Source organism: Macrobrachium nipponense, chromosome 29, assembly GCF_015104395.2.
Source record: "Macrobrachium nipponense isolate FS-2020 chromosome 29, ASM1510439v2, whole genome shotgun sequence".
NCBI classification, from domain to species: Eukaryota; Metazoa; Arthropoda; class Malacostraca; order Decapoda; family Palaemonidae; genus Macrobrachium; species Macrobrachium nipponense.
Genome location: NC_061092.1, coordinates 10,485,211 through 10,587,154, shown reverse-complemented (window position 1 = coordinate 10,587,154; position 101,944 = coordinate 10,485,211). Strand labels below are relative to the sequence as shown.

At 37.7% G+C, this 101,944-nt stretch overlaps 3 protein-coding genes across 6 annotated transcripts in view; all 3 read left to right on the top strand.

Annotated features, from left to right (window-relative positions):
• The window catches only part of LOC135206119 (uncharacterized), a 206,005-nt gene extending 173,338 nt beyond the window's left edge, over nt 1-32,667 (top strand). The window contains exons 2-8 of one of the 4 annotated variants that reach the window (XM_064237363.1): nt 2,673-3,889; nt 24,230-24,364; nt 26,359-26,543; nt 26,895-27,096; nt 27,389-27,873; nt 28,368-28,673; nt 28,933-32,667. In XM_064237363.1, the coding sequence (XP_064093433.1) occupies nt 2,673-3,889; nt 24,230-24,364; nt 26,359-26,543; nt 26,895-27,096; nt 27,389-27,873; nt 28,368-28,673; nt 28,933-29,340 (2,938 nt within the window). In that variant the 3' untranslated portion in view covers nt 29,341-32,667. Of the gene's footprint in view, nt 1-2,672; nt 3,890-24,229; nt 24,365-26,358; nt 26,544-26,891; nt 27,097-27,388; nt 27,883-28,367; nt 28,674-28,932 lie in introns of all 4 variants that reach the window. The other 3 variants (XM_064237361.1, XM_064237362.1, XM_064237360.1) reach the window with 3 other exon arrangements.
• Nucleotides 32,668-37,928: 5,261 nt separating this feature from the next.
• LOC135206117 (uncharacterized) lies at nt 37,929-69,223 on the top strand. Its single transcript, XM_064237358.1, has 7 exons — nt 37,929-38,084; nt 45,735-45,980; nt 54,734-54,924; nt 55,439-55,591; nt 64,528-64,686; nt 66,059-66,182; nt 68,518-69,223. Exons 1-7 carry the CDS (start codon nt 38,051-38,053, stop codon nt 68,940-68,942), a joined length of 1,332 nt encoding a protein of 443 aa, XP_064093428.1. The 5' UTR covers nt 37,929-38,050; the 3' UTR covers nt 68,943-69,223.
• Nucleotides 69,224-80,779: 11,556 nt separating this feature from the next.
• LOC135206116 (agrin-like) lies at nt 80,780-100,259 on the top strand. Its single transcript, XM_064237357.1, has 8 exons — nt 80,780-80,949; nt 84,867-84,917; nt 89,380-89,428; nt 92,715-92,870; nt 93,722-93,862; nt 94,226-94,390; nt 98,711-98,878; nt 99,958-100,259. Exons 2-8 carry the CDS (start codon nt 84,882-84,884, stop codon nt 100,002-100,004), a joined length of 762 nt encoding a protein of 253 aa, XP_064093427.1. The 5' UTR covers nt 80,780-80,949; nt 84,867-84,881; the 3' UTR covers nt 100,005-100,259.
• The last annotated feature ends 1,685 nt before the right edge of the window (nt 100,260-101,944 follow it).

The window sequence follows — 101,944 nt, the reverse complement described above, 5'->3', positions numbered from 1 at the left end:
CACCCGTCCTCCTGTTTACCGTACACATGTTCTCCCGTGTCTTTCTGTGTACGTCACGTGCGGTTGCATTGGCACGCTTGTCGTTCCTTCGTGCTTTCAGGTTATTTATTGTTGCGTGCCTTGTTATTCTTATCTTTACCTAATTGTACTTATATCGTGTCTTAATCTTACGAGTGAAATTAGTTTATGATAGGATATGAGTAGAATTATTATTATTATATTATCCAATCGTTCTACCTAATTGAGATATGTCAACCTTCGGTGCGTTGCTCACCAGTTAAAGCAACAATGAGAAAGCAATAATTAGAAAAATAGAGAAAAAATAGAGAACCTGTATAAAATTAATGCAGCTGAGGCAGCAATTACTTTTAATAAAACATGTTTAAAAGAGGGTGGGTTTACTTCCAGCATATCAATATTATTATTATATATTATTATTACTTATTATTATTATGTATTATTATTAATTATTCAGAAGGTTAAGTGAAGGTGAAAATAACTCACATTTCGCCTTAACCTAATTTTACTCTTATATAGTCTGAGGGGTATAAATATATATATATATATATACTATATATATATATATATATATATATATATATATATATATATATATTTCATAATTCTATCTCATCGATCTCAACATGCAATAGGAAGTATTAATCATTAACAGTTAATTGTTCGTAAAGTATTATCATTTTACCTTCTACACGCTCAGTCACAGCAAGAAGTAAGTATGTTGTGTCTCTCTCTTTCTCAAGAGACACAAATCTTACTACCTGAGTAATTCTTGGAAGGAGAGGAAAACAATGAAGGTGAAGAAAACCGGTTTACTTTCGAATTCTTAATTTCCTTGAATCCGGAATCACTTTCTAAGATATAGGAAATCTTGCGCGACTTATTTCTGATAAATATAAGAGATATTCTGTCTAGTTTTCGTCTTCCTTTTTTTTGGGGGGGGGGGGTCGGGGTTGGTTGTTTGCTTCATTGCACGCTACCTTAGATTTTGCAGCTTTTCTTTTCCCTCAAAATACGACGTAGGATAGAAACGAGTTGGAGTTCATGTTATTTTTTTTTTTTTTTACAGAGTAATATTTCTCTTTAATAGAACAGAACAGGTTGATGAGCTAGAGGGCGAAGTTTTGTATGTTGAGGTTCAGTAACATATTCCTCAGTGTTACATTAGGATATTAAAAAGAAATAAAGATGATACAGTCTTGCAACTAGGAAAGCATTGAACTGCGTTGCAAAACGCCAGATAGAAATACACGTCTGGAAAATCCCAGGGCACCCTCGACATTCATCCGGGATATCTGTTTTGATACGATTAGAGATAGGAATGACAGTTTGTTCCCTTTCCAGTAGGTGGTGCTGTATTTCATATTATCCTCTTCCAGAGAGGGACTACCAAGAAATAAAATTTGTTTCCAAATATGTCTTTATTTGCAGTTTCTGGAATACAGACGAACGCGTTATGGTTGCTTGTATTTAACATGACTTCGACGACGTTTCTAGATGACATTCCTAGTATTCATGATATGATTTTTGTTATCACTTGATTTTCTCGTTCTCGCCTCCTGTTATCTGTGAGCTTTTGCAAGCGCCCTTTGGGGAATATGCCGTTGGAAAGTTCTCATGAATATCTCTCAGGCTCTGGAAATTGTCATGTGAATGTGTGATTGAACTCTCCTCTGCATTTTGTATTTCTTCTGTTCTTGGTGGAGGCAAATGTCAGAATAATTAACGAGTATAACGTTGGTGTTTGTATTGAAGACATTAACTTTTTAGGCTTGAATTTCAGTTGTATTGTCTTTTATCTTCTTGAATCGAGCTAGACACTCTTTTTCATTTCTCTTGTATTACAAACATTCAGTTTTTAGCCTCGAATTTGAGTTGTATCGTCTTTTATCTTTCTGTGAATCGAGATAAAAAAAAAAAAAGCATCCTAATAATTTTATTTATCTTTTGTATTCAAAACATTTAGTTTCTAGACTTGAATTTCAGTTGAATCGTCTCTTTTATCTTTACTTGAATCGAGCTAGCAAAAGCACCCTAATCATTTTTTTCGATTTTTCGTATGAAAAAAATATATTATTTAGGCTTGAATTTCAGTTGTATTGACTTTTATCTTTACTTGAATCCAGCTAGACAGAGCATCCTAACACTTTTTCATTTCTCTTGTATTAAAAACGTTTGATATTTAGGCTTGAATTTCAGTTGTATTGTCTTTTATCTTGACGTGAATCGAGATACAAAAGCATCCTAATAATGGTTTGTTCTATTTTTTGTATTAAAAACATTTAATACTTAGGCTTGAAATTCAGTTGTATTGTCTTTAATCTTGACGTGAATTGAATTAGACGAACTTTTTCATTTCTCTTGTATTAAAAGCATTTAGTTTTTAGGCTTGAATTTCAGTTGTATTGTCTCTTTTATCTTTACGTGAATCGAGATAGAAAAAGCATCCTAATAATTTTTTTTATTAAAAACATTTAATTTAGGCTTGAGTTTCAGTTTTATTATCTTTTATCTCTAATAATTTTCTTATGTATGAAAAACATTTAATATTTAGGCTTGAATTTCAGTTGTATTGTCTTTAATCTTGACGTGAACTGAACTAGTCAGAGCATCCTGACACACATTATATATTCTCTCCATTTCTGTCTCCACAGGGAGGTGAGAAGTGTCCAGCCGGCCATCGTGTATGGGCGCACCTGCGAAGAGCTGCCCTCCAGCTCCCTGCGATGCCCCAGCGCGAAGGTCCTGGCAGCCTTCACGGGTCCCGGCGGCGGCCTGGCGTCCGTCAACCGCGGGGGACACCCACCCCTGCAGAGGGACGAGCCCGACCTCGACTACATAGACGCGGACGACGCGACCTCCGACGCTCAGCCCAACGCCTACGTAACTTCGCAAAAGCCGCCACCACGTAAGACTCCCTATGCCGATGTGGCCGCTTATTTCCGAAAGCGCGATCCTAGATCGCCCCTGAAGCAGAGGGCATTTGACGGTGTTAGCGGAGGCCGTAGCATGGACTCTTTGGAATGCGAGGCCCCCTCGTGGAGAGGGGAGGCCCCCTCCCCCCTTTCTCCACACCCAGGACGGGCGCCTCCTACTGCATTCCTCCAGTTTGGTGACGGGCCCCTCAATTACGGCCTTACCCTCCCCCCGGACGTAGCAACGTCAGCGACGGATGACGCTGCTGACGGTGGTGGTGCCACTGATGGTTGTGCTTTTGGGAGTAATGGTGTTGGTGGTGCTAGTAGAAATAGTTATAGCGTTAATGAGAGGGTCCCGGGTGGCTATGTTGTCAATCACTCCAATGGCAGTGTAGTAGAGATTGGGGAAATGTTCGGGGTTAACCATAGTTGTGAGACCAACAACAGTTGGGTTAGTATTAATGGTAGCGGCAGTGGTGGCATGATGTCGGTCGACCCGAGAATACAACAGACAGACAACATGGGTTTGGTGGAAACGGTCCTCGTCAGTTGTCAGGAGGAAGGTGGGGGCACCATCAACGAGTTGGTGATGCAGCCTGCGACGACCACGACCACCACGACCACTTCGGCGTCTCTAGACGACAACCTTAACCCACTCATCATGGTGGACACAAAATCTCACGTTTTATCCCAAAGCAAAAGTATTCCTTTAGATAACAGGACTTGCCCTTCCGGTACTACACAGAGTGACGCAGTAGTGACTGACAATGCGGATAGGACATGTGAGAATGGCAACTACGACCCAAAGGAGAATGGGCATCACCCGGATGATAGTGAGGAGGAGGAGGATGATGAAGAGGAAGAGGAAGAGGGGGACACCAGCACCTGCGGCCTGGCTAGCCAGCGAGCCAAGTTCCTGACGCTGGATCTGGTGGAGGCCGGGGCAATGGCAGGTCAGTCTGCCTTGGATGTCCCCTTCTAACCACAACTCAAACAATCCAAACTAACATGATCCATCCATCCACCCATCCATCCATCCATCTTAAGACGAGCACTGTACGCACAATTTGCTGATGAGGCGAAATTGCTCTCTTCCTTTCAACGCATGATTATGCCAAATCTGCTAAGCACTTGTGAAGAGGATGATGATGACGATGGCGGTGAAGATGATGGTGATCATATTTGTTCCTTATGACACTTATAAATGATTTGCTCAGTTGCTCTGACTACTTACCTTGTCACCTTGATAAGCAAATGTCTGTACTATTCCTAAATAGAATTAGCTCTAGAACTGATAGAGGATGGCCTAAGCATGTCTACTGCACTTCAGTGTATGTGCATTTGTAAGCAGACGCCTGCCGACGGTGCTATTATTAACAATGCATGTTACTACGAGTGTAATAACTTTTGCTCTCCACTGATGATCTCATTTACTGTTTATATATGTTGTATGTGCATGTGTGTGTATATATAATTTCTCACTATAGTCACCTTAGGCTCTAAAGTGAATACTTGAGAGTTCATGGGAAAGTCTCAGAGTCTCAGGAGACAGGTACAACTACTTACTGTGTGAAACTCTCGCTTGACTGTCTACGCTTAAAGCTTTGCCACACAGAATGGTACAGTCCAAGGAAGTAAAGTGGAAGTTCTTTCAGTACCTTGACAGTAATGTAATATTAATGCTCAGTGTTTTATTGTTTGTGCTGGTTACAAGGATTGGTTGGTAATCAACTCCATATCAACTCCAAAGAAATCACTAGCCTGTCACTTTAACCAGTTGAAATTCTGAAGCGTTGAGTAACATTTCTGCCTACATATACTGCAGTAACTCTCTAACCACCTTCCTTTTGGCTCTCTGTACTAAGTCCATTGATAAAGTGTTAAAGTAAGGTTGTAGTAACAGGCGTATGGAAGTTGTGATGTTTCATGCACCATTAACTTTGTACCCAAGAGGAGTTTAAGTAAAAAGGTAGAAGACTTCAACCACGAGATGATAACTGCAATAAGGATATGGATCGTGTATATATATATATATATATATATATATATATCTATATATATATATATAGATATATATATAATATATTATATATATTATGATATATATATAATATATTGAATTGACCTTAATCGATTTCTTTTTCAAGTTTTAAGTCTCCCAAAATGCATTGCCGTTTTGTCTTAGGAAATTTAACGTTGGCAATGCTCCTCGATAAGAATGCAGTACGTCGCACAAATAGTAAGGCATTTACAAAGAAAATGTAAACGAGATGAAAAGTAACGTGTAGACTCCATATCTTGTTAACCATTTTGGATATTTAGGTAGGATTTCGTTTTTCTGAACAAAACAGGTCAGAGAGGAGGACACATAGACAAGGTCGTTGATCATTTTGAATTGAATGAGAGATTAGATCTTTATCAAGAAGATAAGCAGAAGAGACACCTTGAATGAAAGTGCGGCCTTCCAATTAAAGATGAATAAGGACCCTAGAAACCTGTGATAATTCGGACAGGAAAAGAAAGCACGACATTGAAATGAAGCTTTAATCCTTTTAGAAACAGGTTAGACGATCTGAATTAAGTGGCGTTCCCAAGACATGTTTGAAGTATCATATGCATTCCAAATGTTCATTGAGAAGATACTGAATTTACATCATAAGACCTTAACAGATTTGGATGGGAAAGTACTAGACTTGACAGAAGTAATGATCTGTATACAAGAGACATTGGTGAACCTGGCCAGAGTATCTGCTCCCCATTCGTATTTGAAATTGGCTGCAAAACATCAGCGTATATGAAGGAGGTAATAACTGAGGACTTGTGGAAAGCCGAATTATCTGCAGAAGCATGCATGGGAGGCAATGTAGACCAAAAGAGTCATTGATAAGAGGGAAGATAGAGTCATTGACATAAGGGAAGATGGTGAGGATGGTAGGTTTCATTTCTCTGTATTCAATTTTTTTTTTTTTTTTCAGCGTCTGGCTTCCTAGTGGCTTGTCATCCCCATGCATCTTATAATGACTTTTTTCAAGCAAATGCCAGTATGAAAGACAGCTAGGTGCCATTATCTAGCCATTGCACATAGGGGTTAGAAAAAGAGAGAGGACAGTTTGGAAAGGTCAGGGAAGGATTAAATCAGTAATCTAGCTTTACCAGTGTATATTTTGTAACTTGAGATTAGTACAACAGTTACCAGTTAACTACAGACTTTATAACCAATGAAAATTGAGTACTATCATACAGGATTAGAGAAGCGAATGGGAAGATAATCAGGAGCATTGGCATTGCTTAGAGAAGAGCTGACTAAACAACGTAGAGAAAAGTATATAGAGAACAAGCTTTATATCCACGAGGAGAGAAAAAGAGAGAGTTCAGTGTGCATCCACTCACAACAGATATAACAGAAGATTGAAGTTGGAGGAGCTTTAAGGATGACTTATTTCCCCGCTTTCATGACTAAATTGGTGGAGACCGGGAGTGGTCACAGCAAGTGTTAGGCGGAGGAAAAGTTTTGACAGATGGAGAGAAAGTTTTGAAAAATGGAGAGAAAGTTTTGAAAAATGGATAGAGAAAGTTTTGACAGGAGCAAGGACATGTACTTAGCTTCCTTCACCGAGATGAATTTGCCTCATGAAGTCCTCAATATTAGTAATATGAGATTCCCTGTGAGAGCCAAGATGAATATGGCATTCATCGTCTTTCCAAGATTTTTGGAAAGAGTTTGAGATCAGTGGAATATTACACTTGTCAAGGAATGTTCTAGATAAGGTTGAGGGTTTAGTTGTAGAGGGTTTAGTTATGTAGTTAGCAAGCTTTTTCTCGATTCTGTTTGTGACTTTGTAGTCTGCTTGTGGTTATTAGAAAGAGTATGAAAAATCTTAAGTGGTGTTGTCTTAGCTTCGATAGATATGCGTCAGTTTGTACTATAGATTTTATTCTAAAAATGGGTGAGTCTTTGATACTCTATTTCATAAGTCAAATGCTTTTGTGTGTGTTTATGTAAGATAAATGTAAAACTGCATTACGTATACACTCCATACTTTTAACTTAAAAAGTTCTCGTTGTGTGTATGCTTGAAATGATACTTTGATCTCTGCTTTACTTGATTTGCAGAGGCAAATATGCAATTATTTAGTTTCAGGAATTCTTAACCCAAAGGTTTTTTTTCTCTGGAGACTTTCCTTTGATCCGAGTTCTTCTTCTTATTTTCAGTTTTAGCTCTTGGCTAGATCGTGCATCAGTGATACGCTTGCGGGAAAATGCTCTTTGAGAATTCTCAAGTACAATGGCTGCGACTACGTTTGAAACATTTTTCATACGTTTTCCATAAACATTTGGACGCTTGGCGTTTGGGAAACGGCTTTGGATGAACGATATGTTTTGGGAAACGTTTCAGATATATAAATATATATATATTTTTTCATTTGAGACTTTGTCAATTCATAATGTAAGACCTTTTTGACCGCCAGAGCCTTTTTGGGCAAACCCAAATCTACGTTTTTATATACGAAGTCTTTTAGAAAATGTTTTAGAACTTTTTGTTTCGCAGAAATTCAGATACAAACAGCTTCTGTGACTTTCGTTTCATCGTTTTTTGGAGAATTGCTTTCAACTTTTCCCGTCGATGTTTTCCGTTTGTTATATAAGTTGTTAGTTAATTTATGCTGAAATTTGTTTGCAAATTATTGTAAAGTTTGCATTTACAGCTGTGCATTATGTTTGGTTTTAGTCCTGGGTAAGTTTATTATTCACACTAGTTGTTCTGATTTCTTTAAATTGAGATTAATACAGTAAGTTGCTCCCTCCCCTACTCTCTCCTCTCTCTCCCTCCTTCTCTCCTCTCTCTCTCTCTCTCTCTCTCTCTCTCTCTCTCTCTCTCTCTCTCTCTCTCAATGCGCAGAAGTCTAGCAAAATACAAGTAAGGATACAAGAGTATTTTGCTCAACATGTCTATCATGGATAGATAATGATATTAAATCGAGACTTAATGTGCAAATAGTAGAGGATGAAGAGGATGAGGAAGAGGAAGAAGAGGAAAACGGAAAAGAAGAAAATAAAACTGAAATTATAGAAAAAAAAATAATGAAAACAAAGAGCAGGACAAGAGTATGGATGCAGAGATACTCATAGATACTACATATGAGGCAATACAGCAGCATACATACGAAGAAATAAATTACGACATGAAAACACAGAATAAAATCCCGAAGAGGCTCTACCCAGATCTTCATACTGATGGGAAAGAGTAAAAACGAAAAAAGAAAAGAAAGACACAGTCTGCACCCTTTTGAAAAGAGGGTATTGCAAATTCGGTGAAAGATGTTACTACAAACATCCCAAGGTATGTCACAATTATGAGATTTATGAGGATGAATGTAGAGATCTGCATCCGAAAATATGCAAAAACTTAAAAGAAGGAAAGGGATGTAAGTTCAACAAAAAATGTAAATATATGCACCCTGTAGCCATGAATCAAAATCAATTGAATAATAAAATCCGAAATTAAAAAGAACCAAATAAAGAAAGGAACAAAGAACATGAGGTGAAGGAAGTAAAACAAGCCATCACCGCGTTATGGAATGTCAGCATCGAGAATGCAAGCATCAACTCCAAGATACAGTGCAAGAAACAAGCACTGTATATACGATGCCAGGGGATGGTGCAGATATGGAGAAAATTGCAGATTCATACACAAAATGAATAATTATGATGAAGGAAGATCAAATATATTGGATTTTTTAATGTCAGAATTTCTGGAAATGAAGAAAAGAACAACATACCAGAACAGGAAAGAGGCATGGGAAAATCCTTATTATTACCCATATTAAATGAAGAGGATAACACGCAAACCATCATAGTGATGAATGCGCAGGGTTTAGTTACGAGTAACTCAAAAAGAAAAATAGAATTCTTAGAAGAACTAACCCAAACTGAAAAAAAATGGATATAATTAATATAAGTGAAAACTGGTATTCCCAAGAGACTGGTAATGATGATCAGATAAAGGGGTTCCAAACTTATAGATCAGATAGAAAAAAATAGGAATCAAGGGTGAACCGCGATATATGGGAGAGACATAAAACAAGGAAAAATATATGAGAAATATAGTAACTCAGAATGTGAATTAATAGCGGTAGAATTTAAATCTGAAAAATTAATGAACATAGTAATATATAGACCCCCTAATACTAAAGAGTATGACACAATAATGAAAAAATTGGATGATATATGTAGAAATCACAAAGACTGGACTATTCTCCTATCCGGAGACTATAACTTTCCTTTCGTAGATTGGAAAGAACGAATTGGAGATTGTGGTTATATTTATACATATGAAAAGAGAGTAATAGTAGTGCAGAAGATAAGAGCAATTCGAAAAGCTATTAGATATGCTGCTAGAATACAATATTCAACAAATAAATCACCTGCCAACAAGAAAGAAAAATACTTTAGACCTAGTATTTGTGAACGAGATGAATTATGTTAAAGAAATAATAGTTTTTAATGCGAGTATTTCAGATCATGATGTCATAGAATTAACAGTCCATTCCAAAACAAGTGAAAACAGAGATAAGCAAGAGATAAAAAAGTGGGAAGGATATGGAAAATACAATTTCTACAGTAACATATAAAATGGTCAGAAATAAATGAAGAATTAAACAAAGATTGGGATAACATATTCGTAAGTGATGATATACAGGTAAATACAGATATATTATATAAAATATTAGAGAAAATAGTGGATAAATAAATACCGAAGAAGAAAAGTAAACATCATTCATGCATACCAAGAGACAGAAGGATCTTGTTCCAGAAAATCAGAAAGTGGAAAAAAGGTCTTGCAAAAGAAAAGAATGCATGGATAGTGATGGAACTAGAAAGTAAGATATAAAATGCAGAACAAAAGATTGTACAATCAAAAGAAAATGAAAAACGGGACTTGGAAGAAAAAAACCTTAATAAATATCAAGCAAATCCCCAAACTGTTGTACTCATATGCGAAGAAGATGAATAAAAGAAGAATAGAAATAGGTCCTCTAAGAAATGAAGGGAGATTAACGAATGAAAAAAAGGAAATAAGCAACATATTAGCAGAAAGATATAAGAGAGAATTTACCCTTAGAATTGATAATGAAGATAATGTTACAGAAATAAGACATGAAAATAGTGAACATTTATTAGACATAGATATTAATGAAGCCGATATTGTGCGGGCTATTAATGAAATTAAAAATGGATCAGCAGCTGGGCCAGATGGTTTCTCTGCTATTTTGTTGAAGAAAGTAGTTCATTCTATCGCAGAGCCGCTTGCAATATTATTAAGGCAATGTGTAGATACAGGCAAGATTTATGATGAGCATAAATTAGCATATATTACCCCTACTTTCAAAAGTGGATCAAGACTAGAGGCAAGTAATTATAGGCCTGTGAGTCTAACATCACATATTATGAATGTATGAAAGGGTAATGAAGAAAAATATTATGAAACATTTAATAAAAAATAATTTGTTTAATGTAGGACAACATTGTTTTGTACCCGGGAAAAGTACACAAACCCAACTGCTAGTCCACCGTGAGAACATATACAAAGATATGAAAAGCGGAAATGAAACAGATGTGGTTTATCTAGACTTTGCAAAAGCTTTTGACAAGGTAGACCATAATATATTAGCGAAGAAAATTAGAAAACATAATATAGTGGACAGAGTAGGAAGATGGAAAAAACGCTACATGATAATACAGGCATGGAAACAGATAGAAGGAATTGCCGAAAACATCATGGAGCTAAAAAAAACAGAAAGAGCAAGCAGAGGTAGATTAATAGGAAAACTAAAGAAAGCACACAGGACATTAATCCACTACGCACCAGCATCGACAATGCAGTATCTATTCAATGCGTTGCCAGCTCATCTGAGGAATATATCAGGGGTGAGCGTAGATGTGTTGAAGAATAAGCTCGACAAATATCTAAGCTGCATCCCAGACCATCCAAGATTGGAAGATGCAAAATATACCGGAAGATGTGCTAGCAACTCTCTGGTAGACATTAGAGGTGCCTCACACTGAGGGACCTGGGGCAACCCGAACAAGATGTAAGGTCTGTAAGGTAAGGTCTCTCAGAAAACTAGAAGTGAGGCTCCATATCTTCGTCCAAATGTATACGTATTTACTATCAAAGCGGGTGGGTCTCAAAGAGGTACTCTCTCTCTCTCTCTCTCTCTCTCTCTCTCTCTCTCTCTTCTCTCTCTCTCTCAGAAAACCAGAAGCGAGCCTTCATTTCTTCGTCCAAATGTATACTATCAAAGCGGGTGGGTCTCAAAGAGGTACTCTCTCTCTCTCTCTCTCTCTCTCTCTCTCTCTCTCAAAGCAGGCGAGGAAGGGCGAATGGGAGCTTGCCTTAAAATCCAATATGCCTGTGTTGACTTAAGTAGTGAATTAAGTACCGAAATGGTAGTCGACTGTTGAAGGTGGCAGTGAAGGTGAGAGAGAGAGAGAGAGAGAGAGGAAAGTAAAAAGCAAAGTTATGTTCATTGTACCGTTCAATACATACACAATCAAAACGGGATGGCCTCGACGAGGTAATTCGCTCACCCTGCTGATAGTTGCTCGTTGGACGAGGGGTTCACGTGTTCGCCTACCAATTCGGTAGTCGCGAGTTCGATTCCCCGCTCTGCCAGCGTTGAATCGGAGGAATTTATTCCTGGTGATTAGAAATTCATTTCTCGAAATAATGTGGTTCGGATCCCACAGTAAGCTGTCCCGTTGCTAGGTAACCATTTGGTTCCTAGCCACGTAAAGATATCTAATCCTTCGGGCCAGCCCTAGGAAAGCTGTTGATCAGCTCAGTGGTCTGGTTAAAGTAAGATACACTTAACTTGACTCACGCCGTGTTTAAAAAGTTTCTACTCGTAATGCAGTTAAGTGACGGCTGGGGCTATATGTCTGTATCCGATACTGGAGACTTTTCCCCGAAGAGAGATTCAAGTAATTCTGCAAAGTCGGTTTGCCAAGAATGTGTAGGATTTAAATACGGCCGGCGACTGCATTGCGATAGATCACGGGGAAACAAAAACCTCTAGTGGACCTTTATTAGTTTAAGGATTTTCCTCCCTCTTCCGGCGAATCCTGGAAGAAGCTCCTGTCTCCTGGAGGGCTGGGGGCGGCGCCTGGAAGTTGCAGTGCTGCTGGCGGTCGTTCCAATCAAAAACATGGGCTAACAACTGTCCCGGTCCAAGATACGACTACGGTTCTCCTCGTTGCCTGAATATTTGTATCTTTATTCGTGGTCCTCTTCGCAATTGTGGGTTGAGCTGATCTTCGTGTTTTCAGTATGTTGCAGTTTATAGAAGGTGGAAAACTTGCTAGTGTGTTTTTTTTTTTGGTTTTTCTGATATATTCAACTGATGCTTCTCGTTTTCAGATGGTATTGCTTTAAGAAAGAGGATTTGAACAAACTCTTAATGAACCGTCTACGTCTTACATTCTCAGATGTGAGCGTTCTTTGCGAAAAACGTATGGAATTGGATGTCATATTTGTTCATATGTTTGTTTTTTTTGCCAAAACACATGAAAATTTTGCCTCGTCATACTTGGTACTTTCTTTTGACGATTATTTTTTCCAACAACGATGACAATTTTTATTTCTTTTTTTACAGATATGGAACTATCAGCAAATTCAAGTAGTTCGATACAAATTTTTTAATGTGCCATTATAGTGTTACCTTTCGACTACGAATTTGAATACCAATTTTTAATCATTTTTTATGTTCTTATACTTTTGCCATAAAAGGACTAGGATTTTGTGTAGGTAGATCCTAGATCAACGAAAATGGTATGCAGATATATATATATATATATATATATATATATATATATATATATATATATATATATATATATATATATATATATATATATATATACATATATATATATTACTCGTTCATACAATTTACGTTTTAGTCAGTGATACATATACTCTTTTATAATACATTTCTCTATTTAATGACTCTTAACACTAAATTTCTCTATTTAATGACTAATATATTCAGTTTCCTCCCTTAAACCAAAATAAACCCCTCTGTCTTAAACTGCATGAACCTAAACAGCAATTATAAATGCCTTGTTACTTTTTTCTTAAACACAGAACTACATTAAATCGAGATTGAATTTTATGCTTGACTTTCCAGCACTTATGAGCACTCACTCACTTTAAAAACGTGGTGGCTGTGCACTTGGGAATATAGTTACTTATGCGCACTTATAAAACGAAAAACTCTAAAACCATGTTTTAAATATTTATTTTACTTTCAAACACTTCAAAGGAAAACCGTTCAACACTGCCATTTCAGTCCTCACATGCGGCTTAAAGCCCATTTGAAGACGCCATTATCACCTTAGATTGGGGAAACAAATCTGGAAAATACATTTGAAAATAAATCTAAACAAATTAGATTTATTTTTTAATATATTTATACCCATACATAACCGCAGAGCTGTTTCTCCATTTCAAGACCCGTGGTACTGTGAGTATTTATTATTGCTAGTTTCTTTAGATTAAGCCGGCCTTATGCCGGCACGGGCGCATGCTTCCTCAGCTGCCCAGGTTGTAAGGGAGCGCCTCAGTTGCGTGATCGGTATGGTCTTGACCTGCCACCTTGGTGGCCCCGAGTTCGATTCTTGGGCATTCCATTGAGGAGTTAGAGATGCGTATTTCTGGTGATAGAGGTTCATCACTTTCGACTTGGTTCGGAAGTCACGTGAAGCCGTTGGTCCCGTTGCTGAATAAACCACTGGTTCTATGCAACGTAAAAACACCATACAAACAAACCAGGTTGAAAGGACTGTGAAACGTCAGCGTGAAATTGTAAGCAGCAATTCCTCAAGAATTTAGTTGCAGATTTATCCAAGGGTGTGTTAAATTGCGTTTTGACATCCTGGTCAAATTGGTAAACAGAAAATTAATGACACCGATTTTTGTAAAGTATTCTGGGGTGATTATATACTCTTTTCATTTGTGTAGTGATGTTGCTCTGATAGAGGAGGCGAGTTTACAGGTTTTGGTGAAATTTGGAAAAAAAATGATGAATCTGTATGAGGATTTTGAATGGTTAGAGAAACTTATTTAACACCATATTGAATTGAATCTTCTTGGCGATATATGTGTAGCGTATGAAAACGTCATTCATATGACGAGTAAATCCTACGTAATGATTTCAAGTGTTTGCTGGGTCGTTTGTATAAACTTTTTGCATTTTTTGATAGCCAGTTTGGTTCTTCGTGTTTGTGTTGTAATTTTACATTAGTTATAGTTTGTAGTAAAAACAAGGAGTGTATTGAACAAAGCGCAGGAGATTAAGGTAAATATTATGTTATGGACAATGTACAGGTAATGCTTGTCATTGAGAGAGAGAGAGAGAGAGAGAGAGAGAGAGAGAGAGAGAGAGTATACTTACAATGCTTTATGAGAAGTGGAAGGAGATAACAGACTATTCATGTGTCAGAAAAATTGTGAATATCAGTACGTAAATTTTTACCTATCAAACAAATCATTGTGTGGGTTATACAATACAATTGTAGATTATTTTTTCATATTCAAGTGCTTTCTTTGTTTAAAATACCTATCAAATATCGATATAGCGAGATGGGTATTTCTTAAAACAAATAAATAAATAAACAAAAAGTTTCATTATTTTTTTTAACTCGGTTTCCTGTTATTTTATTTTGCGAACTCTACCAAGAAGATTGTGTGAAATATTGTTGAACTAAACAGTTGTTTTCCTTTGTGTGTGTGTGTGTGTGTTTTTTTTTTGTTTTTTTTTTTTTTTTTTTTTTTTGAAGTCGAAGACACCTAACATTCATCAAATATTAAAACGTAGGCCATAATTGAGTATATGGTTTTGCTCAGAAGTAAGACGTCACCTTTTAGAGTTGACTGTTGACCAATATTGGTGAGTGGTTATCTTTATAAGGGGCGACCTCGGTTCACAAAATGCATTTTGCGTTGGTTATCAATCACCAATGTAAGAGATACATCACTTATTAACGTCATAAATGACACCAAATGATAACTCGGAAAGTTTTCTTTGTCTTGTTCGCTCGAGAAATGATTGTAACACGATGTGATTTTCACTTTGTGTCCCTTTCCTTCCATTTCAGTTCTGGATTAGAATTTATCGCTCATTCAGCATCAGTTCGTTTTGCAAATGAAGCGACAGAGTACAGGTCATTCTTTTATTTTTAAATCCTGTTATTATTAATTCTAGTTTCTCTTTTTATCTTTCACTTTCCATACGTGTTCTGATCGTTCATCACCTATACACGCCAACCCCCTAGGGAGGTTGTGCCGTCAGTGCACCTCATGCGGTACAATGTAGGCATTACTAAAGGTTCTTTGCAGCGTCCCTTCGGCCCCTAGCTGCAACTACTTTCATTCCTTTTACTGCACCTCCGTTCATATTCTCTTTCTTTCATCCTATTGTCCACCCTCTCTTAACAATTGATTCATAGTGCAACTGCTTTGAGGTTTTCCTCTTGTTACACCTTTCAAACCTTTTCACTGTCAATTTCCGTTTCAGCGCTGAATGACCGTAGTTGCCCCAGTGCCTGGCATTATGCCTAAGATCCATAAATCAGTCAAAAACTACACACCAATGCAGTCCTACTGGATTATAGGTATTTTTAATAGTCGCAGAATCATCTCGTATACGTGACAGAAGAAGAAATAAAACTGCATTCACAGTTTAGCTCAGTGCGGGAAAGAGACCAAAATGATTAAACAACGCGTCGTGCAAAACGCAGCGCCGAAGTAATTAAGAGAAACGAGCTCTGCATTCGTCAGTATCGAGTGATTAATACGATCGGAAATTGCAGAGGAGATAGTTTCGTTGCAGGTTGCAAAAAAGATCACGCGATCACACGCTCCGACGATCACGCGAGATGTATAGATTTTTTTTTTTTTTTAGGGGTTGATGGGGGCCTGATAAGAATACCTTGGAGAATAAAGTATAATTTTTTTTTAATGTCTCTTGATCAGATCGCTTGCAGTTGCTGCTGGACTGCAGACCATTAAGACATTTGTTATTCGTGCCGTGAATGTCTTCTGCAGTTCCTTCTTTCATTTCTTCGTGGTCTGGAAGTTGGAATTTTCAAAATGAAAGTAGTATGAGCAGTACTTGTGACTGGTGGTCGTTGATCTTGTTGACATTCTGCGTGGAAGTCGCAGAATCGAAGGTCAGCCAGTTCGAGTAGTCCTCATTTGTCACTCAGTTGGAATTCTCAGACTTCCTCGGTGTTTTCCGAATCTTATAACCCGCCTAAATGCTAACAGGAAAGTTTGTCACACTTTATGACAATTTGATGCAGGGATCTGTACTTCATCTGTCTCTCCTCTGTATGTTAATGGGGCAGGTACTGCTTTTGTTACCCTCTGGTGTCACGGGGAGAGTTTTGCAACGGAGGAACCTGATGCATACGAAAGTGGTTTGACTGGAAGGACTGCGTTGTCTTGTGCGCATGCGTTGTGTCAGGGGGCGGAGCGACACTAATGCTGTGTTGCCTGGAAGTGTTTTCTTAAGGTTATCTTATGTTCCTGAATTTATATTTTAAAAGCAGTGAAAGCTGACGATTATCTTCGGTGTGTTTTGCAGTAGTGAAACAAGTGACGTCCGTTTATGTTGCGTAGCTAACCAAGGTAAACGTAATTTAAATGGCATGCGATTGCAATACAGATCAGATTATTCATGACTTTTCATTACCTGCTTGGTCGTGTGCGAGACAGTATTTATTTCAGCTTTAGGTCCAGTTTTGTTAAGTTTTTTTCAGCCACCTCTTTTGACAGTATTTATTTCAGCTTTAGGTCCAGTTTTGTTAAATTTTTTTCAGTCACCTCTTTTCTTACACCACTTTCAGTCGCTTAGGCTTTTTGTGGGAGCTATTTGTTCTCTTTAATTTTTACACCAAGATGCTGGACATCCACCTGCTTCATTAGAAATATTTTCCAATAGATCTGGTGTATAACACTTTGCGAATATATCAAAGTACTTGCCGTTCTTATGGTCCCCCATCACCCTCGATGTTGCAGATGTAACAACGTGCAGTCTTGGCTGGTCAGGGAAGTTACTTTGCCATTTTGTACGAATTTTTTAGTCTTGTTCAGGAGACAGACTCTGAGCATTTGTTCCATTACTGTTCTGTGATGTGGGAAAGATTTGCTCTTGTATCATATTGTCATTGAAGTTTAGTTTACTTTTCGACTAAACTGTCTTCTTCCTATGATGGTGTAAAATATTGCTACTGTCATTGATTTGAGGAGCTTAAAAAAAATATAAATGGTCTCCCAAGCGCCTCAGTGGCGTGATCGGTATGGTCTTCACGTGCCACCTCGGTGGCAGCGAGTTCGATTCTCCGGCATTCCATTGAGGTGTTAGAGATGTGTAATTCTGGTGATAGAAGTTCACTCTCGACGTGGTTCGGAAGTCACGTAAAGCCGTTGGTCCCGTTGCTCAATAACCACTGGTTCCATGCAACGTTAAAACACCATACAAACAAACAAACAAATAAATGGTTTGCCAATCATTCGGATATAATTAGAATTTTCGTTTTAGATGTATTTATTTACAGTATTGTACTCTTACGTTTTAGGAACAAGTGTACTTTTTTCACTAAAGTGTTTAGCTGTAGTTATTTTGCTTTGAGATATACCATCTTTTTAAATGAATATAATCCTTTTGACAGTAAGTCCTGTGTCAGACGGAATACCGACTTCCTTGTGGTTAAAAAAAAAATAACAAGCTTAACATTTTTCAATATCCTTCCTGTCTCATTGATGATGTCACAGAGATCCTTTGAATCACTTGGAAACACTCAGTGGTCATACGCAAATCCTAGTATTTTACAAGTGCTTTTATCTGGCAAAGGTGGAGGAAGTAGGCTCTTGAAAGATACTTGAACTGTCAGTGGAGTACTAGTGGTTACCGATTGTGGCTGATGTATTTATTAAAGTTTTTATTTATTTTTATTCCAACGCCATCTCGCTTCTCTGTTTGTGGCCTTTACGCTGTGGAATGAATCTGTGGAATACACTTATTTATTCCCCTTTCCTTTCATCCCGTAGCTAAATATGAGTGGTTATTTCTAATACGCATTATTTCGAAATGAATCAATGATGATATTAAAGACGCGGTTTTCTCGCTACATATTCTTACTCTTGTATAGATATGGCAGTTGCTACTATATCCTTTCTCTAAAATAATAGAATGTACAGGGCGTTAAGTGTTGATGTTCGCTACCTGTAGATTTTTAATTTTAATGTCAATAAATAAGGATGAACATTGCTGATTATATATATATATATATATATATATATATATATATATATATATATATATATATATTATATATATATACATTATATATATATATCATATTTACTACATATACATATATATCTATATATATATATATATATATATATATATATATATATATATATTATATATATATATATATATTCAGTATATAACTCATCTTTTACGTTAAAATCACGTATTATTGATTATTATTATTATTATTATTATTATTATTATTATTATTATTATTATTATTATTATTATTATTATTATTATTATTATTATTATTATGAAATGTACTTGCATCTAGAACTTGTCCTGAGAATTTGCTCTGGAATACAACCTGTAAAGAAAGGGAACTCAATCCTCCTCCTTTCTACGGCAATTTTGCCTCACTCAGTTGAGCTTGACTGGCACCCTGCTGTTAATTTTTGTCAGATCTGAATTGCCTAATGTATCTGTCATCTGCAGTTCAGACCCGCAAGCAAAATGTGTCTCTTATATGGTGGGAAGCATTGTGATCACTTCAGAAACGTTAGATTTTGCCTTCTTTTAGCTGAGCATGCGTTTCAGAAGGCTAGTGGGTGACATGTTGGTTAGATTTTGAGGTCTCTAGTTGAAGGATGAAAAAACCATGTATGGCTAGTTTTATTTCTGCTGGTTCTGTTTTGGAAATATAGTGGTAGGAATCTCATGGTACTAAAGATTCTTTATATAAATTTTCACGCAAAATAATTCCTCAACCTCCATCAGCATTGTTACAGATTCATCTTCTGCTAACTTAGTAGCTAAGAGATTTTTTTCTATTTCACAAAATTCGCAAATAATGCTTATTTATCTCCCGCTAGTTTAGTGAAGAGAATTGTAGGTCTCACGTGCTGAGCTTAGTGAATGCTTTCTCTAGTTCTAAGTAGTCTCATTAGATTGTAGTTGGTTTGATAGAGTAAGAATTTATTTCTGATCTTTTCGGTCATTTTAACAATTATGGTTCTTTAAGTTTGCAAGTCCAAAGAAATTTTATTTGTCATTCCTGTAAGTCAGTGGGTGAAGGTCCCATGATGTATTCTTCAAGACACTATTCTCTGGTATAATTTAATTACTTGATACGAGATATATTGGTCAGTTTCAGATCTTGGTGTCTCCCCTCTTGGGACATTAAAGGAATGTCGTAGTATGTTGGTAGGTTTTACCCCCAGAATGACAATTTTCAATGCCAGGGTAGACTGACCTGCGGGAGGCTTAGTACCTGGATGAATGCAAGAATCAGACGTTACCCGGTTGTTGCTAATTATTGCAGGGGCCATACGGTCTGCGGCGTTATTTGCCACAGGACTCCTGTGCAAGGGGATTATCTGCGGCGTCACAGCTGGAATCACAGGTACTGTTTTTGACTGGATGCAGTAAGTCGTTTCCTGGTCACGAGGCTTTGGGCTTTTGAGTTGAGCACAGAATAAACATGCAGTGCATGTGAGAGCGAATGGCTTTTATTATTATTATTATATTACTTGTACGTCGTATGGCTTCCTAAAGAATCATAGTTTCTGAACGCAGAAGGAGGAAGAGGACGCTTTCCTCGAGTAATTTGGAAACGTCTGGACAAGGAGATGATTCTGCGTTGTAGCCTCCTTTTGTAAGTAAACTGCGCCTTGTTACGACAAGCTGTACCCTTGAGTTAGTCATTATCATAATTTTCCATTCAGAGCAATTTCCATGAGGTTGGAAAAAGATGCAGAATACTGAAGATCTCCGATAGCCACTTAGGTTTACCTCAGAAGAACATGAAAAGTATCATGTAGAAACACCTCTTGTTTTGTGAATAACTGGTCTAAAATGACAAGCAAGTAGCGAGAGCCAATTGGACTGTCTTCAATCTATATAAAGGTAATGGTTGATAAATACAATATACGAAAGTTTACCAACTTCGCTTTTGTTACTTGTTTGCAGTGTGGTCACCTTCGAAAAAGTACCTTTTGCTCTTCCCTAATCAACCTTTTTTGAGTGCTGTGGTGTTAAAGGAAGGGTAGCGGTCTAAAGACTTCTACAGCTGCCAAAGGAAACTTAAAAACTCCGAAACTGTTTTAAAAACTTCTTTTTCTCGTTCGTTTTTAGCAGTGAAAATTATTAGCATAGAATTAGAAGTCCGGATACCAGTAGTAGTTGTAGTATAAATCTCTTATCTACCAAATCAGAGATCAGTTTTATTACCTTTCTTGCTTACTCGAGAGGCTGTACGTCAGCTATGTCAAAGAGCTCTTGACAGTGTCAGTACAGTGCAGCATTATTTAAACTGTTGTTGGGCTATGATGCTTCCTATGTTAAATGTATCTTTTGAATGTTTAATTAAAAGACCACGAAGAGGCAAGAGACTTTGGACACAGCTAAATCGACACACTGTCGAGTAAACTTCAAAGACAGCCTAGAAATTAGATTTTAGATAGCGCTTCGTGTTTCTGAACTGAATAGATGACCCATGTGTAGTTCTAGCTCTGCGCTAATACAACACATGGGATATCTACTCATGCTTCTTCCTTAAATACCAGACCTCTTATTTCATGTGAGCTGTAGTGTGCTTGTATGGTGGGGAGAGATCGTTTAAAGTTAACAGTAGGTGCAAAGGTGTACTAAGCACTGTTGTGGCACGTAATCATACTGTTTTGGTGTGTTATGTGATCCAAGTCCAACGCTGGCTATCATTGGACCCTTAAAATACGGGATCCCAAGTAGGAATGTTTGTGTTTCTGGAATTTATGAAATACCATTGCTTAGCCCCCTATAAGCATGTTTGGAAAGCCATGCATTTGCTAAGGACATTGCTGAAAGGTAAGAATATTTGTCAGCCTTTTTATTTCATAATAATCAGAACTGAGGAAATTTGGTGACATTTTGTGTTAAATAAAGTGGCAGTGTCAAAGATACCCGCTCCTGTCGTTGCAACAGAGAGATCTGGTGAGAGGCTCCACCAAAACTTCTTGCTCCTGGGATAGCCTGACTTGGCCACCCCAGCAGTATCGAATCGATGTAATTGTTCCTCTTCCAAACCAGCGACTACCACACTGATGTCTTTGCCCAGTTGTGTGGAGACTGGGGGCTGCCAAGGACTGCCAATGCAAACTTAAAAGTGGAACCGCCTACTTCAGCTGCAAGCTAGATAATGAATGCTGAGGAGTAGGACTATTGAAACTTATGACAGAACGCCATGGAGCTGTACCTTGAAAATGGAAGTTAATACAGTCTGTACACATTGCTTAGGTGACCTGGCTGTAACTGCAGTACAAGGTAACGCCAGTGTGACCTTTAGCTGAAGCTGAATATCTCCAAGATTATGTATTGTTACTAAGGTGTATGTACCTTCCAATATTCCCAACTTTTGCCACAAGGGTTAACCGTTGTATCATGAGACTAAGATGAAAGCCTGCTTCACCAGGTATAGTTTGCCTGTGGCACCAGTAACTAATTCACTGAGGCCCCATTTCAGGCAGTTAATTCCGTTTTTGGTGTTTGTCTTCACGATTTCACCATTAGTTTTAGGCTCAAATGAAATGAAGGTTAGCATTTAAGGGAAACCAACAAAAATATATCATTTTTTTTTAATGTTGAACTTGTAAGCCCTTGCTCTAGAAAATCACTTTCACGCACTATTTTTTAAAAGAGTTGAAGCACGCCATAGTAGATGGCTTCTTTTTTTGTCTCGCGTGTGTTATCTGGTAAGAGTGGAGATTAATTCAATTATAGCAATAGCACAGATAGACTTCTAATAAAGTAGCATCCTTGTGTTCAACTTCTGGAAGTTGGCTGATCGTGTTTTCTTTACATCTTCTAATTGCTTTTTATGTATTTTATCTTATAAAGGTTTGCAAATGTGGCTGACAGTGAGATGACAGGTAACCTCATGAATCCATTGGTTTATGCGACTCTTAAGAGTAATCCTTTTAATTATAACCAATCATTGTGGAATTAATTTATTTTATTTCATTTTATTATTATTTTTTTTGTGGGAGAGGGGAGGACCAGAGGATTATCAGCACTTGAGCATTTAATGTGAGGTATTTGCTGTAATATCTGTGGTTGCTGGCTTAATTATGATGCAAATTTAGTTGCATTGCGCTGTATGGCGACCGTGTAACGTTTCCTAGATTACTTGAGCAAAGAAAACTTCAAGCAAGATTTGGTGTGATTGGGCGATGTAAGTCTTCTCTATGAAAATTTAAACCTTAAAAGTATTTGGGTTGTGTAAGCATGTCTTTTACATATATATTTATATATATATATATATATATATATATATACATATATATATATATATATATATATATATATATATATATATTATATATATATATATATATATCTATATATATATATATATATACATATATATTAATATATATATATATATAGATATATATATATATATATGTATATAATATTATATATATATATAAATATATAATATATAATATATATTATTATATATAAATAATTATATTATATAATATATTATATATATATATATAATAATTATATTATATTATATGATATATATATATTATACTATATATATATATATATATATATATATATATATATATATATATTCCAAATGTACCCAATCCTTCCAAGTATGTATTAGTACTATGCATTAGCATACTGAAGCTCTATTTATACATTCTCACGTGTGTAGGAGTCTGTGTACTCATGTGCCTTTATGTAAAAATGTGACATACATACATACCCGGAACAAGCTAGTTATTACCAAGCGCAGGACATAAATTAGCGAACAGTAAAGGCAACGCTGCGTTTGTTATGCAATAAACCAGTCATAACCCGATGCGGCGGTACTTGGGAGTAATGAGACTAGCTACAAGTACCTGTTTTCATTTTGTGTCTTTCTTTTTTTACAATATGAATTTACCATAAAGATGCAGCTTTAGGGCATTGTTTTGTTATATTGAAATTTTGATTAATCCGTGCAGGCGTGTGCGTGTGTGTTTGTGTGCATTACGAGTGTTTATTTACGAGCGCTTTTTAGCCTAGACTCATCGAGCTCGTGAAATGCGCATAACATTTTTTCTCCTTTTTTTAAGATTTGTTGACATTCCGACTGTGATACTGTTTTGCCATTTTTCCCATATATAAGAGAATGTTTACTTTGAAATATTACGTAGAGTAGAATCATAGATTTCGATATAGTTTTGATATAGAATTAATTGCACATAGATTTTTTTTATATAGAATAGTTCAGATTCAGATTTTTTTCATAGAAGCCATTGACCATAGGTGATTTTGTGTTTTGCTGTTTTGTTTTGATATAAACCATCTCTCATTACTTATTTTAAAATGAGTGAATAGAACTTGTATGCCAAAACGCTGCTTTGTGCGATGAAATTAAACTTGTGAATATACTAGCATGTTGATAACTTGTCTGTGTGAATATGTTTCTTCCTGTTTAAAGTGATGCTGTTGTATAATAGCACTTTTTCACCACTTGTGCAGTGTATTACGTGAATATTTATTGAACATGATATTCGCCTCGAATAATTATGTAAATGAAGTAAGAGGAAATGAGATGTAAATAGGACTGTCTTTCTTTCTGCCAATTTTAAATTCATGTGGTTGGTGGTTATCATGTCCTTCATGTTAAGAATGTGTGTTTCTGTCGTATCAATTATTCTCTAGAACTATTTCTCACAGATTTCGGATGACTATACAAATGTTCTCTATTATCGTTGTTGTACATCACTTTTGCATTATTTAATCTCTGGAAATTACGTTTCCCATTAGTCCTAAGAGAACGTAATTCATATTTACTCAAAATCTTTTAATCTAGAATTTACATTTCCCCAGAGTCTAAAGATATCATTCACATTTATTCCTCTTTTGTCCCTCCATTTTATTCTCCTGTATTTAGATTACACTTATTTGCTTTACATTAATGTCCCGCAGAGCCAGACCCAGACCTCAAGAGGAGCGAGACGGAGGAGATAGCTGGTCTCCTCAACTGGAACAGACCCCACAGTCGTGCTTACGGTCTCTCCACCACGCTTTACGAGCGTCATCCGCTCACCAATGAGCGCGCAGGTAAACAAACCACTTCTACTTCTTCCACACGTTACTCAGAATCTTAGAGCACCCGTCACATTATCTCTTTCCCAGCTTTTCCTAAAATGCGTCATTTCCCCCGGACTTTTTCGTGTTTTATGGTACTACAAGTCATGGTCTGGGTATACGTCAGATACAGACGACCAAGGTCTAGTACAGCAGAGGTGCCAAACAGTCGATCGCGATCTACCGGTCGATCGTGGCCACTTGTTTGGTCGATCACAGTTTCCCCACAATCCTATATAAACAAATAAAAACACAAGTGAATATATATATATATATATATATATATTATATATATATATATAGTATATATATCTATATATATATATATATATATATATATATATATATATATATATAGTATATAAAGAAGCAATTGTACTCATGTTTTTGCCTTCTTTGGCGCTATTTGAATTTTTTCCCACGTAATAATATGTGATTATGTAGTATGGTAGATCGTAAAAGAATTTCAGTCTTTGGTGTAGATCTCGGAGTTCAAAAGTCTGGCCATCTCTGGTCTATGTGGAGAGTATAGGGACGACCATCGTGTCATCTCTCATGTCCTGATCCGTTGTTATCTCATGTGTCCGTGATTACATTGTACCCTCAGTGCATTATCTGTGTTTAATATGGATTACCTGAACTGGTGTGAATTCCATCCCGGATTCTTTATACTTAAGACATAATTGCCAAGCGGTGGTGTTGTCTTTCGTAGCAGTTGAAAAGGTGGCAGACTTCCACGCTGAGTTAGTAATTGCTGCTCATCACTTTAATAAGTATCAGTGCACTTGTTTTTTATTGAGGTTATTTTGACGCCCAGCACCAGAAGTCTTCTCCCTTCTCGGTAAAATTGTGGAACTATTTTCTCAGCAGTGTTATGTAGCTTGGCTCATATATTATGTAGCAACTGCAGTTCTACAATAATAAGCCATTCTTCTATTCATAGTTTGCTCATTTTTATTACCTGTTCTGTGGTTTTATCTTTGTTATTCATGTTTAATTTGAGTTATATCTATGAATTTAAAAGAGTCTGTGTAATAATAATAAATAGAAATCTGGCAAATGTACCAGAATTATTATAAATATATGTATGTACCATATTCAATAATAACCTTAATGAAATAAGCTTTATTTCTCAATCTGAACGAGCTGCCAGGGTTCCAAAAATTACTCTAAGGTATCATCTACCCATATTTCAGTGCATTTTTTTTTCAATAAATAATTAACCCCTAAGGGTCAGAGAAGCAGAGCAGAAATACCCTCATAGCACAGAAGTTTAATGTCTGGTGTCTGGGCCAAAGCCTTGACACTGAACTATCCCAGGGGCTAACTATATAGCCTAAAAAAATAGACTATCTCCAATTCTGATGATTTCACTGCCAAATTATGGTTAAACTTGTGACGTTTTTCATCATGAAATATTAGTTTGATTCGCCTTTCCCTTGTCCCATCGGTTCAGTGATGTGACTGAAGTAATCTGAAATAACACCAAAAGATACTAAGAGCTTTTCGTTCAGGATGACTGAAATAAAGTATTAAGTACTAGGTTATTTGCTTGTTGTAGCACTAGTGCTGCGTTAAACTATTGCAGGGCCTTTACCATATATTAGAAAGGGAAAGTGGGTTTTAAAAGCATTTATTATAAAAGGAACTATGTTTATATACACTTTAAAACAATTATCTTCAAATTGTCCTCAGCAATGAGATTTTCTTCTCTTCTTTGTAGTCAGGCTATACAACAATTATGTTATGACAGTCATTTATGTAAGGTATCAAATGTTTAAAAGTGACAAAGCTATAGCCAAGTGGCATTATACCATACTTTTTCATGTAAATTCAGTGACATACTAAGAAATACGTGTAAAGGGATGGGAGCAATTGAAGACAAAGTGTTGAAGGACAAATTCTAACAAGTAAGTTGTTTATTTCATTGCTGTCACAAGCTTAAAATTATTTACTGTCTTTACCAGGTAATCCTATAGCCGATGCTTTTGGTGTTGTTGCGCGTGAGGATAGTGCAATCTTGGCTCTTGCGGATGGTGTTAACTGGGGAGAGAAGGCCAGCATTGCAGCAAGATGTGCAGTGCATGGCTGTTTGCACCATCTTAATACAGCCTTATATTCTCCAGCAGCTTCTCCTCCAGAAAATACAACAGTCAGTTCAATGTATACTGTATAATGCAGTAGTTTATACTAATTTATTTTCAACCAGAACTTTTGACATGCAGTCATTTCAACTTTCCAGTTTATAAATGTTGCAGTCTAATGCGGATATAGGTGGTCTTTTGAAACCATTAGTTAATAAAGTAAACTTAGTCTTATAGTTAGTTATTTGGTATTGTAATGTGTCATTATTGTAATTTCATGCAGTTTTTGCTGAAAATTAATTGATGATACATATCTCTTGGGATTAAAGACCAAACTTCTTCAGAATAAGAATAAGATCCATTTGCATTTTCACTACTCATTGCTAATTTCTCACCAGTTTTGTGCTCTTTTCCAGCAGGAGGTCTTCGTTGCCCTTCTGAGGTCCTTCCATGCAGCACACAGTCTCATTTTACAAGAAGATGGAATGCTGACAACGTTGACTGCAGCTGTGGTTTTACCTCTTGCTGATAAGGACCAATTTGTGGTCTGCGTTTGTAATGTTGGGGATTCACTAGCATATGTCTATTCACAGAAACATGGTGTTCGGGAAATAACTCAGGGTTAGTTGCCACTGCTGTGCTTATCATTGGCTTACTTGTGTTGTACTGTATCTCATTTATATATGTTCTTGTAGTTTTTTCTATATAGCAGAATCATGAAGTTACTGAAATTTGAAAGGAACATATAGGTACTTGTAGAAGGAATATGCAAAATTTGCATAACTGATACATTTTGATAGTATGTAAATATCCTTATATATTTATCTTTGAGTTTAATAATTAAAAAAAGCAAAACACTGTACATGGCATATCAGTTTGGTAGTCCATAATGGTTAATTTCTTTCCATTTCAGGTTCCCATGATATTTATAGTATGCGCGATATGCGTGATGCCTTAGGAGCCTTAGGCCCTGTAGATGGGCAAAACCCTGAGTTGAACAATTTAACGTGCTCATTAACGTACTGTGATCCTGGAGATATCGTCTTCTTGACAAGTGATGGCATCTCCGACAATTTTGACCCAGTTGTAGGAAAGTTTGCAATTCCCAAGAAAGAAAAAGAAGTTAAAACAAATAAAGAACAGGGTGGTGGAGAGAGATCAACGCCAGGCAGGGAAGCAGGAGAGCAATTTAATGGTACACATAATGCACAAAATGAGACACCACAAAATCAGGGCTCTTCGTCCAAAGACCCACGAAGTAGTGCTCAAGGAAGGCGCAATGGTGAGCGGCAGCCGGCTGCTAGACAACACTCGCAGTCCCAGCAGAGAGGGAGAGGAAGAAAGCATCAGCAGGGAGCTAAAGAACCTCCTCAGAGTTCTGGGCCAGGAGGAAAACAAGTGAGGAAGGTTGTCTTTTTCATTATCCTTTTACATATACATACATTACTCATTTTTTTTCTGGTAAAAGCCAACTGAAAGGGTGGCCTAAGTAGCCTCTGATAAAATTAGAAAAAAAGGGAGAATGTTCTGGGATTGAGAAGGAATCCCAGACGAGAACATTCAATAGACTCCGCTTTTAAGAACTTCTGTCTTAGGGTACTAGAAATTCATTACACAACAACGGAAGTAAAAATCCAGCCTTGAATGCCAATTAAAAAGTTTAGTGTATAATTTTTATGTGATGTTATACAGGGGAATTGTAAGTGTTTTATTATTTGTTCTTCAAGTTCATACTGCTTTGAGGGTTGGACTTGGTACTACAGTACTTCTTCATTTTAAATCTTATTGTAACTTTAGGAATTAGTATATGTTGTAATATCTCTATAACCTTTCTTTGACAAATTGAAATAATTTCAGTTACTGAACCATACTTTTTCTTTTATCTCTTGCAGCCATTAAATAATATCAGGTCTGTAGGGGCAGGGTTGCCCGAAGATGAAGTTAAAAGTGATCCGTACCTCCCATTGGTTGAAGCACATCAAAGGCATGAATTAACGCTGTTACGCATGGAAGATCTCCTACGTTGTGGTCTAACCAGCAAGGGTCCTGTAACCTCTGCACAAGGTCTATGTTTGGAGATGGTGCATTTCGCTACAAAACTGACAGTTGCAAAACGTCGGATTCTGGAAGACCCTGATTTGTATCCTGCAACTTCAAAAGATCTGTCTCGTTCCGATCAGCGAAATAGACGACGAAAGGTATTAACAAAAAATTTGCATGTTGCTATGTGTGTACAGTATGTGTGATTGTTCATAGTACTCTCTATGAAAAGGAGCTCACTTTCCACAAGAATTTTATTATTGATGTATAATAGAAATACAAAATGATAACAATTTTGGCAAGTTTGTTATTAGAATTAATATCATCCATTTGCCACTTAATTATTATTTCGTCCTATTATTTAGAGTTTATATAACAAAGCATTTCTTTGCTCTAACTCATAGTTTTGTGTTACAGGTGTGTGAAAAACTCGCACTTGTCCCTGGAAAGCTGGATCATGCTACAGTGGTAGCCTATACTGTTGGCAATTACAGAGAGGATTGTGACATGCCACCGAGTGAAACTTTGTTGAGAAGGCCTCTTATAAAATCTGCCCCACTGGCTTCACCTGATTCTACCAGGAGTTTGCTGTCGCAGTTTGAGGAAATGCATCCTCGAGAGCCAGTGCAGCCTATGTCTGCTACTCTTCCCCAGAATATCAGTCTACATTCCCAGAAAAAAGGAAACCTGGTCGAAGGGAAAAGAGGAGAGAAAGGAAAAGGCTCTCAGATGCCATGCACTAATTTCACACAAAATAAAGAAAACCTGAGTCCAAATGCAGGCCAGGTGCCATGTAGATCAACTCTTATTGAAACCATTGTTTGAGGAAAGTATATTTATATGGTATCATTTGTGATCTTGCCCTTTAGATGCAAATTGACAGACAAACCCCAACATTCCCTAGCCGGAAAGGTCACTGTGCTTTATGATTGTAGTAAGGGAAAGTCTTGAAGAAGACCACATAAAACCAGACTGTTATGCAAAATGTTAGAAATTTGGCAGCTCAGGTTATTTCTTTTTTCTCTTGAACTATGTACTTTCAGCCACCAAATTTTTATTATGGGGAATTTTCATCTGCACTTCACTTAAAGTAGTAGGGGTCAAGCATAAATATTGATAATCTTATGGGAATATTACAGTGTTCTTAAATCCAAAGATATTTGAACAATTTACATCATCAATTTTCATTCCACTGAAAATTACTGTACAGGAAATTAAATTATTTATGCAGTTCTCTGAAATTTTCAGTGTTTTTATATGTTCAGACAGGTGCAGCAGATATATGAAATAAGATGACTTATCTGTGATTTTAGGAACAAAGATCTTGTTACAGTGTATTTACAGAAATTTTTCAGGTAAACTGGAGCTGTGACAAATGTTAGAATGTTCATATCATTATTGATACTGTAATCATAACAAATCATTGTGCAATGGTTGCCATACCATAAAGATTTTGTAAATTCTTTCTTTCACATTCACTGAATCTCATGTAATCTAGGCTTGAAAACTGATTTTGCATTTCTGCTATCATTCCACGGAAGGAAAATTTAGTCTAGTCTTATTAGTGTCTTTCACGACTTCCAAACGCCATAATCTTACTTAGGTTCATATTCATTATTTAACTACTATTCAGTCACATTTAGCTTGGGAGACAGGAATTACTGAACAAAAACCCTTGTTACTGATTTGCAGAAGTTATTAGTAAGTATGCAGCCAGTATTATCAGTGTAAATTTAGAATTCTTATGCAGTCTTTTTATTGAAAATTTTTGGGCCACTAAATTTTTCTTGTCAATAGATTAAGCTGACCTTTGGTAGCATAGGCTCTTGCTCTTTCAGCGGGCCATATGGAAACTTTTGACTGGGTGGCTCATTTATTCGCTCCATTGAAGATGAACTCTTAACCTAGTAGCAAGATGAAAGCCCATAATATATATAGGTAGTAGTATATAGCTTTGAAGATGATTTTTCAAGTATACTCTATTCACCAATCAGGTCTGCTATGTTGTAAGCAAAGCATTGTGATTCAGCAGTCAAATCTTATTATGAAATTAGCTTTTCTTTCATCCACAGGAGAGGAAACATTAAAAGGTTATGTTTTTCAAAATCTATGATTAGGAGGCAGATTTTTTTTAAACAAAACTAATTTTTGCTCTTGACTCTTCCCACTCTTGTCAAGTTAAGTCTCATGGTACTGAAGTCATATCTGAAGATTATGTACCAATGATAGCAAATATTTTATTTTATGCTGATTCTAGAAACAGCTTTATGCAACATTAGATTAGAAATGAAATATAGAGAATTGCTCTCTTTTTTAAGTGGTTGAGATGAAGCACAAAATAAGTTTTTCATCAATTAGGCATAATTACTCATTGCACACATCTTATTTTCATTATATGGATACTCATAATGAAATTGTAGATGAGATATAATTGTAGTAAAAGTTGTCATATTTTGCACCAGAGACAAAAAAAAAATGGTCTGACTTTTTTCATAACTGATCCTTCATTTGTAGCTAATAGTCTTATCGCTGTATTTCAACTATGGTGCATCTAAGAAAACAAAAGAAACCGTTTTTAAAATGCAAAAAGTTACTTGTTTTAGCAACTCTGCCCTTCAATGCCTTCATGTCAGTAAGCAGACTTTCATAATCTTTTGCATCTGAGGTCATTTAGCTTGAATTTTTATACTTGTTAAAAGTGCTGAAGGTGTGACATAACAGATTGAAGATGCTCATAGTGAACTTCTGTTTGAAGATTTCATGAGATATTTAGGAACGATTTTTTATTTGATGGATCAGAGAGCAACATATCCTTTGGGTCAGCCCTATGAGACTTAATAAATTAGCTCAGTGGTCTGGTTAAACTACTTAATGATAATATTAATAGAAAAGGATTTGAGAGAATGGCTATCTTACAACATTCCTCCACTTTCCTGCAGTCCCTCAGCTATTCAGTCATGTAGTCTTTGTGATTTTTCCCATTTTCCTCTGTTGTAAGGGAAGTTTGGGTGCTATAAGGCCTGTCATCTTTGAGGTTTGTAGGAACAGCCATTCACTATTAATTTGCTAGATTATAACAACTTTACCCATTTTAATGTTTGATTGCCTTTTCAAGTATCACAGTCAAAACTTATCTTTGACAGGATTAAAACTAAATTTTATTTAAACCAAGTCTGAAAACTCCAAATTTTGTGTGTGTTAAGGTATACTATTGGTAACATGAAAAAATTTTGCCTCTGAATTTTTTTTTAAATTCTCAGTGGATCTAACATATCACCTTCATCTTGTTCAACAATGTGCAGACACAATTTGCAAAGATCGTTTTGCAGAATATGCATATGTAATAAGTCCAGACACTTTTAGGTATTCCTGTCACCCAGAGCTTTTTGTTAAATAGGCAATGCCAGTTGGAGCACTTTATTGTAAAATTAAAGGGATAGCCAGATGTCTTTGTATGATATAGCAAAATGGTATGATTTTAAAGTCTGAATATTACGATGGTAACAAAGACAAAATTTAGGATGGTTCCTTATCACCAAAGACAAGGCTCTGGAGGATTTATTGTACAGTTTATAAATTATATACATCAGTGTTAAAAATCACTGACATTGTAAATTCCTGAAGTGCATAGTCCTCAAAACTGTGGACACAAATAGACAAAATTGTTGTAACTGAGTTTTGTCCATTCATATACGTAGACTGATGAAATATAAACTAAATGTGATGAAGCACTTAATCTCTAGGTCCCTGGACTCAACCCTATATTTTGAGAATGAAGCAAAGGTTGAGGGATCAAGTGAGGGATAGTGGAACAAAACACATGGGAAGGCTTCAGGAAAAAGATTCCTTTGTAGGTAATTATGTATTTCTAGGTAAAGTGACACAAAATTGTGTGATAGGTCATCTACTAGGAGCAAATGCATGACAATCAAAGCAGATAGAGCAATAGGTTAATGTTTCAGAGCCAAGCATATAGTTTCCTGTTATTTCACATATTGTAATATATTTTCAGGTGCAGCATAATAAGCTAACCTTTGTGTTATGTTTCATTTGTACTTATGTCTGAAAACCCAAGATTTTTCACTTTGCCATTGTCTTTTCTGGACATGTTAAACCATGCAGATGTTTAATAAATTTGTGAATATTGTTGTAGTATGTGGGTTTTGAATTCTTCCTTTGACAATTTTGGTTGTAAGTTGTAATTTCAAAAAGAATATGAAAAAATCTAGCATTCTTGAATCTTAGTAGCTAACAGATGTAATCTGCTACCATAAAAAAGATACTGTGTTAGTAAACTCCTTTTACTGACTTAGCAGAGACATTCATGAATAATTGTGGTTTACCACTGGAGCAGTGAAACTGGCTCAGAACAATGAGGAAAAGAAGATCCATATTGTGTGCTGTGTGCAAGGTGATCACACTGTCACACATATAACTGGCAGTCTTTGTCTGCTTCTCCAATGATCATGCATCACTTAGTAGTGTTGACTATTTCTGTGCTCTTTTGCATCTTTGTTAACATTTTTGTTAGTGTCCTGTGAATACTGATAATGTTGCTTGAATATCTGTACATTCCGAGACAAAATTTTGCTTTCTGTATCAAAACTGTCATCTGTAGTCCCATTGAATCACATAGATCACTTGCTACCCATGAACTGTACTTGTTACCTTAGGTTATCATCTCTGATTTGTATCATGAGATATCTTGTTCATATGTCATGAATGTGTTGTGTTGCTTGAATATCTTTTGACATTGTAACTCTTAATTAAAATCTATTTCCCAAATCTGTTGGTCACCTGTGATCTTTGTGCAAACATGAGAATCTGTAACCAAGTTAACCTATTAAGTTACCGTCAAGTTAATTCTGTCAAGAGTAGAGGAAGAGGAAGAAGAAGATAGTACAGCAACAAAGAAAGAGCGGACGTTGTATCAGATGACTTTCATATGATTTGCAGGGACTTAAAGATGTATCATTATAGTAGTTCAGTGATTGATACAGTACAATAAAAGAGGGAAGGCACTAATAAAGTCCTGAAGCCAGATCAAGAGAAGTCAAAGCAACTGATGTCTCGATGAAAAAATGTTCATGTTCTTCATTCTTCGTAAAGCAACTTTAGAGCAGGTGGATATAGGCTCAGCTACAAGTGGTACTACTACCACCCTGCTTCACCTAGTAGTGTCCCTACAACGAATCAGTCTGTTAATCTTCATCAGTTATTCAGTAATTTTGTGGATAATTTAGAGATTTTGTAAAGCATCATTGGAAGTTTCAGCACATTTTTATGATTCATATCTGTTTGTGCCCTTCTGCACTTTATTTCCTAATGAGAGTAGAGTTTATATGGAGGAAAGAGAGAAAGGTTAATGTTTGTGTTTATCTGTACTGTTATATGAATGATGTCTGCTTTTGTAAGACAATTTGCCGATTCAAGATGAAAGTGCCCTAGGTTAGTCTTGGTTTTCCTATTTTCGTAATAGCCAGGTGTGGGAGAGTAGGTTGGACCTAGATATCTTTGATATACATGTCATTTCAATGCACATTCATAGTCTCATTACATCTTGGCATTTATTTGGGATAGGCATGTTGCAATTCTTAGTCATATACATAGCATTTATTTGAGATAGGCATGTTGCAATTCTGAGTCATATCATCGCTCATTCTAAATTAAACAATGATTGTGCTGTAGTGTCTTGGAGTGTTACTTCCATTTTTTTTTTTTTTTTTACAATTTGCCATGACCTTTTTTCCATTCGTCATATTAGATGTTCAAATGTTGATTCTGTGCCAACATATAGAGTAGGTGCATCTGGTCATTTTGTTCAGTGATGAAAGTTTAGTAAAACATTTTTCTTTGGTGTTTCTTTTAAAGTTATGTTCATAATTTCAAACACATTTTGAGTAGTATTTACAAACATTTACGGTATTTTTAGAGGTGGAGGCTGCACTTTTAAACCAGCCCATAATAGGTTTACAGTTGATTAGATAACTATGGTATCAGCAATTTCTTGGGATCTTCATCTTTTAGACAGGACTGTTATTTCCCAAAGTAGCTGTTTCATTTTTGCCCAATTTTAAATTATTCTTTTTACCCATCCTTGACAGGTTCTATTATAACAGGAAGCTTCCATTATTTCCTACATTTCAAGAATTAATGACTTCTTGTTTTGCAGATCTCAACCTCCCAGTCTGCAAAAAAAATGAAAGAATAGAACATTATGCTTACTCGATTTATAATACAGCTAAAAGTGCTGTTATAGAATGTCCTCCCCCTAGAATACTGAGTTCAGTACTCTGGGCATTATACATTAAGTACATACAGTGAAGCAAACAAGAAGATAATTGGCTTTGTAAGATCTCTGTGATTTCTAGAGGACATTATGCACTCATTGCTGGTGCATCTCTACACTTCCTAGAAAGCATGGTTCACCACTTCACTTGAAAGAAACATTAAGTTTGACAATCTCCAATAACTTTTACCCCCATCACAGTTACCCTGAAATGGTAAAGGACATCATTCTCTTGATCATTGTACCTTTCATCTGCTAGGGAAGAAATAAAGTTGGAATGTATTCAGACACATGCTGAGGTAGACACCAGAGGGAACTTGACTAAATACAACCTCCTGTTACTGTGTTCACTTGGGATCCAACATGGAAGGCAGATAAACCAACCAATCTAGTGAACACAACGCATGGGTGGCCGCAGCATATTTTCCAAGGGGTCCCAAATCCTCTTAATACATACGTGGATAGTTTCCAGTATCAAGCAGACAAACACTTTTGACCCTTTGACCTAGCAAGTTAATTCCAAAAACTGTATCAGCGCATGCATTTCTTTAATGAATAAAGGAATTATATATATATATATATATATATATATATATATATATATATATATATATATATATATAATTTTCCAGGATTTCAAGGGGGGGAGGGTAAGAGTCCCTCTTTCCGCTAAGCACGAGCGCCCATGAACACAAGCTAATTTGCTGACTTCATCCAAACCTCATGGCTTAAGACAGACAGATTTCAAGAATTTTGAGTGGAGTGAACAACAGTTCAAAATACTAGGTCCATATCACTGCTTAGTTGGAATGAGCGCAGGAATATCTCGCATCAAGGGAAATTGAAAATGCTATTTATAAACCGAATACATATAGTTAAATTAAGTCACCTCAGTGGCGTGGTTGGTATGGTGTTGTCGTCCCACCTCGGTGGTTGCGGGTTCGATTCTCGGCCATTCCATTGAGGAGTGAGAGATGTGTATTTCTGGTGATAGAAGTGCACTCTCGACGTGGTTCGGAAGTCACGTAAAGCCGTTGGTCCCGTTGCTGAATAACCACTGGTTCCATGCAACGTAAAAACACTACAAACAAACATATAGTAAGATTAGCCACCACCAGATATCATGTTTAAAATACTGTGCTTGTCGTGAAAAGCCCATCTAGAACACCCCCTCCCCCCCAAAAAAAAAATTTTACGTTTTCAATAACCAATATTCTTTTACTAGTATAACCAGAAACGTTTGTGTAACTGAATATAGTTGTCATGTACTGCATTTCTTTGACAAATACTATTTCCTGGAGTTATCAAAAGGGAAGTGCAGCCTATATTAAGTTTTCAAAGGACCTCTACCAAAGGCAGATCTCTCCATCATATTCACTGCAGTTTTCTTGAATTCAATAGTTGATTTCTTTCTGAGAATCAATAAATCAAGCCCCAACTTAGAAAATGAAATCTCTATGCGAAATTCAACACAACAATGAAATGGGATCTTAAATATGACAGTATTATTCAGGAAATTCTAAATGTTATAATTAGACTTTTGAGACAGCAATGACTGTTAACGTGATTTGAATTAGTACAATATGGATCAAGCAAACCTTTAACAGCAGAGACAGTCTCCCAAAAGTATTAGCAGGAAAGTAGAATAAGATTTTGCTGCGTTGATGCCTGAAAGGGAAATGAAGTATGCTCAAACAAAATTCTGCAAATAAAGTAACTGAAAATTAATCAAACTCAAAATAAATATGAAAGAAACACCTTGACAACCCCCTGACTGCAGTCAGAACCAGGGAGTAAAATATACTTTACTTGGTAGAATACTGGATATGCTTCAAGGAGCTCAAGTATTGTCTTGGAAATAATTTCAGCTAATCCATAAATATGTATGGATCAAGAGAAGCTGGTCACAACTGCTTAAATTCTAAGACAACCAACTCTTCAATCTGTGTTTGAGCTAACGGTAAATGATAGCAGTCAATATCTGCATTCTATGGTGGCTGCCAAGCAGCCAGCCAATACGAGCAACTCCATATCAGACGCGAGGCGAATATATACTCTAAGCTTAAAAGGAAAAAAAAAAAAAACCCCCAAAAAAAAAAAAAATTAAAAGCCCGAATTAGAGTTTCCCTTCGTCGTCAAACACCTGGCTATATCGTGTAGCGACGAGTAGTGAATGGAAATACTAGAGCAAAGATCCGGTAAGAATAACTGTAAATTCTGACTATTTGTGAAAAGAAATCCGAAAAAAAGCTAAATTCTTTACATATGAGTAAAATATGTATAATAATCTGCACGGTAGATAATTATTACATTAGTGAATGGTTCATTTATAAATAGACATACTATGTTTAAAATGATTGATTGTGAATAATGTATAAATGCCTGTTCACCCACACATCAGCTTAAAATCACAAGTAATAGGTACATCCCAAAAAGATATAAATGGCATCCAGGTGGTTAGTTAGCACGCATTACACAGTGAAGTAATGAAAGACGTCATGACTCACTCATCTCGATTCTGCGAATACCAGTCTGTCCAGGTGAGTAATCGGAGAGTCTTAGGTGGCGTTTTAGTGCAGAATCAAATGTATGAGAAGGGTTATAAAAATAGCCCTTTTAGACGTTAAATATTAATTTAGCACTTCCTGGACCATAGTTGCTGGTTTATAGTCTGCAGATGCAATAATATGATAATTGCACATCAAAAATTTCGCCGCGCATTTTTCATTTTGTCCAGTAGTCTCATTTTCCAACATTCATTCAGGACCATATAGTTAAGAAGGGAAAAACTTTTATCGTGCTGTTGATCCATTTCTGTATCATTTTATGCTGTACTGCGCATATTTCCAAGGTAATCTACCCAAGACCAACTATCATTTTTAACTATATTTGTTAAAAGGATATTTATAAGAATGACAAATACGGAAAGCCAGCGCTCGGGATCATGGTAAGGAAAAAGTTCATCATGCAGTTGATCCATTTTATGCAGAATTTCACGATGTACTCATATTATCTACGTATCCTCCCTGCTACTAACCATCAATTTTTAATATATTGGAGTAGGGAAAATCAGTTAAACGATAAATAAGAGACTTTTAGAGAATAGTTGGGGATCTATGAGAAACTTCCCAATCGGACGCGAGGCAGTGGATGCTGGCGGAAGGTTCGCCGCGAACGTTCGCTTCGTTGGCATTCAGTCAGTGACAAAATAATAAGAGGAGTTGTCTGCGGTTACAGGTCTATGCTATGGCTTCTGAAGACCCCCTGAGCATGTCGTTAGGTATGTGACGCCTTTGCTTTTCGTCGGGAAATGCGTCCCTCCGTGAAATCCCCTTCGGAGTGCGATTGGCGTCCCTTGACAAGGCCGCTTTCATGCCTTTTTCGATGCCCCTGTGCACGGCGGTCTTGACCCCGCTGGTTTCGTGGCTTCAGCTGCCCTCCATAACAATGTCAATATTAATGTAATTTATATATTTGCTGTTGAGTAGGTGTTAGAAACACGACGGCAATGGGTGTATAATTAGTTTTTTAAAAAATCTATGTTGATTTCGTAGCGCACTCGTCACTTGGTTAGTCAGAGCCTGTGGCATAGCTAGGTACCTAGCCTGTAATACTGTGCGTGCGTAAGCTGCCCAAACAAACCATCCACAATGGCTAGAGAATGCCCTCTTTCGAGGCATACCTGGATCTTGGTCAAGATGGACCCAGGTTTGGTGGAAAAAATGCCGAATTTATGATTGTTAAAGGCTGAGTGGCCTAAGGTCAAAGGTGACTGGCGTAGATTTGACAGCCAGCAGCAGCCAATGCAAAGGTAGTCCAAGGAAGTCTAACTGAAGACGATAATTTTCGGTTTCTTTCAGGAAATCCTTTAAATATTTGCTTGTATCTTTGGTGATATCCTTCATTTTAAATACCTATAACTTAAGCCTGCCTCGTCAAACTCATGAAAAACTCATATCCTAGCCTATCTAGCAGTATCCGAAAGGATAATGAGTTTTATGACATTTTTATTGTAATTTTGTTGCAAACCCCTCGTCTTTTCTTCTTTCTTTCTGTCCTTTACCCAACCATTATGGGCGGGTTGGTTCCAGTTGGAAACGACTTTGGGTTTAGGTTGATCGAAAATGTATCCTAAATCCCAAGCTTTTAATCTGAAAAAATACATAGTTTAACCTCGTATAGAATTTACCCAAGAAATTATGAGGCACGATGATGTGGCAAGTGTACTCGAATGGTATTTGCAGATAGGTAGGCCTTACAGCCCATGGGATACGCCTTGCTTACAAGCCAGTTTTATTGGGTGGTGGAAAATTTGTGAAATTGTACAAGGAACAGTAATTCTATTATATGATTCTCATCAGCATTTACAAACTAGCTATATCACGCATTAGGGTAACTACCTGGTGCCCCAGGTTAGGTAAGGTGGAGTTGGTGACATGGCAGAGGTTTTTCCCATTCAATAAAGGTGATGCTTCAGTTATGAAAATGTAGTGAATTTAAATTTTATTGAAAGAAAGTGATAAAACACTGATTAGATTAGATTTGTTATACATTTCTTATTTTCCCTATAAATCCAGAAGGCTTTTCAAAGATTTCTTCAGTTACAGGTTTGAAAAAACAAAAAAACAAAAATTTATTTCTGTTAATTCATTTGCTTACAACATAATGATAATCAAGTCTGTAACTGAAGTTGGAATGTCAGGAGAAATGGAAAACTGAATGGAGTTTGAAAATATCCAGGAGCTTCTCCCTGAAAACTTGAGAGATTTTATTTAGGTAAAAAATATTACTGTCAATTATGTAACAGAAAACCAAAAATTTTATGAACATTACTGATGAGCAACATATGTCTAACTCTTCCAACACACCATCAAAGCAATTGATTTGTAGTATGATCAGTCTTCATACTGTCATCATTAAACATGCAACTCATAAGTCACCTAGCCACCATACCTGAGAACCAAAAGTAACACAAAAGTATTGCAGGGATAATTTTATTTTCTTGTTAACAACCTATTAATAGTGTTGTTAGTGCACATCATGAGATGCAATGTAGTCATTACTACAGCATCCCTTTAGCCCCTGGCTGCACCTACTTTAGCCTTTTGCTTTGATTTCCATTCTTGCTTCCTTATCTTTATCTTGCTGTCATCCATTCCAACACACTTTTCATTGTCCTAAGTACAGTACGGTCCCCAATTATGTGAGAAGTTGGTCGATCCACGGCCTTGCAGAATTGGAAATTTGCATATTTCAAAACACATACCTTGTGGGAATAATTCCATTAGGGCTGAGGCAAATGTCAACTTATCCAGTCAAACTTTTTTATACTACCCATTTTCAATACTTTCTATGTACATACTATACTGTAATTTTTTCTAATTTGAAATTGTTCATATGGATAAATAAAACATTAAAAAGGTTTTAATAACTTGAAAAAGTTTAAAATTACACAGAGGATGGTGAAAACTCCCATACATAAACAATGCCATCATTGGGTGCAAGTGTACTGTACAATACAGTCATTTCCTTTGAAAAACCTTTTGGATGGAATTTCCTCTTTATATCCTCAGCTAAAAAGCCTTCAAATTCCTCTATCTCATCCTCCGTGAAGATTTCTTCTGCAGAAGGAAGGCTTTGTGAACCTTTTAAGGTTTTGGGAACTAGTGGATCATGCGTGTCTTCACTCCTGTTAGGCCTAACAAACTTGGTCAAGAGCGCCTGTCTCAGTTTCTTTTTCTGGCATGTTCACTATGTAATAGTTTTCATGTAAATTTATTCTACAATAAAAAAAAAGAACTGATGAAAACTCAAAATTTAGTATGAAATTACAATTGTTTTATAAAGGATAAGAATTCAAAATTCAACATGAAATGACAGTTTCTTGAAAAGTTTAGATCGAACAATTCTCTCTCTCTCTCTCTCTCTCTCTCTCTCTCTCTCTCTCAAACGCATCTGCTTCTCAGTTAATCACTTTTACTAGTCATTTTCATCAGAACCTATTTCAACAATAGAAAATATTAATGATCAAATGCCAAAAGTTAGTCGAAACAAGTTAACCGAGACTGATCATTCATACACACTGCGCTGTGACATCACAAATGCGTGAGGCACAGCCTTCCGTCTTAGCTAATGGATGAGCAGGAAGCCTTTCTCTCGCATTCCCCCTTGGAGGAATAATTTTATTTTCCTGCAAGCATTCCCCCCACCCCTTCTCTCAGTTACCAGCAACACCCCATATAAAATACTTGAAAAGACAATAGGTTTGATACTTTTTGCGGCGCGTGACTGGCAGACTTTGAACGGCTTCGAAGATACAGAAAATCTAATTTTGAGAATTAGCAACCGCATAAAAGGGGAATCAATCACACAATTCGAACACACATAATTCGGGACCGGACTGTGTATTATATGGGTGAAAGAATCGCTTTGCTTGGCTTTATAGCCAGATTTTTATCAAATGAATTTGTAGTGGCATTGATGTTACAGTGATGGTTGTGGTAGTTTTTCCTTATGGGAATTGAAGGACAAATTATCAAGAAGAAAGTTATTAAAACATTGAAAGTATTTGTAAATTTATAGAGTATCCATTTATTCTTTCATGTCTCTGGTATCCTTTGTATGGTAATTTTTCTTTACCAAATATATATATATATATAATGATCGTGCTCTACTTCATGGGTTTATCGCTTATAAAAGCAAACCTTCCATTTTTTTATTTCTCAGTCAGCATAGGTTATATGTACTGCATATTTGACTTCTCCCACTTTTTCTTTCTTGTCTGTTTTCAGTAAAACATTGCATGTTTTCTCTGATGTGTTATTAAAAGTGTAAATGAACAGCTTTAAATCTAGTCCTTTTGGAAGTTATAACTTCATACTGGAAATAAATTTTTTTTAATAGTTGACGGAAGGCCATCTGTGTTTCTGTTAAACAATTTGTGATGAAATTGACTTGCATGTTTGAACTAAAATATTGTAATCAACATTAAAATTTAATGGGGATGTGAGAGCCTCCTTTACTCACTTTATTTTTTATGCTCACTTATATTTTTAAAGCACTTACCGCAGTCCACAAAATATTCATGTGAGCAAGATGTACAGTAGCATATAAAGTAAACTGGATGAATTCATGAGAGAGAGAGAGAGAGAGAGAGAGAGAGAGAGAGAGAGAGAGAGAGAGAGAGAGAGAGAGAGAGAGAGAGAATTGGGAGGGGGGATAAGATGTGTTGGGTAAGGATGTAGTACTGTATCTTTATACAGTAATTACTGTACAAAAGAATTCTTCATGCTTTTCTTCTTTTTTTTTCTTTAAGATTTTGATTGCTCCTATTAGTTGAAAATGCAGGTATGTACAGACGGCCAACGAAGAATTGGCGTAGTTTCTTAATTCATTGTTCGTTATGGAAATATTGCCATATGCAGGTGCCAGATTATTTACTTAACAATAAATAACATTCCTTTCAAAGGTGCTATACTTGAAATAAATTACATTAGAATACAGTAGACTTATTCAACGTATTAAAGATAATTATTTTGCAGAGTAAGGCAAATATATACCGATGGGTCCACGATTTCTAATTTTATTCTCAACTCTAGCTTCGTGACAGCATACTGAAGCATTTTGAAGTTTACTTTGCTGCCGCTCGAGTCTTGACTCAACATATCGTACTGCACTGGGGTGTCATTTCGTTCTCCTACAGCCGATAAACAATACATCAAGGCGTTAACATTCTTTGAAAACGATGTTTAATTAAACTAATTTTGTCTTTTGATCAGTAAAATAATTTGCATGACATAATATTTAGTGGGCCTAAATTGGACTTCTGATTTTCACACGATTAGCCTAGGTCTATTTTGAGCAGTATACTCTCTCGGATAAATGAATATTTAAACCGACAACACACACACACACACACACACATATATATATAAATATATATATATATATATATAGATATATATATCTTATATATATAATATATATATAAATATATAGTATATATATATATATATATATATATATATATATATATCTATATCTATATATATATATTATCTATAATATAATATATATATATATATATATATATGTATATATTTAATATAATATATTAATATTAATATAATAATATAATATATAATATATATATATATATATTATTATATATATATATAATATATATATATATATATATATATATATATATATATATATATATATATTAATCTGCTTTATTTGATTATTTCCGTTATTCTTGTTTTATTAGCCATGTTTCGCCTCTTCTTATCCTTTTCATAATTGCTTAACATAATTAACTCAGACCTAGCTATTCAAAATAAAAAAAAAATCAAACGAATATATTTCAGTCTTATTTTTTATCGAATTCCTTGCATATCACCCTGTTTCATTTGGACACGTTGGAAAGCTGTGGGAGTCAAAACTGACGAATACATTAAGAAAGGCTTACTTTCATTAAAGCTTTTTAGGTTGATCTTTCTGTAGCTATTCATTTCTTTAACTAGAAATTAATTCAAATTAGTTTCACATGTATAACTCGACCTACTACCATAAGCATATTATAAGTAGCTGAAAGGATAAGAAATATGAAAGGTGACGTTTTCGTTTAAGTCGATTTCATGTTTTTATTTAATTTTTTTCTTCAAAACTGCTTTAATCAAGAGTTGCTCTTTGACGGCGCTACAGGGTGTAACACGAGTGTATGCACATATTTTGGGGAATGAAAGATAAAGTTTCTTTGAACAGAAAATATTTTATAAACATGCATTTTAAGGCGCCCGTTGTCGGTGCGGGGAATTTTAAAATAACCGTTATCATTACTGATGCTTTCAAGCGATGGAGTTCGTAGTGAGAAGTCGGCTCTAGTCGCCTGAGATGTAGAAGAGAGCGGAGGTGGCGTATAGGAGTGATGGAGGGATTAGGCCGATGTTAATAAAGTATCTCCCAATAAAATGTATTCTTTAGGTTTTTGAAGAAAAATAAAATGCAAGCATCATTGAAACTGTTTCCCTCTCTCATCCATCAAAGATACGTTTGCTTATTCATTAGACTTATTCATTAGACACCTATCAAAGATTTCAAGTGGAGATTTAAAAATCTCTTCCTCTCCATCTAAAGTATTCATCAGACACCAGTCATTAGCGTAGAGCTAGTCATGATTCCTGGTTCAGCAATGTCGTGACGATGCACTAGAATTCAAAATTCACAAATGAATGTTGCTCAGCAACGTTTACACTACTGTATTAACTTGCTCTCTTGTGGTGCTTCTAGTTCCACCTCTAGGCCGCATGTTCTAAATTTTGCCGTTCTTTGAACAATTTGATTCATCTATATATTGATTCTCTCCGGTTTATTAAGCTTTCTTGATATCTCTCAAAACCATGGAACTTGCACCGAATTAATGCAGCGGCAATAAATTGTCTCTCGCTCATCGAGGGATGTTTTTTCTTAGACCGATAAATGACACATTGACATTAGATTCCAGTGCACATAACATCAAAAGCAATAGAGTGAGGTCGCCTGGTTCACACTGTTAGGATATAGTTATTTTATTAGAATTTTTTTTTTAAATTTGATAGCATTTGTGAGATTCCAATGTTTTCTGTAAAATTTAACAAATGGAATAGTTCAACTAACTTCAACTTAATATTGAAATGATAATTTAAGAACAATGTTTATGTGATACTACTAGTGATAGGTGTCTCCTATCTATTTGGTAATGTATATCTATGGTTGTGATATGACGTTTTTTATCACTTCGTTTCGTTCACGTCAATTTTGCTATATGGAAAATAGTTTTACACAAAAACATAACATAATGTTCTAAAGATATCAGTGACTGTTTTTAACGTCATTACATACGATTTCTTCCATCTTTGAAAAGAAAAATCGATAACTAAGGCATGAATCGTGCGTCAGGCAAGTGAACGAAAAATTATGAAACTCTGCCACGAGTTTTTTGGCCGACAGTACATATATATATGATGAAACATGCAAATCTGATGTAATTTTTTTTTTTTTTTTTTTTTTTTTTTTTTTTTCCAAATAGGCTGACAGCCTCTCTCTCAACTAATTCATCGTTTTTGTTTATTTTAAGAGACCCTCATTTTCTCCATTTGGTCGTCTCGTTCATGTTAATTGATTTCAGTGGATGAGTTCAAGAAACCACCATATTATTCTACTATACTTTAAATTTTGAAATAATTGTTTCATATGAGTTAAAGAAGTATTACTTTATTACTGCTGTATTTTAAATTGTGAAATAATTGTTCTAATTCATAGTTCAAATCATAGGGATAAATTACGTATGACACCTTATTAATTCCCTCAGTCATCCTCCAACCCAAATAGATCAAATGCACTAACAAAATATTTGATCTTTGTTTTAAGCATGAAAATGCTTATTGCTTTAGATTCATGTCAAAGTATCTGTATGCAATTCTTCTCTTGCTAGGATAGCATTGGCTATGGAACCTCTGATATCTGGATTAATGTAGTAGTAGATGCATTAGGTGGGGTCAAGGGAAATGCAGATAAGAAAGGAGCTGTTATTCTTGTATTAATTACATGCTGTATCACTATGCACAATAGCCCACTTTCCTTATCTCAAGTTAATGTAGTATGTATTACTTTTAGTTACCCGATGCATTTGCATGAAGTTTGTTGATTATAGTACTGACTTCACTTCAGTATGAGAAAGTTACTAGTTCTGTTTACACCTGTTTGAGTTATGTGTTGTAACTTTCTTATTGCCACAGTAACCTTCTGCACAACCATTTGAAGGCTTCAGTAATAATGAAGTTACAACACATAACTCAAACAGGTGATTAGCTGTAGTGATTAGCTATAGAAAGGATAGAGTTTATATACCATATACTGGTAAATATATGAATTTTTTACTTCGTTCCAGATGACATCATCAAAATGAAGCGCCAAGGGCGGCGTGGAGGCAAAAGCAACCAGAGAGGAAAAATGAGGGGAAAGGGGAGAGGTAGAGGAAACATCAACACAGGTAACACAGAACAATACACAGAATTTCAGAAAAGCAGACTGGGACCTGGTGGAGGAAGAGGACGTGGGGCTGGAAACAGAGGTTTTGGGAACAGTGGCCGAGGCAGAGGTCTTCGTGTTTTGACAACAAAATTTGGAGTCAAAGGTAATCATCAGTTTTAAGTGACTTGTATCAAATAAAAGCAATAAGTTTCTTGTTTTTCCCAAAAGACAAGATTTAATTAATTCATTGGTAATTTTTAAATTTCATAGTTTGTGGAACAGTGTGCAGAAGGGTTCTCATGTATTTCAGCCTCCTCCTACTTGTTTTTTCATGATTTTTCTCTGCAAAATCAGTTGTATCATTGTCTCAGAGAGATGAATTTCAGATCCAAGTACTGTACTTGAAATGAATTGAATCAGACCATAAACTTAAGATTTCTTGATTCAAGGGGTATTCCATCAGGGTAATTCTATAGGAAAGGGGTGCATGAGCTTTTAAAAAAAAAGGTAGTTACCTAGAGTTACAGAGAATAGTGTATAGAATTCTTAGATACTAGTCATTAAGTGAGGAAATGCTTAGTCATCCCAAAAAATGTCACTTTAAAATGTAAAAACTCGGGAATGTGCAAAAAATGATCGCTAAGATTTTTTTTATTAGTTTTCATCTCCCCCACCCAAAACCCCCGATCCCACTTGTGGTCCCCCAAAATTGTTGGTGGTTGTAAGTGTTTTCCTCACTTATTTAATGATACTGAATCATCTATAAAGTGTTTAGCATTTTAAGCTGTTTAACACAGAAACTGGTGCGCCCCTTTCCTATAGAATTACCTCCATCAGATTTGTATTCAGATTAATGCATTGCCAGGTTTTGAAGCATAAAAATATAAGTAAATAGATAGACAGCAGACAGAACCAGCTTCAGGTCAGCCACATTGTAAAAAGCATGTGGAGAATTTTCTTACTGACCAATAAGCATTTTTGGTGTAATGATATTATAGTAGTAAATTGAATTAAGCTGGTCGAACAAGTAGTCCTGTTTGTTTAGAAAAGTGTACTAGACAGGTGAGGCAGCTCATGGTATGATATATACCAAGTAAGAAAAAATCTTGTTATTGTAAGTGCTCCTTTTACTTTAGTGGTACAGTCTTCTCAAGTTGTATGAGAATTCTCTTGTCTTTGCCATCAAAACATTCAGTTCACGCTTCAATTGATGAAGTGGCAGATTTTTATTTTGACACATCTTCAGTTTTATGCATTCAACTTACCTGTCAGATATATACTTAGCTATAGACTCCGTCGTCCCCGATAGAAATTCGAATTTCGCGGCACACTCTACAGGTAGGTCAGGTGATCTACCGCCCCGCCGCTGGTGGCGGGAATAGGAATCATTCCCGTTTTCTAAGACAGATTTTCTCTATCGGCCGTGACAGCAACATTGTTGTTGTTACTCCTGATTTGATTTTCGTATTTTTTCATCGCTATTGATCTTCTAAGCCGGTTATTTTGGTGACGTATTGGATCTTTGGTTTGGCATACTCTTCAGTTGGACTTGGTTTTGGATATTTCTCATGATGTCGGATTCTAGCTTTACGGTTAGAAGACAGTGTGTAAATGAGGGATGCATGGTGAGGCTACCGAAAGCTTCGGTAGACCCTCACACAGTTTGTAAGGGGTGTAGAAGGAATGAATGTTCAATTTCTAACACCTGTGATGAATGTGTAAATATGAATGAGGAAGAATGGAAGAATTTAAATTCATATTTAAGGAAATTAGATATGGATAGGGCTAGGAAGGCTTCCTCCAGAAGCGTAAGTAGGTCTCGCTCTAACGAGCCTATTAAATTAACACCTAACCCTAAACCTCTATCTTCTTCCTCTAGTACTAAGACTGCAAATCCGGCAACGGAAATTGCAGATCTTAAAGCTGCGCTACAAAGGATAGAACGTCAAATGCTGACGTTGAAAGGTAAGCACAGTGATAGTGAATTAAGTGTCCCTAGTGCAGTGGAGGGTGCGTCTGATCGGCTCTGTCTCGCTCCCAGGCCTAGACCTCTTCCAAGCTCACAGGCCCAGAGGAGAAGGAATGTCGAAAGCCTTACGGAGGTTACGGAGAATCCCCACCGATCAGGCGTCCCCTCGGCAGATTCTGTGACGACCCGAACTGCCAAGGATCGCTATCGAAAAAGCATCCTAAAGAAGTGTTAATCTTCGTCAGATTCTTCACCGAATGTAAGGGGATGGAGTTTCAGATGAATCTGTCACGCCCATTAAAGAAGAAGTTGGAAGGCCTCCAAACTTTCGGATTCAAGCCCTGAGCTTTTCTCCGATCTATCACCTTGTGAAAAGAAGAAAAGAAGATTGGTTCCTAACGGAAATCGGAGTTTCCTTCCGCTTCTAGACATCCCTCACCTGAATCAGGGAAGGAAAAAGAGAGTGCGGCTGTAAAGATTATCCTAAATGTGCAGGAGCAACTTTCGGCCTTAGTAGGAGTTTTTACTAAGGAAACTCCCAGGAGAAAGGACTCTTTCCTTCCTATAAAGAAGACGAAGGGAAAGAAAGAAGAAACGGAAGTTTTCGGCTTATACTCGGAGGAGTATGAAGAATGCGCCAAAAACGCCAACCTGGCGCAATGCGCCAGATGAGTGTGAGACTCCATAACGAGTCAGAAGAGCCAGAAAGCGCCAGATGCGCCATATGCGCCAGAAGAGCCAGCCTGGCGAAATGCGCCAGATGCGCCATATTGCGCCAGAAGAGCCAGCCTGGCGAAATGCGCCAGAGGCGCCATATGCGCCAGAAGCGCCAGCCTGGCGAAATGCGCCAGAGGCTCCAGATGCGCCAGAAGCGCCACCCTGCCGAAATCGGCCAGATGCGCCAGAAGCGCCACTCTTGCCGAAATGCGCCACAAAGAACGCCAGCTTGGCGCAAGGAATCACGAGCGTCAACCCGGCGCAATGAGCCACAAGTGACAAATAAGAGACGGACTTCTTCCAAAAGACAATTAAGCCAGGAAGATTTGTTTGGCTTTCGGAAGGATAAACCTTTACCTGACAAGGACTCTAGTTGTCGCACAAGCGGCCGTTATTCCTTGTCAGGACATAGGTCGTTCCGGAGAAAGCGATAGGAGAGGACATCCTTCGTCCTGAAGAGGAGAAAGTGTCGCACAAGCGGCCATCGCTCTTGCCAGGAGAAGGATAAGGTCGTTTTGCAGGATCAACCTATCTCTCGTAGGGACGCAAGTTATCGCACAAACGCGGTCGTCGTTCTTGCGAGAGTGGGGTGGATGTTGCAAGAGGCCAGTCTCCTACTGGAAATAAACAAGCCTCTTCGGAATTGGATTTGGAAGAGATTTCGGACTCTGAAAATCACTCGGCTCCGGGTTTGTCGGATTACAAGACGCTGGCAGCCCTCTTACTTCAAGAGTTTGGGGACTCTTTAAGCCCTACTGCTCCTCCTTCTCCAAGGTCCTTGTTTACAAGCACGAAGGTCCCGAAACAATCATCTTTTATTAAAATGAAGCCAACCATTTCCATGAACAAGGCTCTCCGATTCGTAGGAAATTGGTTGGAATCCAAGGAGAAGGCGGGGAAGACAGTCTTTACCTGCCCTCCTTCCAGACTATCAGGAAGAAGGGAATTTGGTACGAGACGGGCAAACCACGGGGTCTAGCTCTCCCGTCCACTGCCGAAGCAGATTTTTCAAATCTGGTAGATTCGTCTAGGAGACAAGCCTTGTCATCAGCAAAGATCACATGGGGGACTTCTGAGATGGACCATCTCCTCAAGGGATTGTTTAATGTCTTAGAAGTTTTTAACTTCTAGACTGGTCCCTTGGGGTGTTGGCCAAAAAGACACAAGAGGAGGATCTCTTAGTCCAGAAGTCCTTCAGAGTGTTCTTTATCCTGTATGGACAAGGCGGTTCAGGATGGATCAGGAGAGGTGGCCTCTCTGTTTGGTACTGGTATTCTGAAGAAGAGAGTCTTATTTAGCTCTTTTCTGACGAAAGCAGTTACTCCTACTCAGATGGGTCATCTCTTCTGTATGCTCCTCTGTCGGACCAATTGTTTCCTTCAAATCTTGTAAAAGATATTTCTCATTCTTTGACAGAAAAGGCCACACAAGATCTCTTGGCCCAATCTGCAAAGAAATCGAGGACTTCGGGTCCTATTAAGAGAGAGACTCGGGCTCCTCAACAGCCCTTTCGAGGAAGTACCTCAGCCAGACCCTCTTTTAAGAAGAGAGGAGTGCAGAAGAGAGGTAGGCCTTCCTTCAGACCTATCAAGAGAGCTAAATGAGACAACAGTCCTTCAAGCACCGGTAGGAGCCAGACTTCGGAAATTTTCCGAAGAATGGGCTCGGAGACAGGCAGAAATTTGGTCCCTTTCCGTGGTAACAAAGGGATATATGATCCCATTTCGAGACAGACCTCCCTGACTACTACGAACCCGAGGGAACTGTCAGCCCAGAATACAGGACCCTGCCAAGAAAGAAGCATTATTGCAACTGGTAGAACAGATGTTGCAAAAGGAGGCCATCGAAGTGGTTCGGGATCCGCATTCCCGAGGATTCTACAACCGTCTTTTTCTGGTTCCGAAAATCCTCGGGAGGGTGGAGACCGGTCCTGGATGTGAGCGCATTGAACCGATTTGTGGAGAACACAAAGTTCTCTATGGAAACATCAAAATCGGTTCTTGCGGCTCTTCGTCCAGGAGATTGGATGGTCTCCTTAGATCTACAAGATGCATACTTTCATGTCCCCCTGCATCCATCATCGAAGAAATATCTCCGATTCATGATGCAGGGGAAAGTATACCAATTCAGAGCCCTATGCTTCGGCCTTTCAACGGCCCCCCTCAAGTGGTTCACGAGGCTAATGATGACGTTGCGAGATGGCTACATCTAGAGGGGATAAATATATCCCTTTATCTGGACGATTGGCTAATAAGAGCAAAATCGGAAATTCAGTGCTTGAAGGACTTGGAGAAGACTTTGAACTTGACAAAATCTCTGGGATCTGCTGTGAACCTCGAGAAATCACAATTGATCCCCAGACAGAACATAGTCTATCTGGGGATACAGATGGATTCTCGGGGTTTTCGGGCGTTTCCATCTCAAGACAGAATTACTCGAGGCTTAGAAAAGATCTCGAACTTCTTAGGGAAAGAACGGACCTCGGCGAGGGAATGGCTCAGTCTGCTGGGCACCCTTTCCTCGTTAGAGCAGTTCATTTCCCTGGGAAGATTAAATCTCAGACCTCTGCAATTTTATCTAAAGAGGATGTGGAGTCAAAAGACAGGAGACTTGTCAGACATTTTTCCCATCCAAAAACAGGTTGGGGAGCAACACTGGGTCCAAAGGAAGTAGCAGGTGTTTGGACCAGACAACAAACTACTCTGGGCACATCAATGCGAAGGACTCCTGGCATAATTCATCTAGCCCTGGAATACTTCGAAGCGGAAGTCAGAGAGGCGGTAGTTCAAGTCAATTCCGACAACACCACAGCTCTGGCTTACATCCGGAATCAAGGGGGCACTCACTCTTTCTCTCTGAACGAAATAGCGAGAGCTCTATTAACCTGGACAGAGGAACGGGGCATTATTTTCTGCGTTACAAAAGGTTTGTCCAAGGAGTAAAAAACCTAAGGGCAGAACGATTGAGCAGAAAGAACCAGGTTCTCCCGACAGAGTGGATGCTCCACTCAGAAGTCTGCAAACAAATATGGTCACTCTGGGGGAGACCCCAGATCGACCTGTTCGCCACGTTCCTCTCCAGGAAAAATAGACAACTTCTGCTCGCTAGAAGAAGATCCCAGAGCCACAGCGATCGATGCCTTCCTCATGGATTGGTCAGGCATAGATGCATACGCCTTTCCCCCATTCAAATTGCTGGGGGAATTAGTAATAAAAAATTTGTGGCATCGGAAGGAATGAGAATGACTCTAATTGCTCCCTTTTGGCCTTCCCGAATCTGGTTCACAGAGGTACTGGAATGGACGGTGGACTTCCCCAGATCTCTACCAGACAGGACAGATCTGCTCAGACAACCCCACTTCGAGAGGTTCCACAAAAAACATCCAAAGTCTCTCCCTGACTGCCTTCGACTATCGAAAGACTGGTCAGCAGCGAGAGGCTTTTCAAAGAAAGTGGCAACTTCAATTGCTAGAGCCCGCAGAGCCTCTACCCTGCGGGTCTACCAATCGAGTGGGAAGTTTTCCGTAGATGGTGTAGGTCGAAGAAGCTGTCCTCTTCCAATACCTCTGTAACCGAAATCGCGGATTTTCTCCTCTTCTTAAGAGAAGAATCCAAAATTGGCCGTATCAACTATTAAGGGAATGGGATATAGGAGCATGCTCTCAGCTGTTTTTAGAAACAGAGGGCTGAATCTCGAGAATAATAAGGATCTTCATGATCTCATCAGGTCTTTCGAGACTAAGAAATTGAGATCATCGATTCCCCCCCCCGAGTTGGAACCTGGACGTTGTCCTAAAGTTCTTGATGTCGGACAGGTTCGAACCTATAGATAAAATCTCATTCAGAGATCTTACTAGCAAATGCATATTCCTGTTGGCTCTAGCAACTGCTAAGAGGATCAGTGAATTGCATGCTTTTGGACTCTCGTGGGATTTAGAAAAGACTCGGCTGTCATTTCTTTCCAGGATCTTTTCCTAGCGAAGAATGAGAAACCCTTCTAACCTTGGCCTAGAAGTTTCGAAGTCAGGGACTCTCTTCTCTGGTAGGAAGAGAGTTGGATCGGTCCCTTTGCCCAGTCAGGACCTTAAAATTTTATTTAGAAAAAGAAGGACACCAGCTTCAGGGATGTCGACAAGGTCTTTGGTGTCGTTCGGTAAGAAACCCCCAAGAGACCGATGTCAAAGAACGCACTGGCATTCTTTGTCAGAAATGTAATTACCGAAGCTCATAGGAATTGCCAAGAGAACTCTTTAAAGCTGCTGAGAATGAAAGCTCACGAAGTCCGGGCTGTGGCAACTTCCCTTTCTTTTACGAAGAATATGTCCATGAGAAACATTTTGAGCAGCAACTTATTGGAGGTGCAATTCAGTATTTGCATCCCACTATTTAAAGGATGTTAGATAACATGCGATAAATGTTTCGCTCTTGGACCTTATGTATCAGCGGATACTATGCTGGGAAATGGAGCAGACGCTGATCCTTAAATTTGTTTTTAATATTTTTAATAATTAGTTTTAATATTGTTGTTGAGTTGTGGGTTGCTTGAAAGGATGTTCGGGGATGACTCCTTTCAATCGTAGTACTAACCCCAATAAGGATCAGGTGATCGGGATTAGTGTCGTGCTCTATGATCATGCCAATAGGCAAGGTGTTTTGTCATGTAAGTGGATAGGACCCCATTGACAAAGATCCTAAGGTTCTGAAGCGTAAGTGGGTAAGACCCCGGTAACAGACCATCAAGAACTCTTAGCATGAGGTCACTACCTCGCTGAGGCTCTTGAAGCGATACGGGCTCCTAGGCAGTAGCCATGAAGTCTTTCGCTAACACAGGTAGGAATCAAGGTTTTTAATTTTATTACCTACAACATATGTTGTTTCCTGTCTATTTCAGTAGATTAGCTGTCTCTTACCCTCCGCCAAAGGTGCCAATCAGCTAAGTATATATCTGACAGGTAAGTTTGAATGCATAAAAATGTTATTGTCATGATACAATAAAGTTTTTATGCATACTTACCTGGCAGATATATACGGTGTATGGCCCACCCACCACCTCCCTCAGGAGACAGGTGGAAGAGAAAATATGTCTTAGAAACTGTGAATGATTCCTATTACCCTTCCCGCCACCAGCGGCGGGCGGTAGATCACCTGACCTTACCTGTAGAGTGTTTGGCCGCGAAATTCGAATTTCTATCGGGGACGACGGAGTCTATAGCTAAGTATATATCTGCCAGGTAAGTATGCATAAAACTTTATTGTATCATGACAATAACATTTTTCTCTTCATTAGTTGTATTTTTGTAAACATAATCTAATAGTTTTTATATCAGTATCCCCAATGGGCTAGTCCATGGCAAATGGTTTATTAGAATAAGGAATACGTATACAATTTAGGCCAAAGGCCTCGCAGTTGCATTCGGAAACAATTGTTAGAATGTGGAAAGTAAATTGAAAAAGCATATGAATGGAAGTACAGTAAAAGGAAGGAAAGGGGTTGCAGCTAGGGCTGCAAGAACCTTAATAATGCCTACAGTCCAACACCCCCCCCCCCACCCCCCCCCCCCCCCCCCCCCCCCTGCAGCAAGGATTATTGATTTTTTTTTTTCTTTTCTTTTAGACACTTAGGCTTAACATAAGGACAGTTTGTAATCCTTAAGTTATTACCATGGGAATTTGTAGATTGTTATTCTGTCTTTGTGTAAAAATATAAAGTTTTCATTCATTCATTCATGAGTTAATACTACGTACTCTATTTCTTGCAAAACACTAAGAGTGAAGCAAGTCATGCACTAAAATAAATTCTGTAGCATGCTATTGGTTATGTAAGAGTTAGGTAGGACATAGCCAGAACTCAAATGAATTTTGTACCATGCTATTGGATATAATAGCTTTTTATTTGGGATGAATCTTAACAAGTGTTAAAGATAGTTTGTCTCTCCACCAATAGGCAAGGAAATATAAGCTATCTTTAACAATAAGTTTTATTTACTACCCATTGGCATCTGGTTTAGATGGTGATATTAGGAAGAAAAATGTGCCACATACTATTAAAAGTTCTTTTGAATTTTGCAAAAAAAAAAAAAAAAAAAAAAAAAAAAAAAAATGTAAAATAGTGTTTTTTTGGCTTGTTGAGTGTTAATTTTAGTCTTGAAATAGTGTCAGTTAATGACTTTTCATAATAGGTTTGATAAGTACCTGTTCGTAATCAATTAACGAGATTTCCAAATCTGACAGGTGCAGCAAGAGGCAGAAACACAGGTGTGCTACAAGGAAACAGACTTGGTCAGGGCCGGCGGGGAAGGGGCTTTGGTTCATCAGGGAAGGGAAATGGCTTAACTAGCGATGAAATCAGGAGAAGAGGAAGAGAAGGTATAATTCAGAGACTTAAAGACAGGGATGACTTCACAGACAATTTTCAAGTACATGTAAGTTTATTTTTGCCTCAACCTTGTAATTAAACATTTTAAAAATGCATGTAATTATTTTAACCTGAATCTTTTATTTACTTTTAATATTCTCACAAAATCAAGCTGGGAAATTTTGCAAATCTTTCATACTGTGAGTTACCTTGTGAATTTGTTGATTATCAATCATCAAAGAACTCACTGGCTTTGAAGTAGGGATCAGCAAACATGTTCTTGTTCTTCAAAAAAAAAAAAAAAAAATGTAGATAATTACCTGGGAAGAGTTTCTTCTGAGCAGTATCATTAGCACAGTGAACACTAGGTATCACTGGTAACTGTTGAAAATCAGTAGTATCTGTATGTGTGAATGATGGCAAATTAGTGTATGTGATTTGGTGGTTCCTGTGTATTTTTAAATTTTTATACTGTAAAATGTAATTGCCAGATTTTGCTCATGTTTTATAGAAGTTTTATTATAAAATTATCTTGATAACTTCCTGTAAATGCTTTTATCGTTTTAATTCTGAATTTGTAGGGTGGGGAGTCAGCCTCTACATCTGGGCGACAGATGGTAAAAGGGAGACTTAAATCCTTAAAGAAATCCATATCTAATATTCAGCAGCTGAATCGGAATATAGCAAGAAATGAAATCGTCAATCAGCGAAGAGGCATCGCAGTTGGGATGAAAGTTAGTGAAAACTACATTTTTCTCTTCTGTTATTCAAGTATTTTGCTGATAATGTGTGTGTTTTCATAGGGGCAGTAGCATTTTCTAACTGTTTCATAACATGTACATCATCTTATGTCATGCACAGGACAGTATTGGCATATCTCAGTTACAGACAAAAAAAAAATTATTGTTACTACTGTCAAGGTCAGTCTTAGCTCCAGGCTTTGCTGAAGAATGAAACTTTATGGTTCAAGTTAGATTTCACTTGTTACTCATTTTCAGATTTCACAAAAGGTAGAATAATTAAAAATGAAATCATGATTTGTTCATGAAACTTACCTGTCAGATATATATATAGCTGTGTTTTTCCGAATCCGACAGAAATTTAAACACTTACGACACACGCAGTGGGAGTCAGGTGGTTAGTACCCATTCCCGCCGCTGGGAGGCAGGTATCAGGAACCATTCCCATTTTCTATTCATAATTTTTCTGTCGCCGGTGCTGTAAACAACGTTTGCAGCACCTCCGTCCAGATTTTGGAAACTTACTGGCTACTTGAGTATCCCTTTTGGTTTTTTCTTTGGTATCTGAAATGGATCGGTGGCTTGGCACACGTTGACTTTGGATTGATTTGATTTTGGTATTGATTTTTCTTTGATCAAGATGTCAGGGTCTAGTTCAGCTAGCACTAGATTTTGTTCTATGTCTGAATGTAGAGGTAGGCTACTGAAAGCTTCAGTAGACCCACATTCTGTTTGTAAGGTTTGCAGGGGGAATGAATGTACGTTTGAAAGTCGTTGTAAGGAGTGTGAAAGATTAACAGATTCTGAGTGGAAGGCGTATGAAACCTATCTTAAGAAACTTGAGCGAGATAGATTAAGGAGGTCTTCCTCCAGGAGTGTTTCGGGTAGGCAAGATTTTAATGATTCTGCTGCTAACCCTCCTTCTGTAGTTTATGCTCCTACCCCTGTAGTGTTGCCTCCAGGCCCTGAAGCAGTGTCTGTAGAAGGTAATACTTTATCTTTAATTCTTGAATCGATTCGTAACTTAGAATCAAAAGTGTTAGCTCTGGAGAGCAAAAGTGAAGAAAAGTGCAGTGAAAGTGCCCCTTGTGTAGTGGAGGGTGCGTCAGATCGGCCTCATTCTGTCTCTAGACCTAGACCTCTGCTTGACTCCCAGGTTACGGGGAGAGAGCATGTCGAAAGTCGAAGGAGGGTTATGAGGAACCCCCACCGATCTGACGTGCCTTCGGCAGCTTCTGACGAACCTACCCAGACTGCCAAGGAGCGTGCGCGTGCACGTCTTCTCAAGGAGTGCTTTTCCTCTTTGGAAGCTTCCTCCCCGCGCAAGGGGTGGAGCTCTCATGCCGCATCACGTCCGCTGAAAAGGACGGCTCGTGTTCGGGACGCTTCACGTCCAAGTTGTTCTCCGGAACTTTGCTCTTCGCCTGATAGTGCGTTTGCTGCTTTTCCTCTGCAGAAGAAGCGTAAGGATTCTTCGGAGGAGGAGTCTTTCCTAGATGATTCTTTCGAGCGCCGCAGTCGCTCTAAGGTGCATGAAGTGACGGTTCCTGGGAGTAGGAAGAAGGCGTCCCCTCGCCACTCGCCTGCTCACAGGATCAGCCCCTCCCCAGAAAAGGAGGCTTCACCTACAAGCAAGATTCTCCAGTCGCTGCAGCAGAAACTTCAAGAGGTAATTTCTTCTAGAGAGACTTTCCCACGTCGCCGTAGGAAGGACGACAATCTTCCTGTGAAGAGGTCGAGGCGTTCTCCCTCTCCTCGCTCGTCTCTCTCTCCGTTTGACTCTCCCTCTAGAGTTCGTTCTGCTCTCCAGAGGAGGTGAGACATTCGTTTCTCGCTCTCGAGAAGCGGTTGTATCCGCTACTACGAAACCTGTAGATAGGAAGCGCGTTTCTTTAGACGCCGAGCGCGCTTCTGTGAAAGTCAAGCGCGCTTCAGTGGACGCCGAGCGTGCTTCGGTGCAAGTTAAGCGCGCGCCAGTGGACGCTCAGCGCGCCTCAGTGGACGCCAGGTGTGCACCTGTAGCTGTCGAGCGCGCTTCAGTCGGCGCCAGAAGATTGGCATCGGACGCCAAGCGCGTGCCTACGGACGTCAGTTTTCCACCACTGCAAGCGCAAGTGGAAGCGGGAACTCTTCCTGTTCGCCGCTCTTTCTCTTTTGAGAAAGCTCGTGACTCTTCCTTACTTCCTCCGACTTCTCAAGTGTCTGAAGAGGAAATTAGTGACGCTTTCGTCGAAGTGGACGAAGAACAGCAGTTGGCTCCAGTCTCAACGGACTACAAGGTTTTAACTCGTCTGCTACAATCAGTCTTTGCAGACACTTTTCAGCCTGAAACTCCGCGTACTCCTCCCTCTCAGTTTTCGTCATCCAAAGCTGCTAAGATCTCGGGCTTTGTGAAAATGAAGAAGTCGCTTTCTACAAAGCAAGCTTTTCGCAAGGTCCACGATTGGATGGAAAAGAGGAAAGCTTCAGGCAAGACTTCTTTCGCTTTACCACCTTCAAGACTTTGTGGCAAAGCTGGTATGTGGTACGAGACGGGAGAAAACGTCTGAGTTAAGCTTCCAGCCTCGGCTCAAGGAGACTTTGGAAGTATTGTGGATGCCGCCAGAAGATCTTTTCTGTCTTCTTCCAAAGTCTCTTGGACGCATAGTTAGCTAGATTTTCACCTTAAAGGCCTCTTCAGGACACTAGAGGTCTTTAATTTTCTTGACTGGTGCCTAGGAGTTTTGGATGCCAGGTCCAGGAGTTCTGATTCCATCAGTCTGGGGGAGCTGTCCAGTATATTGTCTTGCATGGACAAGGCCGTCAGGGATGGTTCTGAGGAGTTGGCTGCTCATTTCAGCACGGGACTGCTTAAGAAGAGAGCACTCTTTTGCAATTTTACCGCTAAATCGGTCTCGCCAGCGCAAAAAGCGGATCTACTTTTCGCTCCTTTCTCAGACCATCTCTTCCCCCAGTCTATGGTAAAGGACATAGCCGCCAGTCTCCAGGAGAAAGCAACCCAAGACCGTCTGGCGCAGTCTTCTAGGAAACCTACAACTACTTCGTCTTCTGGGTCCTCTGCTTTGAAGAAATCGAAGCCCTTTCGATCTGCTTCTTCCTCAAAGCCAGCCCCTCGAGGAAGAGGCTCTTTCAGAGGCAAGACCCCCGCTCCTTCTAAGAGCAAGAAGTGAGAGGGAAGTCCTTCAGCCACCGGTAGGAGCCAGACTTCTACATTTCGCGAGAGCCTGGGAAGAGAGAGGTGCCGACGCTTGGTCTCTGGACATCGTCAAATAGGGGTACAGAATTCCTTTCCTGAAGTTACCCCCGCTGTCTTCGACGCCAAAGGATTTGTCTCCTTCGTATCAGGGAGAAAAACGCAAAGTGCTTCACGATCTACTAGATCAAATGATCGAGAAGCAGGCGGTGGAGCAGGTCCTCGACCTGAGTTCTCCAGGTTTTCACAACCGTCTGTTCCTAGTGCCGAAGCAGTCAGGGGGGTGGTGCCCCGTTCTGGATGTCAGCAGTCTAAACCGCTTCGTTACCAAGCAGAAGTTCAAGATGGAGACACCTCAATCTGTGCTAGCAGCCTTAAGACCGGGGGATTGGATGGTCTCATTAGACCTTCAGGACGCATACTTTCACGTCCACATCCATCCCCGATCAAGAAAATACCTGCAGGTTTGTTCCTGAAAGGGGAAGGTCAATTCCAGTTTCAGTGGGCACCTCTGCTTCGGTCTCAGCAACGGCGCCGATGGTGTTACCACGCTTCTTTATGAAGAACGTTGCGAGGTGGCTCCATCTTGCAAAAATAAGGATCTCACTCTACCTAGATGACTGGCTTATTCGAGCCTCATCGCAAGACCGGTGTCTGAAGGACCTTCACACGACTTTGTCGTTAGCGAGGTCCCTGGGACTTCTGGTGAACCTCGAAAAGTCGCATCTGACTCCTTCTCAATCCTTAGTCTATCTGGGGATTCAGATGGACTCAGTGGCTTTTCGGGCTTTTCCGTCCCAGGGGCGACAATTTCAATGCCTAGACAAAGTGTCAGCCTTTCTACGGAAGGAAACATGCTCGGTGAGGGAATGGATGAGTCTGCTGGGGACCATTTCCTCACTGGAGAAGTTTGTTTCTCTAGGAAGGTTGCACCTTCAACCACTTCAGTTCTTCCTCTCCAGCAATTGGTCACGCAAACAGGATCTAGAAGAGGTCTTGTTTTTGACGGAAGAAGTGAAAAAGCACCTCAAATGGTGGTCGGATCCAAAGAAGCTTGCGGAAGGACTTTCGCTCAAGCTTCGGAACCCCGACCTAGTGTTGTTCTCCGACGCGTCTTCCACGGGTTGGGGAGCAACACTAGGAGGGAGAGAAGTGTCAGGCACCTGGAGAGGGGAACAGGTGTCCTGGCCATCAATCAATAAAAGAACTTTCAGCGATTTACCTTGCTCTAAGGTTCTTCCAAGAGGAAGTCTCCAACAAAGTGGTTCAGATAAATTCGGACAACACCACAGCCCTGGCATACCTCAGGAAACAGGGGGGAACTCACTCTCCTTCTCTGTTCGCCATCGCGAAGAATGTCCTGATATGGGCGAAGTCGCAAGACGTCACGATCCTGACAAGATTCGTGTCAGGCGTGGAAAACGTGCGAGCGGACCTTCTCAGTCGGCAAGGACAGCTTCTGCCGACGGAATGGACCCTTCATCAGGAGGTATGCCAGGCGTTATGGAAGCTGTGGGGACATCCTCAAGTGGACGTTTTCGCAACTTCCCGAACGAAGAGACTTCCGCTTTATTGCTCCCCAGTTCTGGACCCGGGAGCAGTGGCAGTAGACGCCCTATTGTGGAATTGGTCGGGACTAGACATTTACGCTTTTCCCCCATTCAAGATCCTCGGGGAAGTAATGAGGAAGTTCGCGGCATCAGAGGGAGCGAGGATGACCCTCATCGCCCCCTTCTGGCCAGCGGCCGACTGGTTCACGGAGGTGATGTCCTTCCTGGTAGACTTTCCAAGGACTCTGCCCCTAAGGAAAGATCTACTCAGACAGCCCCACTTTGAGAGGTACCACAAAAACCTCCCCGCTCTGAGTCTGACTGCGTTCAGACTATCAAGAAGTTGGCCAGAGCGAGGGGTTTTTCAAGACCTATGGCTACGGCGATGGCCACCGCAAGGAGGCCCTCCTCAATCGCAGTTTACCAATCGAAGTGGGCTGTCTTCAGAAGTTGGTGCAGAAAGAAGGGCATTTCCTCCACCTCAACCTCTGTGAGCCAGATAGCAGATTTCCTTCTTCACCTCAGGAAAGAAGCGAAACTAGCTGTTCCCACGATTAAAGGCTACAGAAGCGTGGTTTCTGTAGTCTTCAGGCATAGAGGACTCGACTTAGCGAATGACAGAGACATTCATGATCTCATTAGATCCTTTGAGACTGTGAAAGTTCTCCAACCGAAAGTACCATCGTGGAATTTAGACGTGGTACTTAAGTTTCTCATGTCGAGTCAATTTGAACCGCTCCATTTAGCTTCGCTTAGGAATCTTACTCAGAAGACCATTTTCCTAACCGCTCTGGCGACGGCGAAGAGGGTTAGCGAAATACAGGTCATAAGCAAGCACATTGGGTTCAAGGATCATAGTGCAGTTTGTTCCTTAAGCCCTACGTTCTTAGCAAAGAACGAGAACCCTTCCAACCCTTGGCTGAGGACGTTTGAGATCAAAGGGTTGTCGGAGCTAGTGGGTCCTGAACCTGAGAGAGACCTGTGTCCTGTCAGGGCTCTCAAGTTATATTTGCAGAAAACCAGAGCATGCAGAGGTTCTTCGGAGAACTTGTGGTGCTCTGTGAAAAAACCAGATCTTCCGATGTCGGAGAACGCACTGGCGTTCTTCTTAAGAAGTACGGTTAAGGAAGCTCATGAAAAGTGTAGTGAAAGTGACATGGGGCTTCTAAAAGTGAAAGCCCACGAGTTGAGGGCTATTGCTACTTCGGGTGGCTTTTCACTAAGAATATGGCAATCAAAGACATTTTTGGGCGCCACTTATTTGGCGAAGCAATTCGGTGTTTGCTTCACACTACCTGCGGGAGGTGAAAGCAACATACGAAATTTGTTAGTTACTCCGCTCGGACCATAACGTCGCTGCAGACACTGTTTTGGGGGCAGGAGGTAGCACTCATCCTATCCTTTAATGGTTAGGGGAGTTTTTAACTTGTGTTATGGTTGTGGGGTTGACCGCCTGCGGCGGATCTCCCTTCCATTAGCTTAGTCTAAGTGGGATACCTTTGGTAGGCTACGCCAGGTGGTTTTGTTTTACTTCGTTGCCCTCATTGTATGGTCAATGGTCTAGTCACGTCGTGGTCTCGCCCCTGTTGACAGATCATCTGGAGTGCACCAGCTTTATAGGTCTCTACCTCGCTGGCAACTCTAGTAGCACAAGCAGACTTATGCGGCAGTAACCACGAAGTCAGCTATGCTAACAGGTAAGGAACCAAGATATCAATTATCTGCATATATATGTTTCCTAAAATCTTCTATTCTGTCTACTTCCACCACCAAAGGTGGGATTTAGCTATATATATATCTGACAGGTAAGTTTCATGAACAAAATGATATTGTAATGATACAATTAAGTTTGTTCATACTTACCTGGCAGATATATATAATCAAGTACCCACCCACCTCCCCTCAGGAGACAGTGGAAATAAAAATTATGAATAGAAAATGGGAATGGTTCCTGATACCCGCCTCCCAGCGGCGGGAATGGGTACTAACCACCTGATTCCCACTGCGTTTAAATTTCTGTCGGTTTCGGAAAAATACAGCTATATATATATCTGCCAGGTAAGTATGAACAAACTTAATTGTATCATTACAATATCATTTTTTATAAACTTGTTCATATTTACATAAAGACTTTAACATTACACTCATGCTTGTTCATTAAAGCTAAACCAGGGATGTCCAACCTTTTAATTTAATGGGCTGCATTGCAAACTTAAATATTTAACTGGGCCGCAAAACCCCAGAATATCTGAATAAATTTTAATAAAAATGACAATATAAAACAAAACCATGTGAATACACTTTATTACAACATTTTAAATATTGTAATGTTTATATGTAGCTATACATAGAAAAAAAACATTCAATTTAATTAACCAATATTAATTCAATGAGACTTTTGACTTTGTCTTCCAGAATTTAATGAAAAATGACAATATAAAACAAAACCATGTGAATACACTTTATTACAACATTGTAAATATTGTAATGTTTATATGTAGCTATACATAGAAAATAACCCATTAAATTTAATTAACCAATATTAATTCAATGAGACTTTTGACTTTGTCTTCCAGCCATAATGTTTTCAATATTTGCATCGAAGGATGTATTCTTAATTCTAAGAATGTTTGTTAAATGTCTGTCAGTCAACCTATTTCTTTCTGCAGTTTTAATGTTTTTCATGCTGGAAAAAAACTGCTCGCAAGAGTATGTACTTCCCCACATACATAATAATTTTCTGGATAAACTTATAATTTGATTGAATTCATTGAGAGAACGCAATTTCTTATAAAATAAAGGAAGTGTGTGCTCTCTATGGAAAGTTTTTAAACCTTCCCGACTTTGCAGCTCAATCAGCTCAAGTTGGTACTCAACTGGTGCTTTATCATATTGAAATGAAAATGGATCATTAAATAATTTTAACTCATTTTCAATCTTTTTAAAATCAGAAAATCTAACTGTAAACTCTCCAAGCAAATCTTCACATAATTTAGTATATTTTTCATAGTTTACAGAAAACTTTTTCTCTCTTTCAGATAGACTACGAAAGTGTACAATGTTACCAGCTTTTAGCTGTTCTATAAAAAGTTCTAATTTCTTTATAAAACTAGTTATCCGCCTACACATTGAGGAACATAACTGGTCCTTTCCTTGTAAATGCAAATTAAGTTCAGCTAATACTTCGGTGATGTCTACAGAGAAAGATAAATCATTCAACCATTCTTCATTTTCTAAAAAAAATCCAAATTTTGCTTCTTGTTTTCCAAGAACACTTTTATTTCAGGCAACAATAATTGAAATCGTTTTAAGGTTGCTGCTTTACTGAGCCATCTAACTTTTGAGAAATATACTACGTCTTCATATTCACTGCCAACTTCGTGCAGACTAGACGAGAATTGAACAATTAGGAACCAAACGGAACGAGTTTTTTACAAGATAATTTTACGTTCATAACACACATGGTGTTGTCACGATACTTATGATGAATTGTGTGTGTCTATGTAGGCTACGAACCAATCGTGATTTAATGTTATGTCAATATAGTAAGAAATAATCTAAGAAATTCTCAAAAATAATCTATAATCTAAATTACAATTTTAAAAATGTAAATGAAGTGAAAATAATCTAAATATAGATTTTAAATAATCTAAGTTCGCAGCCCTAGCTAAGCCTCATCACAGAACCAAGCAACTGACAATATTATAAACTTAGTATGCTCAGTTGTAAATTTCATCTTAATCATATTGTTTTTTAAATTGTTTTTGTTTATTATTTTATTTATTAAATATAAAGTATTTTAATTAAATTACATGAAGACTCCTAGCTCACTACATGATAAATTTGCTAAAAACTTTTTTTTTTTAATGAGAGTCGATAGTGGGCCGCATCCAAACACTGAGTGGGCCGGAGGTTGGACATCCCTGAGCTAAACCATTAACCCTTGATGCCAGATGCGTTCCATTGTTAAGACAGTGAAGTAAATCTCAAGTACTAGGGGAGTTTTTTCACTACCTTATGAAGCTCAGGTGTTAGTTTATCCTTATTGTTAGAAAGCCACCTACCTTTTTGATTCTGCTTTATCTATACATAGCAAATGTGGTCTTTTCCATGTTTTGCAAAATGTGAAATTTCAACTTTGCTTTAGTTATATAACCTTTTGTTTTGAACTCCTGTTTAATTTACAGACAAGTGGCAACCTGGGAGCTCCCCTAAGAGTTCGTGTAGGCAGTGGAACCATAGTAAGGGGGCTTAGGTCTGACCAACTTCTTTTGCAGAAGATCAGGCAGCTGAAGAAAACTAAAGTTCAGTCTAGATTAGAGAAGCTGGAGGCTTACAGAGAAAAGGTAAATAGTTTAATGGGATTATTATTTACATGAAATTGGTTTTGCATAAGCACACTGATAACCTGAGGGCATGGGGCTTTAGCAGATATTTGTATTGTTAGAAAATCACAGGTTTTAATATTGAAAGTGTAGCCTTTATAAAGCTGCTGCACAAGAACATAACATTCATTGTTAGCGATACTTGAATTGGATTTTGAAATTAGATTCAGATGCACAAGAAATGAAATTGGTTTTTTCAGTATAATCAGTTGAAGTCAGGTGATGGAATGAGAGTGAAGGGGCAATGCAGTTTTTGTGGGTCTCTGGCATTTTGGATATACATATCAGTTTATTGTTAGATTAGGTATTCTGATTTGTAGTTTGAGTTGTTTCATATAGAATTTATCTGCTAAGTAGTTTCAAATGTGCACTTTTTCAAGTACTATATTGAAATGTTATTGAAGTGCCTGTAAATAATGTACTTACTAAAAAAATAAGTGGAGGTGTAAATTCAAATAGACTTTTAAGGTGACTTGTTGAGATCTGGGAAGAGTAAAGGGAAGCTTTAGTAGTAAATTCAAAGTGCCAACTGCTTATTTTAATAAGAGGCAAGTCCAACCAGTCCTCCAAAATGGCTGTCTACATTGGTTCATGAATGATAGGTGGACTTGTCTTTGATGTTTTGGCACTAATCTCCAGATTGGAGTGAAGAAGAGTATTTGCATTATTAGATTAACTTTCTCAGTGTTGCTAAATCTTTGGTGACTTGATGTTCACTAAATGTTCAGGATAATATATGCCTTTTATAAATACTGTAAACTTTCAGATTAGATTTAAATATTAGGACTTAATTTTCAGTACTTTAAAAGTCCTTATATATGAATTCAGTCCAAAATTGTAAGAGGCAGAAATCTATATTTACATCTTGCTCATGAGGAAGCGTATGTAGTTACCTTATTCAGTGTAATTTAGAAAACATGCTTGACAATTTCAACATTAATGCAGTCACAAACTGATATGTGAAAAAAAATTTTCAGGTCCTTGGCGAGTCACAAAGTTGATAGTAATGTAAAATAAATCTAGTAATTCCTTGTTGCAAATATTTTATAGTGGTTTGCATTGCACTTTGTACTACTCAACATTTTGTAATAATTCTAATTTTCTTAATGTCTTATAGCTTAGCGATGTTAATACCACAGAGTAGTTTACAAATATCATAGATGTTTAGAATGCATGTTGTTAAGTCCTTGGTATTAGACATTTGGAATGATACAGTTCAAAGAAAGCCTAATATAGTCAGTTTAGTAGTTACCATACATAATGTTTTCAGAAGCAATTTTGTTTTTATTTGGTTTAATTAATATGTAATTCTCACCTGAAGTTTGATTTTCAGAGGGACCGATCACACAACGAAAGGGAGTCTTCACTGGAGTCAAATTCAATTGTCTCTCTTTCATCACATAGAGGGCTAACCGTCAGCATTAAGAACGATATGGCTTCACAGTCGGTTCATAATGGTAAGAACTGCTGTTTTCTGTAGTTTAGGAGTTATAATTTTAAGACCTAGGAAATAATATCCTTTATTGTACACAATATACATTTTTGTTCTATAAAGTAAAAGGTAGTTTTTAAAAATGTCTACGTATTTGGACAACCCCAGATGGAAGTTAGTGTTCATAAAAAAAAAAATATTAAATAAATGATTAGTGTAAACATACTACTTGCAAATGGCTGAAGAGTAGCTCTCCAGGTTATTATTAATAGGGGTTAGTTTTTCCAGACCTCTGAGTCTCCAGGTAAGAAAGAGTTTTAGTGCTTTTGAGATGTCTGGAAGTTGTATGATGCGCACAATTCACTGGATGCTGGTTAGTCTTATATTGCAATGCCTGCTAAGACTACTGCCTGCAGTGGTAATGTCTCTCATTAATAGTTAGGGCCCTTGTGGAAACAATCCAATTGGACATTCCAATAGAAGTGTTACAATGGCAGCATCTGAATTATCCACCCTGATTGGAATATATTTATTAGTTACCTAAACCTGTGATGATTCCATATCTTGCTGGAGTTGATTGAATGCTGCTTCCACCTGCTTTCCTTGCAATACTAGCATTCTTTTTGCAAGTTTTTCCAGTAGTAATCAGTCATCCATTGTGAACAAACTACATGAAGACCCAAGACTCAATATGTTTTTCTTGTCAGTTTTAAGGTTTTTTTATTTTTATCATGTTGTGCTCAGGTCACTTTATCCGTTATTTACATCGAAGTAGGCATAAGTTTCTCCCCCTTGATTCTACTCTGGTGATGACATTGAACAAGGTTTGTGAGCTAGTAAAGGCTTCTACATGCTTTGAATGTATCATATGGCTTTCTCATTTCTAATGGGTTCAAGGTAGTTGATTAGCATTTTGGAGAGCAGATGCACTCAAACCACACTACTGAGCACTCTTGTTTATTGTCTTAATCCCAGCTACTGTAGGTTTTCAAGTTATTGTATGCATGGCCTTTTTGATGAGGAGGCAGTGGCGGCAAGACGGCACTACTTTCATGCTAGTAGTAGATACATGAGGAGGTGGACAATAATAGAAGAGTCCATATCTAACAAGTGGAATAAAGTTTTCTCTAAACTTATCTTAACACTCAGGTGACCTCTTAAAATGTTGGAGGATAAACTGGTAAAACCATGATATCTAATCCAAGTGGAAAGTAAAAGCCATATTAAACTGTGTGAACTCATAAGAACGTGATGTTTTAACTTAGTCAGGATGGATGAAGCTCTCCAAATTGATAATGTCTATCAAGTTAATTGGTTCCATTTTGGTGACTACCTTGAGTTAGAGACTTGGGGATGCTGATGAAGTCACAGTTGCACAGAGTAACATAGCATACAAATTTACCAAGACAGCATCTAAATGTCCCAACATTTTCTGATTTTCATCTTTTAAAGGCAGCATTTGGCATTAGCCATAAGCCATTAGATTGGAGGAGTTAGGCATTCCCATTTCTTCAACAGTAAATCTGGTCTGGATTCTTATGAGGTACAGCTTCTTCACGGTTTTCACAGATTTTAAACTGGTGATTTTGTTCTTCTGTAGACAATGGAGGAAAAGTACCCTTAAGTTATTAGAAACCAAGGCTTCTAGTCTTGTCTGGTTGCTGAAGGAATATTACCATTTGTCTTGTTGCTGAAGGAATAGTACCATTTATTTGAATTTGAGCCTTCTGGGTTTGAGTATACTCATTTCAGTCACAGTACTGAAGCTGTAATGAAAGCCTTGCTTACCATAGAACCATTACATATCTGAAATAATAACAATAAAAAGTAGTGATATAATATTGCTAAACTAAAACTTTTAGTTTATAAAACTGTAAAATAAAAGAATAAATATGAGAACCATAACAGTAATAGACACATGCAAACATAAGAACAATACACACCTGACAAACAGACCCCTTGTATTGAAAAAACAAAACAAATAACATGCTAATTTATTAACACTGACAAATCCTGAACTTTCAACTCAAATCAGTAATTTGCTGCTTAGGTATCCCACCTGTTAATATGTCAAGAATATTTAAGATACCAATTTTTAATACATTGTGGTCTTTCAACCTAAGCACTGAAGAATCTTTCCATGTGTCATTAATCCCTAATTAAAGCCATGTCAATGTTTGGTAAGTTTTATTTCTGCAATGCACCATGTAGTCCACATTTCCTTAATTGTTAAGGATCACACTTTCAGTAGCCTGACAAACTATCTTAATAGACTGCTATAACCAAACATTGTGTAGTTAAATCAGTGACTGTAAATGTGCAGACCTTTATTGTACTTTAATGGATATCATTCATTTCAGGTATGACATCCAGAAGTCGGCCACGTCTTAGCCGACACAAGTCAAAGAAAAATCCCGGTCTCTTTTCTCCAGCTGCCATTACAATTGTTAACGACCACGCCAGCTCATATGATTCAGATTTTGAAATGTTACCAGACCCTACAAGAAGGATCACAAAACGTAATATAATAACCACGAGGGATCCCAGACCTCGAAATACTGTCTCCTTAAGCATAGGAGCAGATAATCTGCGTTCGTTACCTGAACCCCATCGACAAATTTTAGATCCAAAAATACAAAAGGAGATTGCTATGCTCCAAGGCAAAGAGGAAGTAACTTTAAACAGTGGTCCAGGCCCTGGAGTGAAAGGTTTTAGACATGTTCCCAGCCAAACAACTCGTTCATTGAATGAGCGTTTCACTAATGAGAGAATGGTGACTGTTTAAAAACTTTGTCATATTAACATTTCATTTAACGATCAATCAGCTGGTGAAAAGAATATTAGCTGACCATTAACAATTTATATCGAAATATTTTCAGCAATACTGATGTTTCAGTGTTAACGTGTACTGTAGGGCAGTGACTTCCTATTTATTTCTCTCGTAATACTTGGTATTGTATTACCAAGAGCACCTTAGTTTGATTCAGTGATGTTTAGGATGTAAAGAGTTTATTTTAAGTGAAACCTGGAATTTGCAAGTGTACGGAGCAAGAAAAAAAATTTTAATATGATGCATTTTATTATCCCGTAATATTTGGATATTCAAACTGTTATGCATGAATGTCACCCTTCACAATAAGTGTTATAAGAACTTTCATAAGAGGATTGATTATTTTCAATTATTAATGTTGAGAATAAGTGTACCCATTTATTGATTTATTAATGTTTATACTGGTGTGCATATAAATGGGTCATAAAACACGAGGTATAAGTAAGTTTCAATATCTTTTGCTACTTAGTTTTTTTGTAATATTCCCAGTTTCATTATTATCACACTCGAGGGGTACTGCACATATTAGCTTTGACGTCGAAGTGACTGAACAGAATATTTGAAAAGTTTAAACATTGTACACAATATAAAAGGAATTTAATCTAACAGTGGAAAATTTCAATTATAATTTGATTCTTAATAGTCTCAATGTAGGGCTTAATTATTGTAGCTCAGAGGACAGGTTTAGCACATTTTAGCAATTATGTTAAATGTTTTAGTAGACATTCCAGTGACAAGGAAGCATCCATATTAGTGAAAGGAGAAATGAGCAAAATAACTAAATATTTGAAGTAACATGTATATTTCCAAGGTATATTCCTGGGAGGAATCTTCATTCGCCTGCCATTGGATAGAACTCATTCCTTCAAAATCAGGAATTATGATGAAAGGCTGTAGTGTGTGTACCTTGGAAATACAAACTATCACATATGTACAAGACATTCCTTAAGTATCTTCAACTGTCCTGCAAGCTTAATATCCACCAGGGAATGCCATGCTCTCTTCAAGATCACAAGCAGAGGAGTAATCACTTTTGTAACCATTACAATCTGACATACTGAAGTAAGATTAATAGGGACTTTAAGATTAATCTCTTGGTGCCTTACCAAAACTATTATTATAAAGGATTACTAGTTTATCCAGACCTCTGAGCCTAATAAAGACTTCTCGAGTTGGTTGCTTGACCAAAAGTGTCACAGATAAGCAAGGGGCCAATGAGCAGCCTCCAGGTTAGTGGAGATCCTAAGTGACAAATTCTGATCACTTGGTAAATCAAGCAAACAAAGTAAAGCTATCCACATTGTCCCAGGGATACTGGAAGATCCTTGCCAAGACAGCACAGGTGTTCGGAACAGAAAGGCAGAATCCCTAGATTAAGCAAAGGTGTGGAGGCAGTCTGTTCTGGAGCAACTGCAGATGTACAAAACAGGGAGGAGTGGAACATGCCTTCTGTTTCAGGAGGAAACAATCAGACCCGTTCAACAGCATGCTGATAGAACCCAGTGTCAACTCAATCTGTGGCAACCATCTTGTCTGCAGGTGGTGAGATGCTATCACTAGCCCCAAAAGTCCAATTAACCTTCTTGTGAGAGGACTTTTGAGACCATTTGCTCTTCCTCTTTGTACAAAAAGGAAGATCAGTGAACACAAGGATGAAATGTTTAAAGTGGAGGAAGAGGAAGAAGAGAGAAAGATGCATGCTTACATTTCTTCCCTTCGCTGTGTCCACAAGTCTTACTCTACTGAACTACAGCAGATATGTGTCAAAGCACAAAGTAGATGAATGAAGTCACAGATGCAAAAAAGATACTGTGTTTCAAATTACCTCAATATTTAAAAAGCTCTTAAAACTTAAGACTCTTAAGAAAAAATTAAAGGTATATCCATTCAAGAAAAGTTAAAAGCATGGGACCTGATGGATTTACCAAATGAGTGTTCACTAATGAACAACGATAAAATTATCTCAAAAACCAAATAATGACCTCAAAAACCATTAGTTTTTAATGTAAATAAATAACCCCCTCTGATGGTACTATGAGAAAATCTGAATTCTGTCAACAAATGCCTGTAATCAGGAGCTGATTTTAATGAATTTGTGAAACAAATAAAAAAGCCTAGGATTAGCTCGCAAGTACATACTTGAAATATCTCCATATAAAAAAACTAAAGAAAAAAAACATGGAGATTCACCAAAATAGCCTCTAGAGCTGCTATCTGAACTATCATGACTTAATTTCAGTTACTTCAGAACCTTTTTTGTTTAAACACACTTCGTTGACATATTAACAACAAGGCTAACTTGTAAATACCTTCAAATTTTCTGTATAACATTCTTTAAAATGGTCACCATGTCAATGATAACAACAAAGGCTTTGACACTTCATAATCCTTAGGACTTACCTACCCTAGCCTTTAAAAAGTTTTCCAAGCCCGTCCATTCATTATGCAGGGTTATCGGTAGAAAGGACGGAACCAATATGAGGCTTGATTCGTACGAGGTAACCAAAGCTAGGCAGTTAGACATCAGACGTTTTTGGTGTACTTGGAGAGAGCTAGTGCTACCTGTAATGATCATTATTATACAGGATAAATAATTTCAGTCATATACAGTAAACAAATATATGAGAGCACCAATTTACAATACCTGGGATGATAAGGAATGAATGAATGAAATATGAAACAGTTGAAGAAAAAAAAACGAGATTTTCAACCACAAGAAACTGAAGACAGTGAAAAGAAGTTGGAGTGGTTGGACAGCAAGATAAAGAATAAAAAAAAAATAAAAATGGCACCAAGTACCGGTATCTAAAGGTGAAACTGGGAGAAAACCCAACAGCTGTATACTAGAAAGTTACTGTTAGAGGGGTTAAACAGCAAGATGGAATAAAGGAAGCAGGAATGAATGTCTAGTAAAAGGCTGAAAAATGAGTGCTACTATGTGTTGAAGGGACACTTTCATTACCCTTTGCTCATGCTTTCAGAGTTTCAGTGCATCATGTGAGGTGCAAGGATGGTATATTACTACCCCCTTTTGGGGTTGATGGTGAAAGAGGAAGACATTCTCTTTAAATACAATAAAAGACTTTACAGCTAAGTTCCATTAAAGAAAATGATGTCTCAGGGTATTCTAAAAAAAAAAAGGAATAAGTATTTTGCATTATAACAATGCCTATATATGTAGCTTTAACTTTAATATTTTCCGGACTACATAATTACTTCAAGACAATAAAAGCCAATTTAATAACACCCTTACATAATCATCCAGCAATTCACTGATGATTCACTAACATGAATGAATAACATACCTTTCCAAGGCAATATGACGTCAGCCAAGTCTCTCATGACACAACATGCATCATTTTGAACCTCAAGTTGTATAAACATCTCACGAGTTAAATAATAGGGAAATTAAATGTTTCAATTAAAAAAAATATCTAAGTGTCTTAAGTAACAAGTGACAGGACTTGAGATAAAAATATATGTGAAAAAGGATGGGGGTTTTCAACCACTTCGCAACAAATATATTAGTTTAAGATACAAACCACGAAATTCATGAACAACTGGCACATGGAACATTTAATACAAACGCTTACCAATATTTGCGACCTTGTTGTCTGATTAAGGTGGCCTTGTGCCACCATCGTTGCTCCTTTGAGCCAGTAGACCAATTATGATCAATATTGCCTGGTCCCATATCCTCCTTTTTTTTTTTATAGCGACGAAAGAGCAATTGAGTGGTGCCCTGGTTTATTGTGCAAGAACACTGCTTGATGTTAAAAACCTGAAACAAAGACGAAAAAATTTTCTTGAAGCAATAAACAATATTAATATGCAAGCATATGACCTCAGTGCATTGGTCATTGGTTTGAACGAGGGACACAAACAACCATTCATTTCTGCTGGGCTAACCAACTCGCTTGCATATTATGAACAGAAATGCTCAATGAAGCCATTAAATCACTGACAGTACTACAGTAATGTCTATGCGATAAGGGATTTGAATTTTCATCCTGAAATACAGACAAATACATTAACATTCGAAAATATTGAGCTATTCAGTACGGAACGGACACATTAGTACTCGATCCTTTATCCTGAGATGTTGACAGTTACGTCAATTCAGCCAGGTACATGATTCTTATATCTTGAATTGACAGTAACTGCAATGCATCAAGGCATCTGATTCTTTGTTCTGAGATACCAACAGTTCTAGATGTGTTGACAGTTCTAAGTATTCGACCTTTTATCCCGAGATGATGGCATAAATGTCAGCACACAAAGGGGGTTTGATCAGTTATTTCAATATACTGAGGTACGTTACTAAAACTATTGTGGACCGGGAAACGCGCACGTAGACATTCTCGAATTCAATATTTAATGTTGATATTATTCAAGAGGTAAACGTGGTCACATTTTGACGAACGTTAGAGCCACTTACATATTCCGGCACTGTAATTTGTTCATTTTGCTTGCTTTAACTAGGCCATTATTATTAGTTGAGTAAATGTAATTGCTTTGATTGATTGTTATATGTTCGTGCCCTGTTTTACTGGAAAAACGATTTAGAAGCTTATATGAAACATGGGAGAGAGGGATAAAACTGGAAAAATTGACAGACACACAACCAGAGAAAAAAAACAGCATCAACACTTCAGACAGAGAAAGAAAGAGATGAAAGGGTGTTTCAGACCCCTTCTCTCCTTTCCTGCCGGATCATAGATTTCAAATCCCCTTCATGGGGATTCAAGGACACACATCCTCATTCGTTGGGGATGTCATCCCGCTGACAGATGCCTCGATCTCTCCCTCCGTCCAGCCCTAACATTGGCCGAAGGGCACTCTCGGAGCTTCCTGCTTTGACTTCTGACCTAACGTCGCTTGCTATCTTTGTTTCGGGCAGTCTGCCCTAGTCTGGTTATAAGGTTGTTTTCTTCAGAAGTCTCTGGTCGTAAATGGATGATGAGCCGCGAATTCAGTTACAGATTACCATACAGAAGATCAACCTCGGGTTGAAATTATGTTTCAGCGTCAAATTAAGTTGAGTAACGAGAAAAATGGAACACTGTTTAAAGAGCCGTAAGCATACGAGTGTAAATTATGAGTAGAAACAGAATTTAGTCAAAGAGAATTATATCGTACCATTTAAATTTCCGTAAGCCTTCAAGTGTAAATTGAGTAGAAATGTTTAGGAATGAATTATATCACAATTTATTTAAGCTTTATAACATAACCTTATAACCAGACTTAAGTAGTCTGCACAATAAGTTATAAATAGGCTGCTTAAATAGATTCTAAATTTAAGTTATGAAACTAAAATAAATTGTGGGATATAATTCATTCCAGTGCCCCCAAAAACTAATGCATATCATATTGCATGATCTAGAATGCGATGGAATGGAATGGAATGGAATGGAATACAGAGTTCAGGCCAAAGGCCAAGCACTGGGACATTTGAGGTCATTCAGCGCGAGAAAGGAAATTGCGAGTCGGTAGGTTTGGAAGGTGTAACAGGAGGAAAACTTCGCAGTTGCACTATGAAATATATGTTAGGAGAGGCTGGATAGCAAGATGGAAGAATGATAATATGAATGGAGGTACAGCAAAAGGAATGAAAGGGTTTGCAGTGAAGGTCAATAGCTCCTGCATTTTATTCATTCACTTAAACTTTGTTGTATAGTTGGCTTTTTCTTTACCACTTATGTGTTCCAGTTCCCCCAAGACGTAATGATTATTACTATATGTCTTCCAGCGCCCCTAATAACTAGTGCATACCATTCTCTTTGCTAAGCATCCACGTTCCCATAGAAGAGTAAAAAAAAAAATCTTACGGATACCGATATTTTTAAGTTTCAAAGGGGCTGCGATGTGACATCTAAACTCCGCATTCTGTTGCCTTGTTTTTCCTGCCTGGCTTTTTGTTTAAGCACACATCTGTTTGTTGATTTGCTTCTACTGATTGTTGTTATGCTCTTTTCTTTTTCACAGTTTTTCAAATATTGGCTTTCTATTCTATCGAAGCTTACTTAACAAGTCATGATCGTTTAGGCAGGTTCTTTGTGTGCGGGCGTTTATAATAATAATAATAATAATAATAATAAAATAATAATAATAATAATAATAATAATAATAATAATAATAATAACTAAAGAAGGAAACTGAAGGAATGATAACAGCGGCACAAGATCAGGCCCTAAGAACCAGATATGTTCAAAGTACGATAGACGGAAATAACATCTCTCCCATATGTAGGAAGTGCAATACGAAAAATGAAACCATAAACCACATAGCAAGTGAATGCCCGGCACTTGCACAGAACCAGTACAAAAAGAGGCATGATTCAGTGGCAAAAGCCCTCCACTGGAGCCTGTGCAAGAAACATCAGCTACCTTGCAGTAATAAGTGGTACGAGCACCAACCTGAAGGAGTGATAGAAAACGATCAGGCAAAGATCCTCTGGGTGGGGACTATGGTATCAGAACGGATAGGGTGATACGTGCAAACAGACCAGACGTGACGTTGATTGACAAGTCGAAGAAGAAAGTATCACCATTGATGTCGCAATACCATGGGACACCAGAGTTGAAGAGAAAGAGAAGGAAAAAAATGGATAAGTATCAAGATCTGAAAATAGAAATAAGAAGGATATGGGATATGCCAGTGGAAATCGTACCCATAATCATAGGAGCACTAGGCACGATCCCAAGATCCCTGAAAAGGAATCTAGAAAAAACTAGAGGCTGAAGTAGCTCCAGGACTCATGCAGAAGAGTGTGATCCTAGAAACGGCACACATAGTAAGAAAAGTGATGGACTCCTAAGGAGGCAGGATGCATCCCGGAACCCCACACGATAAATACCACCCAGACGAATTGGAGGACTGTGATAGAGCAAAAAAAAAAAAAAAAAAAAAATAAAAAAAATAATAATAATAATAATAATAATAAGAAGAAGAAGAAGAAGAAGAAGAAGAAGAAGAAAAAGAAGAAGAAGAAGAAGAAGAAGAAGAAGAACTTTTACTCTTGATCGTTAAAGTAACTTTTGACAGCCGCTACAAAACACGGAACGTTTGACGTAACAGCCGTTGAACCACGAACGCATGAATGACAGGATGCAATGCTGTTGACCCGCCATGACCTGATTTACTTTTCCTGAAACGTAAAATAGTTCGTAGACTTCCGTTATCAACCAGCCCACTCCCGCCACCACCTGCTGCTGCTGCTGTTTATTATAATAAACAACCACATTTGTTTGCTACTGACTGCGTGTGTTTATATGAAATTCCCATACAGAGAAGCCATGACATCACTGGTAATTTGTATAAAAGGGCAACCTAAAATAATCTAAAGTTAAAAATGGTTGACTTCAAAAAACATTATGTAATAATGATTGAAAATAGTTGACTTCAAAAACATTATGTAAAAAGACCATAAACACCAATAGGCGCCGATATAACTGACTTTCCTTCCTTGGCTACTGTTCATTATAACTCCATCATCCGGTGAACATTTAAATTTAAATTATATGTAAAAAAAAAAGCTGCAAGATTACCCCATTTTTAAAACATTGCAAATGAAACACTACTTACAGCATACTACGTGTATCCTGGCTTAACGACCACGGCCATACAGATAAGTTTCATCTGTATTTGGTAGATTTCTATTTGTTAGATTATTTTCCCTTAAACACACACACACACACACACACACACACACACACACACACACACACACACACACATCACACACATATATATATATATATATCTATATATATATATATATATATATATATATATATATATGTGTGTGTGTGTGTGTTTGTCCGCGCGCATACATATATACAGATATACGTATATGCTTATCCTAAGTGGGGCCCCCAATGAAAGATTTCTAGGTCCGCCTCTGTCTACGCAATGCCTGACCTCGCTGTTAACAACGAGACCTAGGAAACTGCAGAAGGCATTCATAAAGATTACAGACGGAAATCGCTTCGGTGTCCCAAGGCTTGTGGGGGCGGTTACAGTAAGTATAGTACTTAACCAACGAACTAACAAAAGGTCGAGGCGAGCAGCAGCAGCAGACACCTCTCTGAAAATTTCAGCTCCCCACAACTCTCGGTAAGTGGTTTATCCGCACGGAATATTTATGTCAGGTCATAAACGCCAGTCTCCGTTCCTACCAGGTCAGGGAGTGAACTGCTTCGAAACGGTTTAAGAGGTCATGTGAATTTATGTCCTAGCAGCAAATAATGTGATTATGATATTCTCTCTCTCTCTCTCTCTCTCTGCATGATTATTTTTCATGATTGAATATCCCAGTGCATGGAATGTACAAAGACCATACAATGAACCCAAGACTTATTGATTTCATAACATTTCTACGTAATTTCCACTGAATACAAACAGAAAGTGACACTTCAATTTAATTTCTCTCAACTACCCAGATTTCTATTCAGATCTTCAAAGGGTTTCAGTGGAAATCTTGGCCTAAAAATATTTGAAATCCAAAGGTTTAGTGGAGCACGGAATAGGAACCCTTCTACTTCAGAGCTTCGGTAATCTTTTCTTGCCTCTGTTTTTCCCGACTCACAATCTTCAGTCTTTTAAGAGGCAGTTCTACCAAGTTCACCTTTCCAGTGTTTCAAAGGGGGTTTATATGATTTTAAGCCCCCCCCCCCCAATCCTTATAATCTGATGAAAACAAGTTCCCAGGGTTATCAGCTCCAGGCCTAACATGTTCCCTAGTTCATGGTTATCAGCTCCAGGCCAAAAAACGTTCCTAAGTTCCCAGGGTTATCAGCTCCAGGCCAAAAAACGTTCCCAAGTTCCCAGGGTTATCAGCTCCAGGCCAAAAAACGTTCCCAAGTTCCCAGGGTTATCAGCTCCAGGCCAAAAAACGTTCCCAAGTTAGGGTTATCAGCTCCAGGCCAAAAAACGTTCCCAAGTTCCCAGGGTTATCAGCTCCAGGCCAAAAAACGTTCCAAGTTCCCAGGGTTATCAGCTCCAGGTCAAAAAAGTTCCTAAGTTCCCAGGGTTATCATCTCCAGGCCAAAAAACGTTCCCAAGTTCCCAGGGTTATCAGCTCCAGGCCAAAAAACGTTCCCAAGTTCCCAGGGTTATCAGCTCCAGGCCAAAAAAAACATTCCTAATCCCAGGGTTATCAGCTCCAGGCCAAAAAAAAACATTCCCAAGTTCCCAGGGTTATCAGCTCCAGGCCAAAAAACATTCCTAAGTTCCCAGGGTTATCAGCTCCAGGCCAAAAAACGTTCCCAAGTTCCCAGGGTTATCAGCTCCAGGCCAAAAAACGTTCCTAAGTTCCCAGGGTTATCAGCTCCAGGCCAAAAAACGTTCCCAAGTTCCCAGGGTTATCAGCTCCAGGCCAGTGCTCTTATCTTATAGAGACCTACAACTGGGCAGGGGGCAGTGTTTTTGTACATCCATCATCATTCTAAAATTCTTCTTTTCAAGCGTCGATTCACTAATTCCATATTTTTTGTGCTTGTCATCTTCAACCTTTCCTCTTCCCCTTTCGCATAAAAAAATTATTTCAGTCACAAAACTGGGCTTTTAAATAATTGCTATAACGTTCATTGTTAAAATCTAAGCATATATCTATATATTAATATATATATATATATATATATATATATATACTATATATATATGTATATATACTATTATATATGTATATATATTATATATATTATATGTGTATATATATATCTATATATAATATATATATATATATATATATATATATATATATATATATATATATATATATATATATATATTATCAGTAGAAGGATCCACAGTAATATTCTTGTTTATCCAGACGAAATATATTTGTGGAAATATTTCGTCTGGATATACACACATACATATACACATACAACAAATACAGAGACTTAAACTGAGGGCAAGTAGGGTACAACAAAGCAAGAATAAATAAAATAGGTTGCTCTGGACATTAGACTGCCTGAACTATAATTGCAATTTCCGTGACTGTAAAAAACACAGTCAGTCAGGACCATTTGTCCTGCCGTTATTTGGGTCTATTGGGTAAGGTGGTACCAGCATTCTTTTTTTTTTTTTTTTGTGAATTACAATATTTTTGTTTCTAACATCCATATTAGGAATTATCGCAAGTCTAATCTGATATTTTGAATGAAATTTCAGTCACATATAAAAAGAATAAATGAACCAATAAATAAAATAAAATAATAAATACATAATCTTGCGGGTGATTATGTAACTGGAGGTTACGAATATTAAAATATTCTCCTGTATGATCCATCTAATTAATCTTCATTAGCACAAAATGTCTTGCAAATTTAATTAACTGGAAATTGCCAGCATTAAAATTTTATTCTATATGACATTTAACTAGTTAATTAAAATGCATTATATGATATATCTATATATATCATATATATATATATATATATATATATATATATAATATATATATAATATATATATCGAGCTACAATGTCCTCTAATATCTAATTCGCTCTACCTCGGAATTAATATATTTTCATATATGCTTAACCGAAGGGGAATTTTTTTACACGATAATAGATTTGCCTGGTCCCGGGCGCGAACCCAAGAAGACATTCAAATCCAGGAACGTCAGTGAAGCTTTTACCTACTACTAGGCAAAAGCTTCACTGACGTTCCTGGATTTGAAAGGCTCCATGGGTTCGCGCCCGGGTCCAGGCAAGTCTATTTTATCGAGAAAAAACTCCCCTTCGGTTAAGCATATATGAAAATATATTAATTCCGAGGTAGAGCGAATTAGATATTAAAGGACATTGTAGCTCGATATATGTATATGAATCACGGAAATGTGATTTTACACACACACACACACACACACACACACACACACACACACACACACACACATATATATATATATATATATATATATATATATATATATATATATATATATATATATGTACATATACTGAAATCCTGTCCAATTTGTAAATCAGTCTTCATCAATGAACGCTATGTTTTAGAGGTTTATGAATAATATAAAAAATCCATGTATTAAGGCATTAAATACACCTCAATAAAAATCAGGTTTGTAAATATACTCTAGTACATATAACTAAAACACGACACACCAGTCTCCCTAGCTCTAGCCTATGCTATCCCAAAGAAACAAACAGAATTAGCTTTAAATGGCAGAGTACAAACACCACTCGAAGTTTTAAGCCCGCATAAGACTAACGAGCGATTCAGTTCGAACCAGTTAGTGTAGCAGAGTCTAGAGGAAACCCTCCTCTCAGCGACATTTTATTTGGGTGTCTCGTCTGATTCTCAAACGCCCACATAGGCCTAACACATCTGCTGTTGTCGCATGGCTCTCTGTGTGTGTTCATAGACGCAGGGAGAGGAAGTGATACATAGAGATGGGTACATAAAAAGGATGATGCCACGTCTAAGTAGGCTTACTGATGGAAGTTATAAAACAGATACAAGGGGGAAATAAATCCCGTGCTTGAACAAAACATCAAGCTGAAACCGATCGCAGCAAATCAGAGGCTCGTTTAGATAACAGCCCCTCATCCCGTATTTGGCCCGCTCCTGTCAGCGCCATTTCCATCGGTGCAGGTGTTTGCGACAAGCAAGCAGCAGGCGACGACGACACCACCGCAGAGGAAGCGCGCCATTCGTTCGTACGTGCGAATGAGGCCTGGGTTCGAGCAACTGCGTCAGAGCTTTAATCACGAACAATTATACGTTCCCAGTCATGAAGGGATAGAGACGGTGATCAGTGTGCGGTTGGCCCACAACCAGTACGCATCCAGTGCCCTCCAGAAGCGAGCATCCAGAGAGAGATAGGGGAAGTGACTCTCCGACACTCCTCAGGCTGTGCTGTGTGGCTCGTGAACGCTTCAACAACCCACCAAAGGTAGACGAGACATTCTTCGGCTTTTCTCCGTCAGAAAAGGTAACTTCTATTCATTCATTTCCCTTTGCTGTGTACCGTACTGAAAGCGGTCTTTTACTCACGATTAGAGACCAAAGAAGTGTTTGACGTGACCCAGATCACGTCCAAGAATGCTCAAATCTCACCTCTGGCAACCGTGCGATTCACGGCTGTTGGTCTTAATTGAGACCTTGATTGGATAAATGGAGGGTTGTCTTTGTAGGTCCCTAAGTATCGGTGCTTTTTCCTTAGAGTATGAATGGTCACGGGGGGTACGTTTTCGTCGATAAAAGGATTTAGGCAATGCTTTTCTTTTGATTTATTTTTGGTTTTGAAATATGTACTTCGTTCGATGACACGAAAAATGAACAACATTTTAGAACACGCGAGAGACCCTCTTAAATCTTAAGCAAGATTATTATATATATATATATATAATATATATATATATATATATATATATAGATATATATATATATATTTATATATTATATATTATATAGGTATCTATGTCATTGGTTAAAAGATGGGATGGGGTTGTCAGTTCCTTGCCAATTTCCCAGTTTTTTTTTTTTTTTGAAAGGTTGGCGAATACAGAATGGATGATGCAAGAGTAGAAAAGACAGAGTAAATCTGACAGCATTACTGTGAAAGTCCCTATCCAGTTCAGTAATACGGGTATTTAAAAAAAAAAAATCTGAGTACTTTCATTACATGTGGATTGTAAGTACAAAAAGTATTAGGAAGTATTAACCAGGGATTAATATTGTGCATTAAACCAGAAGAAGGTGCGTGGAAAAAGTATTCAAAAAGGTTTGAAATTATAAGGGAAAAAGTGTGGGACATGACTGGACATAAAAAACAAAACTGATTCACAGATTGTAAATAATAGATATGATGTGGACAGTACTGAGGATATATGAGGAATGTATGTTTTTAAGAGTGATTCGCGGTTTTTATGGCAACACTACCGCTTGGGTTAAGTGTCACCGAGAGTAAGTGACTGGTTTGGTGCAAAAGTGGGACTGGGGTAAGGGTGTTATGTCTCCATGATTGGTATTTATATGATTAAAGTGGAGGTATATTTAAAGGATAAGAAAAACGGTAGTAAATAGCATGTTAAACAGCTATTGCGATGTTGATAATACAAAATTAGCTATAGAAGAAAAGGTTTTAAAGTATTTATAAAGGGAAAAATTTAAAATAAGTTAGCAAAACTAATCTATTGATGATAAGGGGAGGCCAGGAGGACTTACGATGAATATTAGTACATACGGTGAAAGAATGCGAGTGCGTGATTCATACGATCTACGGGAGTGGCTTTTATAAATGTTTAAAAAAATGGTGAAGAACCAAACAGATGACGCCGCACCGCCCCCCCCCCCCCCCCCCCCCGCCCCCACCTTGCCTCCCGAGGACAGCGCGAAAGAGCAAATCCCAGAAAGCAAAAGCTTGGTGTGATTTTCTGAATTCGAAAATAACGAGAAAAGATGAAAGTTGTTAAAATGGATTCATCTGGGCCAAGATTGAAATGTTATGTATGGATAGGACGGGTTTAAGAAAATGGCGATTTAATTATAGTCTCGCAGAACTAACGGAAGAACGCTGGCTAGCAAAATGAGTAAGCAACTCAAGTGCTCCCTTAAGGGGGTTGGTGCTGTTGGTGGGCTGATAATGAACTTCTTGCGTAGATATCTGAAACAACTGCCAAAGTGTTTTACGCTTGAATTTTATGGAAAACAGGTTCTTTACACACACAATATATATATATATATATATATATATATATATATATATATATATATATATATATATATATGTGTGTGTGTGTGTGTGTGTGTGTGTGTACATATTTTACATATAATATAAAAGAGAACCAGAAAAACAACACGTATTCAGAAGTAGCTTTGTTCCCAAGAACAATAGACTATCAACCTGCGTATCTACTCTATCGTTTCCCTTTGTGGGTTTCAAAATCCTGAATTTATAATTTACGAGGGACTATGGGCGGTTTCCAAAAAGCCTGTTAACGACGCTAAACGTTTCTTTCCTTAAAAAAAAAAAAAAAAAAAAAAAAAGTTATCTTCAGTTGGAATGTGCGCCCCGAGCAGCTAAATCAGGGCGAAAGGAAACTTCAATTTGCGATGCCAATGCGCCGACGCGCTCCTGTCAATCATGCTGTTAAGAGAGAGAGAGAGAGAGAGAGAGAGAGAGAGAGAGAGAGAGACTATTCCAAGGGAGCGTTTGTCGCTCGCACCGGTTCTAATCGGTTGGGGTTTTTTGGCAAACAGGATGCAAGTTTTGATATCGATGCGATAAATGTGCTTCGAGGGATTTCGGAATTTTTTTTACATTTTGATGCTTTTCGAGGTGTTCGCACTTGACGATGTTCTAGGACGTAGTACGTGACCGAAACCAGAATGATTATGGCTCGCATAATTTTCGGCTTCTTTTATTTTTTTTTAATAATTCATTTATTTTCTTCAAAGTAACTCTACTCATTTCGGTATTCTAGCTAAGGCGAATATAACTGGTGGCAAATAGCAACGGAAGATAGTTTGTCTACGAAAACTAAGAAATGCGCGATATATTTAGTGACGAGTTCGTGGCCTTAAGATATAAAAAAAATAATAATAATAATTTCGCTATAAAGAAAAAATCGACGCACAAAGTTAATGTTTAAATAAATTCCCGTACACTTCGTTCAATACTACCACACTTTATGACATCTTAAATAAGAAAGGCAATTATAATATTTATATATATATATATATATATATATATATATATATATATATATATATATATATAAATATATTATAGATTATTATTATATATATAATTATATTATATATATATATTATATTATATATATATATATATACATACATACATATATTTATGTATGATTTGATATTTTACTAGATCTTAAAGCTCTAATATCACCAAGTGGGGTTTTAGGTATCCTATCTTAACCCCTACTCCCAGTCCCCAGCATCAGACCTCCAAGGCCTGTTGCAAGAACTACAACACAATATAATATAAACAGTATATAAGTAGCGTTGACATAAGACCAACCCCTCCCTCTCATCCGGGTTTGGAAAGGACATGACGGCCCGAGATGACTTATAACCTTCCTTTCTTTAAGATACAGGAAGATCTATACACACTTGTTTGCGTTTAAGCCCGTATTTTTGTCTTTTATGAGCCTGGGGTTAGAAACGGATATCAGGTTCCTAGTTAAGTTGCCTTTTACTCTTTATCAAAAATCTCTTTTTATGTCTGATAATATCTGTATTCCTAACCTGATCTAACCTGCATATCATTTCTCAAATCTAAATTATGCAACTTTAAATTCTCCCGTACAGAATCAAGTTCACAACTTTCATATATCAATAGAGACATACCATTCTTTTCATAGATGATTATATCCCTTTACCACACCAATCATTTATACTAGGACATTGTTATATTTAGACTGATATTAAGACAGTATAGCCTCGTTACAAGTTTCGTGCGTTATGAGATCTTAATGGTTCAAAGCTCAAGATTGTGAATAGAGAATGTTGTCAAATGTAAATAAAATTATTCAGTAAGTATAAACATTTCATTATTATTGTTATTATTATTATTATTATTATTATTATTATTATTATCATTTATTATAACACTTCATTATTATTGTTTATTATTATTATTATTATTATTTTATTTATTATTATTATTATTATCATCAGCATCATTTATTGACAATATTCCCCGCACCATCCCAGAAGACGAACTGTATTACTAAAAATTGTTTATTATTGTTATTATATTAGTCCCTACATCATCACAGAAAACGAATTCCCGGCACTTAGGTTTTCCATCACTAAAATGTTCTTAATTTTTTCTTTATGATTGACGTTTCAGCTTCCATCTCTTCTGTCTATTTTCAGAGTGACTCATTCAACATGAAGGTGTTGGTGTTGTTCCTATTCGTGGTCACGGTAAGTCTGCGGATTGTTTAGTCTTAAGACTTTGAAAGAGTAAACGTTAAGTGAAATTGTTGTGACATTCCCTCACGACGCACCTTTGTCCATTTTTGTAAACCTTCAAGAGCACGCGGTGGAAAGTTTCACTTAACCCTCACTTTTAATTTCTCCACTCAAATATCGAATGGAATCTAATATAAAATTTAAATCAAAGGCCAATTTATGGGTTCCATTAGGTCATTCATCGCCAAAAAGGTGTGAAGATGTGACAGGAAGGAAACCTCGTAGTTGCTCTATGAAACAATAATTAGAAGGTGGAAAGTATGATGCAAGAAACAGACTATATGAACAGAGGTAAAGTTAAAGTTAATGAAGGAGGTTGCAGCTAGGTGTAGAAAGGACGCTTCAACGAACTAAGTAATGCCTACAGTGCACCACACCTGAGGTGCACTGATAACACTACCCTCCATGAAAAACACACTCCCCAAATACAGAAAAATCGGCAAAAACTACAGCCGACGCAGAGAAAAAAATGCTGTTTCGAAAACTGATCACAAGAGAAATCCATGACTTTCGTTACATCTCATCGGATGTGGGTTACGTCTGTAGTGTAGCTGACATAAAGGAGACAAAATTTAGCCTATTTTCTTTTCTCCTGAGGACACACTTGTCAATTAATGCTGCCTTCCCCCATCGACGACAAAGTCCTTTGTCTCAAATGACGCTTTTTGTTTATCTCATTCTCGGGAGAGTCGTAAAAGCCACAAACTTCACCCTTCGTTATTTGAGCTCCTCTTTTTTTACTTATTTAGGCCGAAGGTCAAGCGCTGGGACCTATGAGGTCATTCACCGCTGAAATGGAAGCTGACAGTTAGGAAGGCTTGAAAGGTGTAACGGGGAAAACCTTAAAGCAGTTGCACTATGAAACAATTGTTAGGACAGGGTGGAAAGACAGATGGTAGAGAGAATATGAACGGAGTTACAGTAAAAAATGAATGAAAAGCGTTGCAGCTAGGGGTCGAAGGGACGCTGCAAAGACCCATAAGTAATGGCTACAGTACACCACGTGAGGTGCACTGACGGCACTACCCCGACTACGGGGCACTCAAGCACAACCTCATTCGTAAGCCAGTAAGACCATTTTACAATTTTTGTCCTTACACTCTAACTCCCCTATTAGCACACCCTAATTCTTAGATGCAGACTAACCCAGGCCTACAATGCGTTCCATCCCACAAATGCTATATTTCTTCTGAAGCCTAAAATACTGATAAATTTGAGGGGATTCAACAGCCACATCCTCGCACGTTACTAATACGGACGAAGTGAAAATTATAATTGACCTTTCACTCTTCACAAAGATCTTCTAAGGTTCGTCTGTCCCATTCAGATATCCAGATCTTCAAAAGCAGCATCAAATAAGTAAGGTGGTCGAGTGCAGGTACACATGAATAGGCTTATTTGTGATATCAAGAAGCATATACATTAGGCCTCTTAGCTCGAGACAGTGATAAGGACGAATGGATCTCTCTCTCTCTCTCTCTAGTCATCGTTTCCCCCAGAGTCTTGAAGCAGGAAACGACAAGCGATTAAGTTTACGCAGAATTCACAATATCCATATAATACCGTGTGTAGCACATTTTTACGAGATAAACATTGACAGAATTGAAGGGAAATAAACAGTTTGGGTTAGCTGAGGGAGATGGAGTATGAATCGAGAGTGTTCGTTAAGAAAAACAATTATGTTAGAAGTTTGGCACTGAAATGGAAAAAGCTGCGAGTGACACATATAGGCCTTGAAAAGGCTCTCGCTAGAATCAATTGAAAGTCACTGTAGAGGGTGTTATGGATATATGGAACTGGAGACAAGTTTGGAGAAGCTTAAAGAATTCTTATGATCGAAGCAAAACGTATTGGAATGTGCAGTTTGTTAGTGGATGGTTTGGTGTAAATGCGGTCTGAAACAAGGCTGCATCGAGTAATTCAATAAGTTACAATATAATAACATTACATGCAGGTGAAGAGTTTGGGGACAAGGAAGTGGGTTGTGAATGGAGCGTGGAATGTAAGATGCAAGTAGATGATACAGTATAGATTAGGGATAAGGAAAAGAAACTGCAGAAACTAGACAGGGTTACAAGTGCTTGCGGTAGGAGAAACCTCAGGGTAAATGTGAGCAATAGTAAGCCTTTTATAAAGGCCAGAGACAACCAGGAAGAGGGAGCAATGAATGCCAATTTGAGTTGTAGAAGAACGGAGGAGGTTGAACTGAATGGGTGTTTGGGAGCTAGTACAACGGATGACTGAAGGATGGGAAAGGGGGCAGAGTCATAATGGCGTGATGGTATCAAGCCAGCTTAAACTAAAACAAAACAAAAGCGGTAAGTAGCGAAGGGTGTACGCAACAGATAAAAAAAAGAGGCCTGGAGAGCCAATGAAGTCCAAGGCGGGAATGTATGAAGGGATTGTTAAGCCAAATCCCCCTTTATGGAAGAGGATTGTGGCTGCTGAAATGTGAATGGCACAAAAGTTGAAGCAGGGTGTTTGTTCAGGAGAGGCGGGGGTTGGGTTGGGTGGGGGGGCGTGGAAGGGGTGTGTGTTTGATGTGTTTCTGACACTCCGAGTATTATGTGGCTAATGTGATGGAAATTTTTAGCACAGCAGCTTAGTTCATGATTCACGGACTAAAGTATGAATGTGACAAGGACCACTGCATTATTTTTCACTTAGAGAGAGAGAGAAAATTTGAAAATATTTATCCTTTGACTCCATATTTTTCCCAAGCTAAAATCCGGAAGAGGTCCAAAGCCTCCTTCCATCTTCCTCGAGAACAATATTCGCACAGGATGGATGAACACGTGCAGTACAGAAACGTAATGGTGCAGGTGCTATTAATTACGCCTGTACACATGTTTGGCTGGTAACAAGTGAATCTCTCTGGCGCATGCGCAGTAAAGCAGTGAACGTAATTCTAATGCGATTCAGCAGACATTTCTGATCTTCAATCGTGATGACAACTTTCTCACATTTTCGCTAATAACCTATTGGACGATGCAATGGGGAAATTAATATACTAATGAAGTAAAAAGCTTAATGTTACAATCCACAAATAAACACACATTATATATATATAACAATTAGATTAATTATATAGTATATATATTATATATATATCTATAATATATATTTCTAATATTATATATAGATATAATATTATAATATATATAATATATATATTATTATATATATATATATATATAACCACATATAGATACAAATAGCTATTGTATATGTATATCTAATATATTATTATTAAATTATAATAATATATATATATATATATAGATATATATATATATAATATATATATATATATATATATATATATATATATATATATACCATATATTACATAGATATATGTATATATATATATCTATATATATATTAAAAATATATATATATATATACTATATATATATATATATAATATATATATATATGAGCACGTTCGTCCAATCCCACTAACACTCTATTGGCCTACGAGGCGATTAATACCCTGGAAATGAGTCCATTGTAGTTGGTCGCAGCCAAGAAGGTGATGGGCATCGAGAGGGCATCACATCCCACTTTGACTTTAAAGAATAGAATTTAGGCCAAAGGCCAAGCGCTGGGACCTATGAGGTCATTCAGCGCTGAAATGGAAATGGAGAGTAAAAAGTTTCAGAAGTGTAACAGGAGGAAAACCTCACAGTCGCACTATGAATCAATTGTTACGAAAATTAAGATGGACGAAAGAGAATATGAAAGGAGGCACAGCAAAAGGAATGAAAGGGGCTTGTGACCTTTAGATACTTATTTTGTTGTTCAACGCAATTATGGTGTTCCAATCTCATGTGTTATCATCAACATGTCATGGTAGCTTATCCAAAAGTCACGTTCCCTTGATAAGGCACGAAGAGGAGAGAAACAATTAACTTTCGTTTCACTGTTTGTGAAAAACACCCGAAATAACGAAGACACACAACGCTAACATGAAGTCCGTGTTTACGTTTCTTCCAAGCAATTATGGCATGAAAGATAACTTTACGTTTTCTTTGAAAAACAAGGTACTTTGGACTCAATGTCGCACAGTCATAACGATCAGTATTGTGTGACAATGTAGAGCAGTCTCACTACCTCACGAGTTGTATGAAATCGTTCTGTAATTTGTAAGATATTCAATTTCGAATCTTTTCCTTTAAAGAAAAAACATATCACGAATGCTTCGTTACTGAAATTCAGCCTGTATGTACCCTTTTGTTTCTTTGATTTCATATTTTGTTCCTCTACTTTTGGCAGACATTTCTGAAGTGCTTTCGATAATAATATGCTTGCAGCACTACCAATATTTTTTCATTTCATCAATGAACATTTTATCACCGTTATCAACCTAACCTATAACCTATCCTTCGTTTGTTTTTTTGTTTTTCGGTAGGTGGTCGTGGCGACAGGGGAAGCCGAGAGCAAGAAGAAGAAGGTCGAAGGTAAGTTCGAGTAAAAACAAATTTTAAATTTTACCGAAACCTTCCCCCCCCCCCCCCCCCTCACATCCCCAAACACCTTCACCCTCTACCCACCCCCAAAAATCTCGGGTACGAAATTTCACGGGATAACCGAGATGTATATTAACCTTTCCATTTACCAGGGATTTGGTTTGAAAGAAATATATATTACCTTAGAGTGTATATATATATATATATATATATATATATATATATATATATATATATATATATATATACTTATACATATATATATATATATATGAATAATTATCACATCACCGTGATTCATATATAAACTTATAGCTTCTCTGTTGGCCGACTTGATAACATCACTGTCCTGATTTCATTCCCGTCCACTGGACGGTGGTTCGATCATATGAGGGGACGAAATTATTATCAACAAAAAATTCCCCTTCGGTACATATATAAAAACAAAATATACCCTCAACAATTCCGAGGTTGAGCGAATTAGATATTAAAGGACATTTGTAGCTCGAATGATATATATATATATATATATATATATATATATATATATATATATATATATGATATAATATATTATATATATATATATATACACACACACACTTTAAGGTATATATATTTCAAGCCAAAGCCATGGTTAATGGAAAGAAGGTATACAAAGGACATACAGGTGTGGAAAAAAACGACTTCGGCAGAACTATACCTGTTGATTATTTTTCCTTGTCCTATGAGGAAGGGGAGGGGAGTTAACCTAGTTAGTTAACCACTTTTTTTTTCTTTGAAGGGGGAGGGGGGGAGGAGGGTAGAGTCTTGGATCCATTAGCTAGCACCTGGGCTGACCAGTGAGGGATGGGGGGGGGGGGGGGGGGGGGGAGGGTGGGGGAAGGGGTGTCTGGCTCCTTAGAAACACTTGCTCGGGAATGAATCTTGAAATTGAATCCTCTATGGAGCCAGATATCCAATGGCCTCCTGACGCATTCATTATATGAATCTACTGGCGAAAGAGAGGCGGGGGGGGGGGGGGGGGGGGGGGGGGGGGGGGGGGGGGGGGGGGGGGGGGGGGGGGGGGGGGGGGGGGGGCGGAGGGGCCACTAGAAATCTAACTACGTCAAAAGATTAATTTCTAAGACTTTGTTAAGCTAATGAAGTTAAAAGCAGAACAAACGTCTTACAACAACCCGTCCCCTAACATTCGTGGCAAAATTTTTTTTTTTTCACCACCAACTCTTAATCTTAGCAGAGTCGTTATTCTACACCTGCACGTTGTATATAAATACTTGCGTCACTTGTCTTCTTTCCACAGTTACTAGAGATCAGGATTAAGGCTGTGTACATTTACTTTTTTATTTTGTTCATATGCCTTTTTAAATTAATTCATATACAAATGCGTATGTGTGTGTATTATATACACATACCTATAATTCCTTCTACACCATTATTCAACACCTTCCCTATCACGTAGCATCAATTACGTCTTAATCTAAGCCTACATTGTCCTTCCTTGTCAATGTTCCTGTTAACTGTCATATTTTTCCTGTGAGAACCCTACCATATAACCTCTCAGATATCCTAGGTAATACTGTACCTCAGTCATCCGTACAGTCTTCTTGTGAAATGGAACAACTGCTTTTCAAGCGAATTTCCTTGACATATACCATCCACATGCTGGTCAGCTAAAGTAGTTTAACCTATCATCACCACACCTCAGTTTGTCTCCTGGAACCTTCCTATTCTTAAACCTTTTAACTGCTACATTCCCAAATTTACATTAATCCCTTCTTACATTGCTAAAGGCCAGATCCTCTTCTCGAATGTCTTATGGAAGTGAAGCCTGTTAATGCAGCTGAGAAAGTGACTGGTTTAGTACAAAAGTGGGTCTAAGGCGAGATGCTTATTTCCTCGTGGCTCTTCACTTTTATGAATGGAGTGATGTGAAAGGGAGTTGTGGCTCAGTATATCAAAGCAGATATTTACAGCATTGGTAGGTGATAAGGAAGGGAAGAAAGCTGAGAGCGTATATACTAGGAGGAATAAGGAGAGAAGAATGAATGTATGGATAAGAGGAAAAATAGAGGTGGCTGATTTATACAGTAAGCGGGAACGAATGTAATGTTCGATAATATTTTTAAATGAGAGAGAGAGAGGGTTGGTCGCCTAATACTAGGAAATGATTGTAATGGTTGGTGACAAGGACCACGAGAGAGAGAGAGAGAGAGAGAGAGAGAGAGAGAGAGAGAGAGAGAGAGAGAGCATTTCATTACCGCCCTCGCCCCAGTTAATCATCCAATCACTCCGGCACTCCCTAATACTCCACGAAAGTTCACGCGCGATCAAGGCGCTGATCACGAGGCGCAACTGTTAGCTTCCTTCGCTCATCCACTGGGATTGAGTTTACAGGACATAATTAGGTGTGAGAAACACATTGAGATTAATTTCAAGATGATTCTATGGTTAGTTTTTAGGATATGGCGGTGTCCCGCTTTTTCCCAGCGAAGGTCACGGTATATTCTGTTCAAGTTCGGGATTAATATGCTTCCGGGATCTAATGTTGAGTTTCCAGAGGTGAAATTCCAGTTCGAGGGAATTTTCCAGTAAGTTTTTCTCGTAATACATCTTGGGTAAAATTTTCAGACACCTAGCTTGTGCATAAATAAATGAATATTCAATATGAGAAACTCGTGGGGGATATATGTAAAAAAATCTTGGCATTTCCAAGTTGAAAATCTTTCAAGTTAGGTAAAATGTTTTCAATGTGAAGTTTTTAGCGTAAAAAAATCTCCCATTACAAAGAAAAATGATAACTGCTAAGCTAAAAAAATTATATTCAAAGGCTTTCGTCATTCCTCACATCATACGGAGTAATTAAGACAAAAAATTATTTTCATATGTAATTCCTCTGGGGGTACGAATAATCGTCTTGCTCTGAGGTTTACGAGTAATGGCTATCCAATCTGAAAGGAATTGTTAAAACTTATTTTTACATTTCCGCTTAAAATTTGGGAATCCCTCAAACAAAAAATATAACCTACCACATAAAATGTATTGGTATTTCTTGGTTACCTTACGACACTACACTGAAGAACCCACTACTCCATGTATGTATGGTATGTATGTATGTATGTATAATATATATCTTAATCATAACATAGAGGATGTGAGTGAATGCATTTACATATTTAAAATACTTAGTAATCACAACATTACAGCAACTTGAGCAGTACCTAAACCTCATAAAGAAAGGTTCTTATATTCACGACGTTTTTTTGTTTTTTCTTAGGCTGTCTCTTTAACGGAGTCGTCCACAAGTCTGGGGACATTGCATACGAGGACAAATCCCACTGCCTTCGCCTGAGGTGCGTCAGAAGGACAAACAAGAAGGGGAAGACGAAGTACCTTCTCAAGACCAAACCATTCAAGGGCTGCAGGTGCTCTGGTGAGTACTGGCTCTGCGTCAACTTCAGATAAGAAGCAGGTGTGGTTTGCTGAGAGCAAGCTGGCCTTATGCCAACACAGGCATTTCCCCTGAGCGTCAAAGGGTAGAAAAGGCCTGGTTTGGACCTATGGACTTAGCCAAGTGACAAACAGTTTCACAATGCTGGAGACTTTCATTAACTGTAGTTTCTCTGGGTGATATTCAAAGCATCTGATCACAAGGCTGTTCTTGCCAATATCTGGGTGGAGGGATTCTTGTACCTTAGTGGTTGCACCGTCATTTCATAAATATTTGGCCTTGCTCATATTAGTAATATGACTGGAGATACTCTCTTAATTGTTTTGACCTTGGATTATCTCATATTTAACTAGCCAGGTGCTCTCGTTGGTAATAGTGGGAGGAATTCTCATAATTGAATTAGCTAAGAGTGACTCCACAGCTATAAATTCTATTGGCACTCAGGGTCTATGGTGTCTGAGGCATGTGATATAATCACTGCAGTAGCTAGCAGAGTAGCAGATTATCTTCTCAGTGTAAGGTCTTGGGGATCCGTTGTTGAAAACGGGGGAGTACTTTCACTACCATACTTAATCCGATCTATGGTGCTCTGGTTAGCAATGGAGGTGGAGATACTTAAAATTATAGTGCGTGAGGATGACCTTGTAAGTATCTGAACCGTTTTGATGCTCTATCTAGACCTATAGTTAACTTGCGCATATCATGCTTTAGATACCTCTGTAACCTCACTGCACAAATGCTACAAATTCAAAGGTTTTAAGCCAGAAATATTACAGCGTTCATATCTTTAGGTTATTTCATTCTTCTCCCCCTCCCCTCTATCTTCCCCGCAGTACCATGCCCCAAATGCAGCTCCAGCTGGGAACCAGTGTGTGGCACCAACAACAAAACCTACGTGAACGGATGCCAGTTGTGGGGAACAGCAACGCCTTGTGGAAGAGTCCAGACAGACCTCCTGCACGAGGGAGAATGTGGTGAGAGATTACGTGAAGAGGGAGACTGCGTTACTCCTCGTCTATTTTTTACTAATGGGATCTGTAAGCTTTTGAACAATTGCTTTTTCGAGTATGGTTAGAGCTTCTCGACGTCATTTATTGGATTAGGTTAGGAATAGAATAAATTACCCAATTTCAACTACTTATGGGAACTGTAGGCCTAGGCTGCTACTCCATTTATTTGTCAGTTAAAGTTGGGGATATGTTTGCAGATCTGGGTTTTAAATATTCTCCCATGCATATGATTGACAGAAAGGGGCAGATTTTAAAATGCTGGTGGGTAATAATTATGCACGTACTACGTCATAAAGTCATCAGCGTAACCTGCTCTCTCGACCACAGGAAAATGCCCAACCGCCTGCCCGGAAATCCAGAAGCCCGTGTGTGGCACAGATAAGGTGACTTACGACAACGAGTGCCAGCTCTTGAAGGCTGCCTGCAACTCTTCATACCTGAAGGTGGCACATAAGGTTGCTTGTGAGGACGCCCCTGAAGTCCCAGGCCCAAGTACGATTGTACCCCGCCCCCTGGCCCCCCCCCCCCCCCAAAAAAAAAAAATAAAAAAAAAAAATAAATAAACTAAAAAAAACAAAAAATAAAACTATAATGTAATTACTTAGCAGTTCTATACGAAAGCATTCATAAGTCTATACTATTTGATAAAATATAAACTGGAACACCATATATTTTGGTAGATGATACCTACCAGTACAACATCATATTGTGGGTATGATCATGTATGATCGTACTTTAGTTTTGAAATTATTTAGAAGGAATAGGCAAGTGTATAATAACATTTAACAGTTTTACGGTGAACTTCGTGTCTGCTATAGATGAACATTTAATACCACTATTTTCTGAAGTATGGAGGAAGTATGGAAGAAGAAGTAAAAACATCGGGTACAGGCAGGCTGGAACAACTGGAGAGCGGCCTCGGGAGGTTCTTTGTGACAAAAGAGTGCCGCTTAGGTTAAAAGGAAAATTTCACAAGACGGTGGTAAGAACAGCAATGCTGTATGGTACGGAAACAGCAAGCATGAGAAAAGCAGAGCAGAAGAAGAGAGGATGTGGCAGAAATGAGAATGCTTAGGTGGATGTCTGGTGGGTAACAAGAGTGGATAGGATCAGAAATGGACTACATAAGGGGGTCAACTAAGGTGGTGGAAGTATCAAAGAAAGTGCAGGAGGGGAGGACTGAGATGTATGGACACTTGTGAGGAGAGATGAGGACCACGCTGGGAGACATACTATGGGAGTGGAGGTGCAAGGAAGAAGAAAGAGAGGGAGACCAAGAAAGAGATGGAAGGACTGTGTGAGAGGAGATTTACATGAGAAGGGAATTGATGAGGCAGAAGTGCAAGATAGAAATAGATGGAAACGGCTCATCCGAAACGGCGACCCCATATAAAAATGGGAAAAAGCTGGGAAGAAGAAGAAGAAGAAGAAGAAAGATTTTCTGAAGTAGCCATAAAAGTGAATTCACATTTGCAACTTACTTTTTACAACATAAATGGTCACTGTCTGTCTCAAAAAAGTTTTGGTAATTTTTCGTTAGTCCACCCAGCGATTTTTGCATGAAAAAAAAAAAATTCTGCTAGTTTTCTTGTTGCTTTTTTGTATTCTGGTGTTATTATCTTCCGTTTATTGCTCTTTTTCATTTTCCCCCACCCAAAACCCCCGGTTCCCACCATTGTGATATTTAGGGTGGTGGTCAATGGAAAACGAGGGTTTTGCGCACGATAATAACATCGGAACACAACAAAACAACAAGAAAACTAGGAGAAAAAAATGTTTCATACAAACATAAGAGGGTGAAAGAGCACTTACGGAGTGACTCGGGACAAGGTAGCTAGCTATCTTGAGCTCCGTTTTCTAAATCATCCCATTTTCTAAATCACGATTTACAAAAGTGGGTAATACAGAAAATGAGTAAAATAAGAGAAGCAGTCTAACCTAACACAACCACCAAACCTAACCTAGGGGGAGGTTATCCTTACTTAGTGGGGGGCCTTTGCCCCCTGCAACCCCCCTTCCCCTTAAAAAATCGTGCCTAAAATGATGTACAGTAAGTTCCAGAAGTGAAGCGACCAAATCTCAGAATTGATCGTACTTCTATAGAAACTCATGGTTGCCAGTTAGTATATTTATTCCAATTATTGTCATCCTATTTATCTGATAATACGTATCAGTGATTAACTGAATAAGCGCACAAAGTATTTCCCCAGTGAATGATCAATGTTAGTTCAGTAATTGTTTATTAATAAAAAAAAAAAGAATTTCCCCCCCAAAGAAACATCTGCGGCTTCCAAAGTGTGATATGAAGTGTAGTTCACCATAGAATGCAGCAGGAACCGTGTGCATAAGCTTTGGCCTAATATTTTGTAAATTAACTTTCTACTTTTATAGCGTTATATCGAAAGTTATTATGATTTCTTTTGATAAAGCACAGAGAAGTTTAGCAATCTGATTAAATGAAATATAAATAAGACAAGTTGATGTAAAAAAAAAAAAAAAAAAAAAAAAAACGAAATCCAAGTTATTTGAGCGTTTAGCGTTGGTTACATGGTAAGGACTATTTCAAGAATCAAGGAAATATATTTTCCACCTTGTTAGTTAATAATTTCATGGAATTTCTCGATTTTGCTAATTTTTGCATGCGGAATTGCGCTTAGGGTCGCACCAGACAAGTATTTCGTAGGTTTCCACTTTTTTTTTTTTTTTTCTTTCAGTGCATAAGTGAGACTATTCTTGTCCCTACGATCCATAGTGTGAATATGCTTGGCGAGTATTATTTTAATTCGAGTATCCCCTGTTATGCTCTCTCTCTCTCTCTCTCTCTCAGGACGTTTTCATCTATCAGGAATAACCAGAGGTCTGTTTTAAGAATCGAGCACTAGCCTATTGGTCATGCTCGGGTGCTTCCTTTATATATATATATATATATATATATATATATATATATATTATATATATATATAGTATATATCCCCAAAAAACACATAAATTTCTGTTATGCATAATACTTGACTGGATTGAACTGATTGCTGGTTGTCAGTGGTGATATGAATTTGGGTGATATCACTCCCTTATGATACGCCCCACTAACGCAAATTCAGTCTTAAATTTCACGGTTGGGATATGATTCGAAGATTTGAAGTAATAGGTTGAAGTGAAAAAGGTGGAGTTAGTATTGTGGGTAGAGGTAGAGGTTGGAGTGGGGGGGTGGTGGGGTCTGGTCGTCTCCCTACTTAACCAGATGGTGATTTTACGGGTGTTCTGGTTGTTTGCGACCGACTTTCTTATTTTTTATATAGCGAGTCTGTTTCCCAGGTGCAAGGATAGGTCTGGTGTCGCGTCCTGAAGGTTCTATCTTTGCCTAAATAACAGACAGTGGCCCTGCATTGTAAGCCTTGCAATGCCCGGAACTAGGCCTAGTCACCTGAAGGTAGCAGGCAGCAGTCAGAGCCTTTCTCGAAGATGGTGGTTTTATGCTCGTCCTAGAAGCTAGAATCAGAACTACCAACCACCCCCAACTTCTCCATTGCAATCCTAGGTGGCATTTTCATGGTTGATTATGTTTAATGTCGCGGAGATTTTCCCTTCACATTCTATTGATCTTGCATGGTTTTATGCATCTTCGCTAAAATAATTGATAATACACTATAATATTAAATATTTGTTTCCACATTGCTCGAAATATACATTGGTAATGTTGGTAATCCTGTGTTGAACGAAAATTTCAAATTGTTTCGTTTTCTATAGTTTGAAGTAATTGCTTATACTTTAAAATAATTACTATTACCGTAATTTTTCTTATGATTGTTATAAATATCATAGATTTGATATTTGGTGCATCATATGTTAGCTTTATTTTGCTTGATAGAGCTTTCACTGTAGAAAAAATATATATTTTTCAGCTACGAGTTGTAGTTGCCAGTTAGTGAATTTCGAACGATATTCTCTGAAAATTTGTCGCTTCGTTTTGGAACTTACTGTACAATGACAAATTTTCTTACCTTATTGAGTCGATCCGACCTTAAAAAGCACAACATATCACACTTGGGGCACTTCACTTCTCTTGGTAACACAGCGTGTTCTCGTAAGAAGGTAAACTTTCTTCATAATTACATATAAATCGTGACAGTACCACATCAGTCTCGGTAGGCGTGCCTACAACTTTCCCACACAGAGGCCATCGTTTTTTGTGGGGAAGAACCTGTCGTCTTTCATGATAAGCCAATCAAAACTTAGTACAAAAATATATAAGAATTGTGACTGGGCAAAATCCATTAGCCAATAATATTACATTACATGGACATAGAGGGCAGATATCAGTAGGTGGAGCTACTGCGCATGTAGGAAGAAATTGTCGCAGTGAGCAATGGGGAGGAGTCAAGTAGAAAGAAAACAAACATACGAACAAACGAGGGCCACTCTTCGTGACAGTGGAAACAATAACAAAGAACTTAGAAAAAATGCATACTTCCCGTAATATAATTATTTTTTCCGCTATTATTATGCATTTGCGCAGGTAATGTTTTAGAATAAATATCTTGCTTTCACGTGTTTTACCCAAGCAAAATATAAATTACAACGTAGGAGGTGGGTGGACTTTACCGAAAAAATAACCTTTCATTGTATTTCTGACATAAGTTGTATCTTAACCTTATTTTTTTTAACAACAGGTAGCCAATGTACGATGTAGCCTATGCAAGTAAGCACTAAGCACTCTAACAAGAGAACCTTATACGTTCTCACAGCAATTTATAGACTAAAAGACCAATTTAGACTGACCAACACTAACAAATGATTCCCTCTCACCAACAGGCAGCCAGTGCAAGTACAACAACAAGAAATACGACCTGGGCGAGACGATCGAGTACCTGGGCACCTTCTGCCTGGAAATATCTTGCCAGATACAATCCAGCGGAAAGCAGAAAAAGCCTGCAGTCGTCTTCAGAGATTTCTGGGGTTCCAGATCATGCGAATGCGCAAGTAAGGACTCGGGAAATGACGAAAAGTGGAAGTATGATGTGGGAAAGGTTAGATGAGAAGATAAAATGGCCTAAGAGACCCCAGTTAAAAGGAGGAAACTCTACTCTGCTAAACTTTTCACGATAAACGCTTCCTAAGACCTAACGCGTTCTAGTGGGTACATCAGACGTGGAGGGAAAAGTTTTCTTCTCTTTAGCACAAACTCTCTCTCTCTCTCTCTCTCTCTCTCTCTCTCTCTCTCTCTCTCTCTCTCTCTCTGAATGTTCGTTTAGTAGTACTACATACAACAAATCATAGCTGCAAACATTCACACAACTAAAGCAAGTATTTGTACATGCATGGGAAAATACGCATTAATCAAAATACTATACAAGGGGCATTTTTAATAAGCCAAGAATGAGAAAAATACTGAATATCCTTAGTTGGAAAGATTGAGTGCCGTTACAATGCAGTCTTTTTGTCCAATATTCTGGTATTAAAATGACCCGTATATGCTGGAATACAAGCAATGCATAAGTGAAATCCATTGCAATGATTCAGGTCAAGGTAATGTAATGGGGTTTTCGCTTGACCTACATAGACAAACTCTTAGGAAATCTTTTAGAATGAGAACGTATGTCCAAAATATACTCGTTCATGAGTAGTGACGTCACTGGAGGTAAGTCCCAAAACTTTTTAAGCTAGCTGGAGTATTTAAAAGAAAAAGGAAAATTCAGAGAAGAAAACAAATTTTAAAAAATGCAAATTGTAAAACATGTTTAAAAAAAGCCTATTTTAGGATATGTAAAAAAATATGGAAATTCAGAAAAGGAAAAAATCTTAATAACGCAGAATTTGAAAAAAAAAAAAAAACCACTTTAGGATGACATAATCATAAACGATTTATTATTACCATCAACATTAAGATTTTGTTCGGTGAATCAATTACTGCATGTCTTAACAGAGTCATAAAATAACATTTAAAAAGTGTAATTCTATTGTTTTCAGTGCCATAATGTCATATACGAAATCTGACGGATGGACAGCATATTATGAAACGTATTAACTTGATCATTAAAACCGTTGTTTTCCTTCGACAGATACAGTGAAGACTGAGAAGAAAATGAAGAGAAAGAAGTCGTTCTAGATCGGAAGCCATCTGAGAAACTTCACTATAGTATATATTTTTTTAAGATAGGGTTTGCACTCTGTTCACTGTTTATTAATATTATTATCATTATTAATATTAATTATCATTATTATTGTCACATAATTTAAACTTTTTTTTACAATATCCAGTTTCACTTCTCTTATTGTTTTTGTATATCGTTCTAGGCTAGGCCACATGATTACTGCTTGTTGTAGTTGAATACTTCAATACTGTAAAGAAAAAATACTTCAATTCCCTGTTTTCATTTTCCTTGTATTTTATTCCACATTACAACATTTAGCACTGGTATTCCTTCGAAGACATTATCTTCGTTTTCCGACACTAAATGCTCCATGCTCTCTATAATCTTCTGTTCCAAAAAGCAAATACTATGCTAAGTTTCTTGTAAGTTTGGATCTAGAGAGTTACCCGTTCCTTTCTTGAATGGGGAATTTTTTTCAGTTTTCTATGTTCCCAGAATCATGTGCCCCACACCCCTCTAAAACTGCAGGCGGGACTCACCTGAATAGGTAACCCCAGACAACGATAATGAACACAACGGATTAAAGCTCCAAGAAAATAAAAGAAGAAAAATAAGCGAGACTAATCCATGATAATGAAGGAAACAAGTGATGTCAAATTGCTATAAAGCGTCACAACTTACGAGAACCATACACAAGGAGGTGATAAATACCCGCAACATTAGAATGGAGGATAAGAACACTGTAATCATTACAAGCAATATTGAGCGAAATCATTACATACCAATTACATGTAGCATACACACTGCACCTAACTTTGTCAATGACCTACAAACTAAATTTAACCTTGTTGCTAGAAAACTCAAGTTAGGCCAGTCCTACCTTGTTAAATGGATATGATGTGCCTAGCCCAGTTAATTATGGTTCCTTTATAGTTGCAAATAACTGCTAATAAATTGCTACCTAAAATCCACACTCTATGGTAACAAATATCTAACCAAAATGAAAAAAAAAAAGCTATATGACAAAGTAAATATCAAAGTTCAGATATAGGTTGGTAGGTACTGATCACGACCACTGTCCAAAAAAAAAAAAAAAATGTGGGGGAGAAGTGGTCTTTTAACATAGTATGGCTATTAAAAAAAAAAAAAAAAAAAAAAAACAGAATAGATTAGGTTGTGTACATTCAGATTTTACTTTAAAAAAAATTTCCTTTAGGCCTAAAGAAAACTAGACTAATCCGACTATGAAATGTGAGGTTTGGTAAACCTGGGCCCACAACATCTGAAAGCCCAAACATACTTTAGAAACTAAAGCCAGGTCTACAATACACAAGACTATATAAGCAAACCCTTTTTCTTTATTTTCTAGAACATATATTAATTTATTTTTAAATTGAATAACCACTAGTATGATAAAAGAAATATCAGAACCACGCCAAATTCATGTCAAATTTAAATGATATCTTCAGGATAACAAATAAGCCAACATAACACGTGATTAACAAAATAAAGGTTGTATTGAATATTTATATAGCCTAGTTTGACCTATTTTCACTACCTAGTGAAAGTCAGATATACGTTATGTCTAGCCTATTATGACATGCAAAACCCATCTAGGTAGGATGAGGAAAAAAAATTTCACTTTTACGGGAGAATCGAAATGGAAAAAAAATGGTACATTTTCGGCAGAATTTAAATTGGAAAAAAATGGCACTTTTTCAGCAGAATCGAAATGATAAAAAAATGGCACTATCTCGGCAGAATCGAAATGGAAAAAATGGCACCTTTTCGGCAGAATCGAAAAAAATGGCACTTTTTGTGGAGAATCGAAATTTGAAATTGAAAAAGTCCCTTTTTTTAAGAATCGAAATTTGAAATAAAAATAAAAGGGGGCCACTTTTTGTGCAGAATCGAAATTTAAATTGAAAAAGGCAGAACTTTTTACGGAGAATCG

Coding starts and splice junctions, on each gene's coding strand:
- LOC135206117 (XM_064237358.1), top strand. CDS start 38,051: ATGGCTTCTGAAGACCCCCTGAGCATGTCGTTAG. Junction 54,925..55,438: donor CAGACAATTTTCAAGTACAT/GTAAGTTTATTT, acceptor CTGAATTTGTAG/GGTGGGGAGTCAGCCTCTAC. Junction 64,687..66,058: donor TGGAGGCTTACAGAGAAAAG/GTAAATAGTTTA, acceptor TTTGATTTTCAG/AGGGACCGATCACACAACGA.
- LOC135206116 (XM_064237357.1), top strand. CDS start 84,882: ATGAAGGTGTTGGTGTTGTTCCTATTCGTGGTCACG. Junction 92,871..93,721: donor CAAGGGCTGCAGGTGCTCTG/GTGAGTACTGGC, acceptor TCTTCCCCGCAG/TACCATGCCCCAAATGCAGC. Junction 93,863..94,225: donor CCTGCACGAGGGAGAATGTG/GTGAGAGATTAC, acceptor TCTCGACCACAG/GAAAATGCCCAACCGCCTGC.